This window comes from Dama dama, chromosome Y (genome assembly GCF_033118175.1).
Source record: "Dama dama isolate Ldn47 chromosome Y, ASM3311817v1, whole genome shotgun sequence".
NCBI classification, from domain to species: domain Eukaryota; kingdom Metazoa; phylum Chordata; class Mammalia; order Artiodactyla; family Cervidae; genus Dama; species Dama dama.
In genome coordinates this window covers 10,376,720-10,520,898 of record NC_083715.1, presented here as the reverse complement: position 1 = coordinate 10,520,898, position 144,179 = coordinate 10,376,720, and the positions used below count along the sequence as shown (strand labels likewise).

Below are 144,179 nucleotides of genomic sequence, written 5' to 3'. Positions count from 1 at the left end.
AAAGACAAAAGCACATACTGACATACGTATAACCACACAGACATGATGAGAGATCTAACTTCACTTTCTAAACTCAGTCATGACTCAGATGTCACAATATAAAGCTCACTAGCTATAAATAAGTTAGAATAAGATATTTAAGTTAGAATATGTCTTTTAAAAAGGTTTTCTTCTCTTTTTTCCTCCTTCAGTTTCAGGAATTAGAGGCTGTCTAGCTAAGATAAGTGATCCTGAGAACTCTAGTCTCAAGACACGGTGAGTGAAAATAAGGTTCTCTAGGTAGGATTTATTCTCTCTGGACTTATCATCATTATTATTTTTCCTTCAAACTAGCTTTCTTTACTGGGAGGGGGTTGATTAAACTTTGACTGGTTTTATATACTTAATTGGCACAATTGAAAGTTCATAATTTTCATAAGCACTTCTTTCTTCTTCATGGTTTCGAAAAGTTGGTCAGCCACTGTACAAGGGTGTTTCTATTTAACTCAGACCAACCTAGATTGTCTTGACTAGAGCATGGCCAGATTCTCTTCTAAACCTTCTAAAATGCATAGTAAAGCAAACATCATTTTTTTCTGGTTAGACAATTATTCAGAATATTGCTTCAAAGTTTTTGTTGTTGTTAAACCTCTAATACTACTCCAGAATTGATTCATGGGGTCTTTGCTTGCACTATTTAATCTTTAGGTAGTCTACAGTTTTACAAAAAAGCTCTGGGATAAGTCTAAATAATTGCTGAGCTAATTCCTTGTATTCAGGGTGAACCTCTGGACAGCGTGTCAAGGTGCATTAGCAACATTTCCATCCTGTTTTCTCTATTCATTACCTCGCTTTGCTTCAGAAAGGAACAGCTGTCTTAAATGATACAGATCTGACAAACTGAGTTTGCAGGATTTAATGGTTAAATTGAATTCCTTAGCAAATCCCAATGAATCTTGACTTGAATTGGGAAATTTCTTAGCCAAGTCTCCAAGTTTTGCTTGGCTACCAGGTATGTACAAAGCGTAAGCACCAAGGATGTTTCACTTCTCCTTGTGGTAGGCTTCTCCTTAAGGGAGTTAAAGTCACTTCTGATTTTTTTATCCTCCTTTGCTGCAGAAAGGGGAGCAGCAGAAGGAAGAGAAAAAAGAGACAGCATCTTGCCAAGTAATTCAGATTGAAGAGGATATGTAGAGGGAAAGACAGACTGTTAGCAGGCTTGTTGTTGTTGTTTTAATATAGTTTCTAGATATCAAAGTAAGCATTTCATTAAGTTTGCTGATCTTACAGATGGCTTTTTCCATTAGTGGACACAAAAATATCAACTTTGGATATCCAAATAACCCCAATTTAGACATTTTAGGTTGAGATCTCAGTGTACTTTTCCCAATCATTAAATATGTATTTTCTATTTACATAAATCTTGCTGGGGTGTTGTTAGAGGCTGGCTTTCTGATGCTCCACGTTCTGTGTTTGAGAGTCTCTGTTTTCCATTTTAAATTGAATTTGTCATGGATAAAATTCAGTAGTGAAATTGTCTGGTGGGCCAGTGTGCTGCTTTTGAGTTTTAACCCCTGGAGCAGTTAAAACTCAAGAAAAGTTTTAGTTTTCTTCTGTGTGTCAATTTCTACTTCCAGCAGTGTAAGACCACTGTGAGTGCTTGGATTGTTGAATGGCCAATTCTTTTTTTTTTTTTTTCTTTCTTATAATTGGAGGCTAATTATTTTACAATATTGTAGTGGTTTTTGCCACACATTCACATGAATCAGCCATAAGTGTACCTCCCATCCTGAACCCCCCTCCCACCTCCCTCCCCATCCTATCCCTCAGGGTCATCCCAGGGCACCAGCCCTGAGCACCCTGTCTCATGCATCAAATGTGGACTGGCGATCTATTTCACATATGGTAATATACATGTTTCAATGTTATTCTCTCAAATCATCCCACTCTTGCCTTCTTCCACAGAGTCCAAAAGTCAGTTCTTTACATGTGTTTCTTTTGCTGTCTTGCATATATGGTCATCATTACCATCTTTCTAAATTCCATATAGATGTGTTAATATACTGTATCAATGTTATTCTAACTTACTTCACTCTAATAGGCTCCAATCTTATCCACCACATTAGAACTGATACAAATGAATTCTTTTTAATGACTGAGTAATATTCCATTGCGTATATGTACCACAGATTTCTTAGCCATTCATCTACTGATGGACATCTAGGTTGCTTCCATGTCCTAGCTATTGTAAACAGTGCTGCAATGAACATTGGGGTACATATGTCTCTTTCAATTATGGTTTCCTCGGTATGTTATGCCCAGCAGGGGGATTGCTGGCTCATACGGCAGTACTATTTCCAGTTTTTTAAGGAATCTCCACATTGTTCTCCACAGTGGCTGTACTAGTTTGCATTCCCACCAACAGTGTAAGAGGGTTCCCTTTTCTCTGCACCCTCTCCAGCATTTATCGTTTGTAGACTTTTTGATAGCAGCCTGAATGGCCAATTCTTAACTGACCCCTTGACAAGCGTTTTAATTAATGAGTGGGTTTTCCTATGGGACTACCAGATAGAACGAGTACTTGGCCGCCACCACTCCTATAAATTTCTCCGTAACTTGACGTGTCTTGTCCCTTTTCTTCTGAGCAAAGCTCTCATGTGGTATCTTCACTTTTACAACAAATTCTATTAAGGTGGCTGAATTGAGGGAGAGCATGAAATCTTTCAACAGAGCCCCAGGCATTTCTTGGTGTCTTTCAACTGAGCTCCCCTCCCTACCTTTCCACTGGTTGGGTTTGCCTCAGTATCTCTCACCTGGCCCCCGCCCAAACTCTAGTTACTTCAGGGTTTGGGAGGGCGCAAGTACATGCTCAATTACCAGTAAAACTTAAGATCATCCACAGATACAAGAGATCTGAGACTTTCCCAATTCACCTGGACTCTTAAGGAGGCAGATGGGCACAAAGGGCTGCTAGTGACTTGGCCTCTGCCAAGTCTCCCGGTACTTGTAGAGCTCAGGTGAAAGAGAGAAGACTACTCTGTGTCCCTTTGTGGTTGCCAAAAAGTTGTCAAATTAAAAAAAAAGCACACCCTGAGAATTCCAAGTCACATTTCATTTGGGGCAAAATGAGGACTACAGCCCCAGATCAAAGCTGCAGACAGCTCTGAGAAACTGCTCCATGATAGATGGGGGAAGGTCCATATATATATATATATGATTTTGCTGAAAGGGGAGTTTAGGCAATCAAGCACATAGTTTTTGCAAGAAGTTTCTGCTAGTTACAAAGAACAGTCACACCCATGGAGGATTTGTGGTTTTCTAGATTTGAGGACATACAAAACTGCACTTCTAAGATTGGCTCCTACAAGTATCTATGTGAAATCCTGTTTTGCCAGCTTTTCCTAGAGCACAGATGCCTCATTTGTGACCCCAACGTGAACTACTTTCAGTGGGGTGTTGAGGTCAGCAGCTGCAGCAACATCTAATTTAATCCTTATACAGGTAGACAGCAAGTGCCAATGGCTTACCAAAAATTAGTTGGGGGTCTTAGTTTGAGGATGGCAATTTGTCATTGCTTTTCTTTCATTTGAAAGGTTAGCTCCCCAATAGATTTATCAAGATAAAAACACACTAATAACAATCATGCAGTGGGTTACAGCATGATTTGTGACATTAACTCTTAAACTTTAGTTTTTACCACAGAGTACCTCAATTCTGTTACTTGTTTGAGTTTTTCACTCAGGTAACATAAAACCACCATGAGTGCTCAGATCACAGAGAGGACAGATCTTTTATGTGTCCTCAGCAGAGCAACTTTTTAATTAAAATGAGTGATTTTCCTTTTAGGTATAGTAGCTAATTAATAGTAATTGTATCCACCATTCCTGAATCTGAGAAAACCAGGAGCATCCCTTCTTTAGAGGTGGAAACTCTGAGATATCGTCACTTTTTCAATAAATTGTTTTAAAGTAGACAATTCAAGGGAAAATCACAGGCTATTTTTCCCATCAAATACCCACTCCAACCCCTACTCAGTCAGCTGAGTCAAGTCTTCTGAGTCTTTTAACTGGGTCAAATTACCTATATTGAAGAGATGACTCATTGGAAAAGACCCTGATGCTGGGAGGACTTGGGGGAAGGAGGAGAAGGCGACGACAGAGGTTGGATGGCATCACCAACTTGATGGACATGGGTTTTAGTAAACTCTGGGAGTTGGTGATGGACAGGGAGGCCTGGTGGGCTGTGATTCACGGGGTCACAAAGAGCCAGACATGACTGAGCGACTGAACTGAACTGAAACTGAGGAAAAATCTTTCCAGTGTCTTTCAAATGAACTAATCAAAGTACCAAGTTTAAAAAAGTTCCAAGGGAACCAACATATTGAAGGAGTTCTACATCACTGGGTTTTCCAAAAACGGCATATCTGAGTACCAGAAGAGAAGGACCCTAACTCATTTAGACTCTCCAAGGGGGAGGACAGGCACAAGTGGCCTTTGCTGGTACTAAGGATCCAGATCCTCAGAGTTCAGTAAAGGGAAAAAGTCTGCTCTGTGTGCCTCTGTTGGTGGCTAGTACTGTCACACTGAACAAAAAGGAAAAAAAAAAAAAAAAAGCACAACCTAAAAGTTGAGAAAGTTTTCTTTGGCTAACTTACTGAGGACTATGAGGAGGGCATGGTAACCCACTCCAGTATTGTTGCCTGGAGCCTCCCTGTGGACAGAGGAGCCCGGTGAGGCACAGGCCATAGAGGTCACAGTCAATCAGACATGGCTAAGCAACTAAACACAGCAGCACTGAGTATTATAACCCAGGGGGAATTATTAGCTCTGAGAAATTGTTCCAGAGAGGGAAAGGAAGAGCAAGGTATACAGAGCGTTTTAAAAAAAAAAACAAAAAAACAAAACCAACCAAACAAAACAGATAGTCACAACATCTATTTCTAACTAAAGAAATACACCCTTGTGAATTAAGGAATACAGGGTTTTTCTTTGAATGGGAAAATGAAATTTGGGCTCATTAAAATCATTTCCAGATTGTGCACCTTAACCATTTTGGGCCAACATCCTATTTCTCTCCATCCCAAACTCCGGAACAGGGCACATGTTTGCAGGTGACTGCAGATGCTGATGACTTGACTCCCTTACCAGTCTTTGTTTATTGAAATATCTGGTAAAATCATTTGTCCAGACTTTCTCCAAACAAGTATGTTTCCCTATATCTGTTTCCTAAAAGCTTTTGAGACCCCTACAGCTACTGCAAAAACGTCCCCTCCTATGCAGTTGCTATTGCCACATACGGACAACTGAGCCCTCCATCAAACTTTCCCCAGATGGCGCTTTTCCCCTCTTCCCTAAAAGTTAAAGTCGCTCAGTCCCGTCAGATTCTTCGCAACCCTACGGACTATCAGTCTATGGACTTTTCTAGGCCAGAATACTGGAGTAGGTAGCCTTTTAACTTTTCTAGATCTTCCCAACTCAGGGCACAAACCCAGGTCTCCCTTATTGCGGGCGGTTTCCTTACCAGCTGAGCCACAAGAGAAGCCCAAGAAGGCTGCAGTGTGTAGCCTATCCCTTCTCCAGCGGATCCTCGCGACCCAGGAATCGAACCGGGGTTTCCTGCATTGCCGGCATATTATTTAACAAGCTATCAAGGAAGCCTTCACTATCCCACCCCGCAATCCGCAAAAAGGAACTTTGCTGAGCCTAAGTGTGGCTTACTACAAGCCCTTCTTTCGGTGAAGACAGGCCCAGACCACAGCCGACGTCACCATAATAAACTGTGAAAACTGGAACCAAAAATACGGGTAGTAGGTCCCTGGAAACCCTTCCAAACCATCACCTAGGAAAACGGAAACAGCTACTGTCTACCCATTCCGGGGGGTGGGGGGTGGGGTGGGGGGTGGGGTGGGGAGGAGGGGCGGGGGGCGTTGTCATTCTTCTAGGAAGCGTCCTTCTATGGGGCTGCCCTTAGCATTGCCTGCACAAATGTCCATTAGGTCGCCAATGATTAGGTCCCTAAAACTTTGCCTCGCTTTTTATCTTCAGTCTTTCTGCAGGTAATATGTAAAGCCAGGTGAAATAAGGCCACAGGGTGACCTCTCCGGTACACCAACCAGTCTCATCTCCCTGGCTCGAGACCTAGTCGCTCTCCCTCCGCAGCCCCGCCCGGCACAAGGGGGCCTGCGAACTGACTGGAAGCTACGCGGACGGTTTCGTTGCTGGCTCGGCAAGATGGCGGGGGGAGAGGAGTCGGGTGTGACCCTGGGTCAGCCACATCTTTCTCGCCAGGATCTTTCCACATTGGTAAGGTTTTCTTCTAGACGGATTGGAATGAGCTCAGGAGTGGGTGTGACCTGACCTTTGGGAAGCGTTGAATCACGGCAGTACCGGGTTGCCGACAGCCTGAGTTACGCCAGAAACCTGGACCCAGGCGTTATTTGCAGCGTTCATCCAGGTTTGCGAGTTGAGCCTTGCGGTGTGAGTTCATGGAGCTTCGAAACGCGAAGATTTGGACAGGAAAGTCAAGATGTTAAGTGCCATTAAGGTCTTCTCTGAAGATCCGGGAAAAGACTGTTAATGCTTTTAATTCGGGAAGGAGTTTTTACACTGTCGTTAGTGTTAATTCTCTTGAAATTTGAGTCCCTGGTCTTCCAGATATTCTAGAGTTAGTCGAAATATATCCTCTTCTTGTAAATGTAAAGGGCTTTAGCACTTGCTTTTGTTGTTGAGTCGCTCAGTCGTGTCTGACTGTGCGTTCCCATGGACTGCAGCACGCCAGGCATCCGTGTTCTGACTGGGAATCAAGGCTGCCTTTGCAAGAAAAGTACATTTGGTAAATAGTGGAGCGCTGAATAGATAATGGCAAACTGTAGATACAAAACGAGATATAAATTATGGTTTGTCTTTCGTGAGGTAGTTTAAGCTAAAATGTTTAATTGCAGGATGTTACCAGGTTGACACCACTCTCGCATGAAGTTATCAGCAGACAAGCCACCATTAATATAGGTAAGAATACTTTGTTGTGTACAGTGCTGTCCTTCTTGAGGGTTGATTGCTCTCCGATGACATTTAAACTCTTGTTTGATTATCTAAAGTGTAGGAAGACTCAGATATATAATGGGTACATTTTAGCCATTATGAGCAAAGTACCTACTCGATTCCTTGGGAAACAGTACTTTTCACGTGGATCCAGGGAAAGACATAGGTGTATGAAGAGACAGTATGGTGTATGCATGTATAGCAGAATGCTAAAGAAGAGATGAAAATTCCTTTTGTAGAGAAAATTTTAAGAACAGATTTATCAACAGGAATTAAGAAGTTTTATTTAGTATCTAATCTTTCAGAATATATTGTGTTTTACTTCTTTTCTTAATTGACACATATTTTGGGAGAAGTTGATCGAATGTAGATGTTTTAGCGTCTATTAGCGGTAAAACCTAATAACACTTATACCTTAGAGTGGTGAAAAATCGTAAGACGTTATACTGCTCTTGTTGCTGCTGTTTTAGTTGCTAAGTTGTGTGGACTCTTGGGACCCCGTGGACTTGTTGCTTGCCAAGCTCCTCTGTCTTGGGAATCTGTGGGCAAGAATGCTGGAGGGGGTTGCCATTCCCTTCTCCAGGGAATCTTCCTACACCAGGGATTGGACACCCCATCTCTTGGATTGCAGGCAGATTCTTTATTGCTGAGCCACTTAGGATGCCCACTCTTAACATGTACTTGTTTACTGTAATCAAATTGGAGTTTTTTCCTAGTTTGCATGGATTCATGCATATTTAGGCTTCCCTGTGGCTCAAGTGGTAAAGAATCCACCTGCAATGCATAAGACCTGGGTTTGATCTCAGGGTTGGGAAGATCCCCAGGGGAAGGGAAAGGCTGCCAACTCCAGTGTTCTGGCCTGGAGAATTCCATAGACTGTATAGCCTGTGGGGTTGAAAAGAGTTGGATGCCACTGAGCAACTTCACTTCACTTCGTGCATGCTTACCTCAATCAAAGTACTGGAAACTTTATTAATAGACAAAATTTTGTGTTTTTAGATGAATGTTTATTTCAAGTGAACTCCTTTTTTAGATTGATAACAAGTTGAATAATCACTAAGTATGATTTTTAAATAAAATGTTCAGGTACATGGAGAGTTACGTTGTCATGTTTCAGAAAAAAAAGTTGTGTTGGAAAGAGTACATGGAGGGTGTAAATGAAATCTCTTGGTTATAGTTTGAAATATTTATAGTGAATTACACCTTTTGTTTTTCTGACTTTACTGAAATACTTGCTATAATAGTATGGATATAAATCAAGTGTTTTTTTGGCCTTTGTAGGTACGATTGGTCACGTTGCTCATGGAAAATCTACCGTGGTAAAAGCTATTTCTGGAGTTCACACTGTCAGATTCAAAAATGAGCTAGAAAGAAATATTACAATCAAGCTTGGGTATGCTAATGCCAAGGTACATAGTATGTTGTGGAAGGAGGAACAATTTTACTTGGGTTTCAAATATGCAAATGAGAATTTAAATTTATTTTCATTGAAATTTTTAGATTTACAAACTTGATGATGCAAGTTGTCCTCGGCCAGAATGTTACAGATCTTGTGGGAGTAGTACACCTGATGAGTTTCCTACAGACATTCCAGGGACCAAAGGAAACTTCAGACTAGTCAGGTGATCATTTTTATGTTAAATACACATTTTTTCCTATGTGCTTATTGAACTATTTAATTGAGAAGTTAATGATTCAAATCTAAGCTTGATGCAGATGCATTTTTGCCAAAACATTTTATAATAAAATTTAAAGCTTACACTTGTTGCTGATAACGTTTTTAAGGATTCTGCTTAAATATAAGCTAAAATGTATTTTTTTGGGTTCTCTAAAGGAATACAAGCATGGAATCATTATATTCAGTGGGGTCCTTCTGTCCAGTCTTCCAATATTGTTATGTCTTTGTCTTAATTTTGCCTGTCTGTATTCGTTTTTGGAATGTTGTGTATCTTGATTCCTCAGAACACTGACATGTCATCTAACATATGTAGGTATTAGGAGTACCCAAAGAAATTTTACATCATAAGGATATTAATATTCAATTTTTGAGAATGGTAGTAGTTCTAAAAGTATAGTAATTTTCGTTCTCAAGTGCTGAGTTCTTGGCGTTAGGCTGGCAGGTTCACTCAGTCTTCCAAGACAGTGGAGATCCTTCAGTAAATTTCTTTTTTGAGTGAAAATTTCCATTTTGATAATGCAGTTGTGGTTTGTTTAATGTATATTATTGCTTGTTTCAATAGTTTATTTCACATTATATGGTTACAGTTATACTCTGAAAACATCAGAAGTCTGTTAAGCTTCTATGATAAAAGTTTTAGAAGCTAAACTTATTTTAAAAACCTATGTTTTAAATACATGGTTTAAAATTTTTTATTGTAAGCATTTTATACCTAAAATTATTAATAATTGCAAATGTAATATTTGATTTTCCAGCCACTCTGCTCCATATGTTTTCATTTTTAACTTTGAAATAATTGCAGAGTAAGCGAAAGTTGGCAAGATAACGTAGAAGACCCGTACAGCCTTAACTGATTTTGCCCCAGTAGTCTTAAATTGTTAGTCACTTAGTTATGTCTGACTCTTTGCAACCCCAGGGACTGTAGTGGGCCAGGCCCCTCTGTCCGAGGGATTCTCCAGGCAAGAATACTGGAGTGGGTCACCATTTCCTTCTTCAGTAAGCATAGTACTACTTCAAACTTCAGTGTAATACCAAAACAAAGCACTCTCTGTTGGTGTACGCATATACAGGTACTGTATTTTATGATACGTCTGTTCCTGTAAATGTCACTACTTTCTGGATAACAGAAACATTATGTCACCACAAAGATTAGTCCATTATCCCCTACTGTTGTTAATCCCTGGCAAATACTAGTCTATTATCTAGCTGACTTTTTAAATTTCAGAAACATTGTGTATGTTGAACATAGTATCTGCTGTGCCTGCTGCTGCTAAGTCGCTTTAGTCGTGTCGGACTCTGTGCGACCCTATAGACGGCACCCCACCAGGCTCTTCTGTCCCTGGGATTCTTCAGGCAAGAACACTGGAATGGGTTGCCATTTCCTTCTCCAATGCATGCATGCATGCTAAGTCGCTTGAGTCGTGTCCAACTCTATGCGACCTTATGGACAGCAGCCCACCAGAACAGGATATTGCCTTTGAAATAGACTTCTCCACTCATTACAATATTTCTGAGATCCGTCAAGGCTTTAGAGCTTACTAGTAATTCATTGTTTCAGGTTTTTTTTTTTTTTTGGTAGACTTAATTTTTTTAGAGAAGCTTTATATCTAAAGCTTCAGATGAGTACTGAGTAGAAGGTACAGATTTCTCTTATACCTCAGCCTGCAAGCAGAGCCCCCCTCATTTTCAGCATTCCCTACAAGAGTGGTGTTATATTTTTAACAGTTGATGAATGTGTTTTGACCCAGCTTTATCCAGTATCCATGATTTACATTCATGTTCACTCTTCTTTTACGTTTTAACAGTTTTTAACTTTAAAAATGTTTTAACAGTTTTACCAATTTGCAGAAATTTTTAATGACATGTTTGTCCTTTTACTCTGTGTTCGTACTTCTACTGTGCTACAGAGTGGTTTTGTTGCCGTAAAATCCTCTGTATCCTGCATGTTCATGTTTCCCTCCTCTGTAACCCCTGGCAACTACTGAATTGATTTCTCTGTGATGTGAAAGTCTCTCAGTCCTGTTTGACTCTTCATGACGCCATGGACAATACAGTCTGTGGAATTTTCGAGGCCAGAATACTGGAGTGGGTAACCTTTCCCTTCTCCAGATTTCTTTATCTAGTTTTGCCTTTTCTAGTATAGTAAATAGTTGATATTTTACCCTTTTTCTATTGACCTCTTTTACTTAATGTTTTGTATCACTTTGTAATTCGTAACTTGGTTAATGCCATTGAAGAATTTGTTTTCTGGGTGTATCTCAGCATATGTATATATTTCCTTAGGATAGGATATATTGAATACTTTTTTAAGTTTTAGTGTTTATAAAGAAAGCTGTTATAAATATACAAGTTTTTTTGTGTATATAGACATAAATAAATTTTCAATTGATTTGAGTAAATAAATAAGTGTATTTGCTGGACCAAATGGCAAAAGGATGTTTGCTTTTGTGAGAAAACACCAAGCTTTTTAAAAATGGCTCTACCATTTTGCATTCCCACTAGTAATAAATGAGAGTTCATATTTTTCCATATCCTTGTAGTATTTGGTGATGTCGGTGTTTAGAATTTTAGCTATTCTAGTAAAGTTTTTTTTGCTTTAGTTAGCATTTTCCTGTTATGTGATGTGGGATTAAATAATTGTGATTATTTTCCATCAGTAAATCTTTGTGGGGTGTCTTGGACCTGTTTTCTTTAACCAAGTTCTATATTTTGATTTTTAAGAGTTATCTGTACACTTTAGATACGTCTTTTGAAAATATCTTCTGCTACTTGGCTTGTCTTTTTTTATTCTCTTGATAATATTTTTACAGAGCAAAAATTTGTAAGTTAAAAAAATTTTTTTTCACTTCTTTTTTGGTGAGGGGTGGGGGGTGGGGGGAGCGGTCCTTGCCTTGCACCTTGTAGGATTTTAGTTCCCCAATCAAGGATTGAACCTGTGCAGTCTGCTGAGTCCTGCTGATCATTGGACTCGCAGCAAATTCTCAGAAATTTCTAATTTTGAGGAAGGCCAGTGTATCAGTTCTTTTCTTCTGTGGTTTTGGTATTGTGCCTGAAAAGTGATTGCATTCAAGGTCATCCATGTATTCTCCAGTGTTTTCTTCTAGGAGTTTTACAGTTTTATGATCGTTTTTTGAGCTAATTTTTGTACCAAGTACAAGATCTCTGCCTGGATGTGTTACTTTTTGTAACATATGGATGTCAGTTCTTAAAGCACTGTTTGTTAAAAAGACTGTCTTTGCCCTAACATATCTTTGAGAGATCAGTTAACTCAGTACAAGTTTATTTCTTGGGTTTTTGTTCTGTTCTGTTAACGTTTGTCTGTTTTTCAAATACTACAATGTCTTGATTCCTTTATCTTTATACTAAGTCTTGAAGTGGGCTTATGTCCTCTGATATTGTTACTGTCATTGAGTACTGTTGGCTTTTCTGAGACTCACCTCTGCATATAAACTTGTATTTTCTAGATTTTTGTTTGTGTTGGGTCTTTGTTGCAGCATGGGCTTTTCTTTACTTGTGGTTAGCAGGGGCTGCTGTTTGTTTTAGTGCTTAGGCTTCTTAGTGCGGTGACTTTTGTGGAGCACAGACTTCAGTTGTGGTTTGTGTAGTTGTGGTTCCCAGACTCTGGAGCATAGTCTTAGTAGTTGTGGTGCCCATGCTTAGTTGCCCTGTGGCATGTACTATCTTTCTGGGCCAGAGATCAAGCCCACGTCTTCTGAATTTGCAGGATAATTCTTTACTAGTGAGTCACCAGGGAAGCACATTGCATATAAGCTTTAGCATCAGTTTGTTGCTATTCATAAAATGACTTGCTGGGATTTTCATTCAGATTACATCATATCTTTAGTCTGAGAAGAACTAACATCGTGATGGTATTCAGTTTTCCTATTCATTGCATGGAATCTCTGTCTAATTTTTTGGCTTCATTCATCAGAACTTTTTGTCTTCCTCATACAGATCTTACACATATTTCTTAGATTTATACCTAAGCATTTTTCTTTTTAGGGGTGAAAATATAAATGGTTTGTGTTTTTAATTTCACATTCCACTTGTTCATTGCAGCCATTTAAGAAAGTGATTGACTTGTTTAAGTTATCTGTGAATCTACAGACTTATATTAATCACTCATTGGTTTTGGGAGTTTTTTTGTTGGCCTTTAGCAGTTCTTCTGCATAGGCAGTCGTGTTAGCTACAAAGACAATTTTATATCTGCATTTCTAATCTGTATATCTTTTATTTCATTTTCATATTTTTGTTATATAAGCTGGGACTCCATTATTGTGTTCAAAAGCATGGAGAAAAAGGGACATTTTTGCTTTATCCTTTTCTTAGTAAAGAGCATTGAATTTCCTAACCATCAAGTATGACATTAGCTGTAGGGTTTTTGTAGATACTTTTTATTACTTTGAGATTACCATCTGTTCCTAGTTTGGTAAGGGTTTTCAAATGGATTTATGCTTTTTATGCATTTCTTGATACGATTATGTGATTTTCCTTTAACCTAATGTGATGGAAGCCATTAATGGATTGTCAGGTATTGAATCAGCCTTGTATACCTTAGTTAAATCCCACATGGGGATATTGTTGGATTAGATTTGCTAATATTGTGTTGAAGATTTTTGTATGTATGTTCATGAGAAATTTTCCTGTAGTTTTCCTTCCTTGCAGTGCCTTTGTTTGGTTTAAGTATAGTCATGTGTGCCTCATAAAATGAGGAAGTATTTCATTTGCTGCTATCTCCTTAAAGATCCAGCAGGGAATCAGTATAATATTGTTCTTAAATGTTTGGTAGAATATACCCAGTGAACCCATTTAGGTCGTGCTTTCTGCTGGCAGAGGTTATTTGTTGATTGAATTTCTGTAATTAATATAAACCTAATCAAATTGCTCAAATTGCTGTATGGGCTTATGCTAATACTGTCAAAATACCAGCAAAGTTTTTTTGTTTGTATATATACTGTTTTAAGAAAAGATAATATCAGGCATACAGATCATAAGTAGGGTTTAAGGATACAAGGTCATGACACAGTAGCTCACTGTATATTCAGTGTACTAGCAATGAACACTTACATACCCACCCAAATTTAAACCACTAAAGTCTCCAAAAGATGAAATATTTTAGATATAAAACACCAAGTGCTTGGGCCTGGTGCACTGGGAAGACCCAGAGGAATTGTGTGGAGAGGGACGTGGGCGGGAGGCTCGGGATGGGGAATACGTGTAACTCCATGGCTGATTCTTATCAATGTATGACAAAACCCACTGAAATGTTGTGAAGTAATTAGCCTCCAACTAATAAAAAAAGATAAAAAAAAAATAAAATAAAAACCTTTTCCTAAAAAAAAAAAAAAACCAAAAAACAAAACACCATTGCTTTAGAAGAAATACTTCATCATTCTATGAGGAAAACTTTACCATTTAGCAGAACCAGAAAGACATTACACAAAAGGAAAAGTAAGGGGAAATACCTCTTAGGAGCATATAAGCTAAAATCTGTGAAAATTACACAGCTTTGAAAGAAGTTGAGGAAAATCTAAATATAATCTGTGCATGGATTGAAAGCTCAACCAATACACAGGTTTAATGGAGCTTTTATCAAAACCCCAGCAAAGTTAGGAAATGGAGAATTAGACCCCTTCCAATATGTCCCAGCTGAGTTTTGGCTAACGTGTGGAAGGACTTGTGCAGAACAGAATAGGGTATTCAACAAACAGGTGATGGAGCATCTGTTTAAAGGCAAAAAAAATAAAAAAATAAAAAATAAGCCTAGTTTTAAATGTAATACCTTGCATTCAAAATGTATATTGTCTTTGAACATTAGTGTGAGCTCATCTGTTTTGAGTACATACCTGAAATACAGCCACATTGGAGTATTATATGGATAGGATAAAACTATAAGAAACCGTTAAGAGAAAATGTAGGCAAAAAAAGTTTAGAACTTGGGATTTACTCTGATCTTTTAAGCTATGGCATGTTGCATTCCATGGAGAAAAAAATTGGTAAGTTGTAGTACATCAGAATTAAAAGTAATTGCTCTGCAAAAGATCTATTGCAAGGGTCAGAAGGCTTTTACTGACCCAGAGATAATGTTTGCAGACAACATGTCCAGAAGTGACTAGAAATAATCTCAACTCAGCAGTTGAAAACAGTTGATCAAAGTAGAATGTGTTAGTTGCTCAGTCATGTCCAACTTTGTGACCCCATTGTCTTTTCATGGGATTCTCTAGGCAAGAAAATGAAGTGAGTTGTCATTCCCTTCTTCAGGGGGTTTTCCCAACCCAGGGATCAAACCCAGGTCTTCTGCATTGTAGGCAGGTTCTTTACCATTAGAGCTACAGAAGACAATAGTCTAAAGGTATGGAGATCATATTTGCAGGCAAATAAGCACATTTCCTATAATTCATGGTTTGACTTTAAATCCAGAATATTCCTAGTTTATTATTGTTGTTAGTTTATAATTCCCATTATTATACATTCTATAATGTCTGTCTTTTTCACCTTGGGACATAGCTCAGGCTGATTGGACCCTAACCTTAGGTTAAATTATATCTGCATATAGCTAATTTTATCTGTTTTGTAATAGGTCTTCAGTCATTTTAATTTCAAAGATAGTAGTGTCATTTCAAACTTTTTGGAAGCATCGTGGTATATAGCCACTCTGTAGCAGGATTAATTTCTTTCAAAATATTATAGCTATTAGAAGTCTATGGATGTTTAAGTACTAGTTGATATTAAAGCTGGTTATTAATTCTTGATTATTAGACATGTTTCCTTTGTTGACTGTCCTGGCCATGATATTTTGATGGCTACTATGCTGAATGGTGCAGCAGTGATGGATGCAGCTCTTCTGTTAATAGGTAAGTAACATAGAATTGGTTTCACAAATAAGTGTGGCGTCCATTCAGCATGGAATATTTAAAGGGGAGGTAGAGTCTCTCATGCCCATAATTGAGAATAGGTAGATTATCCAAATTAGTATAGATGAGTGCTTACCAGCTATCATGAAATAGTAAGCCACGTTGTACTGGGGCTGTTATCTTGTGAGAATTCTAAGAATAGTGTGGGGAAAAGTTTTTTTTAAGACAATGCATTTTTCTTACTGTCTTTTTAGAGTTTTTAAAATAGTAGTATGTTGGGGGCAGGGAGAAGGTATTTTATAAATGGCTTGTCTGAGCTATTCAGTGCAGTATTGACATAATGGACTTTTTAAATATGCACAATCATGTGAAATACTGAAGTCAAGTGCTGTGTGAATGTTCTCAGAACTGGAGTTGTGCTTGCTTTTGTGAGCTCTTAAGGTGAATTTTAAGGGTCAAATGTAAAGTTAAAGGGCATTGTCTCCACAGAAGATCACTTTTGTTTCTGATACCCACGGTACAAATTCAGGGAGTTCTCTAAATCATCCTTAAGTTTGATAACTTATTAGAGTTTTAAAAAATCTCACTGAAAGGTGAGTTTTTGAATTAAAATTACAGTTTCTTATAGGGAAAGGTGCAAAATTAAGTTCAATGAGAGGAAGGGTACAAAAGGCAGAAGCCAGCAAAGACAGTCTTATATAAAATGCATTTAGCTTCCACCCAAAAAAGGTTTAGTCCTTGCATTTGGGCTTCTTGACTGTAAGCTGTGTCATTTCTGACAGAAGTGTCCTTATTCAGGGCAGGAGTTTACTACACCTAATGTTAAGAGTAAGATTGCTACACCTGATACCCTTAAAGAGGGTGGCCATGCCAAAAAGAGCAACCATGTGATTTATGGTGGAAGACTGTGGAAATGAGAACTCCATTTATGTAAGACTGTGCTTTTCAACAAGCCTGCAGAATAAGTATGGGACAAAGCAACTAAATATCACAATTAAAGGGAAATGATCATTAGGATACTAGACAAAAGATACTTTTTATTAATATATTGTCAAGCCTTCATTTCTCCTCACGTGATCCAACATAAAATTCCCATCTGTCCTTGTGACTGGATAGCTGTGTTGAGAGGAAACAAACAGCCTGCAGGTTGGAAATCACTGTCTTTGTAAGCTGAGAAGTATTGTTCCATTCCTTTTGCCATATTCTCTTCTTTAGGTCTGTCCCACATTTAAAGGGAAGGATTTCTCAAGGGTGTGAATTCCAGATATGGGCATCATTGAACATCTTTGTGGTTGTCTACATTTATGGTTGGTTGATTACAGTTCATAGACTGCATTTTGCAACTCTGCTACTTTTAACTGTTCTGGAGCTGCACTAGGCCAGAGTATGCTGCAGACTACATAGAACTAGAAGGGTATATGTAATACCTAAGTATGGCATGAAGGAAATCAAATTAGTTGATTTCAAGTATTGTGTGTAAGGTCAGGAATAGGAGTTAAAAGATGAGGGGATCCAGGGCAGTCAAATGTCAGGTTTAAACTTGTGAACTAACTCTGATCACACATCTTTTTTGTGTTTTAATTCTTCATAATCTCCTTAGCTGGTAATGAATCCTGTCCTCAGCCTCAGACTTCTGAACACCTGGCTGCCATAGAAATTATGAAATTGAAGCATATTTTGATTTTGCAAAATAAAATTGATCTGGTAAAAGAAAGTCAGGCCAAAGAACAATATGAACAGATCCTTGCGTTTGTACAAGGTAAGGCACTGTAATATTTAACAATTTTTAATAATATTGTATGAATTAAGTTTTAAGATAAACATTTAATCATCAAAAATGAATCTATAGTTTCTAATCCCTGTTTCTCTATACTACTAAATGCCTTTTAGCCAGTTTATAGAAGCAGTGAAATTTATTTGAGTTTTGTTGTTAGAGTTTGACTTGCATGTTAGATAGGAAAAAAGTAATAGTCTATGAATATTACCAGTTGGGTTTCTTCCAAATGGCAGCACATTACTTTTATTTTATTTAAAAACTACTGTTGGTCAACTTCATCATCATAGCAGTGAAAATGTGTAAGAGCTGATATTTGTATGCCATCCTTGCATTGAAATCATGCTAGTATTGTCTATATAATTCTAATCTTAGCATATGTGTTTTCAGAGTAAGTGCCAATGCATTGTTTTTTAAATTCTTTCCTAGTGATAGTAAAATGATATATATATGTTAGTCTGTTTTCTGATTATTCACACTCTCTTTTTAAGAATCTCTTTGTAGTACTGCAAGTGACAAATCATTTCTTTAATCTATAATGTTCTTTTCTTTAAAACATATTGTTTCTATTTGGGGCAAGACATAATGCATATTATTTTTTACATTTAACTCTTTTACCTGTTAGATGGTCTACCTTTATTAGCTAGATTATGTTATAAAAGTTACACCTGTAAATTCTGTATTTGGTCCATTCTGTTGACTACTTCTTTGGCATTTAATTAGAAAAACAAAATATTATGCTTTTCTAACAGGATGGTAGGTTTTCATATTTTGCTGACATCTGTTTATGATGTCTGGATATCTGTTTTTAGTTATCTTTAGTAACTTGTGGAGCAAATTTTGAAAAACTGATGAATTTTGATCTTTCTGAATTTTGTCATATAGGTACAGTAGCAGAAGGAGCTCCTATTATTCCAATTTCTGCTCAACTAAAATATAATATTGAAGTTGTTTGTGAGTATATTGTTAAGAAAATTCCAGTACCTCTAAGAGACTTTACTTCAGAACCCCGACTTATTGGTAAGGACTTAAGCTGTTAGCCTTTAACTATTGACTGAGTTTTTCTGCATTGTTGATTTACTTTTAAGGACACAGAGGTAATGATAAATTAGAATGTTTGTGTGCATTTTTGAATTTTAACATAGGGAATGAGTTTATGTATACCACAGGCAACGTATATATATATATATATATATATATATATATATATATATATATATATATATACACACCCACACACACATATAAATATGTCATATATATGTATTTGTATATATACACATATAAGTCAATGGAGTGAATTTTAAAGTTTTATGTATTAGAGAGATCGATTCTAAGATTGTGTTGGCAATGCTAGATTGAAGAACAGAATCATGAATGAAATAGAAACATTAATTTTTATTTGGTAATCTGGATTAGAATAATATAGTGTTAGAGTAATGATAGTGTTCTTTTATATAGAGATAGTGTTTTAAACAGGAGCAGGTAAATAGAACCTCTGTACAAATTATTTTAGCGTACTGTTAATGAAGATTTTCGTGTTCTTTTTGCCTTAATTTTATAGTACCAGTACTAATGATTACATTAAGGTTGTGTTTTTTGTAAACAAGTTCACGGAAAACTTGAACCTTTCTGTACATTCCTCTGGGCATCCTGTATGTTTTATGGAGAGTGTTCTTTTGAGTGATTATGAAGCACGCAGTTTGATAAGTGCCACTTTTTGTAAGTTAATATAGTCCTAGAATTATTTTGTAGTTTTAAAAATAGGTTTTTGTCACATAAGTTCTAAAAGGTATATGAGAGAAGAATTCAGCCTCATAGCACTGATAACATGCGTATTTCCAAATGTCTTTTTGTTCGCATCATTATATAAACCTAGGTGCATATATATTTGTTTAATGACTGTAGGATTATACTCTGGAAATGAATTTCATAGCTACTTCGTTTTTAATTGTTTGTGAGGATCACTGTAATAGTTTGGTAGGGCTGCCATAATAAAGCATCACTTAATAGATTTACTTCTCACATATACATGGGCCAGAAATGTGACATTAAGGTCCTTCTAGATTTTCTTCCTACAGAGGCCTCTCCTCTTTGACTTGCAGATGGCCAGATGGTGCCTTTTGTCACACGATTTTTCCTCTCTATGTGTGCATCCTTGCTACCTCTTTGTCCAGATCGCCTGTTTTTATAAGGACATGAGTCAGACTGGGTTAGAGCCCACTCAGTGACCTAATTTTACCTGAATTACCCCTTTGAAGGCCTTGTCTTCAAATACAATCAGATTCTGAGGTACTGGGTTGATAGGTTAGGGCTGTAGCATGAATTGCAGGGAAGGAGGCCAAACTTTATTTAGCCCAGAATAATCAACCCTTCACTTAATTTTATCTGTGTAAAGTATTTATTTGTCTTTCCTTTTGTAATAGTTGTTTAATTCCATAGTACAAATAGAGCTTCAATACGTCACTTAACTGATTGACTTATTTTCACTATTCCAATAGTTAAGACCATAATACAATTTGGAATAATGATATTTGCCCACAAACTCAACTCTTAAGGTGTACATCTTAGGTACTTCTGAACAGACACACACTCAACAAAGTTAAAATGAATAAGCATCTGATTTAACTAACAGGATGAACTTTCTGGGTTATTTCCTTTTTTCCTTTTCCTCTTCCCAGTTATTAGGTCCTTTGATGTCAACAAACCTGGCTGTGAAGTTAATGATCTTAAAGGTGGTGTGGCTGGTGGTAGTATTTTAAAAGGAGTGTTAAAGGTGAACTTGATTTTGAACTTTTCTTAACTAGAACAAATTTTAAAGATGGTAAAAACAAAATTTCAAAATTAACTTTAAAAACACATTGTTTTGTTTACTGTTTAATATTTTTAATATGTCTTTAAATCATGCATGTGTTATAAGCTGGGTAGTAACTGAATGGTGGTTTCGTTTAGAGATGTACTAGCTAGGACTCTTAACATGTAAAGGTAATTATCTTGTCCCACATATTTTTGTAACTCAATGTTTCAGGTGAGCCAGGAAATAGAAGTCAGACCTGGTATTGTTTCCAAAGATAGTGAAGGAAAACTCATGTGCAAACCAATCTTTTCCAAAATTGTATCACTTTTTGCGGAACACAATGATCTTCAGTATGCTGCTCCAGGTGGTCTTATTGGTAAGGATTTCACTTAACATCTGTAGGCTTCTGATAGCATCTGTTCATGTCACTTTTGTGTGAAATACACTGAGTCTGTATCTCTAATTAGGTATTTTAAGTGAATATGAAGGAGTGGGATGCACAGGAATACACATAATTGAATTGTTCACTGTAGTATAGAACAATTTCATGTTTGTTAAAAAGAAATTGTAGGGAATTTTTTGGTGGTCCAGTGGTTAGGACTCAGGAATTTCTCTGCTGTAGGCCTTGATTAATCCCTCATTAGGAAACTAAAATTCCTTAAGTTGTACTCTCTTTGTGGGGGCAGGGGTTTTATATGTAAAGAATACATTTTAATTGCTATAGGAAACTGCTGTAGAGCACAGGGTGCTCAGCTTGGTGCTCTGTGATGACCTAGAGGGGTGGAGTGGTGGGGGGGAAGGGCAACTCAAGAGGGAGAAACTTATGTATACGTAAAGCTGATTCACATTGTACAACAGGAATCAACACAGCATTAAATCAGTTACACTGTAGTAAAGAAAAACCACAAAATACTTTAATTTATTGAATGTGCTCTGCTTGGTCACTCAGTTGTGTATGAATGTTTGTGACTCCATGGACTGTAGTCCCCCAGGCTCCTTTGTCCATGGGGATTCTCCAGGCAAGAATACTAGAGTTGTAATGCCCTCCTTGAGGGGATCTTCCCAACCCAGGAGTCGAATCCAGGTCTCCTACACTGCAGGATTGTTTACCAGTGAGCTACCAGCGAAGCCCAATTTATTCAGTTTATTGAATATGATAAGTTAAATAACAAAGTTTAATGATTTAATATTTAATACACCCTTACTTAAACTGGTCAGATTCACACTATTCACGGCATCTGGTCCAATCACTTCTTGGCAAATAGGTGGGGAAGCACTGGAAACGGTGACATTTTATTTTCTTGGGCTCCAAAATCACTGCAGATGCTGACTGCAGCCATGAAATTAAAAGACACTTGCTCCTTGAAAGAAAAGGTATGAACCAAACTAGACAGCACTTTAAAAAGCAGAGACAGCACTTGCCAACAAAGGTTGGTATAGTCAAGGCTATGGTTATTCCATTGGTCATGTATGGATGTGATAGTTGGACTATAAAGAAAGCTGAGTGCCAAAGAATTGATGCTTTAGAACTGTGGTGTTGGAGAAGACTCCTGAGAGTCCCCTGGACTGCAAGGAGATCCAAGCATTCCATCCTAAAGGAGATCAGTCCTGGGTGTTCATTGGAAGGACTAATGTTCAAGCTGAAACTCCAGTACTTTGGCCACCTCACACAAAGAGCTGACTCATTAGAAAAGACCCTGGTGCTGGGAAGGATTGAAGAAAGAAAAGGGGACGACAGAGGATAAGATTTTCTTGTAACTTTATTGCATCGGTGTACAAACAGAATAGTATAATGAGAACCCTATATACCTGCCAACCAGCATTAACAATTATGTATTATATTTCTGCAAAGTAATAGACCTCGTACTTCAGTGATAAAGAATCTGCCTGCCAATTCAGGAGACATTGGTTTGATCCCTGGGTCAGGAACATCCCTTGGTAAAGGAAATGACAACCTAGTCTAGTATTCTTACCTGGGAAATCCCATGAACAGAAGATACTAGTGGCTATACACAGTCCATGGAATCAGAGAGAATCAGACACAATTGAGTGGCTAAGCAATAATCATCATAAACTTTGTAATTCTCAGATTTAATTAAGACAGAATATCTTATTACATGGTTTATTTACCTTTATAGTTTAAATCGAACTTTTAAAAAATTCTTTAATTTCTACCAACTCTTTTTTTTTCATTGTCCTTGTATTTATAGATAAAGCAGGGATTTTAATTAGAAATATATGGGATTTTGATTATGTATTGTTACATGTTGTGAGTTAATTGGGTTAGAATGTGTAGATTGAAGTTGTACTGGTATGACTAACTTTACCTTTGCAAATGTTTTAAGAGATAGCAAATTGGAATATGTATTTTTTTATATCTTAGGAGTTGGAACAAAAATTGACCCCACTTTGTGCCGGGCTGACAGAATGGTGGGGCAGGTGCTTGGTGCAGTTGGAGCTTTACCAGAGATTTTCACAGAATTGGAAATTTCCTATTTTCTACTTAGACGACTTCTTGGTGTACGCACAGAAGGAGACAAGAAAGCAGCAAAGGTAAGTGCTTTTTGTAATTAAGAAGCACAGACAAAGCATGCTGTTGCAACCAATTTTGTTCATTCGTTACAGTGACAGTATAATTACACAAAAAGTATTGGGAAGTGAATAATTTGGAAGTTGCTGTGTACCAACCAGCCATAAACCAAGCCAGAATTTTGTTTTGTTATTTAATGTTAAAGTGTTTGTGCCCATATTATAAATACTTAATATTTCTAGTGTGCGTGCTCAGGCATGTCTGACTCTTTGTGACCCCGTGGACTGCATCCTACAAGGCTCTTCTGTCCGTGGAATTTTCTAGGCAGAAAACATGTGACTTTTTATAAAAGAAGAGTCAGACTTTGTTGGCAGAGATACAGAGAAATAAGTACTTAAACTCTCTGAGAGAGTATAAATTTGTCACATATTTAAGTGTTCACTGTTCAAGCAGTTTCATTTTAGAGTTGTCGTTTTAAACTACAGGAAAATGACATTTTAAAAGGAATGATATGGAATACATACTTTGACATTAAAATATCTTAGGATACAATAAGCTCAGAGAAACAAGCAGCAGAAGAATGATATAGAGTACTCTGTTAGGTTTTTAACACTGGGTTTTTTTTTATTTTTGGGGGTTTTTTAATAGTAGTTAAGTCTTTGTATCATGTTATCACTGTTAGATTCTATTCTCTAGCTTTTCTTTAGGTTTTAGTATTTGTTGTTTGAGTGCTTAAAATAATAGCTAGGGGGAAGCTGCTGTATAGCACAGGGAGCTGTTCCTATACTTTGCTTTGAAGTATGCAACCTTAGATTGGATATAGTCTTCCTGTACAGTATTTAAAATTCTGTATATGAGCATAAAGTCCTTTTTAGAGTTCGTTTTAGTATTTCTATTTCTTACAGTCTGACTAAATGAAACATGAAGGCCTTAAAAACAACAGTGTAGGGGTTTCCCTGATGGCTCAGTGGTAAAGAATCTGCCTGCCAGTGCAAGGGACAACAGGTTCGATCCCTGATCTGGGAACGTACTATAAGCTGTGGGAGCAGGTAGTCTCACCACAACTGCTCTGCCTATATGCCACAACTGCTGAAGACTGCCCACCTAGACTCTACTCTATAGCAGAAGAAGCTAATGCAAGGAGAAGCCCACACACCAAAACTAGAGAGTAATCCCTGCTGGCTGCAACTACAAAAAGCCTGCACAGCAGCAAAGACCCAGCACTGCCACAAATAAATAAAATTACATACAAAAAAAGCGTTGGTGTGAATTTTGATGGTAGAAGAATCAGTAGGCCGTATGTTGTTCAGTTGGTAAGTCATGTCCAACTCTTTGTGACCCCAAGGACTGCAGCAAACCAGGATTCCCTGTCCTTCACACTCTTGGGAGTTTGCTCTAACTCAGGTCAGTTGAGTTGGTCATGCCATGTAACCTTCTACTCTGTCCCCTTCTCCTGCCTTAAATCTTCACTAGTATCTGGCCTTTTTCAGTGACTTGGCTCTTTTCATCAGGTGTCCAAAGTACTGGAGCTTCAGCTTCAGTATCTGTTCTTCCAATGAATATTCAGGTTGGTTTCCTTTAGTATTGACTGGTTTGATCTTGCAGTTCAAGGGACTCTTAAGGGTTTTCTGCAATACCACAGTTTGAAAGCATCAATTTTTTGACACCCGGTTTTCTTTATGTTCAACTCTTACCCCTGTACACGACTGCTAGAAAAACTGTAGCTTTGACTATATGGGCATTTATTAATGAACTGATATCTCTGCTTTTTAATAATGCTCTCTAGGTTTTTTGTAGCTTTTCTTCTAGAATTGACTGTCTTTTAATTTTCTGGCTTCAGTCACCATCTACAGTGATAACAAGAAAAGAAAATCTATCATTATTTCCATTTTTTCCCTTCCTATTTGTTGTGAAGTAATGGGATTGGCGGAGAAGGCAATGGCACCCCACTCCAGTACTCTTGCCTAGAAAATCCCATGGATGGAGGAGCCTGGTAGGCTGCTGTCCATGGGGTCACTCAGAGTCGGACATGACTGAGTGATTTCACTTTTTACTTTCAAGCATTGGAGAAGGAAATGGCAACCCATTCCAGTGTTCTTGCTTGGAGAATCCCAGGGACGGGGGAGCCTGGTGGGCTGCTGTCTATGGGGTCGCACAGAGTTGGGCACAACTGAAGTGACTTAGCAGCAGCAGCAATGGGACTGGATGTCAGGATCTTAGTGTGTTGAACATTGAGTTTCAAGCTAGCTTTTTTACTCTTCTCTTTGATCCACATCAAGAGACTTTAGTTGGCTTCACTTTCTGCCATTAGAGTGGTATCATCTGCATATCTGAGGTTGTTGATATTTCTCCCAGCAGTCTTGATTCCAGGTTGTGATTCATCCAGCTCTGCATTTTGTAAATAAGCAGGGTGTCAGTATACAGCCTAGACTTACTTCTTTCCCAGTTTGAAACCAGTTGTTGTTCCATGGTTGGTTCTGTTGCTTCTTGACCTGCATACAGGTCTTGCAGGAGGCAGGTATTGCCCTCTTAAAAATTTTCCAGTTTGCTGTGATCCACATAGGTAAGGGCCATAGGTTACTCAGTGAAGCAGATGATTTTCTGAAATTCCTTTGCCTTTTCTATGACCCAGTGGATGTTGGCAATTTGATCTCTGGTTCCTATCCCTTTTCTAAATCCAGATTGTACATTTGGAAGTTCTCAGTTCACATACTTCTGAAACCTAGTTTGAGGGATTTTATGCATTACTTTTCTAGTTTGTGAAATGAGCTCAGTTGTACTGGAATTGGAACATACTTTGGAAATGTCTGACTCTGGGATGAGAATGAACATTATGTTTCCCGGTCCTAGGGTACCGCTGAATTTTCCAAATTTGCGGGTGTATTGAGTGCAGCACTTTAACAGCATCATCATTTAGGATTTGCATTAGCTCAGTTGGAATTCTATCACCCCCACTAACTTTGTTCATGGTAGTTTTTCCTAAGGCCCACTTGTCTTCACACTCAAGGATATCTGGCTCTAGGTGAGTGACCATACTGTTGTGGTTATCTGGATCATTAAGACCTTAATTGTATACTTTGTCCACATTTTCGTTTGTGTATGTGTGTGATGATTTTTGCCCTACATCAGTGTGAATCAGTCACAGGTATATATGTTCTCTTCATCCTGAACTGCCCTCCCTCCTCCCTCCCCAGCTTGTCCTTCGGGGTTGTCCCAGAGCATCAGCTTTGTGTGCACTGCTTGCTGCTTCGAACTTGCACTGATCATCTGTTTTACATATAATAATATACATGCTTCAATGCTATCATGTCAAATCCCATTCTCACCTTCTCCCATAGAGTCCCAAAGTCTGTTGTTTATACCTGTGTTCCTTTGGTGCCCTGCATATAAGATGGTCAGTACTATCTTTCTAAATTCCACGTATTTGGGTTAATAAACAGTATATGACTTTTTCTTTCTGATTTAACTTCACTCTGAATAATAGCCTTCAGGTTCATCCATCTCATTAAAACTAATTTAAATGGGTACCTTTATATAACTGGGTAATATTCCTTTGTGTATATGTACAACTTCCTTATTCATCTGCCGATGGACAGCTCAGTTGATTCCATGTCCTAGCTATTGTAAACAGTGCTGCAGTGAACTTTGGGGTACATGTGTCTCTTTCAGTTCTGCTTTCCTTGGAATGTAACCAGCAATGGGATTGCTGGATCATCTGGCAGTTCTGTTCCCAGATTTTCAAGACTCTCCACACTACTATCCATAGTGGCTGTACCAGTTTGCGTTCATGTCAACAATGTAAGAGGGTTCCCTTTTCTCCACACCCTCTCCAGCATTTGTTATTTGTAGACTTTTTGATGACAGCTATTCTGACTAGTGTGAGATGATACCTCATTGTGATTTTGACTTGCATTTCTCTAATAATGAGTGAAGTTGAGTATCTTTTCAAAATTTTTTTAATCATCTGTGTATCTTCTTTGGAGAAATGTCTATATGGGTCTTTGGCCCACTTTTTTATTGAGTTGTTTATATTTCTGGTAATGAGCTGCATAAGCTGCTTGTATATTTTGGGTATTAATTCTTTGTCAGTTGTTTCATTTGCTGTTATTTTCTGCCATTCAGAAGGCTGTCTTTATACCTTGCTTATAGTTTCTTTCATTGTGCAGAAGCTTTTAATCAGGTGCAATTTGTTTATTTTTGTTTTTCTGTCCACCAGGAAGTGGGTCATTGAAAGCGTGTGGTGACTTATGATGAAAAGTGTTATGTCTTTATTTTTCCCCTTGAAGTTTTAAAGTTTCTGATCTTATATTTAGGTATTTGAGCCACTTTGACTTTATTTTTGTGTATGGTGTTAGAAAATGTTGTTCTAATTTCATTCTTTTATATGTAGTTGACAGTTTTCCCAGCACCACTTGTTGAAGAGACTATCTTTTCTACATTGTATATTTTTGCCTCATTTGTCAAAGAGACAGTGTCCATAGGTGCATAGACTTATTTCTGGACATTCTGTTTTGTTCTGTTGATCTATATTTTTGTCTCTGTGTCAGTACCAGACTGTGTTGATGACTGTAGCTTTGTAGTATAGTCTGTAGTTAGGAAGGTTGATTTCTCCTTCTCAAGATTGCTTTGCTTATTTGGAGTCTTTTGTATTTCCATAAATTGTGAAATTACTTGTTCCAGTTCTCTGAAATATACCATTGGTAGTTTGATAGGGCATGCATGGAATATGCTAACAATGAAAAATGAGAAAGGAAAAAAAAAAAAGAAAAACCAGAAAGAGAAATTAAGGAAATAACCCCATTCCACATTGTAACAAAAGGAATAAAATGCTTGGGGAGTATACTCATTTTCACTGTACTGATTCTTGCAATCCACGAACATGGTGTATTTCTCCATCTGTTTCTGTCATCTTTGATTTCTTTCATCTGTGTTTTATAGTCTCCTCTATATAGATCTTCAGTTTCTTTAGGTAAATTTATTCCTAAGCATTTTATTCCTTTTGTTGCAATGTTGAATGGGGTTGTTTCCTTAATTTCTCTTTCTGATTTTTCATTGTTAGCATATAAGGATGCAAGGTAATTTCTGTATGTTAATTTTATATCCTGCAACTTTATGTAGAGGAGGCAATGGCAACCCACTCCCATATTCTTGCCTGGAAAATTCCATGAATGGAGGAGCCTGGTGGGCTGCAGTCCATGGGATCCCTAAGAGTTGGACACGACTGAGCAACTTCACTTTCACTTTTCAGTTTCATTCATTAGAGAAGGAAATGGCAATCCACTCCAGTGTTCTTGCTTGGAGAATCCCAGGGACGGGGGAGCTTGGTGGTCTGCCATCTATGGGGTCGCACAGAGTCCGACACGACTGAAGCGACTTAGCAGCAGCTACTTTACTGTATTCATTGATTAGCTCTAGTAGTTTTCTGGTGACAGCTTTAGGGTTTTCTATGTAGAGGATTATGTCATCTGTAGCTTCTTTTCGAACCTGGATTCCTGTGATTTCTGCTATTTCTTTTTCTTCTCTGATTGCTGTGACTAGAATTTCCAAAACTGTGTTGAACAGAGGTAATGAGAGGGGGCGCCCTTGTCTAGTCCCTGATTTTAGAATAAATGTTTTCAGTGTTGCACCACTGATGGTAGTGTTTCCTTTGGGTTTGTCCTCCATGGCTTTTATTTATGTTGAGATATGTTCCTCTACACCTACTTTCTGGAGAGTTTTCATCATAAAAAAGTGTGGAATTTTGTCAGAGGGTACCTCTGCATCTATTAAAATAATCATACTGTTTTATCTCAATTTGTTAATATGTTATTACATTGAATTGCAAATATTGAAGAATCTTTGGCATCCCTGGAAGCACACCCAGTTGACATGATATTTGATCTTTCTAATATGTTTTTGGGTTTTGTTATAGAATTTTATTGAGGATTTTTGCATCTACGTTTATCAGTTATATTGTCCTGTAGTCTTCTTTTTTTGTGGCGTCTTTGTCTGGTTTTGGTGTCAGGGTGAGGGTGACTTTATTGAATGAGTTTGGGAGGTTTTCTTCCCTTGCAGTTTTCAGGAAGAGTTTCAGTAGGATAGGTGTTAACTCTTTCTTAATTTTTGGTAGCCATCTAGTCCTGGGCTTTTGATTATTGGAAGACTTTTATTACAATTGTAATTTCCATGCTTGTGATTATAGTGTTCATATATTCTATTTCTTTTCCAATTTTGAAAGGTTAAACTTTCTAAGTATTTGTCCATTTCCTTCAGGTTGTACATTTTGTTGGCGTACAGTTGCTCATAGTAGTCTCTGATGATAGGTTGTATTTCTCTGTTGTTCATTTTAATTTCTGGATTTTTTTCTTTTTAATTTTATGTATTTGAATCTTTTTCCTTTTTTTCTTGGTAAAACTGATTAACGGTTTGTCTATTTTATGTTCTCAAAGAACCAGCTTTTAGTTTACTGATCTTTGCTGTAGTCTCTTTCAATTTCTTTTATCATTTATTTCTTCTCTGGTATTTATGTTTTTTTTCCCTTGTACTAACTTTGGTGTTTTTTCTTCTTCTTTTTTTCTAGTCCAACAAAAAAAAAAAAAAACTAAAGAAACAACATGTAAAGTTATGTTGTTTCTTTCTTTCTTTTTTTTTTTTTTTGTTTCTTGAGGTAGGCTTGTTTAGCTCTGAATTTGCCTCTTAGCACTGCTTTCCCTGAATCCTATATTTTTAATTTTTGTATTTCCATCATTTGTTTCTGTGCATATTTTGATTTCCTTTCTGATTTCTTCCATGATCTTTTGGAGTGTGGTGTTTTGTCTCCATTTGTGTGTGTTTTACAGATTTTTTTCCCCCTGTGATTGATATCTAATCTTAAGCATTGTGATCTGAAAAGATGCTTGAAATAGCTTCAGTTTTTGAAGATTTACCAAGCCTTATTTTGTGGCCGAGAATGTGATCTGGAGAATGATCCATGTGCACTGGAGAAGAAAGTGAAATACATTGTTTTTGGGTGAAATCCTTGGTGGATATTATTTCTCATGGGTCCAATGTATTATTTAAAATTTGTTTCCTTGTTGATTTTTAGGTCAGATATTCTGTCCCTTGGTGTGAGTGTGGTTTAAAGTCCCCCACTGTTATTGCATTACTGTCAGTTTCCTCTTAAATAGCTGTTGGTATTTACCTTATGTATTGAGGTACTCTTTATGTTGGGTGCATATATATTTATACTTGTTTTATCTTCTTCTGATTGATCTCTTGGTCATTATGTAGTATTCTCTTTTGTGTTTTATAATAGCCTTTATTTTAAGCTCTATCTGAGTGTTGCTATTCCTCCTTTTTTTTTAAACTCCATTTCATGAAATATCTTTTTCCATCCTCTGACTTTTGGCCTGTGGCTTGAAATGTACCTAGGTACATTTGGTTTGAAATGGATACCTAGGTTTGTACCTAGGTTTGAAATGGGTCCCTTGTAGACAGCGTTATATAGGGGTTTTGTTTTTATATCCATTTGGCCAGTCTTTGTCTTTTGATTGGAGTGTTTTATTCACTTACATTCAAGTAGTTATTGAGAAATATATTCCCATTAGCATTTACTTTATTGTTTGGGGTTCTTTTTTAGAAACTTAAAAAAATTTTGTCTAGACAAGATCCTTTAGCATATGCTGAAGGATTAATTTGGTGGTGCTGAATTCTCTCAGCTTTTGCTTGTCTATAAAGCTTTTGATTTCCCCTTTGAATCTGAGAGAGATTCTTGCTGGGTAGAGTAATTTTGTTGTGGTGTTTCCCTTTCATCTCTTTAAGTATATACTGTCGTTCCCTCTAACCTGCAGAGTTTTTGTTGAAAGATCAGATGTTATCCTTATGGGGATCCACTAGTATGTTTTTTTGTTGCTTTTCCCTTGCTGCTTTTAATATTTGCTCTTTATGTTTAATTTTTGTTAGTTTGATTAATATATGTCTTGGTATGTTTTGCCTAGGATTTTATCTTGTATGGGACTCTCTGGGCTCTTTGGACTTGGTTGTTTGTTTCCTTCCCAATTTTAGGAAAGTTTTCTATTATCTTTTCGAATACTTTCTCATGCCCTTTCCTTTTGTCTTCTTCTTCTGGGACCCTATGATTCTAATGTTGGGGAGTTTAACATTGTCTCAGAGGTCTCTAAGGTTGTCCTCATTTGTTTTTTTCTTTTTTCTGCTCTGCTTCATTTATTTCCACCATTGTATCTTCTAACTCACTCATCCTTACTTTTGCCTCAGTTACTCTACTGTTGGTTCCCTCCAGGGTGTTTTAATTGGTTTTTTTATTGTTCATTACTGATTGACTATTCTTTATTTCTTCTAGATCCTTGTTAAACATTTCTTGCATCTTCTTAATATGAGTCTGTAGTCTGTCTGTAACTCCATTTTGTTTTCAAGATTTTGGAGTACCTTTACTATCATTGTTCTGAATTCTTTTTCAGGTAAACTTCTTTTCTCCTCTTTGGTTTGGTTCATTTTTATCATGTTCCTTCATCTATTGGATATTTCTATGCCTTCTTATTTTGTTTAGTTTGCTGTGTCTGGGGTCTTCTTTCTGCAGGCTGGAGGGTTGTATCTCCTCTTATTTGTGGGTGGGGTTGGATCCTCTGTGTGGGGTTGGACCTTTGCTTGTGAAGGTTTCCTGCTTGGGCTAACTTGTTTTGCATTCTGGTGAATGGAGCTGGACATTGTCTCTCTGTAGGGCAAGGAAGTGTCCAGTAGTGAGTTTTGTTGTGTCTGTGGATTTGATACGGTGTGTGAGATATCTTGTATTGCAACTTGCTTTATTGGAATTTGCATTGGAACTTGCTGGTTCTTTGGTGAAGTTTGGTTTTAGTGTAGGCATGGAGAGTTTTGGGTGGTGAGCTCTTGTCTATTAATGTTCCCTGGGGTCAGAAGTTCTATAATGGTCTAAAGTTCTGGAGTTGAGCCTCCACCTCTGTGTTTGAGTCACCCTCCTACAGTAGCATTAAAGCTTTTCTGTTCTCAGAGCACTAAAGACAAAACTCCAAGGTTAATGTTGAAACAACTCTCCACAGCCAGGAATACCCAAAGACATTCACAGAGTTAGGTAGAGAAGAGGAAAGAGGGAGATAGAAGTGACCAGGTCAAGAAAAGGAAGAGTTATTGGGGGAGAGAGCAATCAAGACAGCAGTTGAATGCCTAAGTGAAAATGGATATTACAAAATAGACCCTTAAAGGCTCAAAATTAATAACAGATATCAAAAAACAAAGATTAAAAAACTAGGATAGAAATTAGACTCTCAATATAGTATAATAAAGTATAATATAAAAACTATAAAACAGTCTGTGATAAAAATAAAAAAAATGTTTGTATGGAGTTATGGGGCTTTTTAAAGAAAGGTAATAGGGTACAAATATGAAAGTTAAGGAAATAATAAAGAACAGTTTTTTTTTTTTTTAATTAAAAATGATAGTAAAATGTATACAGGAATTTCTCTGTAGCTGTTGTGAGCTGTGTGAAGTAGGTTAAGTGTTACATAATTCCTTATTCTGGCTTGTACTTGTTCTCAAAGTCTGTTCTTGACTCTTAGATGCACAGTCTCAGATTAACTGCTGGGTTTCAGTCTATTGCATCTGCCACTTCTGGGTGTTTCCCCCATCTTTGCTTATTTGGGCCTCCTGTGTTTTTAAGTTTTTTCAGCGTCTAATCTCTGCCCTGACTTGACGGGGCAGAGGTGACCATTTTATTCAGGCTCACTTGCTTGATTGTGTTGCAGAGAGTGAGACACACACTGCAAGCAAACACTGCTGGGATGTGTGAGGTGCGCTCACAGTGAATGGACCACATGGGGGTTGCTGCAGCCCAAACTGGAGTGTGCTTCCCCGGTCCCTACTACTCAGGCTCCCGGGTCCTCTGCAAAGCCCTCCCTGGAAAGCCCTTGGATTTGTGCACTTCCCAGGACCAAGCCTCTCAGGCACATATTCCTGGATGTGCCACGAGCACACAGACCCAGGTAGGCAGTGTGTCTCGTGTGTCTCGTGATTGCAGCTGCTTGGTTTCCTGGGTGTGCTGCAACGGCTTAGTCTCAGGTGTGCCTTGTGTCTCCTTAGGGTGACTGGTCTTAAGTTGTAAGACTCATGGCAGATAAGAACCATACAGGGTCCCAGGAAGACATGATTAGTGACTGGCAGCCTGGTCACAGCTTGGTGGGAGAAGAATCTTGGTTTGAGATTGCAGAGGCCCCTTGCCTTCTGCCTCTGGCTGTGGTATACCTTCCTGTCAGCCTCCAGAGAAGGAGGACCATTGGCAAGAGGCTTATTCTCATTGGTGTTCCCTAGGGTGCAATCCTTTGTTCTGTAATTGTGCCAGGGGTCACGATGAGATGTAGAGCACCCCTCTGGAAAGGTCTTTTGTGTTTCTTTGTCTCTGGAGTTCCCAGGGATTGGGTTGTTGTGTCACGTTAGCCCCCTCAGATTGTCCTCCGGGCACTCAAACCTGGTCCTTACCCTAAAGACCAGTGATGTAGCCCATGCCTTGCCCAGCCCCTCCTGTATTTGGGCCGAAGTGAGTGTGTGAGCCTTTTGCATTTCTGTTTGTAATGTGGTTCAGTGTGAATTCTGTGGTGATTTTTTTTTTCCCCATTATGTTGCCCTCAGAGATTCCAGAGCTCTTCACTGACTCCCTCTGTGATAGGGTTTCCTATTATGTGGAAACTCCTACATGACTCCCTCCCCAGGTGAGGTCTCTGTCCCTAAATCCCTTGTCTCTCTTTTCATCTATTATCTTTTGTTCTACCTTCTTTTAAAAAGATCACCTTTCATTTCTGGTACCTGGTATTCTCCACCAGCATTTAGAGGTTGTTTTCTGGAAGTTGCTTCAAGTTCATTTGATCTTTTCATGGATCTCTGGGGGAGAAAGTGCTCTCCCTATCCTATTCCTCAACCATCATGGGACCTCCCTTCCTCTTCTGTGTAATCTTGTCATATATTCTTATTCTCTTCTGCTACTGTTAGGTTCTTGTCATTTCTGACCATTATTGTGCCCATCTTGCATGGGTTTTTCCTTGCTCTCTAAATTTTCTTGAAGAGGTCTCTAGTCTTTCCTGTCTTTTGGTTTCCTCTAGTTTTTGCATTGTTCATTTAAGTTTTTCTAATCTCTCTGTGCTATTTTCTGAAGCTGTGCATTCAGATGGATATATCTATTCAGTTTCTTGTTTGACTTTCACTTCTTTTCTCAGCTATTGGTAAGGCCGCCTCAGAACCACTTTACCTTCTTGCATTTCTTTTTCTTGGGAATAATATTAGTCACCATCTCCTATACCGTGTTACAGACCTTTGTCTGTAATTCTTCAGGCACTCTGATCTAATCCCTTGAATCTGTTTGTCACTTCCACTATATAATCTTTAGGAAATTGGTTTAGGTCATACCTGAATGGCCTAGTGGTTTTCCCTACCTTCTTCAATTTAAATCTCATTTTGGCAATTCATGATCTGAACCACAATCAGCTGCAGGTCTTCTTTTTGTTGATTTTATAGAACTTTTCGGTCTTTGACTGCAAAGAATATAATCAGTCTGGTTTCGGTATTGACCATCTGGTAATGTTCACGTCTAGAGTCTTCTCTTGTATTGTTGGAAGAGGTTATTTAGCAGTGTGAAAGTGTTAGTCACTCAGCTGTGTCTGATTCTTTGCAACTCTGTGGACCATACCCCACCAGGCTTCTCTGGCCTTGGAATTTTCCAGACAAGAATGCTGGAGTTGGTTGCCATGCCCCTCTTCAGGGTATCTTCCTGATCCAGGGATCAAACCCAGGTTTTCCACATTGCAGTCAGATTCTTTACTGTTTGAATTACCCAGACAGTCCATTTAGCAGTGTAATTGCTAATAATTATGGTAGTAGGTGTTACTCAGTTTTATAGAGATCAGGAAGTAAGTGCCTAGTTATGTATGAATGGATTTAGGCCTTCAGAACCTGCTTAACTGTGTGTTACGTTATTCTTATCTTGGTACAGTTATTAAGAATGTGGTACATACTTTTTGTCTTAAGTCTCTTCAGAATTTGTTTCATTGATGTATGCTTTACTGAGTAACTTAGAGAGACCCTGTTTGTATTCAGTAAGTGCTAAATAATAAACATTTTTTTTGACACTTGTATAGTGCAGAATTTTTTTCCTTCATAGCTTACATACAGCAGTTGTTTAGTAAATTCTCACTTTGTAAGACACTTCCTTTATTTAAGGATTTTTTCTTCCCCCCCCCCCAAGGTACAAAAATTGTCCAAGAATGAAGTGCTCATGGTGAACATAGGATCCCTTTCAACAGGAGGAAGAGTTAGTGCTGTCAAGGCTGATCTGGGTAAAATAGTTCTCACTAATCCTGTGTGCACAGAAGTGGGAGAAAAAATAGCCCTTAGCCGAAGAGTTGAGAAACATTGGCGGTAGGTTTGTCAGTTTTCACTTTTCATTTTAAAACAGTACACACTTTGTTGTAGTATAATTTGTTCTTAATGGTATATGCATGTACAGGTACAAACTTCTCCTTGAATTCAGTGCTTCTCAAGGCTTAACTCAGCAGTATATGTGAGTCACTAAAAGCTATACTTTCTCCCTTCTGTGTAAAGCTGCATTTCAGTTTTTACCCCCACCATGTACTGAAACTGACTTTTACTTAGTCTCATAGTTTGTATAAAATCAAACAATTCAGAATCAATCATTCTGTTTTCTTTGACTTTTAATAGATACATCATTCATTTTATTATTATTCATATCATATATCATTATTCATATTAATATATTACTACTGTGCATGTGTCTATACACATATACATATATGTATGTGTGTGTGTGTGTATTTATACATATTTATGTATATATACCTTAGTTTTTCCAAAATAACTGAGTAGGTGGTATAGTCTGGAATTCTTAGTAAGAATAAGAATAGTCTCTTATTCAACTCGCTCAAAGATTTTAACATTGGCAGAATATAAAACCTGCAGTTTTATTTTCAGCTTTGTCATCTGTCTCGACTTTGTCCTTTACTGAATTTTACTTTCTTCAGCCCAGTATCATATACTTCCTTTTCATTTTAATTTCCATTTCATTTTCCTTTAGTTTTTTTCTTTCTTTTAAGTTTGCACATTTGGGTTCCTTCTTTTCCTTCATTTTTTTCCTCTCACCTTATGTACTTCATGACATATGGAACCTCCCCAACTAGGAATCAATCAAACCTGGACCTTCTCCTGAACTGGAAGCACAGAGTCTTGAACCAGTGGACTGCCAGCGAATCCCCTCCTGGAACTTTTTCTTGTCTTAACATGAATTAAAGTTTTAATAGTACAAATCAGTTAATTTATACAATCTTTTCTCAGTTTCAGTTTGATACTTTATCATGTTACATTTACATTATTTATCATAGTCCATATTGGTTTATAGTTTGTGTTATCTCCTTATCATAAAGGCACAGAATATCTGGCTATACTTGGTTGGAGAGGTTAATTTTGTTCCTACAAGGCATCTGATTTTTCTGTTGTAGGTTTTTTCTTTTTTTTTGACTAATAAACAGTCTATTGGGAGAACCCTTGATGGGATGGCAGATAGCTTGCTTCTCATTAAATTGCCTCCCCTTTCCCTCCTGATTATTTTTGCTTGATCTTCTCTCTGGGATTGATCTTCACTATGTGTTGCTTTTTCACATTTATCACTTGCCAGTTCACTTTTTTAATTTATTTAGATACTATAATGTGCACTCAGCGGTGTGTAGGTTACTCAGTCGGTTCTGATCCATTACTGTCTTATGGTTTTGTATTTCCATACAAAATTGTGAAATTATTTGTTTTATCTCTGAAGAGTACTGTTGGTAGCTTGATAGGGATTGCATTGAATCTATAGATTGCTTTTCATTGTTTTGGGGTGAAATGTTCTATAAATATCAATTAGGTCTAACTGGTCCATTATATCATTTAAATTTTGTGTTTCCTTGCTGGTTTTCTTCTTGGTTTTCTATCCACAGGTGTGAGTGGGTATTAAAGTCTCCCACTATTGTGTTACTGTTAACTTCCCTTTTCATACTTGTGAGCATTTGCCTTATATACTGCAGTGCTCCTATGTTGGGTGCATATATATTTATAATTGTTATATCTTCTTCTTGGATTGATCCTCTGATCATTATATAGTGTCCTTGTTTGTCTCTTTTCTTGGCCTTTATTTCAAAGTCTATTGTAACCGATAAAATTGCTACTGCTGTCTTCTTTTGGTCTATGCTACTGCATGAAATATCTGCATGAAATATCTTTTCCCAACTCTTCACTTTCAGTCTGTATGTGTCCGTGGTTTTGAGGTGGGTCTCTTGTAGACAGCATATGTAGGGGTCTTGCTTTTACATCCTTTCAGCCAGTCTTTGTCTTTTGGTTGAGGCATTTGTGGTTTGGGGCGAGTTTATAAACCTCTTCTGTGTTTCCGGTCTAAAGAACATCCTTTAGCATTTTTTGAAGAGTTGGTTTGGTGGTGCTGAATTCTCTCAACTTTTGGTTTCTCCTTCATATTTGAATGAGATCCTTGCTGGGTATAGTAATCTGGGTTGTACGTTTTTCTCTTTCATGACTTTAAGTATGTCTTGCCATTCCTTTCTGGCCTGAAGAGTTTCTACTGAAAGATCAGCCGTTATCCTTACGGGACTCCGGTTGTGTGTTATTTGTTCCTTTTCCCTTGCTCCTTTTAATAGTTGCTCTTTGTGTTTGATCTTCATTAATTTGATTAATATGTGTCTTGTGTTGTTTTGCCTTGGGTTTATCCTGTTTGGGACTGTCTTGGTTACTTGAACTTGGGTGGCTATTTCCATCTCCATTTTAACTGTTATCTCCTCGAATATTTTATCATGGCTCTTTTGTCTTCTTCTTCTGGGACTCCTATGATTGGAATGTTGGGACATTTAACATCTCCAAAGGTCTCTGAAGTTTTCCTCATTTCTATAATTCTTTTTCTTTTTTCCTTTCTGCTTCATTCATTTCCACCATTCTATCTTCTACCGCACTTACCCTATTTTCTGCCCCAGTTATTCTACTGTTGGTTCCCTCCAGAGAGCGTTTGATATCAGTTACTGCATTCTTCACTATTGATTGACTTTTTTATTTCTTTGATTTCCTTGTTAAACATTTCTTCCATTTCCTCACTCCTTTTCTCCAGTCTGTTTATCTGTAACTCCCATTTTGCTTTCAAGATTTTGGATCATCTTTAGTCTCATTATTCTGAAGTCTTTTTCAGAGCCTATTCCCTCCTCTTTTGTTTGGCTTCGTGGGCATTTATCATATTCCTTTACCTGCTGAGTATTTCTCTGCCTTTTCATTTTGTTTAGATTGCTGTGTTTGGTGTGGCTTTTTTGTATGCTGGAAGTTTGTGGTTCTTCTTTATTGTGGAGGTTGCTCCCTGTGGGTATGGTTGGACTAGTGGCTTGTCATGTTTCCTGGTTAGGAAAGCTTGGGTCTTTGTTCTGGTGGGTGGAATTGTATTTGTTCTGTCTGAAGTGCAGATAGTGCGCAGTAATGAGTTTTGAGATGTCTGTAGGTTTGGTATGACTTTGGGTAGCCTGTATTTAAATGCTCAGGTCTATGTTCCTGGGTTGCTAGAGAACTAACATGGTATGTCTTGCTCTAGAACTTTTTAGCTCTTGGGTGGAACTTGATTTCTGTGTAGGTATGGAGGGTTTTGGTTGATATCTTGTCAGTTAATGTTTCTGGAGTCAGAGTCTTCTGGTGTTCTCCAGTTTTGGATTTAAACCTCCTGCCTCTGATTTTCAGTCTTACTCTTGCAGTAGCATCAAGACTTCTCCATCTGTACAGCACAGATGACAGAACATCTAGGTTAATGGTGAAAAGATTCTTCACAGTGAATGACACCCAGAAAGGTTCACAGAGTGACATGGAGAAGAGAAAGAAGAGGGAGGAGGGAGATGAGCTAATCAGTAGGAGAGGAGGAGTGGAGTCAAAAGGGGAGAGGCCCGTTTAGCCAGTAATCATTTCCTTGTGTATTCTGCACAGCCTGGAATACCCAGAGAGATTCACAGAATTAAGCAGAGAAGAGATGGGGTAGAGAGGAGATAGAGGTGACCTGGGGGAGAAAAGGGAGTCAAAAGGGGAGAGAAGAATCAAGCCAGCACTCACTCCCCTAAGCAAAAATGGGTACTGAGGGTTAGATTGTTAAAGGTACAAAATGGATAGCAAATACCAAAAAGCAAAGATTAAAAATCTAGAGGTTAGACTCTGAAAAATACATTATTAAAAATACAAAACAAAATCACAAAAACTATTAAAAAATATATATGAAATTCACTTTAAAAATAGTCTTTTTTTGGCAAGGCAATAGCTTGTAAAAATGAAAACTAAAGAACTAATAAGTTAAAAATAAAAAATTTCTTTAAAAATTAAAAAATTATAGTAATGAAAGTATATCTAGGAATTCCTCTGGAGCAGTTCAGGGCAGTGTGGGCCCCGTTTGGTTTCAGGTAGTTCCTTGTTCCAGCTTCTGTTTCTTCTCAAGGTCTCTAGGCCTCTTCCAGTGCTTAGTCAATGTAACTACAGAGTTTTAATCTCTTGGACCTGTAAGTTCCTGAGTGGTTCCCTGTTTTTTTTGACTTCTGTTTGCCAGTCTCTTCAGAGTCTGCCCTGACACAAGGGGGAGAAGATCATCTCTTATTTAAGCTAACATGATTGGTTCTGCTGTGGCAGGAGGAGGGGTACACTGCAAACAAATGTCACTGGCGTGTGTGGGGAGTGCTTGCAGTGTCTGGGACACACTGGGTTTGCTCCTGTTCATGATGCGTGTACTTTCCCTGTGTACAATGCTCAGGCTGCAGGTTGCTCTGCAGGGGAACTATCCAAAGCAGGCCCTGGGTTGCGTGCCCTTCTCAGATCTAAGATTCTCGGGTTCAGATACCGTTCAGATTCTCAGGTCCTCCACAAAGGAACAGACTCAGTGGGCATGCATTTTGTGCCCTTCCAGGTTTGAGCAGCTTGGGCAACCAGGTGTCTGGCGAATACAGTGTTTTCCAGGTGGGTGGTGCATCTTGATCACCTCCCCGGTCCCAGCTACTCAGTTTCCTGGGTGCACCACAAGACTACCTTCTCAGGTGTTCCACATGTCTTCTCTGGGGAGCTGTTCTCTGCAACCCTGCTAGCATATGTCAACCATCCAGGATCCCAAGAGTTAGTTAGCAAGTGGGAGCCTGTTCATAGTTTTGTGGAGCATGCCATCTATGAGGCCAAGATTGCCCCTTGCCTTCTGGCTTTGGTTGTTGCCAACCTGTGTCTGCCTCGGTGGGGGGGCATGGGCGTGTCCACAGCTGGCTAGCTCTCCTTTGGTATTTGCTCAATCCTTTGTTCTGTGAACAGGCCTCAGGTTAGAGTTTTTCAGGGGAAAGTTCTCTCTTTTTTGTTTTTTTCCCCTTTCTCTGGCTGTACCAGTTTGGGTTGCTATCTCACGTTAGTTCTCTCAGATTGTCCTCAGGGCATTCATGCCCAGTCTTTACCCTAAGCATGCATTGCAAGCCTCCCTGTTCAGCTCCTGCTTGCTGGTGGCAGATGCAAGTGTCTTGGGCTACTTGTCCACTGGAAGTTAATGGCTAGGTGCATATTCTGTGGTTTTTGTTTTTTTCTTCCCGGTTATGTTGCCCTCTGAGATTGCCACCCTCCCCACAGACCTGCCCATGAGAGAGTTTTCTGGTGTTTGGAAACTTCTCTTTCTTGACTCCCTCCCTGGACTGGGTCTCCATCGCTAACTGTTTTGTCTCAGTTTTTTTCTTTTATATTTTATCCTACCTCTTTTCAAAGCGAATGCACTGACTTTCTGGGTGCCAGGTGTCCTCTGCCAGTGTTCAGAAGTTATTTTGTGGAGGTTGCTTAGTGTTCAGATGATCTCTTGTTGAATTTGTGGGGGAGAAAGTGGTCTCCTCATCCTGTTCCTTCACCTTTTTAGGACCACTCTGTTTGCAGTGTTATTTGTGGGATCTTTACTTAGTTCCTTGACTAGGGATTAAATCTAGACCTGCAGTAGTAAAAGCACTGAGTCTTAACTGGTGGATCACCAGGGAAGTCCTATTCCTAAGTTCTTTTAAAACTAACCCATCATTTTTCGTCTTTGTATATTGTATTTATTTGTTGTTGTTATGGAGTTATATATAACATCATTAGAATATTTTATGCCAAACTGATAGGAGCTTAGTTTTAAATCACATGCAATGGCTTACTCTTTTTCTTTTTTCTTTTAAATTGGAGGATAATTACTGTGTTGTGTTGATTTCTGCCATACATCAACATGAATCAGCCACAGGTATACACATGTCCCTGCTGTCTTGGACCTCCCTCCCTCCTACTTCCCACCTATCTTACCCCTTTAGGTTGTCCTCCTGTCTATCTGCTTTACCTTTCATATGTATATGTTTTCTTGCTACTCTCCCCATTCATCTCACCCTCTCCTTCCCCTTCCCCATATGTTTATGTGTGTATACAGTACATCTTCCTTATTATTCGTCTCTTGATGGACACTTAGGTTGCTTCTGTATCACAACTGGTGTAAACATCAAAAGCACACACTTCTTTTTTTAAATTCATTTATTTTTGTTTGGAGGATAATTTCTTTACAGTGTTGTGATGGTTTCTGCCGTACATCAACGTGAATCAGCAATAGGTATAAATATGTCCCCTTCTTTAGTAAACTCCCTCCCACCCCAATCCACCCTCCCCTAGTCATATAGCAAGTTCCCACTGGCTATCTGTTTTATGTATGGTAGTGTATCTTCCTATGCTCATCTCCTGATTGATGCCACCCTCTCTCTTAAAGATCTATTTGTACAGTTAATGGCTGTTGATACTATAGATAAATTATATCTTTGTATATGGTATTTATTATTAATTCTTACATATTGGATATTTAGATTCTGTGCTCCAGAATTAAGTATTGCAGTTTTCTTTGTCTATATTCTTTCCTTTACCAAGAGAGCAGTACATTTTCAGAGATATTTTGTTGCTATGTACTCTTTTCAGTTCAACTTGAAGGGTTTCCTTTAGCATTTATTTAAAAGACAGGTAAACTGATAATGAATTCAAGAAGCTTTTATCTGTGAAAAACCTTCACTTCTTCATGTTGAAGGTATTTTTAAAGTATTTTTAAAGTTAGTTAGCTTGGTAGTTTTTTTGCTTTAACACTTGCAGTGTATCATCCTATTTTCTGTTGGCCTGCAAGATATCTGATAAGAAATTCATAGGTAATCTTATAGAACATTTGTTATGTACTGACTTTGTAAACTCTTGCTGTTTTAACATTTAATGTTTGCCTTTGACTTGGATGGTTAGATCATAATTTGTTTTTTATCTCTTAGGTTTTCCTAGTTGGAAATTTTTGAGCTTCTTGTGTATATTCATGACTTGTTCCAGTCATTAGCTCTAACTCTTCCTTTCTGGGACTCTCATAATGTTGATTCTAGTGATGTATTTTAGGTTATTTAGTTCATGTTACTTTTTTTTTTGTTTTTTCTTTTGCTTCTCAAAGTCAGTAATTTAGATTACCTGTTTTCAAGATTTGTTAATCTTTTCTGACACTGTTTGAATCTGCTGATTTATTAATCTAGTTAGTTTCCCAATTGTCCTTGCATTTTCTTGCTTTAGAACTTGTATATAGTTGTTTTCTGTTTATTTCCTATTAAAAAAGAAATTCTTTTTACAATTGATTCTGTTTTGTTTTAGAAATTCTCTATGTGTAAAGTCTAAATTTTTTTATGTATCATCTTCCTAATATTTTTAGGTCTCTGTTTCTCGTTTAGCTCTTTGGAATTATTTAAGACATTTGCTTCAAAGTCCTTCTCAAGTAAGTCCAGGGCCTCTGCGTTTAGTATCTTGGGTTTTATTTTGTTCTCTTACATGGACTGTGATCTTACTTCCCCGTATATTTATAAGCCTTGTTTTATTTAAGATTGGGCATTTGAAGAAAAGAAAAAAGCATAAAAACAGGCATCTCTTCTAGTCTTGAAAAACTTCAGAAAGAAAACGTCAACCTGGTATCTAAGCTTCATCTTCCCTGGAGCTGTATTCTTTTGTCTGATTTGTCTGTGTACACAACTGTTTTATGTCTTAATGTCCCCAAGTCTCACTCTTGCTTCTTCTGTGACCTCATTTTATTATATTCCTCTGCTTATAATCCTTTATCCCTCAGGCACCCTTAGCCTACAGTCTTTCTGAAGCTTTTATTCACCTGGTCTCACACAACTGCTTTCAGACGTCTTCAGCCTCATAGTACAACTGTGCCACAGTTCTGCAGGAACTCTGATGCCAACAAGGCAGAAACTAGTCTCTTGAGCAGCCCTAGCAGCCCTGAGACAAGACAGACCTTTGAAAACAAGTTCTGTTTGTTCATTCTGTCTCATAAGGGGAACTGTAAATTGATTGGCTTCTACTTGGCTATGATGTACTGGGTGAGCAAAAATGCCATAAAAGTTTTTTCTCTTTTGACTATAACTTTGTTTTGTTAGTATTATCCTTAGCTGCTGCTTTGGTCAGAATGTAACCTACTTGGTGTTCTATAGAGAATACATATCTGGAACCTGTAAGTCGCCCATTTTTACTAACTTTCGTCTTCTTTTATATTCTGTAGAATTGTATTGTTTGTTCATATTTAGGTGGTTTTGTTTTGGAAGGGAAGCTTTAGCTCATTGTGGTGTTTGACTGCACTATTGAGAGTAATCCGTTTATAGTCTGTCTATTCTAGTTCTTCACCTTTTTCTCTTCATTTATCTCCCTTTAAAGCTATTATAATCTATTGAGGTGCTATAAAAGACACGTTTTTCAAGGTAAAAATTGGTAATGACTTTTTTGTTTTAAAATAAGTCAATGTGTGTTTTTTCTTTTTTTTTTGTCTTGGGACATTACACCTACGGGGACCTGAAGTGCTTCTGTTTCCTAATTCTGAATGGGTAGTTCTTTTGTGTTTCTTTTTTTTAGAGAGACATTAGTATATCTGTTATAGCAACTTCTTGTTTGCTTGTCTTGTCATTCGTGGTAGCCAAAATCCATGTATGAGGGTCTGGGATTCTAAGAAGGTAATATACAGACTTTTCTTTATAGAACAGCCTGTTATAGGAACAACTTTGAATTTAGAGGAAAATGTAGTAAGAACAGTTTTGTCACAATTTTACATTTATGCTAATGAAATGGATTGAAAATTCATAATTTCTTTTATTTTTCATTTTGCAGTTTAATTGGTTGGGGTCAGATAAGAAGAGGAGTAACCATCAAGCCAACAGTAGATGATGAATGAAGACTATCAGTTAAATAATATATTTGGATGAAGTCAGAATTTCTCTTAACAACCTAGTGGTATAATTTCAAAGCAGTACCAGCAAATACATTTCATTTCCTTAGTAGAGCTGTTAAGGTTGTTTTCATTTTTATCTGATGAAAATTAGTTTTTATTCTAAAATAAACAATAGGGTCTATGATAAATGTCAGAATTAGCATGTTGATGGGTTCAACGCACATTTTAGCAATGCCACTTTTGTGCATTAGTTCAGGTTTCAAATGAAGCTGCTGTTACAACCAGCATTTGCTAGTGTACACATACCACTGAACCTGTTGAAAATAAAATTTTTCTCTTAGTTTTTCATGATTTGCCTTTGAGTATTTCTGGGGGCTGTGACACCATTCAAAACCTGTGGACACAGTCTCCTTCAAAACCAGGTTTTCTTTTTTATCACATATTTTATGTTGCGTATATTTTAAAATGTAGAATGAGAGTTAATAGGTTCAAACTGAATTGTCCCTTAGAGTAGGGGGTTCCCTGGTGACTTAGATGGTAAAAAATCTGCCTGCAGTACAAGAAATTCAGGTTGGATCTTCCCTGGGTGGGGAAGATCCCCTAGAGAAGGGCATAGCAATCCACTCCAGTGCTTTTGCATGGGGAATCCCATTGACAGAAAAGCTTAGTAGGCTATACAGTCCTATGGGGTCGCAAAGAGTCAGATGTGACTGAGTGACTAACACTTAGATTACATGGACAGACCTTTCTCACCCTTTACTGTTTTCCTAGACTGAAACACAGGAAGCTTAAGCCAATTTTATGTTTGATCCTGGTGGTTTAGTTGATAGTTATGATATGGATTCTAATTACTAGCCTTTTATTCCTATCAAGTAGCATGTTTTTTTTTTTTTTTTTCTTTGTGCTTCTTCCTTAAAATACTCACTACAGGGGCTTCCCTGGCGGTCCAGTGGTTAAGACTCAGCACTCCCACAGCAAGGGACATGAGTTCAGTCTAAGCAAGAAGTAAGATCTCATATACCTCATGGTGTGAAAAAATTCATTAGAAGTAATAATTGTTAAAATTGGCATACTCATGATTTTAATTTAAATTTGAAAAAAATTAGAGCCTGCAGAAGACACAGTGCTGATAATATAAGCAGTTTGCAAATAATGATGTTTCCTTAGCCCAGATACATTTTAAATTGACTTAAGTCAATCATGTTTAAAAAGTGATAATTTGAGATAGAGTAGGCTGGGAGACTTAAATGTATTGCAATATTGAATATGTTTTCAAAGAAATATAAAGGCAGTATAACATTTAAGCTGATGAGGCAGATGGGTTATAAATTTAAGATCAAGAACAGGTTTATCTTTCAGAAAAGTACATTCAGGTCTAAAGTTCTGCATGTGATTTCAGTAGCATCACTGAGCTGGTGAAGTCAAAAGGGATTTAATTCATATTAGCAATTCCTATAACCTAACCTTCACCTATAAAGAAAAACTTACACATTTATTGTGTACTTTGCTTGTGCTTTGGAGGGTTCTATTCTTTATATATAGCAGTTCGTTAAAAAATTCCATTGAACCTGGGCACTGTTATCCCCATTTTACCATTGAAGAAATTGAGGCATAAGGAAGCTAGGAAATTTGTCCAAGCCTTGAAACTAACAAGTAGTAAAATTAGAATTCAAAACTAAATTATCTGGATTCAGAGTTTATCCCTTAACTGTGAATTTACACACCTCTTTTGGAAGCTACGTTTTCCAGTTGTGGGTGCCATGCTATCAAGAATAGAACTTCCTAAATGTTTTTGAAGAGGTATTCATTTTTTCAGACTCTTTTTCCTCTGCTCATTTTATTACTGTTTTCATACTATTTTACTTGCTTTTTATATTAATGCTAGTTCTGTTAAGATTTCCTTCTCTGAGGGAGGACTCTCAGTTTGTTTTGGTCATCTGTCTTTGCTTTACATATATTGAGAGTAAGTTAGGTAAAGTAGACTGTGTGTATCATTTAACTAAGAAAATGTCTGTAATACTGTTTTTGGCTAGTACGACTTATTTGCTGTTAGTATGGTTACATCAGAATAGTTTTGATTAGTATCTGCCTAGCATATCTTTGGCCCTTGGTTTCATCTGTTAATTGTAGTCAGAAGTAAAACATTTAGGAGATTTTACAACTTTTATTTCCATAAAGATCAGAGAATACTTAAATTTGTGTGAGCACAGACTATAACTAACAAACACTTTTAAATTTGGATTCTACATCATAACTAGGACATAGCTTATGATGTTTCATTTTAATTTTACCAACAAATTGCAGACATGCTATATAGATCATGTGCTCAGTATTTAAAGTAGTACTTAGCCACAGTAAGATCATTGGGAGAATATGCAAACCTTTTTAAAATACTCTTTCAATAATTCCTCTGAATTTTATTCTGTATTATGTTTGTCTCAGAAACTCATGCAGTTGAAACATAGGAATCAAAAGATCTGCTGCTCATTCTGTAATTAAGTAAAATCATGTAGTCCAGTGTTTAGAAATGAAGTGGGTTGGAAGGAATGATTTCAAAGGATAATCATGGGGGATAGAAATAACTTTTCCTATCATTTCTACTTTAATGCTTTCTCTGGAAAGTCATGAGTGATGAAAATTATACTTTGGATATTGATTTCTAATGTATTGTGTCATTTGCCTGTTTCTAACCTAAGTAGCACTAACTTTTAGGGCTCATACAGGTAACACGCAGAGGGCTGAAACACAAAGAATTAAGTAAAAGAAAGTAATAATAGACAAAGGATATTTGTGCTGGTAATGGTAGCATGAAATTGAAAGTGTTAGTCATGTCCACCTCTTTGCATCTCCATGGACTATAGCCCGCCAGGCTCCTCTATCCATGAAATTTCCCAGGTAAGAATACTGGAGGTGATGGCCACTTCTTTTTTCAAATGGTAGCCGTGGTAATAACAATTTAGATTCTGAGCCATCCAGGATAATAAAATTTTACCAAGAAGGCTTCTTCATTACTTTACTCTTAAATGAAATGAGTCTAAACTAGATTTTAGTACTGGGAGGAAAAAGTGGAGGTAAGAGGTTCTCCTGGAAAACTGTGCTTTGGTAGAATGGAAAACTAAATTAATTCAGTAAAATTGTGAACTACCAAGAGTTCAGAAGTATTGTTTGTAAATTAATTATTTAGCCTAAATTTAGACCACCTTTTGGGGAGAGTTTATTGAGAGGTTTTATTTATTATGATGATTTTGTTCAGTTAATTTAAAATTTAAAATTAGATATGCTGACTTAGAATGAACTGAAGATGTATTCCCTTAGCAGTGTTTTGGAAGTGTTGAATTTGTGCATAATTGATTGTATTTTTTGCTGAAGTGAGTGGAAGAATTTAGCCAAAGCCATAAAAGCTCTTTGTTTTTTGCATTTATGGAAATATTTTAACCTTCAGTTTAAGTTGCTTTCTTAAGTATAAGCTCTTCATGAGGAAGTTGTGGTAGTTTGTGTCCAGAAATTTATTCATTTGATGTAATTTGTGGATTTGTTGGCAAAAAGTATTTTTGAAGTTCCATTATCTTCATACTGCATTTCAGTCTTTAGTGTTACAACATGTTTAATACCGGTAATTTTAATTTTCCACCCTTTTCTGCCGCTACTCGGCTAGACTAGGGGTTTATGAATTTGTTTGTCTTATGAAATAACCAGCTTTTTTTCTCTTATTTTCCTTTATGAAGATTGATCTGTGCACTAAAAAAAAAAATTTTGTCCATTTCCTTTCTCTGAATCTAAGTAACTGTTCTCTCCTTCAGGTGGAAGCTTAATTTTTTTTTTTTCTGATATAACCATTTAGTATTAATTTTCCTCTATGTTCTACTTTACTTGGATCCCACAGATGCAAAACAACTATTTTCATATTTAATTTTTATAAAATTTTTCCTTTGAAACTTTGATCAGTGAATATTTAGCAGTATTAGATTAAATCCCACATAGTTGGGGTTTTTCCAGGTACCTTTCTTTTACTGGTTTCTCATTTCATTTCTTTGTAGCCCAAGAAGGTACATTTTTGAGTTTTATTTGTGAATTTCATTTGTCATGGCCTAGAATTTGATATATTTTATGTTTTATAAATGCACTTAAAAACAGTATGTTTCCTGCTGTTAGGCAGGAATGGATTTGATGATGAATGGAGGGAACAAAAATGCCCACTGAACTGAGAAGCATGAAAAATTGTCAGTGGATAAGTTTATATAGGGTAATTTAGAAGGTGGTGCCTGGATCAGATTGAGTAATGATCCGAAACAGTTGCAGCTGCAGGCTGCACCCATGAGGAGATACTGGTACAGCTTTATAGTAAATCTAGAAGGTGGAGCTGTGAACTTGGAAACAGGATGTTCATTCCCAGATTCCAGTATTTATAAATGGATAACTAACCTGTGTGTCAACAAAAGAGTCTGAAATAGAGTACTTGCATACAATTACAAAAATTACAAAGTGATCTTTGTTCGTTTCCAAGGCAAACCATTCAGTGTCATGGTAATCCAAGTCTATGTCCCGACCAATAATGATGAAGAAGCTGGAGTTCATCAGTTCTATGAAGACCTATAGGACTTTTAGAATTAACACCCAAAACAGAGGTCCTTTTCATTATAGGGAACTGGAATGCAAAAGTAGGAAGTCAAAAAACACCTGGAGTAACAGGCAAATTTGGCCATGGGGTACAGAATGAAACAGGGCAAAGGCTAATAGAGTTTTGCCAAGGGAACACTCTGGTCATAGCAAACACTCCCTTCCAACAATACAAGAGAAGACTCTTACACATGGACATCACCAGATGGTCAATACTGAAATAAGATTGATTATATTCTTTGCAGGCAAAGATGGAGAAGCTCTATACAGTCAGTAAAGACAGGACTGGGTGGTGACTGTGGCTCAGATCGTGAATTCCTTATTGCCAAATTCAGGTTTAAATTGAAGAAAGTAGGGGAAACCGCTGGACCATTCAGTTATGACGTAAACCAAATCCCTGGTGATGATACAGCTGGTTTTAGAAAAGGCAGAGGAACCAGAGCTCAAATTGACAACATCTGCTAGGTCATTGAAAAAGCAAGAGAGTTCCTGAAAAACATCTGTTTCTGCTTTATTGGACTGTGCCAAAGCCTTTGTGTGGATCACAGTAAAGTGTAGAAAATTCTGAAAGACTTAGGAATACCAGACCACCAGACCTGCCTCTTGAGAAATCTTTTGGCTGGTCAGGAAGCAACAGTTAGAACTGGACTTGGAAAAACAGACTGGTTCCACACAGGAAAAGGAGTATGTCAAGGCTGTATATTGTCAGCCAGGTTATTTAACTTATATGCAGAGTACATCATGAGAAACACTGGGCTGGATGAAGCACAAGCTGGAATCAAGATTACCAGGAGAAATATCAATAACCTCAGATATGCAGATGGCACCATGTTTATGACAGAAAGCGAAGAACTAAAGGGCCTCTTGATGAAGGTGAAAGAGGAGGGTGGAAAAGTTGGCTTAAAGCTCAACATTCAGAAAACTTAAGATCATGGCATCTGGTCCCATCATTTCATGGCAAATAGATGGGGAAACAGTGGCAGTCGTTATTTTTTATGGCTCCAAAATCACTGCAGATGGTGACTGCAGCCATGAGATTAAAAGACGCTTAACTCCTTGGAAGGAAAGTTATGACCAAGCTAGACAGTATATTAAAAAGCAGAGGCATTATTTGCCAACAGAGGTCTGTCTAGTCAAGGATATGGTTTTTCCAGTCATGAATGGATGTGATACTTGGACCATGAAGAAAGCTAAGGGCCAAATAATTGATGATTTTAAACTGTGGTATTGGTAGAAGACTCTTGAGAGTCCCTTGGACTGCAAGGAGATCCAACCAGTCCATCTAAAGGAGCTCAGTCCTGGGTGTTCACTGGAAGCACTGATGTTGAAGCTGCAACTCCAGTACTTTGGCCACCTGATGTGAAGAGCTGACTCATTGGAAAAGACCCTGACAGTTGTGAAAGATTGAAGGTAGGAGAAGAAGGGGACAACAGAGGATGAGATGGTTGGATGGCATCGTCGACTCAATTGACATAAGTTGGGAACTTCGGCATTTGGTAATGGACAAGGAGGCCTGGCGTGCTGCAATCCATGGGGTCGCAGAGAGTTGGGCGTGACTGAACGACTGAACTAACCTGGTGTGTGCTGGGGATATATCAGCAAAGGTCTTCATTGTAAGAGCCTTTGTAAGCAATATGTATTAAGCATCTGATAACAGAGAAGTGATTTACTGAATGGTATATAGTCCTGGGGTTGAGCAGAAAGACAGGAAGTGACCTATAGCCCACAGATCTTATCACTTAATGCTAACAGCCTAAATAAATAATTCTTTACCTGTCAAGTCAAAGTTGAGTGAGAACTCTACACTCAGATCTATATTCTTACAGATGTTTTACCTACTTGCTTATTACTTTTTGTGAGATGTCTTGAAGTCTCTTTTTCTAATTGCATATTTCTCCCTCTCTTAAGACACAGGGAACTTTCTAAAAATAGCTTTATTGAAATTGATTCAATATATGATTCACCCACTTAAGTTACACAAAACGTGGTATTTTAGTATACTCACATCTATGTGAACAGTCACCACAACCATACTTTGGTTTTTTATTCTTAGTATGAAAACTTGTTTCATAAAAATGAAAGCAAGAAATACAAGTGTCACTGTCTTTTCCAAAAGTGTCATACTTTTTAAAGAGCTCTTAATGGCAGAAACTCTTAACTTTCATCACTCAGGATAAGTTAGTATTAAATTATGCTGCTGAAACTCACTGTTTAATGGGATGATAAGCACCATCTTGTGGTCCACTAGTGACAAGCTGATGCAACAACTGAGACTATGAGTTTAGAAACTAATAGCCATTTGCAGTGTTTTTTAATGTCTGCTGATTCTAATTCACTTCACTTTTATTATTTTTACAATATTTTTACACAGGAATCCCCAGCCTATAGGAGATTGTGAACATATGCATACCTGTGGCTGATTCATACTGATCTTTAACAGATATCTTAGAATGCAAAGAGATCCAACCAGTCCATCCTAAAGGAGATTAACTCCTGGTTGTTCATTGGACGGACTGATGTTGAAGCTGAAACTCCAGTACTTTGGCCACCTGATGCGAAGAGCTGCCTCATTGGAAAAGACTCTGATGCTGGGAAAGACTGAGGGCAGGAGAAGGGGATGACAGAGAATGTGATGGTTGGATGGCATCACTGACTCAATGAACGTGGGTTTGGGTGGACTTTGGGAGTTGGTGATGGACAGGGAGGCCTGGCATGCTGCGATGGGGTCACAGAGTCAGACATGACCCACCGACTGAACTGAACAAAAAATTGTAAAGCATTTATCCTTCAATTAAAAAATAGATCAATTAAATTGAAAGTGACTCTTAGCACCATGTTTGAGTAACAGTGATACAGATAACAGTTTCTGGCTTCAAGTGGTATCATTTGGAATGAACAGTACACTGAAAACATAGCAGTGTCCTTACTCCAAATTTAAGAATACACCAAAATAATTTACTTAGAGAAGGAACAAAAATTGAAAATAATCAAGTACTTAGATCCAACAGCAAAACAAGAACAAAAAGTGGGATTTATCAAACTTTCTGTATTTTAACAGCAGGATCCTGAAAAGAAAAACTACCTCATGTATTGTTAGAATTTTGTTTCCTGATGACAGATGGCTTAGGGATTAGGAAATATGATTTAGCTGCAGAGGCATGTATCCAACTATAGTTCTGTTAGGATTATAGATAGCATTCTGGAGACAAAACTTGTTGGACAATTAGTTATATATAAACAAGTCAAGTGGGCCTCAGGAAACATTCAGTTCAGTTCAGTTGCTTAGTCATGAACCGTGGCACACTAGGCCTCCCTGTCCATTACCAACTCCCCGAGTCCACCCAAGCCCATGTCTACTGTGTCGGTGATACCATCCAACCATCTCATCCTCTGTCATCCCCTTCTCCTCCTGCCCTCACTCTTTGCCAGCATCAGGGTCTCCTCCATTGAGTCAGCTCTCTGCGTTAGGTGGCCGAAGTATTGGAGTTTCAGCTTCAACATCAATCCCTCCAATGAACACCCAGGACTGATTTCCTTTAGGATGGACTGGTTGGATCTCCTTGCAGTCCAAGGGATTCTCAAGAGTCTTCTCCAACACCACAGGTCAAAAGCATCAATTCTGTGCTTAGCTTTCTTTATAGTCCAACTCTCCCATCCATACATGACCACTGGAAAAACCATAGCCTTGAACAGATGGACCTTTGTTGGCAAAGTACTGTCTCTGCTTTTTAATATGCTGTCTAGCTTGGTCATAAGTTTCCTTCCAAGGAGCAAGTGTCTTTTGATTTCATGGCTGCAATCACCATCCGCAGTGATTTTGCAGCCCAGAAAAATAAAGTCAGCCACTGTTTCCCCATCTGTTTGCCATGAAGTAATGGGACCAGGTGCCATGATAACAAAGTGGATGTGGTGGTATTCTCAGGGGCTGTTTAAAAATCCTAAATGGTGATGCTCTTCACGTGCTAGACTCAATAGGTCAGCAAATTTGGATAACTTAGCATGGCCACAGGGCTAGAAAATACCAGTTTTTACTTTAATCCCAAAGAATGGCAATGCCAGAGAATGTTCAAACTACTGCACAGTTGCCTTCATTTCACATGCTAACAAGGTTATGCTTAAAATCCTCCAAGCTAGCCTTCAGCAGTACATGAACTGAGAAATTCCAGATACACAGCTGGGTTTAGAAAAGGGAGAGGAAGCAGAGATCACGTTGCCAACCTTCTTGAATCATAGAGAAAGCAAGAGAATTCCAGAAAACTCCTTCATTGACTAGTATAGTGAACTTTGACTGTACGGATCACAACAAGCAAATTTTTAAAGAGATGGAAATACAAGACCATCTTACCTGTCTCCTGAGAAACCTGTGTACAGGTCAAGAGGCAACAGTTAAATCCAGATGTGGAACAATGGACTGGCTTAGAATTGAGAAAGGCATATGTCAAGGCTGTATATTGTCTTTCTGCCTATTTATATACAGAGTAAATCATGCAAAATGCTGGGTGGTTGAATCACAAGCTAGAATCAAGATTGCCAAGAGAAATAACCTCAGATATGCAGATGATACCACTCTGATGGCAGAAAATGAAGAGGAACTAAAGTGTCTTGATGAAGAGTGAAAAAGTTGGCCTAAAACTCAGCATTCAAAATATGAAGATCATGGTATAATGTTCTCATCACTTCATAGCAAATAGTTCAGGATAAATTGAAAATGGTAACAGATTTTCTTTTCTTGGGCTCCAGAATCCCTGAAGATGGTGATTGCAGTTGTGAAAAGACTTGATCCTTGGGAGGAAATGTATGACAAACCAGGACAACACATTAAGAAGCAAAGACATCCTTTTGCAAACAATGGTCCATATAAGTCAAATCTCTTGGTTTTACAGTAGTCATGTATGCATGTATGTGAGAGCTGGACCATAAACAAGGCTGAGTGTCAAAGAATTGGTGTTTTCAAATTGCGGTGGTGTAGTCAACTCTTGAGAGTCCCTGGAACAGCAAGGAGATCAAACCATATAAATCCTAAAGGAAATCATCTCTGAGTAAAGCATCATTTGGAAGACTGATACTAAAGCTCTGATACTTCAGCCACCTGATGTGAAGAGCCAACTTGGAAGAAAACCAGATGGCTGGGAAAGATTGAAAACAAAAGGAGCAGGCAGCAGAAGATGAGATGGTTAGATACCATCACTGAATTAATGGACATGAATTTGAACAAACAGGGAGATGGAGGGCAGAAGAATCTGGCAGGCTAAGTTACAAAGAGTCCAAGTGACTAAACAACAAAAGATAAACACAAAAAAGAATGAAAAGAAGATATAAAACATTCCTAAAACAGGCTAACAGGAAAAATAAGGAGACTAAACCTTTTAAAATGACATAGAAAATTAACTGTCTTCATCACTGGCTGGTAAATGTGTAATTCATAAAGAATGATAGTCATAAAATAGAAAATGGTACATTTGATAAAGATTCAAAAGGGTGTTTATAACTAGTTTTTAGTGAACTGTAATTGTTTTTGCAATAGCCATATCAAAGATTAATGCCACAAATCACCATAGTAGATGTAATAACTAAAAAATTTGAAATATTCAGGAATTACCAAGATTTGATACAGAGACACGAAGTGAGCAAACACTATTTCAAAAATGATGCTGATAGTCTTGCTCAATGCAAAGGTGCCACAAACCTTTAATTTGCAAAAACCTCAATATGTGCAAAGAGCAATATAACATATTGCTTTTACATATTGTGTAATCTGTTAGATGCCTTCAGAAGTATGAGGTGAAATAAAAACTGCAAAATAGTTTACTCCTTGAAATACACTGCAGTATGGTCCTTTACACTAATTCAGCACTCTATATTTGTGATTTTTTTACTTTGTTATTCATTAATAGAATCTGATAAGAGCTTTTGAGAAATAAACCAAGGCTCAGGTTCCACCCAGTTAAAATTAGATTCTCTGGAAATGGAATGTGGACATTGATTGTGAAATGAAGTGATTCTGATTTCAATTTGAAGAACTGTGTTAGATCAGGTAGAAGACAAGTGACTATAGGATGTCATGGTTCACTTTAGAGGTAAGGAAATTTCCAGGGCACACTACTAAGTTTTAAAATTGGGAAGAAACAGGTGGGTTTGATTTCCATAAAATGAAGAAGATGGATAGGACATACATAGCAACAGTGGTGTAATGTTTACAATATGTAAAATTACTGCAAATAACACAAGTGATAAAAAAGTACACAATTTATGTTAGTGTAATTTCTGGAAGAATAAAGCTGTGTAGCTAATGAAAATTAAATTACCAAATTAAAATAATGTTATCATCTCATTACAATTTTAGCTTGACATTAAAATTATTTTAAAACATGAGCACGTTAAGAGTTGGCCAATGGTTAAGATTTTGAGTGTTCACTGCCCTGTCTTGGGTTCAGTCCCTGACCAGGGAACTGATATCCTGGAATCTATGAATGTTGGCTGAAAACAAAAAAAGATTGGCCAAGGGAACAAGGGAGGAATAAATTAGGAATTTGAAATTAACAAATACAGTCTACTAAATATAAAGTGAACAAGCATTTATAGCACACAGAACTCTAGTGTGTAAAAATACAATGGAATGAATGGAAAAAAGAAACTATGTAAGTGAATGTGTATATGTATATTTAAAACTGATTGCCTTTGCTAGATACTTGAAACATTGAAAATCAACTATATTTCAGTTTCAAAATTAAAAAAAAAAAAGGATCAGGAAGTTCAGTGGCAGTTCAGTAGTTAAGACTCCACAGTTCAGCTGCAGGGGATACAGTTTCCAGCCTTGGTCAAGGAACTGGGATCCCATATGCTGTGTGGCGCAGCCAAGAAAGAAAATATTAATAATTTTTTGGTTGGGGATAAATAAAACATCGTCTGTCCTTTCAGATTGCCTGCCATCTGGTTTTTGTGATTTAGTCCTTATGAATGATCATACCTCATGCTTTGGGTTTCTTTAAACCATGTATTTACTGGTAAATTTAAATTGGTAGTTTAATCTACAGAGTTGATCATATTCAACTTTGATCTGTGGTGAGGTCATGAAGAACACACTATAGGTAGGAGGCAAATATCTAACTCCCTCATATTTTAGCATTAACTATTGTTTAGATTAAGGTTGTATGTCTATTTCTTTTTAATAATTTAGTTTTGGTTGTGTTGAGTCTTCGTTGCTGTGCATAGGTTTTTCTCTAGTTATAGCACCATGGGCCTGTGCCCTAGTTGCAGTGTGCAGTCTTCTCACTGTGATGGTTTCTGTTCTGGAGCACAGACTCTAGGCGCACGAGGTTCAGTAGTATAACACATGGTCTCAGTAGTTGTGGCTTCCCAGCTCTAGAGCACAGGCTCAGTAGTTGTGGCACATAGGCTTAGTTGCCTCCAGACATGTGGGACCTTCCCAGATCAGGGATTGAACCCATATCCCCTGGATTGCAGGCAGATTCTTTACCATTGAGCCACCAGGGAAGCCCTCTACTTCTGTTAATAATTTATTAATTAGAATCCCTTTATAAAGAGAAATTAACTTTTTCTCTTACACACAGGAACAGTGTGTAATCAGGCACTTTGCAAACATGTTCTCTAGTACTTTACAAATTTGATTATTTTTTGAAATGTCACCATAACATCATAAATCTGGACATCTATGATGTATTTGACTCTTGCAGTTAATGTTACTTTGATACAGATTTCCTAGCTTTAGGAAATGGAAGCCTATTACTATGGGGTTGTGACATGTTAAACATGTTAAACATTACAAGCTTTTAACACTTTATTCTCTTCATGGTGAAAGATGTCCTAATCAGGAAATTGTCATTTCTTTAAGGAAATGTTTGCATTTTGGGGAAATACATAAAATCTCAGACTGAGTACCAGCAGTGTTTATTGCTACTGATTATTTTTTCTAGGCTTCCTATATTTATTTTTACCTAGTAATGCTAGTGTGACTTGCAACCATAAAGTATAATTCAGTTGGTGGTGATTTTCAGAAATTATTTAAATGTCTTATTTGACAAGTGAAACAAAATTGAAAACACATCATTAGTCATTTTAAATTTTATTTGCAGATTAAAGTGTATACTTTATACTCTTTTATGGATGCAGATTACAACATGCAACTTGCTGATTGTTCAAGATAAATGATAAATTTTCAAGTGTGACAAGGCATGCTAAGTGTGATGGTTAAATGTGTCAGCTTGGCTAATACCTTGATGATTCGTTCATCATTATTTGTTTCTGTGAGTGTTTTTTGTTTTTTGAAGTTTACATTTTTAGGAAACCCATAATGTACATGGGCCTCTATCAGTCAGAGGCCTGATGATGAAAAGGCTGCTTCCAACTAAAACCACGGCATCAGCTTTTCCTTTGGTCTTGAACCTGGTGGCCTGCAATCAGATTTTGGACTTCTACAGCTCCATAATCTCCTGAGGGAATTTCTTAAAATAAATCTTTCTCTGTCTCAGTTTAGCTAAATTGCATTTTATTGTTTTGTGGAGATGGATATTGTGACTAGTAAATTTGAACATTTTGGTTAAAAGATTTCTCAATAATGAAGTGTATAGCTATGGTTCTTTAGAATGTAGCAGATGCTTTAAAAGCTCATGGGGGTCTTAAGTTTACTAAAGGTCTTTTGTATTATATGAACAGTTTCACAGCCGTGCTATTTATACTTCATTTTATCATAAATATACTGTTTTAAATGTGTATTAAATGTGTATTTAATGTGTGTATATATGTATTTCTGGTAAAATGATTTTTTATATGCCGATACTTCTTTACTTCCATAAGTATATTCGAAATACAAATTACTTTGCATTTTTGAAAAGCTAATGTAATAAAAGTTGACTTCCCTAGTTATACTCATCTATAGAATAACCTTTCTTAAATTCTAACAAAGGTTCATGTAACAAATATAGTTAGGTCATTTACTAATATCATATCAGAAATTAACTATCTTTTAGTGCATGAAATGTAGTGTCAAAGGCTAGTTTTTAAAATATCACTGTCCAAACTACCTCTTACCTTTGCAATTAGAAAACATCTTTTTCTTTTTCCTATATGGCCACTCTCTTCTTAAGTGCTTTATACTAATGGTCATACTAGTTGCTTTTGTAATCATGGGGTTTCCCTGTTGGCTCAGTGGTAAGGAATTTATCTGCCTGCTCTAGGCAATGGGGGAGACCTGGGTTTGATCCCTGAGTAGGGAGGATCACTTGGCGAAGGGGATACTCTAGTGTTCTTGCCTGGGAAATCCCTTGGACAGAGGAGGCTGGGAGACTGCCGTCCACGGGGTCAGAGAGACACAACTGAGTGACTAACACTTCAGAGATCTAACAAGAATGCTGACATCTTTCTGTGTTCTGATTATGGTGCTACAGTTGAAAATATGTCAGGTCTCATTGTTACCTTAATACTAAAGGAGCTCTTTGGAAATATTTAAACACTGGTTGTTATTATTTTGAAAGTATGTTAGTTACCAGTGTTAATTATGTTAATTGTTTGAAGTTATGCTAGTTTCTTTCACTTGAAAATATTTTTTCTCCTTTCTGTGAAAATATATCAGTGTTTTGTGGTTTTCTAGAAACAAACATATGTTGTCTTTTGTTATTTCTAGAACAAAATTTACTCACTTGGAAAATACAAAAACAAAATAAGCTGTGGCTTTGAAAATTATCATCCAGAAATTTTCCCAGAGATGATTTTTGATGTACTTTTTTAATAAAGCATTTCATGATTTTAAAGTATATGAGGGCAGGACAACTCGCATTCTGGGAGTTTTGATAATATGTTTTTTAGGCTGCTACACTTTAAAGACATTTCTCCACTATTTTGTTCATTTTCCACCCTCGAATTGTTGATTATATCTTCATCATTTAGGTCCATACTGAGAAAGTATACAGCATATTGTATTCCACAATAATGTGCTGTAAGATCCCGCTATTTGCCTTTTTACTAATAACATTCAAAGCTTGGATTCAAAGTTTAGTGTGGAAAATAACAAATTTAAAACACAAATAAAAACACAAAATACACGGTCTTGGAGCTGATAAATGTCTGCTTATTATAATAGATTTTACAGTGACAACGTTTATGCTGTTCAACATTTACCTGTTTATGCTGTTTTCTTAAAAAACAGCGAATTACGATGTGTCTATTTAAAAATATTTAAATTTTATCAAAGGACTTAACTTCAGCAGGCTTACAAATTTTCAAACACAAGGTACATAACGTAGACTCTACTACATACAATTAAAAATTGTTAACTGAAACGTGCAGAATCACTGAAAGTTTAATTCTTTTCTACATGACATTCAAGTCATTTAGGTTCTATATGATTTTATAAAGATGAAATGGTTTGATAGTTGTTCTAGAATAAGCCGCGTTCTCTTGCCCACACCCAGATTGGCATGCCTATTTTCATATTATTACAAATGTTTTCTTTTCAAGCAAAGATAGGATATAGAATGGGTTACTAAACTTTCTTCTCTAGCTACAAGATAACACAATTTACTTCAGGCAGGGGTTTGACAACTCCAAACACCTAAGCAGGCAGCTGGGCCAGGCCCCGCGCTGGGACGCGATACGTCTCTGGGTAGAACCAGATCGGGCCAGGTGTGAATCGCCTGTCTTTCCGCGGGGTCGATGAACGGCGGCCCTGCGTCGGCTTTACGATCTGAGCTGCGGCGGCGGGCGGGAGCGCGGAGGAGGAGAAAATAAGAACGTTGTTATACGGTCTGCCTCAGACCTTGCCGCGAGACCACGGGGCTCTCGGGTTGCGGGACCTGAGTGGCTTCGACACGAGACTCCAGAGGACCAACTTGGTTGAGACAGAGGGGTCTATCTACCCTTCCGCATTTTCCTGTGTCTCTCTCCCGGGCGGTGACGTGACGTGCTGACGGCGGGCCTTTGCCGGGGAGCTGGGCCGCTTTTTGTCAGCTCCGAACTCGGCCCCTCCTCCCTTCCTCCGCCCGCCCCGCCAGTAGGAGCCCGGCCCAGTGCTCCAGAGAAAGGAGGCCTGCATCACCCGCCACCGTCACCCACCGCCCGCACCCGTGTCTGGTGAGTCTGGGGCGCGGCCAAGGCCGCGGGGCCTAGTCCGAGTGGGAGGCCTGGTCTTGGCCTAGGTGGCGGCACGCCTGACGCCCTTCAGTGCTAGGCTGAGGGGTGTCGTTTTCGGCGCCGAGTAGGCCCCAAGGAGGCTGCAGTTAGGCCAGGGGAGGAGCGCGGCGGCGGAGGCGCGCTCTGCAAACGGGCGGGAGTTGGGGAAGAGTTGCCCGGTGCCCAGGGATACAGCTGAAGGACTCTAGGTCGGCGCCGAGTTCTCCCAGGGCACCGCGCGGGAGCTAGGCCTAGCAAGGAGGCGATGGTTGCCAGCGTGAGGTGAACGCCGCAGGCCAGCCGGTCTGATTTTCGCTATGTAAATATCAACAAGGGGGGCAGAGGGGGACAAGATGGTGGCGAATTTACGCCTCTTGAAGGGGTGGTTGAGGAGGTGCAGGGAAGGGGAGCCGCCATTTTGAATGCGGCCTCCGAGGAGAAAATTCCGTTACAGCCCACGAGGGGGGGTTGGAGAGCCGGCGGTGGCGGTCCGGCTCCCACTTCGACTCCGGTTTCGGGTCCCAGAGGCTTGGCACGGCGGCGTTTGCGCGCGGAAGGGGCGTGCTCGCTCCCGGAAGCGGCTATTCTTCTCGTCGCCATGATGGACGCTCGGGCTCTAGGCGCTCGGCGGTAGCGCCACCTCCCTGCGTTGTTTGCCGTAGCCCGTTAACTGGCTGACTGCTTCAGCTGTTTTTTGACTGAACCGCCAGTAGCTCGAGCCTGCGACTTGCCGCCCTGGTTTGTAGTTATCCGAGCGCAGTTAAACCCAATGGCCGTCCAGGCTCATGGTCTCACAAAGACAGTCTCAGAAATTTTGTTTTACTTAAGTACAGTAGTTGATGAATCTTGGGGGTGTCTTCCATACGGTTTTCCAAAATTTGCCTCCCTTTTTCAGTAATAAAAATTAAATTTGATGGAGGGGGAAAAAATGGCTCAGTACTCTTTTTTTATGTCACAAGATGCAAATTGCTGGAAAGCAAAATTTGAAGCCTTTTTTCCGCTTAACCGGTAAACTGCGTTTAAGCGATTTGTGTTGATTTTGTGCTATATGTTAAACTTTGGAAATAGGATTTTCTTACTGAAGTACAATAAAATGTGATACAGTGTTTACGGGTTCTTGTAGTCTCCTGTTCCCCTTATTTGAAAAGTTTTACAATAATAACTGCGTTGTTTTGTACTTTAGACTTAATGGTAGGCCGGTTTATTGGTAAAATGAAGCGCATGTGAACTTGCGGTTAACTAAGTAAAGATTGACAAAGTTTCTAAAATAAGATGATGTTTGCTGGAGTTTCATAGGCATAGGAAGTCCTCATTTGCAACTTTAGAAAGGAGTTCCTGAAGTAAGAGGTTCTCTATTTTCAAAACTACGTGTTGAAAATTTGTGGAACTTAATTAGGTGAGTTAGGAGTGGTAGAAGGGCAAATGTTAAGTATGAACTGTGTTCAGAAGACACCACAAATTACAGTTGGACCAGCGTGGATGGTGTAAGTCGGGGAGTACTGGAAATTGAGATTAGAAAAGGTAGATTCATTTTAAAGTTGCAAACTGATGGAACACCTATACTCTGCTTCATGTTCATTTAGCAGTTCTAAGTCTAATCATTGCAGAACTTTTAAAATTGAGACGTAATGGAAACTGGTAGGTTGATCAGTGTTTTCGTTGGTAGAAAAATTACTGAGTATTGCTGCTTTTTTATTTCATCTCTCCTTAGTATCTTCTCTTTTTAGTTCTAGCACCAGTTAACGTTTGGCTTGGAAATAGGCTTCTGTAGGGAACAAAATTTTACCTAACAGTGGTTGAAAATTACAGGAATTGTTTGGTCAGTTTAAAAACAAGAGTAATTCCTAAGAGCGCAATGAATGACCATCATATAGCCTTGTGCAGATTTTCTATCCACTGGTGAAAGCAACTCCCTTTATGAAAATAGTACTCTAAACTAAGCTTTAAGGCTCGTGTATTAATTTATGACTCTTCTAGATGCACGTTTCAGAAAGCATGTTTTCTAGACTTGCAACAATGGTGTTCATTCCATAAGAAGGATTACCACATTTATCATGAAACGTCACGTTTAAAAAATTTTAGAAGCTCAATTGAAGGAGACAGATGGGAAGCGTGAGAAGTTGCTAATATCTCCTAGCTGCTGAGGTGTGAGGGACAAACATAAATTGTAGAAGTAGTTGCTTTATTATCTTGACAGCTGGGAAACAACTCTTAAGAAGATAGAACTGTATGTTGCACAGTACAGCAGCAGCAGATGTTCCAGTACAGCAACAATGGTTGTTCAAGATTAAGAGTATGTTAGACTAATATGTTTAATTAAGAGGACAGGTAAGTGTATTACTTTAAAGCATTTCCATTAGAAACGATTAAATATAAAATGTTTTTTGCTTAAAGGGATGAACTTTGATTATAGGTAGAACACTTTATTAGCCAACTATTTGGATTTATGTATGCTTTTCAAATAGATGCAAATTTCCTTAAATTTTTTTTGTGAATGCTTTCTCTGACCGTGTTTTAATTTATATGCTCACAATATCTTCTTTACATTATTTGTGCTCATTGGCAGTAACAAACCTTTAAAAAATTTGTTTCAACCCAGTGTTTGAAATTTTGTTGAAATATTTAGGTGAGAAACGTAGATGTCATTTGATGTAAAAGTGTGTTCTCTACAACCTCACGCTTTTCCTCTATTTCTACGTAGATTTTCATACATTTTATTTTGTTGCAGAATATCTAGCCTAACATATTCTGCTGATTCATTTCTCCTTAAAATTTTCTTGGGTTCTCTAATCTTATAAAAATAATTTCTTTTATTTTTTATCCCACATATTTCTGAATTCATTGTTTCCTACATTACAAAACTGTTCCACAGTATATTGGTGTGTCACATAAGTGTTTTGTGCTTCAGAAACTGTTTCTTGTTTGTCAGTTGTGGTTCTTTCCCAAACCTAAATGTGTACTCTCCCTTGAGATCAGTTCTCTCTTGTTTCCTCCAGTCGTCCTCCCTGGCTTACTGTCCCTTATTATGCTTGCACTCTTGCTTAAATGTCTCACCTAGCTTTTCTAGTTGCCTCTTGAACATCTCATTTGCCTTCTTGACCTGCTGTACTTAACCTAGCTACAATGAAATGTTATTTGACATCTGTTAGGTGCTCAGTATTGAGTTGGAAACCTGTTTCTCCATGGAATCCCTGAAACAACTGCTGCTTCTTGATTTCTGCTTGTGACTTCAGTATTCCAGACCTTGCTTTCTTCTTTGTCACATAGAACGATATAGACATCTTTAATTTCCTATTAAATCTATTATATTCTATCTCTGGTTCAAGTTTGTTTTCTTTGAACAGGTCCTACTTGTAACAGATACTCATCTTGTCTCCCTAGTAAAAGGATCTGGCACACTGACATTATTTTCAATAAATGTTATTTGAATGATTAAATGCAGAGATTTATATAAAGTTGAATAGCTTAGCAATTGAAATAAACTAGATTAATAGATATGTTGTGTTTTTGACAGGGGTATAAATAATAGCACATACTGTGTCCACTTCTTGAAGGCACTTAGTTCAAATGGGAGCCAGGAGTAAACTTCCCTCCCTGCTCCACTCTCCTACACTTCACCAGATAGGAATATAGTGAAAGTGTTACTGGTTAAGTTGTGGATGACTCTGCAACCCCTTGTATTGTAGAGCACCAGGCTGCTCTGTCCATGGGTTTTCCCAGGCATGAGTACTAGAAGGAGTTACCATGTCCTTCTGGGGCTTTTCCTGATGCTCAAGTTGAATCTCCATCTCCCGCTTTGGATGAGGACATTTTACTACTGTCTGAGCCACCAGGAAAGATGATAAGAAAAAACGTAGTCCATTACTAGTATTTTTCAGTAGTGGTGATGATTTAGTTGCTAAGGCATGCCTGACTCTTGACAACTCCATGGACTGTAGCCTGGCAGGCTCCTCTGTCCATGGGATTCTCCAAGCAAGACTACTGGAGTGGGTTGCAGTTTCCTTCTCCAGGGGATCTTCCTGACCCAGGGATCAAACCCTCGTCTCCGGCATTCCAGGTAGATTCTTTACTGGCTGAGCTTTGAGAGAAGCCCTATGTCAGTACATTTTATAAAATATTTATATATTTTAAAACAAGTCCTTTTAAAGGATTCACTTAACTGTCTTCCTTAATCTCAGTTCTTTTTTTTTTCCCCAGAAGCATTGTATACCCAAAGTCCTTGGCATTGTATACCCAAAATGATCTCTGTGCTTTACGCTTACTGAAAATGTGTCCCATTAAATGTTTTATTTAGTATTTTTTCATTTAAGTCACACAGTCACATTTTGCTAGACACTTAATTTTACATAAGGATCTAGATTAGTGGTACCTGGAATGTGGTCTAGGAATCCCTGAGTATCTCTAATATTTTTTTAGGGTGTCGTGAGAGAAAAACTTACGTTTTTTCATAAAAATATTAATAACTGTTTTAACTTCTTTACTCTCCTTCTCCTGTAACTGTAGTGTAGTAGTGTGGTAGGCCAATATGATCTGTTGTGTTTTGAAACAAATGAGGTAGTGGATAGGGGAATACAGCAGCCTCTCTTAAGCTGCATAGATTTACAGGAAATCCAGTTTTTATGAAAATACTTTGGTACAAATGTTAGCATTAGTAAGTTATAGATTAGTTTTAAATGAAGTGTTGTTTAAACTTCGCATTTAACAGAATATTGGTCATGTGGAACTGCTTTTTTAAAATGTATGTATATTTATTGGCTATTTGTCCTGTTCAGTGAATTGCTTATTTAAATTCGTGACCCATTGTTTGTCTTCCTCCAGTTTTATTATGCACTGTGTAAGTTTAAGGCAACAGAGTTTCATGTACTATGAAAAAATTATCACAGTAAGTTCATTGAATACCAGTCATCTCACAGATAATATAGTTAAATAAGTGGAAAAATTATGTTTTTACTTGTGATAATAACTGTTAGGATTTAGTCTCTTGAGAACTTTCATATGTAACATATAGCAGTTTTCAATTACATTTATCATGCTGTATGTTACATCCTTAGTACTTACTTATAAGTGGCAGTTTGTACTTTTTGACTGCCTTTGTCCGCTTGCCTCTTCCCCAGTCACTGCTTCTAGTAACCACAAATCTGATCTCTTTTTCTGTGAGTTTGTTATAATTGACCTGCAACACTATGTTAGATCATCAATACACAATCTATAATGTTTCAACTTAATGTCTACATTTCAGTGTGATTATCACAGTAAGTCTTGTTACAGTCTTTTGCCACACAAAGATACTGCAGTTACTGACTCTGTTTCCCATACTGTATTATTCATGCTTATAATTCATTTATTTTGCCCCTATAAATTATTACCTCTTAATCTCCCTCACCTGTTTGCTTCCTTTTTCCATCTTTCATCCATATAACTACTTGTTTCTTCTCTGTCACTGTTCTTTTTTTATGTTTGTTAATTTGTTTTTTTAGAGCCCACATATAAGAGAAATCACACAGTATTTGTGATGTTTGACTAATTCTGGTATCCTCTGTTTTACACATAGTCCCAAATGGAAGTAGTTAAATCTATTCTTTTATATGGCTGATGTGCTATATCTTAATCCATGCATCATTTTAATCCATTCATCTGATTGTACTCTTAGATTCCTTTTATGTTTGGCTGATTTAAATACTCCTGCAGTGAGCGACTTCACTTTCACTTTTCACTTTCATGCATTGGAGAAGGAAGTGGCAGCCCACTCCACTGTTCTTGCCTGTAGAATCTCAGGGATGGGGGAGCCTGGTGGGCTGCCGTCTATGGGGTCCCAGAGTCGGACACGATTAAAGTGACTTAGCAGCAGCAGCAGCAACAGTGAGCATAGGGATATATGTATCTCCTCTAATTAGTGTTTTATTTTAATAAATATTTAGGAGTGGAATTGCTGGGTCTTATGCAAATCTATTTTTCATTTTTGGAGGAATCTTCATTCTTCTCTTCATGGTAGCTGTACTAGTTTATGTTCCCACCAACAGTGCAAAAGTGTTCACTTTTCTCCACATTCTTGCCAACACTTACTTGTTGGCTTTTGGGTATTAGCTCTTCTGATGTGTGTGCTATTTCATTTGATTTGATTTCATTTGATTTCATTTCCTCTAATAATTAGTCATGTTGAACATCTTTTCATGTGTATGTTGACTGTCTGTATGTGTTCTTTGGAAAAATGTCTATTCAGATTTTCTGCCCATTTTTTGATTGGGTAGTTTGTGGGTTGGTTTTTTCCCTCCTTTTTTTGGTATGTGACTTTTTCTTTTCTTTCTTTTTTTTGCATTTTAGACATTAACTCCATATCAGGGATATCATTTGCAAATGTCTTCTTCCATTCAGCTACAGACCTTTTCATTTTGTTGATAATTTTTCTTTGCTGTGCAGCAGCTTAATAGTGTAATGTCATTCCAGATTTGTGTTTTTTTACTTCCCTTATGAGAGAAATATGTATATGAAATACTAATAGGGGTGCCAAAGTGCTTAATCCCTGTGCTTTCTTCTGGAATCTTTATGGTTTCAGGTCTTACCTTTAGATCTTTAGAAGTACCAAGGGTTTTTTTGTGCATGATGTGAGACAGTAGTCCAGTTTGATTATTTTGGATGTAGTTGTGCAGTTTTTTCAACGGTTTTTATGAGAAGGCTCTCTTTTCCCAATTGTATTGTTCTTGCAGTTATAGATGAGTCATATAAACATAGGAAATTTCCTTGTATGTAACTGTTGTATTTAATTTGCCTGTTTGTATTTACTTATTTGGCTGTGCCAGGACTTAGTTGCACCACCTGGTATCTTTTGTTGTGGCATGTGAACTCTTGGTTGTAGCATGTGGGATCTAGTTCCTTGACCGGGGATTGAATATGGGTTCTCTGTATTGGGAGCGTGGAGTCTCAACCACTGGACAATGAGGGAAGCCCCATGATTTTTGATACTATGTCTTTAACTTTTACCATTTTAATTTGTGGTGTTTTCCTCTTTAGGTTTATTCTTTATGGGATCCCCTGCATCTTTGACTTGGGTGACTGTTTTGTTTCCCACATTAGAAAAGTTATTAGCTCTTCAAATATGTTCTCTGCTCTTTCTCAGTCTCTTCTGAGACTCCATGTAATGTGAATATCAGTACACTTGAAGTTATCCAACACGAGTTATTCTTATTTGTTTTCATTCCTTTTTCTTTTTTCAGTTCAGCATCAGTGATTTGAACTAGTTTCTTCCAGCTCACTAATTTCTCTGTATCATCTAATCTGCTGTTGATTCTTTCTACCATTGTTGTATTATTGTTTGGTCATTGTTTATATTTCCTGGCTGTTAAAAACTTGTGACTTCTCACTTTGTGCATCTGTTTTTCTCCTAAGTTGTTTGATCATCTTTGTGATCATTTCCTTGAGTCTTTATTGAGTAGATTGTCTGTTTCCAATTTATTTAGTTCCCCTTGAGGTTTTACTTCAACACACGTGGTGATTTGGTTATGTTTCCTGACTTTGGATAAGTGGACTTTTTTAGGAGATATCCTATGGGTCCCAGCAGACCTGACTTCTCTCTGTTTACCAGGCTGTATGCTGTAGGCATGCTTCCATTGTGGGCTATATGAGTCCTTTTGTTATGCCAGGGTGACTGCTATGGGTCATCTGGTAGGAATGCTTGCCTCTGGTGTTGTTGCTTGCCAGGCTCTGCCTTATACAGAAACAGCTGGGTACTCAGAGATGTGTCTGGCTTAATAGGGACATTTGGCTGTGGAGTATTAGCAGGTCTTGGGGTTGGTGCTGGTCCAGTAGTGGGCAGAACTGAGTCCCTGGTCTCTGGTAGGAGAGCTTTAGGTATCCTAGAATTGGTGATGGCAGGCCCTGGTCTGGATGGCTGGCTGTGAAGTCCTTTGGGGTTCCCAGTCTGGGGTTTCATGGTAAGTGCCGATGCACTTGTATTGGGGGTCAGTTCCCAGGACAGCTGTAGGGTCAAGAACTTTATGGTAGCTGGTCTCCTGATTGTGGGGCTGTGTCCTCTCCTGGCTAGTTCCTTAGCATGGAACTTCCAAGTAATGGTCCTGCCAGACTGGTGGACAGGCCAGGTGCTGGTTCTAATAAGCTCGAAGGAGGATTTCAGAAAGATGCTTCTTGCCAGCACCACAACTGCATGGTAGAACAAAGCTCCCCAAAATGGGTTCCTCCAGTGACTATGTTTCCAGATTGAGCTCCCATTTGCCTCCTGCCTCTCTGGGGGAGTCTCCCAAAATTAGGTATCAGCAGGCTGTTCTGACCTAGGTGTCTTTCAAACTTCTGCTTCTGTTTGTGCCTTTTAAGAAGGGAGTTTTATTTCCTATAGCCCTCTGGGTCTCCTTAAAGTAAGGTCCACTGGCTTTCAAAGCCAAGTATCCTGGGTACTTGTACTGCCAGCGCAAGAGTCACTGGCTGTGGAGCCTGATGTGGTGCTTCAGTTCTTTCTTCCTTGGTTCTACAGTTGTGATTATCCTGCCACTTCCAGATCATCTACTTAGGGATATGTGTAGGTCCTGATGGTTCTGTATATCCACCCCTTCTCTCTTGTCTTATCATAGTTCTTACTTTATATTTTTAGTTGTGGAATCTAATCTTTCAGTTTTTCTAATCAGTACTTATTCTGTAAATAGATAAAATTTTGGAGTGCCCATGAGAGGAGCTGAGCTGAGGTTCTTCCTACTCCATCTTGGCTACCTTCCATTGACACATTTTTCTTACTGATTTTAAAGTTTTAATTTTATGTTTGTGTAAAAGTGATTTGCTGATTACTTACACTGCAGATAACCTTTCATTTTGTGAGTTTTCTTTTAGCTTTGTTTTTACCATATTTTGAGTGAAAGTTAATGTGAGATAATTTTAAAGAAATCTTGGATGACTTATGTTTTTTCTCTTTTCAGTAAATTTCCTGCCTGCCATAGCTCTTTAAAGTTTCCTTTTAAAAAAGTAAAAAAAAAAAAAAAGGTATGTATAGATTATTAGCATATCTAGAATTTTTATATATATATATATTTGATGTTAGATTCTGACACTATTTTTAATGTAGTAACCTTTCTGCCACTGATTTGTAATTCAGTTCAAGTATATTTAAAGTTCCTCTAGTTTGGTGCCATTTATCTGTTCATGTCTGTAAACAATGTTTTTAAAACTAACTATGTAATAAAATCTTAGTATACTCTTCTTTAGAATTGTTTTAGTTGTCTTTCTTCTTTAGCTTTTTCAGTTGAAAAAATTACTAGTTTTTTGTATTTGCCTCAAACTTAGAGTGTATATGAGCACATGGATGCCTTTAATGAAAGTGGTTTGTCTGTTTCCATCAGTTCAGTCCAGTTGCTCAGTCATGTCTTAACTCTTTGTGACCCAGTGGACTGCAGCACACCAAGCTTCCCAGTCCATCACCAACTCTTGGAGCTTGCTTATGTTCATCTACTTGGTGATGCCATCCAACTGTCTCATTCTCTGTCCTTCCCTTCTGCCTTCAGTCTTTCCCAGCATCAGTGTCTTTTCTAGTGAGTCAGTTTTTTCATCAAGTGGCCAAAGTATTGGAGTTTCAGCTTCAGTATCAGTCCTTCCAATGAATATTCAGGACAGATTTCCCCAATGCTGGGAAGGACTGAAGGCAGGAGAAGGGAATGACAGAGGATGAGATGGGTGAATGGCATCACCAATTAGCTGAACAAATGTGAGTCTAAGCAGGCTCTGGGAGTTGGTGATAGACAGGGAAGCCTGGCATGCTGCACTCTGTTGGGTCGCAAAGTCGGATAATGTAATTATACATACATTATACGTTATCCCCCCATCCCTGTAGCTCAAACAGGGTAAAGAATCTGCCTGCAACACAGGAGACAAGGGTTTCATCTCTGGGTCGGGAAGCTCCTCTGGAGAAGGGAATGGCAAGCCAATGCAGTATTTGTGCCTGTAGAATTCCATGGACAGAGGAGCCTGTCAGGCTACAGTCTTTGGGGTTGCAAAGAGTCAGACCTGACTGAGCAACTAACACACACACACACACACACACACACACACCATAATCATACATATGTTCCCTTTCTCTTCAGCTCCCTCCTCTTTTCCATCCTATCTCTCTAGGCCATCACGTAGCACCAAGTTATATGGTGAGCTCCCTGTGTTATAGAGCAGGTTCACACTAGCTATCTGTTTTATGCGTGGTATTGTGTACATGTCAGTGCTACTCTTTCAGTTCATCCCAACCCCTGTTTTGTCCATGCTGTACACCTGCATCTCCATTCCTTCCTTGCAGATAGGTTCATCAGTTCCATTTCCTACATTCCATACATATGCATTAATGTACGATATTTGTTTTTCTCTTTCTGACTTACCTTGCTGGGTGTAACAGGCTGTAGGTTCATCCATCTCACTAGAACTGACTGAAATTCATTCTTCATGGATAAGTAGTATTCCATTGTGTATATGTAGCCTATCTTTATCCATTCATCTGTCAGTGGACATCTGGGTTGCTTCCAAAGTCCTAACTATTGTTGGTAGTGCTTCAATAAACATTGGGGTACATGTGTTTTTTAGATGTGGTTTTCTCAGGATATATTCCTAGTAGTGGGATTGCTGGGTCATGTGGTAAATTTATTCCTACTCTTTAAAGGGATCTTTGTACTGTGCTCCCTAGTGGTGTTAACGGTTTACATTTCCACCAACAATACAGGAGGGTTCGCTTTTTTTCATACTTTATCCAGCATTTACTGTTGTAGATTTTTTTATTTTGGCCATTCTGACTGGTGTGAGGTGATTGCTTGGTGTAACTTTGGTTTGCATTTCTCTAATCATGTGTGATGTTGAGTATTTTTTCATGTGTTTGTTAGTCCTCTGTAGGTCTTTTTTTTTTTTTTTTTTGAAGAAATGTCTGTTTTGGTCTCTGCTCCCCATTTTTTTTTTTTTTTTTGGTATTGTTTTGTTTGTTTTTCTGATACTGACCTATATTGGGAGCTTTATGTATTTTGGAGATTAATCCTTTGTTAGTTGCTTCATTTGCAATTATTGTCTTCCATTTTAGGGTTTTTTAAAAAATCTTCTTTATTGTTTCCTTTGCTGTGCAAAAAGCTTTTAATTAAGTCTCATTTGTTTATTTTGTTTTTACTTCTGTTACTCTAGGAGCTGGGTCAAAGAAGATCTTGCTGTGATTTATGTCAAAGAATGTACTGCTTATGTTTTCTCAAAGAGCTTTATAGTTTCTAGCCTTACATTTAGGTGTTTAAATCCATTTTGAGTTTATTTTAGTGTACAGTGTTAGGGAGATTCCCCTGGAGAAGAAAATGGCAACCCACTTCAGTGCTCTTGCCTGGGAAATCTGATGGACAGAGGAGCCTAGCAGGCTATATAGCCCATAAGGTCACAAAGAGTCGGACATGACTGAGCGACTTAACACTAACTAAATGGTATTAGGAAGAGTTCCAGTTTCATTATTTTACATGTGTCTGCCCAGTTTTCCTAGCACCACTTATTGAAGTTGTTGTCTTTTCTCTTTTGTATATTCTTACCTCCTTTGTCAAAGATGAAGTGTGTGGATTTTTCTCTGGACTTTCTGTCTAGTTCCATCCGTCTATATTTCTGTCTTTGTACCAGAACAGTATTGTCTTGTAAAACTAATTGTAGTTTTGTAGTATAGTCTGAAGTCAGGAAGATTGATTCCTCCAGTTCCCTTCTTTCTCAAGATTGCTTTGCTGTTAGGGGTCTTTTGTGTTTCCATGCAGATTGTGGAATTATTTGTTCTAGGTCTGTGAAAAATGCCATTGGTAGTTTGATAGGGATTATATTGAGTCCATAGGTTGCTTTGGGTAGTGCAGTCATTTTCACAATATTGGTCCTTCCAAACAGGCATATCATATATCTCTTATGTGTTTGTGTCATCTTTGATTTCTTTAATCAGTATCTTAAAGTTTTCTGCATACAAGTCTTTTATGTCTTTAGGTAATTCCTAGGTATTGTATTCTTTCTGTTTCAGTAGTAAATGAGATTTATTCCTTAATTTCTCTTTCTGAATTTTATTGATAGTGTTGGGAGTGCAAAGGATTTCTGTGTGTGAATTTTATACCCCATGACTTTACTATATTAACTGATTAGCTCTAGTAATTTTCTGATAGAAGGTGGCCTTGTAGAATGAGTTTAGGAGTATTCCTTCCTTCACAATTTCTCGAAGAGTTTGAGCAGGATAGGTGTTGGCTCTTTTCTAAGAATTTCATCAAGTTCTCCTCTGAATCCTTTTGGCCCTGCCTCCTCAGGGAGGCAGGAAAGGAGGGGTTGGATTTTTTATCAGTTTTGATGTCAGTGCTTGTGATTGGGTTGTTCATAATTTCTGCTGCTTCTGGGCTAAGTCTTAGAAAGTTGTACTTTTCTAAGAATTTGTCTGTGTCTTTCAGTTTGTCCATTTTATTGGCATAAAGTTGTTGATAGTAGTCTTTTATGATCCTTTGTATTTCTACATTGTCTATTGTAATTTTTCATTTTGATTTTAGTCTTTACCATTTTTTTCTTTATGAGTGTGGCTAATGGTTTGTCAATTTGGTTTATCATCTCAGAGTGCCAGCTTTTAGTTTGATTGATCTTTGCTGTTAGCGCCTGCCTTTATTTTTTATTTATTTCTGCTCTGAGTTTTATGGCCTTTTACTAACTTTTGTTTTTTAAAATTCTTTTTCTAGTTGCTTTAGGGGTAAGGTTGGGTTGTTTGATGTTTTTCTTATTTTTTGAGATGGGCTTGAATTGCTGTAAACTTTTCTCTTAGCACTGCTTTTGCTGCGTCCTGTAGGTTCTTTTCAGTAGTCATGTATTAATGTGACAGTTGGACTGTAAAATACAAAGAAAGCTGAGGACTGAAGAATTGATGCTTTTGAATTATAGCGCTGGAGAAGACTCTTGAGAGTCCCTTGGACTGGAAGGAGATCAAACCAGTCAATCCTAAAGAAAGTCAGTTTTGAATGTTCATTGGATAGATTGACGCTGAAGCTGAAACTCCAGTACTTTGGCCACCTGATGTGAGGTACTAACTCGATAGAAAAGACCCTGATGCTGGGAAAGATTGAAGGCAGGAGGAGAAGGAGATGACAGAGGATGAGATGGTTGGATGCAATCCCGGACTCGATGGACATGAGTTTGAGAAGCGCTGGAAGTTGGTTATGTACAAGGAAGCCTAGCAGTTCATGAGGTCGCAAAAAGTTGGATGTGACTGAGCAACTGAACTGATAGCTTTTGAGTTGTTATGTTTTCATTGTCATTTGTTTCTGGGTTTTTTTTTTTTAATTTCCTCAGTGACATCTTACTTATTCACAGGCCTGTTGTTTGGCCTACATTAGTTTGTGTTTTATACACTTTCTTCCCGTATTTGATACCTAATCTTACAAGCTTTGTGGTCAAAAAAAGTGCTTGATGTGGTATCAGTTTTTTTACATTTACCAAGGCTTGACTTGTGACCCAGGATGTGGTCTGTTACTGGAGAATGTTCTGTGTACACTTGAGAAAAAAATTAAATCTACTTTTTTGGGGATAAAGTGTCCTACAAATATTAATTAGGTCCATCTGGTCCAATATATCATGTAAAGCTTGTGTTGTCTTACTAGTTTTCTGTCGGGATGATCTGTAAATTGGTGTGAGTGAGGTATAAATGTTAGTCTTTCAGTTGTGTCCAACTGTCTGTGACCCGTGGACTGTAGCCCATGAGGCTACTCTTGTCTATGGAATTCTCCAGACAAGAATACTGGAGTGGATAGCCATGTCCTCCTCCAAGAGATGTTCCCAACCCAGGGATCAAACCCAGGTCTTCTGCATTGCAGATGGATTCTGTTCTTTCTGAGGCACCATTTATATATTGAGATGCTCCTCTGTTGGTTGCATATGTAGTTATAATTGTTGTATCTTCTTCTTGCATTGATCCCTTGATCATTATGTATGTCCTTCCTTGTTTCTTGTAAGTTTTTTTTTTTTTTTTTTTTACAGCTTATTTTATCTGATATGACTACCATTACTCCTGCTTTCCTTTGATTTCTGTTGCCTGAAATATCTTTTTACAGGCCCTCACATTCAGTTGGGTCTCTTCCAGAAACTGTAAAACTCTTAGAAGTAAACATAGGCAGAAAACTCAGTGACATAAATCAAAGCAAGATCCTCCATGACCCACCTCCCAGAATAATGGAAATAAATGAGAGACCTAATTAAACATAAAACCTTTTGCACAGCAAAGGAAACTATAAGCAAGGTGAAAAGACAACCCTGAGAGTAGGAGAAAGTAATGGCAAATGAAATAATTGCAAAGGATTAATTTCCAGAATATACAAGAAGCTTATATAATTGAATACCAAAAAAACAACCCCATCAAAAAGTGGGGAAAAGACGTAAACAGAGATTTCTCCAGACACATGAAAAGATGCTCTGTGTTGCTCATTCTTCGAGAAATCCAAGTCAAAACTGCAATGAGATACCAACTCACATGGCTCAGAATGGCCATCAACAAGCCTACAAAAAATGCTGGAGAGGATGTGGAGAAAAGGGGATGCTCTTGCACTGTTGTTGGGATTGTAAGTTGGTTCAGCCACTATGAATGTCTGTATGGGGATTCCTTAAGAAACTAGGATTAAAACCACCATGTGATGTAACAGTCCCACTCCTAGGCATATACCTTGAGGAAACCAAAATTGAGAAAAGACACATGTACCCCAGTGTTTATTTCAGCACTATTTACAATAGCTAGAACATGGAAGTTACCTAGATGTCCATTGACAGATGAATCGATAAAGAAGCTGTGGTGCATACATGCAATGGAATGTTACTCAGCCATAAAAATGAATGCATTTGAGTCAGTTCTAATGAGGTGGATGAACCTTTTCTACCAAGTGAAGTAAGTCAGGAAGAGTGAGTTTAATACTGTATACTGACATATATATATATATGGAGTCTAGAAAGATGGTGCCAGCGTACAAATAAGTATATCTGCAGGGCAGCAGTGGAGACACAGACATAGAGAACAGTCTTATGGACATTCAGGCAGCGGGTGGAGAGAGAGTTATATGGAGAGAAATGTGGAAACTTAGAATACCATGTGTAAAATAGATAGCCAGTGGGAATTTGCTGTCTGATTTAGGGAACTCAAACAGGCTCTGTGGCAATCTAGAAAGGTGGGATGGGGACAGACATTCAAGAGGAAAGTGATAATATGGCTGGTTCATCTTGAGGGTTGACAGAAAACACAAAATTCTGTTAAGCAATTATCCTTCAATTAAAATATAAATAATTTTTTAAAAGATGAAGTGGGTCTCTCGTGGACAGCATATGTAGGGGTCTTGTCTTTGTATTTGTTCAACCGGTCTGTGTCTTTGATTAGAGTAGTTAGTCTTTACATTCTGGGTAATTATAGACTTGTATGATCCTATTACGGTTTACTTTATTTGTCTGAGTTTGTCTTTGTAGATCTTCTCTCTTGTATTTCCAACCTAGAGAAGTTCCTTCAGCATTTATTTTAAAGCTGGTGTGTTGGTGTTGATTTCTCTTTAACTTCTGCTTGTCTATAAAGATTTTGGTTTCTCCTTCAAATCTGAATGAAATCTTTGCTGGATAGAGTAATCTTTTTTTTTTTTTTTTTTTAATTCCTTTTCATCATTTTTAAGTATATCCTGCCAGTCCCTTCTGGCTTGCAGAGTTTTTGTTGAATAATCAGCTGTTCGCTTTATAGGACTCCCTTACATGGCATATATTTTTTCCATTGGTACTTTTAATATTTGTTCTTTGTGTTTACTTATCATTAGTTTGATTAATACATCTCTTGATGTGTTTCTCCTTGGGTTTATCCTTTATGGAACTCTCTGCACTTCCTGGATTTAGATGGCTAGTTCCTCTCCCACATTAGGTAAGTTTTTGAGTTTAGTCTCCTCAAATATTTTCTCATACTCTTTCTCTTCTTCTGGGACCCCTGTAACTTGAATATTGGTGCATTTAATGATGTCACTGAGGTCTCTGAGACTTTGCTTGTTATTTCATTCTTTTTTCTTCCTTTGGATTCTGCTTCCGTTATTTTCACCATTCTGTCTTCCAATTCACTTACAGTTCTTCTGCCTCAGGTATTCTTCTCTTGGCTCCCTCTAGTGAAGGTGTTGTTCATTGCTGATTGTCTGTTGTTTCATTGATGATTTTCTGTTATTTAATTTTTCCAGGCCCTTGTTAAACAGTGTTTTTTGTATCCTCTTGATCTGTGACTTTAGTCTTTATCTGTGTCTCCATGTTATTTCCCACACTTCCGATCATCTTTACCACCATTACTCTGAATTCTTTTTCAGGTAGACTGCCTGTTTCTTCTTCATTTGTTTGGTCTTGTGGGTTTTTCTCATGTTGCTTCATCTGCTGTGTGTTTCTTTGTCTTTTCATTTTGTTCGGTTTGCTGTGTTTGGGGTTGCCTTTCTGCAGGCTGGGAGGTCATAGTTCTAATTGTAGAATCTGCCCCCATGGGTGTGGTTGGAGCAGTGCTTTGTGACCAATCCCTTCCTGGTTGGAGGGAGTTGTGCCTGTGTTCTGATGAATGGAGCTGGATCTTGTCTCTTTGGATAATGGGCAGTGCCTTGTCCATAACTGTGTTTTGGAGTGTTGTGAGCTTGGTTTGTTTTAGCCATCCTGTCTGCAAATGGACAGTGTTGTCTTCTATTTTGCCAAAGTACACATGTGGGATGTCTCTCACTGGAGTTTGCTGGCCTTTGGTTGGGGCTTGGTGATAGTATTGAGAGGTTCTCACCAGCTAATGTTCCATGGGATTGGGAGTTTTCTGGTGGTTCATGATCTTGTACTTGGGTCTCCCGTCTTGATTACTCAGGCCAGACTCCAAAGCCATATAGGACAGAAAAGAAAGAGAGAGAAATGGCGGAAAAGAAAAAAAAAACAACACAACTCACTTAAACAAAACAACAGTGGACTGATTGAACACCAAGACAAATAGTGAAAGCATACTTAACCCAGAACACCAAAGAAACACATAAAGAGAAAAGAGAGGGAAAAAAAAGAATAAGCACAGGAACTGAAAAAGAAGAGACCAATCAGGCCAATAAACTCATATGTGAAAATAATACGCTAAAAACTAGATGAGCAAAAATAAAAGATCAAAAAGTTGCAAAAAATGCAATATACCCAAAGAGTATTGTAAACATAGGGCAAAAAACCAATAGTAGCACCTTGCTCCAGCACTTTGCTGGAAAGTTCCATGGACAGAAGAGCCGGGCAGGCTGCAGTCCATGGCATTGCATCAAGTCAGCTTAGTGACTGAACAACCTGAACTATAGAATACTGTAAGAAAGGACAAAATAAAAATAAAATGAATTTTTAAAAATAGCTTCTTTAAAAGGAAATAATGATTTATAGTAACAAAATTGTAAAAATAAAGAACAACATTAGAACCATATGATAAAGAAAAATATATAGGCAGTAAGAAGAGTGTCCTTGTATTTCATCTTTGACCTCTGTACACAGTGTGCTCATGCCAATTTGCCTACTCAGAAAGTCCTCCAGTGTATCTAGGAAGGTCTCTGCATCTGTTATGTGCAGTGCAGCGTCAGTTCAGACTCAGATCTTGCCTTACTCCAGCTTTTACTTGCTCCCACATCCACAATTGGCCGTAAAGTCCACAGTCTCAGGCTACTTGTGATTCAATTCCCCACATCTGCTGCTGCAGGATTGAATTCCCTTCCTCCTCTTTGTTTACACAGCCAGCCCCTGGTTCTCTGCTTGATTTGCAGCATGCCTCTGCTTGGACTGCCCTCCAGTATCTGTTCCTCACTCAGACTTAGGAGGGTGAAAGCAGCAACATATTAGAGCTCAGGTGCTCAACTGGACTGGGACAGCGAGGGGGACAGCAGACACAGTTGCATGTGTAGTGTCTGCTGTGGCCAGGAACTGCAGGAAGTCAGCACGGTCTGAGGCAGGTGGCTGGCTTCCCAGGGGAGTTGCCTGCAGGTTGTGGGTCCCTCAGCAGAGCTGAGCTTCTCAGACTCAGGTATGGGCAGCAGACTCAGGAAGGTGTGGGCAGCAACTCTTGCTGGCTCACAGCTTGGTGACAGCTATGGCCACTGGGGTCAAGATTGCACACCTCTTCTTCTCTGGCCCACACATTGGCCCTGGCAGTTGTCAGGTGGCCATGGAGGTGATCGCTCCTCCAGGATCATAATCTGTAGTGCATATAGTCTTTCCTCTGTCCCTCATGCTGGATTTAGTGTATCTACCTCTGAGGTCACAGTCCATAGCTGAGGCTGTACTGCTGACAGTACTCTTGAAGGTCAAGTCCTGCATTCTGCAAGCACGTGGAGTTAGAACATTCTCATGGCAATGATCTTTGTCACTCTGGAGTGCCCAGGGTTTTCCCTGGATTCTATCAGCTGTGTCATACTAGCCCCTCAGAATGTCCTCACAACAGCCAATCCCAGTCCTCTACCTGGGGGTCTGAAGCCTGAGCTTGAGTACCCAGTCCAGGAGTGCAAGCCAGTTCTCTGCTGAGAAGTGTTATTCAGCAGTGATCTCTGTGGTTAGTTTTCTCCATTTTGCCTTCCGAGCACCTGTTGCTGCACTGCCCTTTGAGGTTCTGAAGCTCCCCCTGTCCCCACCCTTGAGTGTGCAGAAACTTTTCATCCTTCAGGACTCCCTCCCCCAGGTGCAGGTCATGTCCTGAAATTATTTGTGTCTTCTTTTATCTTTATCTTTCACCCTACCTCATTCTGAGGAGATTGGCTTGCCTTTCTGGAAGTCTGGGGTCTTCCATCAGTGTTAAGAGGTGTTCTGGAGGAGTTGTTCGACGTGAAGATGAATTTTCGATGTTTTTGTGGGGAGATTATCTATCTCTGCCATCTTGAAAGTTCCTCCATAGACTTTTTTAAGTCCTTTCATAACATTTTGTCCGTCATCATTATATATCTTTTCTTTTGCCATTAAACACATACTGTGTGTCAACATTGTTCTTTGGTTGTGGTTTAAGTCACTCAGTCATATTCTACTCTGTAACTTTATGGACTGTAGTCCTCCAGGCTCCTATGTCCATGGAATTCCCCAGGCAAGAATACTGGAGTGAGTTGCCATGCCCTCCTCCGGGGATTTTTACTACTCAAGGGTCAGATCTGTGTCTCTGGCATTGGCAGGCAAATTCTGTACTTCTTGAGCCACCAAGGAAGCCTTCCATTACTAGTACAATTTTTTTAAATCCATGCATTAACTCTCTGTGATAATATCTATCACCCCATTGTTTCTGGCCAAGCTGCACCTTGAGGGGTCCTTGTTCTCTGACCAGAGGTTTGAGCTTGGACCCCTGGCAACTGAAAGTGCCCAGCCCTAACCACATAGCTAGGACTTCTCAGTACATAATATTTTGTGTCCTAAATTTGATGAAAAACATTGAAACTCAGGGGATTGAAATGCTTAATCTTAGTGGAGTTAGATTTTAATTATATTATCTGGCTCCAGAGTATAAATTTACACTGCTTAAACCTATACCGTGCTATATGTTGTTTTTTGTAGATATCTCGCAAACGTTTGTTAACTGTATTGTGTTATATTGTTTTTTCCAGCAATATATCCTTAGGGAATAGTTATATAGTCTATAATTTTCATAGACTTAGGGAATGGCAGTTTTTAAATGTAATAACATCTGGTTATAATTTATAACACTTTGGATGAGCAAAAATTGATTATGTAACCATGTAGTATTATTACATGGATGAATGCATTGCAGATTCTGAGGTGTCTTTCCCCCTTATAGGTCAACATCTCTGAAATAGAAATGTGTTTTACAGTTGATAGGGTTTTATAATCATTGCTGTTCAGAAAGCATACACGATATACTTTATCACAATGCTCAGTATTCAGAAACTCTTCATTTTGTATCTGTCCATTGGAAAATAGCTATGTTGTTGCTACTTGTCATACAGTACCACTGAAGGTAGAATAAATTGCTGTTGGAAGAGTTTAAAGAAGTTAAAAAGCAGTAAGCCTAGTTTCATTGTTTCATAGTTCAGTCATATGATGATGTAATGATAATACATTGTCTTTTTATGACAAAATTTAGAGTTTTGAATGGTAACTGCTTAACTTCAGCAAAAATGAAATGATGACTTTAGTCAAAAAATACAGTGCTAACATTAAAGTTTATGACTTCATTGACATGAAGCGTTACAAATGGTAATTAAGTGGTATTTCTTTATGAACATGTTGTCAGGAGAATATTATTTTTAAACATGGATATTGAATAGCTTTGAGCAGAAAGGGCAGCCAGAGTAGGACCTGAATAAGTGGTGAAAAAGTTTTAATATTCTAAATGAATTTCGTTAGGTTATTTGTTTTTCACAGATTGAACTCCCAATATGTATTATAAAATTTTAAGTGATGACAAATTTATATCCGTTTACTTAGTAGTTTTTCTTAGTGGTGCTTAGTCACAGTTCATCTAATATTTGAGAGTATCTATAGAGTCTGTGACATCCAGTGTAATACTAGATAATGGTCTTGTTGTAGGAAGGGGGGCCCCTCCAGTGCCCCAAGACTGGGCTTTGTCTAACATGTGAAACATGGCATAATGAAAAAGGGGCAGTCTTTCAGCTGCTGGGAGGAGACTGTCACTCCACTGCTGCAAAAGTGGCAGCAGTGAGGCATTTAGGAAGGATTCAAGTGTTGTGAGGTATTCTGGGATTTGTCCTTAAGGTAGAGAGTATTTTGTTTAGGTTCCCTCCATAGGGTTAGGTTTGCAGGGGTAGGGACCCCTACAAGGGAGTAACAGGGGTCAGAGTTGCCTGTCTGATTTAGAAACCAGGATGAATGGGTATGGTTTTTGTGTGGTTTTTTGGTTGTCCAGAACATGATTTTTGAGACTGATTAATGGTATCCAAAGAGAACCTCATGTTCCGGGGTAGGTATGGCATGTCAGTTCTGCTGGAACTTCTTAGCTCCCAGACTTTGGGCTAAATCGTAATACCCTAGAGAAATTTCTAGATCCTGGTTTCTGACAGTGAAGGTTACCTGACACCGTGAGTTGTCCAGATTTCCCACTGACATCCCTGTTAGGGAGTCACTTAGACAGATGGAAGGTCACTTGGGAATGCCAGCGAAGAGAGAAAATAAGGGCTCGGATGGGATTGCAGTTACTGTGGGAGTATATAGACAGCTATTGCTGATACCAAGGCAGGAGGTTTTTCTTACCTTTTGCCCAAAAGACTATGCCACGACCCATCAGGGTGCGCTGGGTGACAGCATGTAAGTGGGCTGGAAGGGTGGGCTGTTGATACCCTGGGATAGGTTAGATATATCCCCAACTTCAGCAGCTAATACAGATCCAGCAAGGTTGGTTAGGTTGAGTTGAGAAGCAGTGCGGTTTGCAAGCATATGTGCATCATTTAGAGAGAGATTAATGGCTGTACAGGGAGACATGATCTGGAAGAGAAGGAACATCATAGGATGCATTTTACTTATCTGAGGGAGATTAACAAGAGTCTGAGGTCTTCAGTAGGTTCACAGGAATAGTTGTCTCCTGGTTTTGGAGTCTCAGTCCCCGTCTCTCTCTCCTGTAGGTCATAGGGTTTTTTTCTAGAATTGTGGACCCAGGCAGGTAGACCCTTCACTTTTACAGCAGTTGAGGTTACTAGGACCACCTGATATGGCCCTGTCCCATTTCTCAGACAGCTGGCTTTGACTTCCTTTCTCTTGCCAGGTCTTTACAAATACTTGGTCCTCCAGCCCTACTTCGGGATTTTTCAAGTTCTCCTGTGTTCTCCATGTTGTCAAAGTTCTTGCTGAAATGTTGGTAGGTTAATTACATGTTTTAGAAGTGTATTCATGTCCTCATCAAAAAATAAATCAGAAGTTAAGAATGGGCATCCATATGTCATTTCATAGGGGCTTAATAATAGTGGCTATTTGGGGGCTGCCTGTATCCTCATGAGGGCTATGGGTAGCATATAGATTTATTTATTTTGTGGTTTCTTGTCATAGTTTGGCCAGAGCCCTTTTAAGGGTCTGGTTGGCTCTCTCCACCTTCCCTGAGGCTTGAGGGTGCCAGAATGAATGGAGACCATATTTTATTCTTAAGGATGTGGCCAAGTTCTGGGATATTGTGGCTGTAAATCGGGACCTGTTGTTGCTCTGAAGTAATTGGGGCAGCCCAGACCTAGCCACTGTCTCCTTTAGCAGAGCTTTAGAGACTTCTGTAGCTCTGTCTTTGTAAGGAATACTTCAGTCCATCCTATGAATGTGTCAGCAAGGACTAGCAAATAAGAGAACCCTTGGGTCTTTGGCATAGCTGTAAAATCCACCTGTCAGTCTCCTTGTGGGTGTGACCCCCGATGTTGTACAGGTTTAATTAGAGGAGGTGGCAAGGGCCTGGTTTTTGGATTATTTCTTAGATGGGTATCACAATTCTTGTGACCTGTTGAACAACCTTCGCCAACTGGGGGTGGTAGAGAATGGAGTTGAGTAAGGTTTCCAGATTATCTCTTCCAGAATGGGTACTTTTATGTAAAGAGTTAGTTTTCCAAAAAAAAAAAAAAAAAAAAGAGTTAGTTTTCCAAACCTGAGAGTCAGGGAGTATTATTTGGTCCTGATCAGTCTGGAACCACCCATGTCTCCCAGCCCTGTTTGGCATATCAGGAATGTTCCTCTTTGATATAACTTGGAGTCAGGGTTTCCTTGGGGCAAAAGGGGACAGACAGCAGTGACAGGTTAGCTTCCCTAGAGGCTTGTTTTGCCTCTTGATCAGCTTTTCTTTTTACCTGGGCCTCCTTTTCTTGTCCCTTTTGGTGATCTTTGGAGTGAATTACAGCTAATTTAGCAGGAAGTTTGCCTCCAGGAACCTGAGAATGAGCTCTTTGTGTTCAGTAGGAGAGCTTTGAGCACTGGGCATCGTCTTTCCTTCCAAACTGCTGCATGGGCATGCAGAATGAGGAAGGCATATTTAGAGTCTGTATATACATGAATCCTCTTTCCTTCCCCTAATTCCAAGGCTCTTGGTCAGGGCAAAAAGTTCATCTTTCTGGACTGAGTGCCTCGGAGAAGAGACTCACTTTCCCTAATTTCTTCTAGGCTCACTACAGCATATCCTGCTTTCCTCTCTCCTTTTTCTGCAAAAGTACTGACATCTGTGTACCTTTCTTCCTTTGGGTCAGATAAGGGTATTTCCTGGTAGGTCAGGGCAGGAAGGATATAACTCACCTATGATTTGGATTGTTGGTGATTAAAGGGGAAGTATGGGAATCTGGCTTTAAGGTGGTTATATTTAAAGTCTGACACTCCCTTAATTTTATTTCTGGCATGTCACGGAGGAGGGTTTGTTATTGGGTGACCCTTCCCCCTGTTATCCATCTATCCCTTTTAGTTTCCAAGACTTCTTGCACCTGGTAAGGCATATACACTGTGGTGGGCTGACCAGGGTCAGCTTAGATGCCTCTTTAACCATAAAAGTGGTGGCTGCTACTGCCCAGAGGCAAGTGGGCCACCCTCAGGCCACCTCATCTAGTTGTTTGGAGAGGTAAGCTATGGGTTGTAATTCAGGCCTCATCATTTGCCCTAACATCCCAAGAGCAGTTCCTACCCTTTCAGAGACATACAGCCTGAAAAGCCTTTCCAGGTTCTGGAGACCTAAAGCTAGGACTGTAGTGATAGACGCTTTCAAGGCATTAAAGGCAACCTTTTAGGTCTCATCCCAGTCAAGTGACTCCTCCTCTTTCCCTCTTAACTTCTCATATAGGGGTCAGGCCAGATTCAGGGATCCAGACCTGGCAAAACCCAATCATTCCTAAAAATCCCCTAAGATGTTTTCTCATTTGGAGGTACGGGGTATTTAAGGTGAGGGATTCCTCTGAAGGTCGAACATTCTTTTCCCTTCTGTAATTATAAATCCAAGGTATCTTAATGTGGGTTAAATTAATCTGAGCTTATTTGGGGGGTACAGGATAACCCTTTTTCATAGAGGAAATTTAAAGTTTTAACAGTATCCATTTGAGAGCTGGTAAAATCTGGGCTAGCTATGAGCGAGTCATCCACAGAGTATATTAGACTACTGTTCATAAGGTTAATTCCCTTAGTTCTGTCCCCAAGGAAGTCCTGAAAACATGAGGGCTGTCCCTAAACCGCTGGGGTAGTCAAGTCCAGCAAAGTTGTATGGCTTCCTTTATTCTCAGGTCCTGCCACTCAAAGGCAAAGAGCTTTTGGCTTTCAGGATGGAGAGGAATGCAAAAGAAAGCATCCTTAAGCCCCAAGAGTGAGAAGTACTTAGCATTTCCTGGGATTTGGGATAGGAGGGTATTCGGGTTTGGGGACTACAGGGTGGATAGAAACCACAGCTTCATCAACAGCTCTTAGATCCTGGACAAACCGTAAAGAGCCATCAGGTTTCTTAACAGGCAAGACTGGGGTGTTGCAGGAAGACTCACAGGTGATTAGAATTCCAGTAGCCTGGTATTTGTTAACTAATGGTCTAAAACCCTTGAGAACTTCTGGTTTTAAGGGATAATTGTCTTTTCCAGGGTTAGGGAGCGTTTGGCCTCAGAAGACTCTTCACTGGTGGAACATTTATGGCTAGCCATGGCTGGAAACATCCTGCATCTGAGGATTAACATCATCTAAGAAAGCAATAGACTCCTCCTTTTCTACATCTGACTGCAAATACTCAGACACCAGGCAAAGGAAATTACCAGTTTCTAGCTATCCCCAAGTCACTGTGGTCAGGAGGTAGCAAAGAAGTTCTCTTCCTAGTAGGGGAGCAGGCAAGCAGGGATGTATAAGAAGGGATGGGTCATCCCTTACCAGTTGCCCACCTTACAGTGGAGGAGCTTAGTAAAATTTCGGCTTTGGGATTTTCCATCTACCCCCATCACCATTTTAGTCAGGGAGTCTAAAGGGCCTAAGCAGAAAGGAAGAACACAGAAGACAGCCCCTGTGTCCAAAATAAAGTTCACATCCTTACCTTCTGTCTCTAGAGTCACCCAAGGGTAAAGAGGAATGATCTGGATCTCACCATCCTCGGGGGTTTCTCGAGTCCCTGGCCATTTTCAGTCTTGGTCACCCAGGACTGACACAGAGGGAGCAAGTGGAGGTGTCTTCTAATGCCTTCCCTTAGGGTGATATGGACACTGCCCTTTCCAATGCCCATCCTCTCTGCTGAAGGCACAGTGGGTGCATCTCAGCCATGGTGGATTTCTATGATGCTTTTTACTTCCTTGCTCTCCTTGTGACTCTCACAGTGGCAGGATTAATCAAGGCCAGGATTTTAGCCTGTTGTCAGGTCAAGCCTTGGGTTTGCCTCGCTATTCTTTTGTCCTTCTGGGCTTCCTTTTGCTCCCGTTTGGCTTCCTATCCCGGTCCCTATTAAAAAGCACCCTATTTGCATCCACCACCACATCAGAGATTGGGTTCTCTGGTTCTTTTACTAGTTTTTACAATTTTCTCTTTATGTCTGGGGCTGCCTGGGTTATGAAGAAATGGGCCAACAGGACTCTTCCTTCCATACTTCGCAGATCTGCCTGGGTAAAATTTTTACAGGCCTCTTTGAGTCTTCCTAAAAAGCTGGACTTTCATTCTTTCCCTGTGTAACCTCTTTTACCTTATTATAATTAATGACTTCTTGGACACCTGGGATCATTGTAGGCAAGTCATAAGGTGTCTTAGGGATTCCTTTCCTGCCCTGATATTAGGATCCCACTCTGACTCAGGGGATTGCCTCTTCTGCAGGGGTCAGACTGACATCCACCTGCTGTCTTTGATCAGCCACTTTTCTAGCCTGATCTAAGATTTTTAGTTTTTTTGCTCATCATTACAACACTGGGTGAGGATGACCATGATATCCCTCCCAGTGGGCCAAATGTGACCCAGTGGGTGTCTGAAGGGAATCTAGGCTTATTTCCCATTTCAACAGTGGTATAGTTTATAACTCATTCCCAGGGCATCAGTCCTGGGGTGGATGCCCCTATATCTGACTCTAGAGAGATTGTAAGCTTTCTCCTGGACCCAAATTGCCTGGTTGTATATATACGCCCAAGAAAATGTTCACTTGTTGTAGGTTAGGCTTTCTGCTGCCATGGGCAAGAGTGAATCTCAGTGTGCAGTGGCCTACCCAGCCAAGTGGTAACCAAGGCCAAAGATTAGGCCCACAAAGCCATTGGGTTCTGTTGAGTGCCACCCAGTGGATTCCAGGGTTATATTTCCAATCAGAGCCTGGCCAGTGGATGGATTGGTTGGGGTGGTATGTGACCTCGAATGTTCATTTACGTTGTTCATGGGATAGGTACTCCATATATTTCAGTTCTTTTGGGTCTAATGGATGGTCACCAATCCCTACTCTTTGTTCTTTTTGTTCCCAGCATATAATGATAGGAGTAATTAATTGATCCTTTTCTGGGGTCATCCCAAAATATTCATCCCAAACTTGGTAGAATTGTTCAACGTACCTAGAGGCCTGTCCTCCCTTGCCGGTCAGGGCACTTTCTTCCTTTTCGTTCTTTAAATATGAGGTATAGGCTTTTGTTATTTCTGTGAAACTGGTGTTTACATCAAATGTAACCCCATGACCTGAGTCTATTGACTGTAGGTCTGGCTTACACCAGGAGATTTTATGATCGACAAGAGAAAGGAAAGTCTCTTTTTGTCTTCCCAGAAAAGAGCATAGTGGTTTAAAATCTTGGCAGAGCAGTGACACTCGCCAGGAGAGTCCGTCCAGCACAGACAGAGGTACAGCCCCATGTACCCAACAGTTGGAGGTATTGTGGAAGCCCACGTAGGAATGTGCCCATGAAATGAAAACGTCCTGAGTTGAAACGGAAGTTAAATTCAAAATTATGTTGATTGGGCCAAGCAGCAGGAGTTGATTTTGTGGCTTCATCCTGGAGGGGCTTATCCGGGATTTACTTTTCCTTCTTCTTAAGGGTGATCTTAGTCTCTCTAGGGTCAGTGGGGTCCTTTTGTGCACTCCACTCAGCATTTTCTAGGTCAGAGTGGGTTTCTCTTCACCCTCATATGATGGATCCAAGGGTCAATACCTGCAACTTTAACTGCAGTAGGGGTAGTTAGAATAACAGTATAAGGGCTCTTCCACCGAGGGGCTAGTGAATCATGTTTCCAATCTTTGACCTGTACTTGCTCACCAGGCGTAAACTCTAGAATCCGTTCCCCCAAGGGGAATGGCTCTCTTTCTTCTACAAACTTAGATACATGACTAATTACCTTATCTATCTGTTCCATCTGCACGAAATCTCATCCCCCCTTACCTGAGGCAAATTGGTTGACACCTGTTTTATTATGGGAGGGGGTCTCCCATATACAGTTTCATATGGAGAGTAGCCATGAGACTATGGGGTCATCCTGAGTCTGAGTAGAGCCATGGGAAGCAAGTCCACCCAGGAGCAGTCAGTCTCTCTGATCCATTTGGAAAGTGTGTCTTTAAGTGTGTGGTGGTTTTGTTCCACCATCCCAGAACTTTGGGGCCTATATGCAGCGTGTAGTTTCCATTTAATGTTTAAAGTTTTGCTTACTTGTACTAAATCAGCTATAAAAGCCAGGCCATTGTCTGATCCAAAGCTGGTAGGAAATCCAAATCTGGAAACTTATCTCCCTAAGAAGGCACTGGGCTACTTCTGATGCGATTTCAGTCCAGGTAGGAAAAGCTTTTACCCATCCTGAAAACGTTCATACCATTACCAGCAGGTAACAGTAGTGTCAGTGAGGTTTCATTCTAGTGCAGTCCACTTACAGGTGTTCAAAAGGCAGCATACCTTTTAGCTGAATCCCTGGAGCTTTTTGTCTGTGCCGAGAGGCAGCATTGAACTATGAGCAGACAGTGCAGTTGTAAGATTCTGTCTTGCATAGGGAAGAGCGGTGGGGAACCAGGAAATGTTTCGAGTTAGCTCTTCCAGTGTATCTTGGCCTAGGTGGGTCGCTTGGCGTGTTTGGCTTACTAGAGTGGATGCCAGCTCCTCCAGTACCAATAATTTACCACTTGGCAGTTCCGACCATCACTTTTCAGTCTTCATGACCCCTTCTGCTTTGGCTCGTTGGTTTTTGGCTTCAGTGTATTTTGGAGAGTCCAGCGTTAGCTCAGGCAGCTCCACCAACACGAAAACTTTAATAGGGGTTTTACTTGTTATCCTCAAGGCCTCAGCTGCTTGTTCAGTGGTCTTATCTGCCAGTCTATTTCCCCAAGCCCAGAGGTGGGGGGGTATTCTCTTTTTGATGTCTCGGCAGTATGACTGCAACCCTTTCTGGTTCCCAGACAGTATCTAATAGGGTCAGAATTTCTTCCTTATTTTTAATATCGTTTCCACTAGCTGTCAAAAGGCCTCTCCTTATACAGAGCCCTGTGTACGTGTAGTGTGGCAAAAGCATACTTGGAGTCGGTATAGATGTTTACCTTCTTGCCTTTTGACAGCTGGAGTGCTTGCATAAAGGCCCAAAACTCAGCTTGTTGAGCCAGACCAGTGTTGTGGCAAGGAGCCAGTTTCAGTGACAGTTTTTCTGTGACTGTGGTGCAGCCTGACAACCATTGTCCTTTTTTTATTAGGCTAGTGCCATCAGTATATAGGACCCAGTCAGGGTCTGGAATTGGTCTTAGAGGTCGGGTCTGCTAGTGTAGGTTTCTTCCAAGACTTCCCGCAGTCATGAGGAAGTCCACCTTCTCCCACCAGAAGGAGTGTGTTGCTGCTGCTACTAAGTCATTTCAGTCGTGTCCAACTCTGTGTGACCCCATATACGGCAGTCCACCAGCTCCTTTGTCCATGGAATTCTCCAGGCAAGAACACTGGAGTAGGTTGCCGTGTCCTTCTCCAGTGCAAGCGTGCATGCTAAGTCAGTCACCTTAGTTGTGACCTGCTGGGCTCCTCTGTCCATGGGATTCCTTAGGCAAGAATACTGGAGTGGGTTGCACTCCTGGAAGGAGGGTGGCTGGGTTTAAAGTCTGGGAAGGCTCAATATGGAGGTTAGGATTTTCACATAACAGACCTTGATAATGAATAATCTCTGAGTTTGATAGCCATTTGTGGAGTCTCCTCGTAAGGCTGTGTTGACCTTATTTGGGACTCTTACGACCAGATCTTGGCCTAGAGTTAATTTAGTAGCTTCTCGTACTAGTAGAGCAACTGCTGCAGTTGCTCACAAGCATCCGGGCCACCCAGTGGCGACATGGCCAGACCACCTTCAGAGATAGGCTGCAGGTCTTGCCCACGTTCCCACAGCCTGAGTTAACATTCCCATTGCTGTTTTGTCTTTTTCAGTTACATAAAGAGTAAATAGCTTGGTAAGGTCTGTCAGCCCTAAAGCAGGGGCTGATGTAGTTGCCAACCTTAGTTCATCAAAGGCTTTTTGTTGTTTTTGGTCCAATTTAGCGGATTCTTCTCAGGCCTTGTCAGGGCTTCATATAATGGCTGGACCATTTGGGAATATCCTGGAATCCAAATTCTGCAAAACCCAGTAGCTCCCGAAAACTCTCAGACCTGCCGATGAATCTTAGGTGTTGGGATTCTCAGGATCACCTCTTTTCTGGACTGGTCTGATAACCTTGTGCTCTTCTTTATTTTTTTTTTTTTATTTTTTATTTTTTTTGTGCTCTTCTTTAAAACAAAGCCCAGATACCTTACCTCCTCTTTGCAGACCTGTACCACCTTCTTTGACACCTGGTAACCTGCTTCCATCAACAGTTGGAGCAGTGCTTTTGTCCCTTCCCAGCATTTTTCCTTGGTCTCAGCAGCCAGTAGCAGGTCATCCACGTATTGTAGGAGCCAACACCTGTACTTTTCCAGCTGGAATGAGTCCAGGTCAGAAGCCAAGGCTTCCCCAAGAATGGTCCGCAAATTCTTAAACCCTTGTGGGAGATGAGTCCAGGTGAGCTGTTGTTTGATGCCCCCATTGGATCTTCCCGTTGACAGGCAAAGACTCAGACGCTGGGGTGAGACGTATACAGAAGAAGGCATCCTTGAGATCTGGGCAAGTATAACTTCAGTACTCGGTGGGAGGAGACTAGGTAAGGTATAGGGGTTTGGAACAGTGGGGTTGACTAGCATGAGATCTTGTACAGGCCTCTAGTCCTGTCCTACTACCTTTTTGACTGACAGGATTGGGTGTATTCCAAGCCGACTGGCACTCTACCAGAATGCCCGCTTGTTTCAATCTATTGATGTGGGGTAGTATGCCGGCCCAGTCCTCTATCGGTAGTGGGTACTGGCACTTTGTAACCAGGATGGCACCTGGCTTGAGTTCTGTTATCACTGGGACTTGATGTTTAGCCGGCCTGGGGGGTTGTCTCCTGCCCAGACCTCAGAGAATAATTGAGTTTGCTGTCTCTGTCTCTTCCCTGGTGGCTCAGACAGTAAAGTGTTTGCCTGCAATGCCAGAGACCTGAGTTCGGTCCCAGGATGGGGAAGATCCTCTGGAGAAGGAAATGGCAACCTGCTCCAGTACTCTTGCCTGGAAAGTCCCATGGGAGGAGCCTAGTAGGCTACAGTCCATGGGGTCACAAAGAGTCGGACACGACTGAGTGATTTCACTTCAGGCTCTTCCAGCCCACCCTGTACTTCCTTCGGAGGCTTATGCAGCCTCCACTCATCTTGGGGGTATTGAGAGACAGAGCAAATAAGTCATAGTGCCTACCTGGAACGTGGGCCTCTTCTCAGGGGAGAATGTCACTTGTGCTCCCAGTTTGGAGAACAGTTCTCTTCCCAACATGGGTAGTGGCACTCAGAATTTAGAGAAATTTGTGAATCACTTGGTCCCCCCCCCCAATCTGGTATGTTCTGGGCAGGCAAAATGACTTAATCATCTCTTCTCCTGATAACCCAGTTACAGCTGTAGTCCCTTGGACAGTGGTGCCACAGGTTTTGTTACTACTGACAGTTCTGCTCCTGTATACACCATAAAGTCAGTGTTTTCATCCACCACTTGTAAGGTTACCGTGGGCTCTCGAGGACCTTATATCTCTGAACCCTGGCAGCACTGTTTGTGCTTGCTGTTTGTCAGCAAGCCCCACAACTGCTGGAGCTTTCTCTTCCCTCTTTGCCTTAGGACATTCATTCTTCCAATGGCCAAAACCTTGGCACTGGACACACTAGTTTGGCTGTAACAGGGCCCAGGGCCTCTGTTGGGACCGGTTGAAGGACTGTCCTGTCCCTGGGATAGGAAGAGGTTTTTCTGGAGGGCCCGAGATAGACTTTCCTAGAGCAGCAGCTAGCATTGCAAATCTCTGGTCTGTTTTCTTTTGCTCCTCTTTATATCTCTTTTCATATTTCTTTTTTATTTCCGTGTCCTTGTTCAAGAACACTGTCTGCTATTTCAGTTAACTGGGAGCTGGACATGGATAGTACCCCTTCTGTCTTTTGAAGCTTTCGCTTAATATCGAGATATGCCTGTGAGATGAATGCCAACTTTACAACAAGCTGAGAGCCCACAGCTTCTGGGTCCATAGGTTTATAAAGTCTCTAGGCTTCGCTGAGCCTCATAAAATTCAGAAGGTGATTCATTCCCGTTCTGAATTACCCAAGCAGGTTTTGACATGTCCACTGGCTTACGAGCTCCCCTCTTCAGCCCTTGTGTAATGGCTGTCCGATATCTGTCTAGTTGAATCCTCCCTTCTTCTGTGTTATGGTCCCAGTTAGGCTTATTGGTGGGGAAGGCTTGCTAGTATCCATGTATCTGGCTTTGCAACACCTTCTGGAACCATCTCTCACAACCATTCTTTTGCTTCCGCATTAATCCTATACCTCTCCTCAGTACTGAAGAGAGATGTCATTAATGGCATGGCATCATCCTTTGTTGATCAGTGGGTGTGAAAGATGGTTTCCATCAATCTAGTAATATCTGTGGGTCTTCTGAGTAAGGAGGGGGGGTATGTTTTTGCTGATTTAGTATGTCAGTTGATGAGAAGCTACAGGAGTTTGATGGTAATTACTGTCCTCCCCTTGCACCAGTGGTTGTTGGACTTCTCTAAGAGGCATCTGTAGTGGTGCCTTTTCCCCTGGCTGTCTGGTAGAGCAGTCTCTGCTTAATCCCAGTGTTTCCCTCCCGTCATACGGTAGTACTTACTGGGAGCAGAGGATTGAGCTTGGGGCACATGACATCAGCATTGGTTGAGTCCGGTGGGTTGTAGCTTGTTGCCCCTTCAACTAAGGTTGGAGTTTGCTGGAATGGAGGCTCTACAACCTATGGGGCTGTCGGGAGGACTGGTGAAGGCGGAGATGCTGGGATGCTTACCAGCCTCTGGTCAGTTCTCTGTGGGGAGGCTCTTGGCACTGCAGGAACATTGGTTGGTGGGATCATAATCCATTACGGTGACAGGGGACATTCTTCACCCTTCTGGATCCTGTAAGATCTCCTTTTCATCTTTGACGACCTTTGGGCCATTAATATCTTCCCCTCTCCAGTTTGGATATAAAATTGAGCCCATTTCAGGGGGCAGGGAGATCCTGGGCTATCCCTAGCCAAGAGTCTTATGTATGGGAACTGATTGGGCTGTTGAGGTTTTCCTGTAACTGTCATAGACTGTCTTTATTAATTTAAGTCCATGATGCCCTCTGGAGGCCAGCCGACTCCCATCACAGGCCATTCAACCTAGCAGAGAATGCGCAACTGGTTGGGCATCATCTTTGTCCTGTCAAATCCCATCAAATCCCTTTTTGAAGTTTTTAATCATGTTTTCTAATACAGTTGCCTTAGATCAGCTTTCTCCCATTTATCCTACCTTCTTATTGATGTTTCTTTCTTGGCTCTTGGTATCCCAGGTGTTTTTGGTATTTCCACTCGATGAAACACTTAAACTGCCAGTCTGCCTCTTGTCTAATAGGGTCAAGAAGAGTCTTACCTGCTGAGTCCCAGAGGTTGAGGGAAATCAGGCGTTGTCTTTCTTGCAGCCTTATTTGTTTATTTCTGTTTCTTGCTTGTATAGTCTTGTTAGGAAGTATGTTTCTAGGACTTTATCCATGTTTTGTAGGTTACCCAATTCGTTGGCATGTACCTGTTCTTAATGATTCTGTTTCTCTAATGTCTGTAGTAATGTCTCTTTTATTTCTGATTTTATTTAGCTTTTTTTTTTTTTCCCAGTCTAGCTAAACATTTGTCAGTTTAAAACAGTTCCTAGGTTTGCTTATGTTTTCCATATTTCTGGTGACTATTTCGTTTCTTTCTGCTATGTCCTTCTCTTTCTTTCTGCCAATTTTGAGCTTAGTTTTTGTCCTTTTTCTAGTTCCTTGAGGGGGAAGGTTGTTTATTTGAGATGTGTTTATTTTTCATGTGAATTTATTATTTGTTTTTGCTGCATCTAATAAGTTTTAGTGTATTTTGTTTCCATTTTTGCATTAGAACATTTTGAAATTTAATATGATTTCTTCTTTGACATGTTGATTATTTCACAGGTGTTTCGTTAAGTTAGTTTCCCACTTAGTTGGTACTAATTTTTCATTTCTTTTTTCTTTTTAAAAAATAAATTTTAATTTGAGGATAATTTCTTTACAACATGTTGATGGTTTTTGCCATACATCAACATGAATTAGCCGCGTGTACATGTATGTAGCAGATTGTGTCATCTGCCAACAGTGAAAGTTTTACTTCTTCTTTTCCAATCTGAATTCCATTTATTTCTTTTTCTGCTTTGATTGCTGTGGCCAAAACTTTTGAAACTATGTTGCGTAGTAGTGGTGAGAGTGAGCACTCTTGTCTTGTTCCTGATTTTAGAAGAAATGCTTTCAGTTTTTCTCCATTGAGGAGAATGTTTGCTGTAGGTCTGTTGTTACGGCTTTCATCATGTTGAGGTATGTTCCTTTTCTGTCAGCTTTCTTGAGAATTTTTATCATAAATGTTTGTTTCATTTTGTCAAAGCCTTTCTCTGCATCTACTGAGATAATTATATGATATGTATCTTTTAGTTTGTATTATTGTGTATCATATTGATTGATTTGCCAGTATTGAAGAATCCTTGAATCCCTGGAATGAAGCCGACTTGGTCATGATGTGTGGTCTTTTTGATATGTTGTTGGATTCTGTCTGCTAGAATTTTGTTTAGGATTTTTGCATCTATGTTAATCAGTGATATTGGCTTGTGGGTTTATTTTTTAATTGGAGGCTAGTTATTTTACAGTATTGTAGTGGTTTTGCCATACATTGACATGAATCAGCCAGTGGTGTACATGTGTTCCCCATCCTGAACCCTGCTACCACCTCCCTCCCCATCCCACCCCTCGGGGTCATCCCAGTGCACCAGCCCCGAGCATCCTGTCTCATGCATCAAACGTGGACTGACGATCTGTTTCACATATAATATACATGTTTTGATGCTATTCTCTTAAATTCATTCCACCCTCCCCTTCTGTTGCAGTCTCTGAAAGACTGTTCTATACATCTGTGTCTCCTTTGCTGTCTCGCATATAGGGTTATCGTTACCATCTTTCTAAATTCCATATATATGCGTTAGTATACTGTATCAGTGTTTTTCTTTCTGACTTACTTCACTCTGTGTAGTAGGCTCCAGTTTCATCCACCTCATTAGAACTGATTCAGATGTATTCTTTTTCAGTTCAGTTCAGTTCAGTTGTTCAAGTGTGTCCAACTCTTTGAGACCCTGTGAACTGTAGCACACCAGGCCTCCCTGTCCCATCACCAACTCCTGGAGTCCGCCCAAACCCATGTCCATTGAGTTGGTGATGCCATCCAGCCATCTCGTCCTCTGTCGTCCCCTTCTCCTCCTGCCCTTAATCTTTTCCAGCATCAAGGTCTTTTCCAGTGAGTCAGCTCTTTGCATCAGGTGGCCAAAGTATTGGAGTTTCAGCTTCAACATCAGTCCTTCCAATGAACACCCAGGACTGATCTTATTTAGGATGGACTGGTTGGATCTCCTTGCAGTCCAAGGGACTCTCAAGAGTCTCTCCAACACCACATTTCAAAGTGTCAATCCTTCTGCGCTCAGCTTTCCTTACAGTCCAACTCTCACATCAGTACAGACCACTAGAAAAACCATAGCCTAGACTAGATGAACTTTGTTGATAAAGTATTGTCTCTGCTTTTTAATACACTGTCTAGGTTGGTCATAACTTTCCTTCCCAGGAGTATCTTAATTTCCTGGCTGTAGTCACCATCTGTAGTGATTTTGGCACTTGGAAAAATAAAGTCAGCCGCTATTCCCCATCTATTTGCCATGAAGTGATGGGACCAGATGCCTTGATCTTAGTTTTTTGAATGTTGAGCTTTAAGCCAACTTTTTCACTCTCCTCTTTCACTTTCATCAAGAGGCTCTTGAGTTTTTCTTCACTCTCTGACATAAGAATGGTGTCATCTGCATATCTGAGGTTATTGATATTTTTCCCGGCAATCTTGATTCCAGCCTATGCTTCTTCCAGCCCAGTGTTTCTCATGATGTACTCTGCATATAAGTTAAATAAGCAGGGTGACAATATACACCCTTGACATACTCCTTTTCTTATTTGGAACCAGTCTGTTGTTACATGTCCAGTTCTAAGTGTTGCTTCCTGACCTGCATACAGGTTTCTCAAGAGGCAGGTCAGGTGGTCTGGTCATCCCATCTCTTTCAGAATTTTCCACAGTCTATTGCGATCCACAGTTTATTGATTTATCCAAAGTCAAAGACTTTGGCATAGTCATTAAAGCAGAAATAGATGTTTTTCTTGAACTCTCTTGCTTTTTCGATGATCCAGCAGATGTTGGCAATTTGATCTCTAGTTCCTCTTTTTTTCCTAAAACCAGCTTGAACATCTGGAGGTTCACGGTTCACATATTGCTGAAGCCTGTCTTGGAGAAGTTTGAGCATTACTTTACTAGCATGTGAGATGAGTGCAGTTGTGTGCTGAGGAAGGCTTTTTTTATCTCTCCTTGCTATTCTTTGGTACTCTCCATTTGAATGGATCTTTCCTTTTCTCCTTTCCTTTTCACTTCCCTTCTTTTCACAGCTATTTGTAAAGCCTCCTTAGACAGCCATTTTGCTTTTTTGCAGTTCTTTTTCTTGGTGATGGTCTTGATTCCTGTCTCCTGTACAGTGTCACAAACCTCCATCCATAGTTCATCAGGCACTCTGTCAGATCTAGTCCGTTAAATCTATTTCTCACTTCCACTGTATAGTCATAAGGGATTTGATTTAGGTCATACCTGAATGGTCTAGTGGTTTTCTCCACTTTCTTCAATTTCAGCCTGAATTTGGCAATAAGAAGTTTATGATCTGAGCCACCGTCAGCTCCTGGCCTGGTTTTTGCTGACTATATAGAGCTTCTCCATCTTTGGCTACAAAGAATATAATCAATCTGATTTCAGTGTTGACCATCTGGTGATGTCCAGGTGTAGAGTCTTCTCTTGTGTTGTTGGGAGAGGGTGTTTGCTATGACCAGTGCGTTCTCTTGGCAAAACTCTATTAGCCTTTCCCCTGCTTTGTTCTGTACTCCAAGGCTAAATTTGCCTCTTACTCCAGGTGTTTCCTGACTTCTCCTTTTGCATTCCAGTCCCCTATAATGAAAAGGACATCTTTTTTGGGTATTAGCTCTAAAAGTTCTTGTAGGTCTTCATAGAACCGTTCAACTTCAGCTTCTTCAGCGTTACTGGTTGGGGTGTAGGCTTGGATTACCATGATATTGAATGGTTTGCCTTCGAAGCGAACAGAGCTCATTCTGTCATTTTTGACTTTGCATCCAAAGTCAAAGGACTCTTTTGTTTTCCATGATGGTACTCCATTTCTTCTAAGGGATTCCTGCCCACAGTAGTAGATATAATGGTCATCTGAGTTAAATTCACCCATTCCAGTCCATCTTAGTTCACTGATTCCTAGAATGTTAACGTCCACTCTTGCCATCTCCTGTTTGACCACTTCCAATTTGCCTTGATTCATGCACCTAACACTCCAGGTTCCTATCAATATTGCTCTTTACAGCATCGGACCTTGCTTCTATCACTAGTGACATCCACATCTGGGTATTGTTTTTGCTTTGGCTCCATCCCTTCATTCTTTTGGAGTTATTTCTCCACTGATCTCCAGTAGCATATTGGGTACCTACCGACCTGGGGAGTTTCTCTTTCAGTATTGTTTCATTTTGCCTTTTCATACTGTTCATGGGGTTCTCAAGGCAAGAATACTCAAGTGGTTTGCCATTCCCTTCTCCAGTAGACCACATTCTGTGAGACCTTTCCACCATGACCCGACCGTCTTGGTTGGCTCCACATGGCATGACTTAGTTTCATTGAGTTAGACAAGGCTGTGGTACGTGTGATCAGATTGGCTAGTTTTCTGTGATTATGGCTTCAGTATATCTGCCGTCTGATGCCCTCTCACAATACCTACCATCTTACTTGGGTTTCTCTTTTCTTGGACATGGGGTATGTCTTCATGGCTGCTCCAACAAAGCACAGCCACTGCTCCTTACATTGGACGAGGGATATCTCCTCACAGCCGCCCCTCCTGACCTTGAACGTGGAGTTGCTTCAAGGAGTAAACGTCTTTTAATTTCATGGCTGCAGTCACCGTCTGCAGTAATTTTGGCGCCCAGAAAAATAAGAGTCAGCCGCTGTATCCACCGTTTTACCATCTATTTTCCATGAAGTGATTGGACCGGATGCCTTGATCTTGGTTTTCTGATTGTTGGGCTTTAAGCCAACTTTTTCACTCCCTCTCTCACTTTCATCAAGAGGCTCTTGAGTTCTTCACTTTCTGCATAAGGATGGTGTCATCTTCATATCTGAGGTTATTGATATTTCTCCCAGAAATCTTGGTTCCACCCTATGATTCCTCCAGCCCAGCGTTTCTCTTGATGTACTCTGCATATAAGTTACATAAGTAGGGTGACAATATACAGCCTTAAGGTTCTCCTTTTCCTATTTGGAATCAGTCTGTTGTTCCATGTCCAGTTCTAACTGTTAACTTCCTGACGTACATACAGATTTCTCAGGAGGCAGGTCAGGTGGTCTGGTATTCCTATAAGGTTAGGGCTTTTCGTGGGATAGTTGTCTCTCTCTCTTTTTTCTTTCCTCTCTCCCTCTGGCTATCCCACAGTTTGGGTTGCTGTCTCACCTTAGTTCCCTTAGATTGCCCTCAGGGTATTCAGGTCTTATTGTTACCCTAAGGAATGCAGCCTGTACTTCTCTGTTCAGCCCCTGCTTACTGGTAGTGGATCTGAGTACTGAGAGTTGCCCATTAGGCAGGTAATCTGTGCATTTTATTTATTAATTTTTTTCATTTTCCTCCCGGTTATGTTTCCCTCTGAGATTCCAAAACTCCCCAAACCCCCCGTGACAGGTTTTCCTGGTGTTTGGAAAGTTGTCCTCTTTTAAGACTCCCTTCTGGGGAGGGTCTCCGTCCCTACCTCTGTGTCTCATTTTATCTTTTATATTTTGTCTTACCTCCTTTTGAAGACAACTGGCTGCTTTTCTGGGTGCCTGATACCCTCTGCCAGCATTCAGAAGTTGTTTTGTGGAATTTGCAGCGTTCAGATGTTTTTTCAATGAATTTGTGGAGGAGAAAGTGGTTTCCCCATCCTTTACCTCCGCCATCTTAGGACCATCCCCTGGCCTGTAGTTTTATTTTTTTGTGGTTATCTTTGTCTGCTTTTGCAGTCTGGGTGATGGTGGCTTCAAAGTATGAGTTTGGGAGTTTTCCTACCTCTCAAATTTTCTGGACGAGTTTGAGTAGGATAACTCAGCCCTCATGTAAATTTTTGGTAGGACTGAAAATTCTACCAAGTTTTGTTTTGTAGAAGGATTTTTTTGTTTGTTGAAAGATTTTTGATGATTTCTCATTTCATATCAGTGTTGTAAGGAAAGATACTTGCTATAAATTAATTTTTCCTAAGTTTGTTAAGACTTGGGACATATGTGAAGAATAGTCCAAGTGTGCTTGAGAAGAATGAGGATCCTGTTGCTTGGATGGAATATCTTGTTGGTTTTGGATGGTATGTGTGTTAGATCCATTTGATCTGATGTGTAGTTCAAATAGTGTTTGTAGATTTTGCATTCGGATGATCTGTCTGTTAAAAGTTGTTATATTGAAGCCTCTGGAGACTTATTAGTTATTTTAATATATTTCTCCATTCAAAACAAATAATAATGAATTTGAAATAAGAAATATATTACAACAGTAAGACTCCTCCATTTTGTATTTGCTTAATGCAAGATACAGTGTTGCTTTCGTACATATTTTTGGTGTATGTCTGGATGCATTGGACATTTATCATTACATAAAGACCTTCTATTCCATTTTTGAGCTACTGTTGTTTTGTCTAATGTATAGCTATCTCTACTCTTTTTTTGATTTCCACTTGAAAGGAATATCTTTACCCAACTCTTCACGTTTAGCCTGTTTGTCCTTAACTCATACAGTGAGTGTCCTGTGTACAGCATATAGTTGGTGGTTGAGTCTTCTTTTTTCTTTTTCTTTTCTAATCGATCTAGCCACTCTGTCCTTTGATTGGAAAATTTAGTCCATTTAACATCAGGGTCGTTAATGATACTTAAAGACTTACTATCTTGCTCTTTTCTGAATTTCTTTGTTTTTCCTTCTGATTATTTTTCATAGTGGTAACTTTCTTCTCTTTTACCTTTTATGTATCTACTGTAGGTTTTTGGTTAACAGTATGAGGCTTAACAATAATCTTATGCACCTAATGATCTGCTTTAAGCTGATGACAACTTAAAACTTTATTATATACAAAAGCTCTGTCCTTTTACTCCTCACTGACATTTCTGTTATTGCTGTTTATCTTTCTTATATTGTATGTTCATCTAGAAATTGTAGCTAATGTTATTGTTTAATAGTTTTTGTCTTTGATTTATAGAATAATTTATTATTGTCTTACATGTCCTTCAGAAATGAAGGAAAGTTAGAATTTACCAAACAGATGCAAAAGAGTTCATTACCAGTAGACCTGCCTTATAATAAATGCTGAAAGGAGTTCTTCAGGCTAAATGTGAAAAATAGTGTTGGGATGGGAGGAATGGAGTAAATTGGGAGATTGGGATAGACGCTTAGACACTATTGATAGTATGAATACAGTATATAAAAACAGATAGCTAATGAGCACTTACTGTAAGGCATGGAGAACTCTACTTAATGATCTTTGTGACCTAAATGGAAGGAATTCCAAAAGGAGGAGGAAGTAAATGTACACATACAGTTGATTCACTTTGTTGTACAGTAGAAACTAACACAACACTGTAAAGCAATATAGTCCCATTTAAAAAAAAAAATTCTTTTAATACTAGCTTCTAGCTTTCATTGTTTCTTCTGAGAAATACATCTATAACTTGATAGGGATTACATTTTAGAGAAATTTTTCTCTTTGCTGCTTTTAAAATTCACTTGTTTCCCTTTTTGAAAGTTGAATTATGTGTCTTGAGATCTGAGTTTCATCATTTAGGATGAAATTCAGGGAATATAGAACATTTGGATATCCAGGTATTTCACAGGTTAGGGAAACCATTAGTTCCTTGAAGTCATTGTTCCCCTCTTTCTCTCCTTGTTTCCTGGGATGCCAGTAGTATGTAAGTTGTGTTCTATGATGATAGCCCATAGTTTTTATCTCTGACTAATTTATATGAAGGTCATGTCATCAAATTATTTTCTTCTGCTTGATCCATTTTGCTGTTGATGCCGTCTGTTGAGAGATGCCCCCCTCCATTTCATCTCCCTGTATTCTTTCAGAAATTTGTTTGGTTCTCTTTTATGATCACTGTCTTGGACTTAAACTTCCTTGTTTACATGTGGCTTTCAATGTTTTGTTTAGCTTTTCTGTGTTTTTAGTTCACTGAACTTTCTTAAAATGATTTCATAATTCTTTATGGCGTTTTGCAGATCTCCATGTCTTTTGGGTTGATTACTGGAAAGTTACTGTGTTTCATTGGTTGTCATGTGTCCTTGATTTATTTTTAATATATGTTTAAAATTTATTTAGTTTTAGTTGAAGGATGATAGCTTTACAGTATTGTTTGATTTCTGCCATACATCAGCATGAATCAACCGTAGATGTTCATATGTCCTATGAATCAACCATAGATAAACATGTTCCATCTCTCTTGAACCTCTCTTCTTCTTGCCTCACCATCCCACTCTGGGCTGTCACGGAGCACTGGCAGTGTTCTTTGGGTGAGAATTGTAGAAAACTTATTCTACCATGATGTATCCAAATTGAAATTTTATTAGAGCTAATAAAATGATTTTTGAAGGGAAATTTAAAGATGCCTTAAATAATACATCATTTTACTTTTTCTTATGCTCATAAGACATTTCCTCAATTACCTTTTTATAATTGCATTTTTGAGAGGAAAAAGAAGACAAGCTAGAAAGTTTTGGAGAGAGGAAGCAGTGACAATTTATTTAGAAGTATCTACCATATTTTTATGATTGAAAAATATTTATTACTGTACTTACCATGACCTTTTTATTTGAAGCATTTGGAATAAAACTCATGAAACAGGTTGTCTTTTGAAAATGGATTGGAAATGTCTTAGGGATGACATCTTGGAAATTAATCTTTAATTACAATTGAGTTTTTTCACTTGTGTATTCGTTAAGGACTATGTGGTTAAAATGTCAAACACTGAGAGATACATCAAGAACTGTGACATACGCTTTAGGAAAAAAAAAAAAAGAATGAAGTGAACTCTAATCAGAGGGAGGAGTTTTTTAAGAATTTTCTTTTTATGGGGAAGTACATGTAAGAGTCCCTTGTACTGCAAGGAGATCCAACCAGTCCATCCTAAAAGAGATTAGTCCTGGGTGTTCATTGGAAGGACTGATGCTGAAGCTGAAACTCAGCATGGCCACCTCATGCGAAGAGTTGACTCATTGGAGAAGACCCTGATGCTGGGAGGGATTGGGGGTAGGAGGAGAAGGGGACGACAGAGGATGAGATGGCTGGATGGCATCACCGACTCGATGGGCATGAGTTTGAGTAAACTCCAGGAGTTGGTGATGGACAGGGAGGCCTGGTGTGCTGCGGTTCATGGGGTCGCAAAGAGTTGGACACGGCAGAGTGACTGAACTGAACTGAACATGTAAGAGATAAATCAAAACAGATGATGATGTAGGAAGGTCTTTCCATATCTGAAACCAGGGGTAGAGTTTGGGTCATGTGGAGATGTTGTATATTTTTGGCTGTTGAGAGAGACAAACAGATTGGTGTTGTGGTAGAAAGGAAAAGAAGATGAATTAAGGGAAATTAAAATAATAATTGAGGGATAGTCAGGCCAGATCTTGGAGGCTTGTAGACCACAGGGTTTGATTTTGTTTAGAGCCAGCAGGGAGCCATTAGCATGTTTTCCATTGAGATCTGACATCATTTAAATTATACTTTAGAAAAAGGAAGAAGTTTATAGTTACAGATACAAGAGGAAGAGGAGAGGAGCATGGCATTCCTTTAAGGACCACATAGTGGAAGGAAGCAGAGGAAATATGATGTAGAGTCTTTACTGGCATTCTGTAGAGAAGGAATGGGCAAGGAAGAGAAGGTATACTAAATTTATCGTTGTATACTTCAAATAGTTTCTTTCAATGGTCTCTGGGCTGTAGGAACCCAGTTGTTGTTCCTAGTTTGGTTTGTGGCTTGTGGATTATTTTCTGGTGAATGTATTCTAGGCATAGTGTATCAGTTTGATGGTTAAGGGTGCGGGCTTTGATTGGTTGCACTCAAAAAGGTGCACTCAAAAAGGAGACTATTGCTTTCAGTAGGATTTACCTACCTATGGGAGGGGCAGTTCCTCCAGGATCAAGGACCCAAAAGAGAAAGATATACCCACTACACTACATTATTTGAAATTTTAACAAGCAGACATTCTTGTATATTGTCAACAAAAATAATACTATGTGTAATATAGCAGAATTAAGGGTGAATTAGAGAGTGGAGATAGGAAAAACCAGCCTTAAGTTTGTGTGGTGCTTGGTGCTAAGAAACTTCAATATTTTGGCCACCTGATGCAAAGAGCTGACTCATTTGAAAAGACCCTAATGCTGGGAAACCCTTGAGAGTCCCTTGGACTGCAAGGAGATCCAACTAGTCCATCCTAAAGGAGATCAGTCCTGGGTGTTCATTGGAAGGACTAATGCTGAAGCTCCAGGACTTTGGCCACCTCATGCAAAGAGTTGACTCATTGGAAAAGACCCTGATGCTGGGAGGGATTGGGGGTAGGAGGAGAAGGGGACGACAGAGGATGAGATGGCTGGATGGAATCACTGACTCAATGGATGTGAGTTTGAGTAAACTCCAGGAGTTGGTGATGGACAGGGAGGCCTGGCATGCTGCGATTCATGGGGTTGCAAAGAGTTGGACATGACTGAGCAACTGAACTGAACTGGTGCTAAGTAAATCATGACCCCCCAATAAACCTCAGCTTTCTGCTCCCTCTAATCTACCCACTTATTTTTTAGGCATGTGCTGGGTACTTTGCATTCTTGTATTTTAACTTCTTTTTAACTGGCTATTTCTTCTACCATAGATTAAATTTTGTAGAAGACCATCATCTTTATGTTTAAATGTTATTATTTCAGTCACTAGGAGAAAGAGAAACTCTTGCTTATGGTTTCAGACATCCTACAAGTGGAACTTTGGTTTTATTATGTTCAAAGATGATTTTTTTTTTTTCTTAGCTGCTACCAAATCATTTGTTGCCTGGAGAATATAAATACGCTTTGAGAATTATTTCTGCAATCAGAAGGTCAGTGAAGGGAAGTGATTGTAAGCTAAGCAGAAATCTCAAGCATGTTTATCATTGTAATAAATTTTTATCTTTTACCCTTCTGTAATTCTTTGGTAGGAAGATGGTAGTCTGTATTAAATTCAAAGATGTAATAAGAATTTTGCTGAAATCCCCTCAGTACAAAGTTTGTTTAACTTGAATCTTAAAAGGGTCATTTACTGTTAATGGCGAGGAAGCTAGAGGGTGATTCTGGAGTACAAAAAATGCTTTGTATCTTATTCTGAATTATGCTAAAAATAATACACATGTATAAATTAAACTAAACAGTTAATATTTATGCACTTTAATAAAAGAAATTACTGAAATGCAGCAGAAAAGAAACAGACTTCATAGATAACAAACTGTGGTTGCCAGTGAGAAGGGGAGAAGAAAGATAAGGTAGGAAATAAAGAGGTACAAATTATTAAATGTACGATATATAAGCTCAAAGACATGTTGTACCACACAGGGAACACAGCCAATATTTTTTAATTATAAGTAGACTATAACTTTCAAATATTGTTGAGTCACTGTGTTGTATACTTGAAACTTACATAATAATTGCACTCAGCTGTGCCTCAATTAAAAAAATAGTATGTTGTTTATATAGCTTATACTGTGATTAAAACAGAAAGTCCCCAAGCACTGTCATCCTGGTTGATTTACTTCCCTTTCTTGTGATATAATTGTCCAAATATTTTGGGAAAAATCATGATGTTTCCTTTACTTTAACATTGATAGGTTTCTGATTAATCAATAAATGTGATCATTTCAGAAGTATAAATATCATGATGATATATGTAATACAAACAGTTAATGTTTGGTGTACTTTATTCCCTGGTTTAGGAGCTGTGACTAATGAGAATCAGAGGCCATGGATGAAGATGAACTTGAAATACAGCCACAGGAACCAAACTCATGTTTTGATGGAATAGGTATATCTGTTTCATGGTGGTTCCACTTTCCATTTGCCAGATTTGGAATTGTTTATCTATAGATGGATTTTTAGATTGTAATTTATTCATTCTTAGGTATCTTTTTATCCTATCAAAATCTCACTGCCAGCTCAATCTTGTCAATAATACCATCAGTATCAAATTCTTAGCTGTTGACTTTAGTTATTCTCATTTTTCCCAGTTAAGTACTGTTAGTTATTTCTGCTGGTATTGGTTTTCTCTCTTTGCTGTAATGCATTTCCACAAATTTGGTGACCTATAAAATGCATGTTTGTTACCTCACATTTTTGTAGGTTGGAAATTGATATACCATGTGACTTAACTGTCATTTATGTAGAATTTCACAAAGCCAAACTCAGGGTGTTGGCAGGGCTTCATTCCTTTGCCGATTGCCTTTTTTTTTGTTTTTTGGCTTCTGGAGACTGCCTATATTCCTTCTCAGGTTTTACATGTGTTTCTCTTTAGCAGTAGCAAATTGAGTCCCTATCAAGTTTTGAATCTGAAGTTGCTTCCTGTCACATTTTCTTGGCTCCAGCCAGCAACCCACCCAGGATAATCTGCCTGTATCTTACTGACACCCCTAATTCCATCTGCAAGATTTCTTTTACTGTGTCACACACATATTTTCTAGATCCAAGAATTAGGATTTGGATATCTTTGAGGGACTCTTTTGCCTATCACTCTGGTTCCCAAACATTTAAGCCTCTCATAAGTGTAAAATGCATTCATCCTCTCCTCCGGTTCTCAGATTTGGCATCCAAAATGCTCATCTGAAGTTAAGAAAAAATCTAAAATAGCATCTAAATCAGATGTTCAGGATACACTGGGTATATAGTTCATTAGTTTTAGTTCAAGGTTTGAGTTCCTCTTCATCTGCAGTCCTATACAGCTGAAGAAACAAGTTATCTACTCCTAGTGTAAATGGTAGGGTACCCTTGAATATCCTGGTTCATTCAGATGGTGAAAGGAGGGTGAAATGGTATTAATGAAGTTCAAAAATAACTGGGTAGGTTAATGTAGTAATCACCATTAGGTTTCAAATCCTGGGCATTTAATGGCTGCCTTGAGTTATCCTTCCCTTTTTCATCAAAGATGATGTTTTTCAACTGAGTAGTTTTGTCTGTGTGCTTCTTACTACTAGAATTTGGAGTGCCAGCTTTCCTTATGTTGTATTTTTTCTGTTGTCTTTACTCCAGGCTAATAATCCAAATTAGTATTGATTCTGAAAGTATAAACTTACAAATAATTCTGTGAGTCGCTTCTCTGTTTCACGGGCATTTCCTTTACTAGAGAAGAGATTTATCTACATATCTTTCACAAATAATACCACTTCTTTTGGACTTTTGCCAAGATGATTGAGGGATAATACTGTAAACTCCCTAGAAACATTTTAGTTTGTTTAATGGTGTGAGGCACACCATTTACAGCCTCAGAAAGACCTTATTCTCAGACAGTTGGGTCTGTCTGAAATTTCAGGGCGGTGTAGAGTCACAAACTACTTTTTCTGTAGAAAGTTTTTTCCTCACATCACATCACCCCAGGTTTAACTCTATTTTTATTTTTTCATCTGTTGAGACAGAATATCCCAAATTAAGTCCTTCTACCTTTTTATTTATTCTTCTACAATTTCCTTTTCTTTCCTTGAATTTAGCTTAGCAGCAGAAAGAAACCAGCTTACAGTAGCAACATCACTAAAAGCTCCTGAGCTAAATATCTGAGTCAAATTTCATGTTACTCTTTCCATGGACTTGCAGGATAGTGTTGCTAATAAGCTATACTCATCACAACATAACAGTATGTTCCTTTCTTTAGTTTTTGAATAACGTGTTCCTCACTACATTTTGAGCTTTTATTAGCACTGTTTTTTTTTTAAAACTTGGAGGCTAATTACAATGTTGTAGTGGTTTTTGCAACACAATCACATGAATCAGTGAAGGGTGTAACTATGTCCTCCATCCTGAACCCCTCTCCCACCTCCTTTCCCAGTCCATCCTTCAGGGTTGTCTCAGTGTACCAGCCCTGAGTGCCCTGTCTCATGCATTGAACCTGGATTGGTGATCCGTTTTACATATGTTAATATACAAGTTTCAGTGCTGTTCTCTCAAATCATCCCACCCTCACCTCCTCCCACAGAGTCCAAAAGTCTGTTCTTTACATCTGTGTCTCTTTCACTGTCTCAAGTATAGGGTCATCATTACTATCTTTCTGAATTCCATATATATGAATTAATATACTATATCAGTGTTTTTCTTTCTGACTTACTTCGCTCTCTATAATAGGCTTCAGTTTCATCCACCTCATTAGAACTGATTCAAATGTGTTCTTTTTAATAGCTGAGTAATATTCCATTGGGTATATGTACCACAACTTTCTTAGCCATTCGTCTGCTAATGGACATCTATCTAGGTTGCTTCCATGTCCTGGCTATTGTAAGCAGCATTAGCAGTATTCTAAAGTCTAGATTTGTATTAACTATCTGTCCGTGGTGACCTAAGTGTCTTAAGTCCATAGAAGAATTTTCTGCCTTGATTGGTTCTTCCTTCTGAATTTTTACTAACATGAATTGTTAGCATCCGTATTTCTGTTTGTCGTCTGTTCAAGCGGAAATCAAAGCTATTTGACGTTTGTAGGAATCTGTCATAGTGGCCCTCCACACTGTGGTGTCAAAAATCTGTATTCATTTCTACGCCAAGCTCTATAAACAGATAAAACAATTTAACACAGTGAAATTCTACATTTCAGTTTCCATAGTCAGAAATCTGTTGTGGCATAGCTATGCTATTTTGGATTTTATGTGGCTGAAATCATGGTGTCAGCAGAGTGTTTCTGGGGTTTGGGGATGAAACTGATTTCAAGCTAATTCATGTGGTTGGCTGAATTCACTTTCTTTCCATTGTGGAGCCAAAGTCCCTATTTCCTTGCTGGCTGCTCTTCGCTTCTTGCTAATTGTATACCTTCTCCTGCTTTTCATGTGCCAGTACCCCCCTCCTGTGCCCATCCGCAGGAACTGAGAATTGCATGTCTCTCAAAATTAATGTTCTGTGTCAGCTCTCTGATACCAGTCTAGTGAATTTCTCTGCTTTAAGAGACGTGTAATCAAGTTGGATTTTGGTTCATGTAATCAAATTGGATTTTGTAAAAATCCCACCTAAATTTTGTAGTGAAATCACACTGTTTTAAGATTCCTTTAATTATATGCCCAAAGTACTCATGGCCTACATACATCATAATTTGATACCTTCACAATTCCAGCCATTCAGACATTGACATTTTGCAAGGAGGGTAGGTCAGGGCAGTCTGCGTACCACACTGCTCTTCACAGTGTCCTACCACATAACCGAGGCACTTTTATCTCATTCTTAACCTATAGTATTAAATTATTTTCCTCAAAGTTATTTTTTTTCATTAACTTTGCAAGTAGAGTACTCATCCTAAAATAACATATGGATGGTGCCATACCTGTGTTCATCATGGCCCCAGCGATAAAGTATAAACCTGAAATCCTCTGTTTTGATAGTGTCCTACTTATATAGCCCTGTTTCTCAAAGGCTTTCCTGAAAGGAGCCTTGTGTATGAGGCTAATGGACTCTTGCTTCATTCCTCCGACTGCACAAGAATGATGATATTCATGAAGTTATAATAGTGGGAAAAAATGTATTGACATTTACAAATTACCCATGGTTCTAAGTAAAGAATAGTGTTAAAATGATTAACACAACTCTTACACATTCAAATTTTAAGGATTTCATTCATTGAATTTTATATGATCATATTGCTATATGTTAATGAAACAGTAATTAACTTTACCAGGAAATATGGGGATTTTTAACATGAGATTTCTAAATCCTAAGTATGTGTATATGTTTCTTAAACAGTTTGGGATAGTCTTTTTGGTAATTTCTGCTTGATAATGGTGACTACCTCTTTGGTCACTTGAACATAGTGAAGTGTAGTTGAATTACAGTTATAAAAATATAAATAAAATATTTATAAATATAATATAAAATATAAATAAAAAATTTAAATAAAAAATTTAAATATAAAAATATAATTAAACTTGTAAATACTATGTGTGTTTTCCACAAGTTTCTCTAAAGACATTACAGTCTTTGGAGAAACACACATAGTATTTCCTAGCTTAAGGACACAAGGAAGCCTTGGGTGAGCATTAGCCAAGGTAGAATGAGGAACTTTTGCATATTAACCCTGTTTATTAACACTCTGTTGTTTATCTTTAAGCCAGTCACTTAATCTATCAGGTCTTCCATTTTCACGTGTCCGAATTATGAAACCTCTCATTCCAGTTTTTTCAGAACACTTCCCTTACACTTGCATTTGATCATCACAACAGTCCCATGAGGTATGCATGGCAAATACTACTGTCCTCATTTCACTGATGAGGAAACAAAAACTCAGAGGGTAAATGACTTGTCCAGGGTCATAGAATGAATGTCCTAACTGTTCTCTGATATAGACCTTTTTTAATCAGTTCTCTTTGCACAAATGCTTTCACAATTATGTTTTTAAGATGCAGTTTAAAGTTATCTGTTGCATAATGTGAATTATTATAAACATTGAAAACAAATTATAATTAAGTATTTTGTCAGAAGTTTTATAGAAAGAAAATGTCCTTTTGTTATTGTTTCTATATGTAATTAGTTGGGTATTTACCTGTTTAAAGAGTTATTGCATGTTATATTATTCTTTGGCCATTCTTAATCTTTTTTGTTTGTTAAAGAATCTGCTCTTAGAGCCTGCTCATTGACACGGGATCATTGGGCTAGGTATCTGTAAATTCAGCTTCTCTTAAGTCACAGCCAGGGACACTAAGGCAACCAGAGTAGCTAGTTAGTTAAGACTTACATATTTCTTTTTTACTGGTCCAAGAGCCAAGATACCAGATTTGTTTTCGTTTATCTATGTCATGTTTGGTTAAGGATATTTTCTTCTTTTCTCACTCATGGCATTCTTGTGTTGTGCAAACAACTGTGAACTTGGTGAAGTCATTTAGTCTCAATGAGCTCCAATTGATTTCACCTCTCGACCTTCATTCCTTAACTAAATAATGGAGTAGACTAGACTTTCTTACATTCTGAGGAACTACCCTGGAGATGGGAGGGTAAGGGCTCAGGAAGAGGCTCAGTGGAGGCATAATACTGTGAACTTGGTCAGGACCCACAGAGACCAACCTCAACCTCCACTGCTCCATGCCGCTGTACCTTTTTTCATCTTATGGGTCCTCAGAGATTCTTGGTCAGTTGTCTTTCTTCCTTTCTCTGTAACTGTGGCATTCTGTCTCTTTTCATTGATGTGCCTGTCCTTTTAGTTGCTGGGAACTTTGTTTTTCTTTTATGACTGCCCTGCCTTTCTTATTTTTCTATTTCTTTACATGTTATTTGTTCGGGGTTGAGTAAAAACTGTGTGTGTGTTAATACCTTATTTCTTAAAGCTGTTTGTTGTTTGACAAAGCCAAGTATATGGTCTGTTTTCCTGGTGGAAATGAAATAATATTAATATCATTTGAGATTGTCATTCATGCCTACCTGAAATTTGTCATTTTAATTTTTGTATTTTTAAGGAACTGATGCTACACACATGGATGGTGATCAAATTGTTGTGGAAGTACAAGAAACTGTTTTTGTTTCAGATGTTGTGGATTCAGATATAACTGTGCATAATTTTGTTCCTGATGATCCAGACTCAGTTGTAATCCAAGATGTTATTGAGGATGTTGTTATTGAGGATGTTCAGTGCTCTGATATCTTAGAAGAAGCAGATGTGTCTGAAAATGTCATCATTCCTGAGCAAGTGCTTTCCTCAGATGTAACAGAAGAAGTGTCCTTAGCACATCGCACAGTCCCAGATGACGTCTTAGCTTCTGATGTTACTTCAGCCTCAATGTGTATGCCAGAACACGTCTTGACCAGTGAGTCTGTACATGTGTCTGACATTGGACACGTTGAACACATTGTTCATGATAGTGTAGTAGAGGCAGAAATTGTCACTGATCCTCTGACAGCCAACATAGTGTCAGAAGACATATTGGTAGCAGATTGTGCCTCAGAAGCAGTCATAGATGCCAACGGGATCCCTGTGGACCAGCAGGATGATGACAAAGGCAACTGTGAGGACTACCTTATGATTTCCTGTAAGTCCTGGGGTATAGTGATTGTCAAAGGTGTTTTCGAAGGCTGTCTTTTCTAACTTATATCTGGGGGATATTTTCTTGTCTTAAACTTATATAAAATTAAGATAAATCTCTTAGGCCTGTTTGCACTATTGGTATAGTTTGGTTCCTGTAAGATAGCCATAATTAAGGAAAGTCAAATGGTACAAAAATAAATAGTTTTTTTCTATATAAGGATTTAGTAGAAAGATAAAAGCTGAAATCATGGAAGAAGTGATGAGGCTGTTACCTGCTGTATTATCATTACCACTGAAATTTGGAAGAGTTTCAGCTTGAAAAAGAAACTTTGTCTTTATAAATGGAGTCACTTTTGCACTTTAGGGTCTTTATCCACACCAGTGTCCCACTTCTCCTTGAAGTAATTATATTTAAAAAAATAAATTCTCTTTTGGCTTGGAATTATATTACTTTAATGCTGTGGAATATAGTAGTAATGCATAAGAGTGTAAACAATTAATTTACTTAGATTTTAGATAGATTAGAAACTTAATACCATTGATTTTGCATTCTGCTCATAGCTGTTTATGGAATACTGGGTTTCTTCATTGTATTTACCTTAAAATTTTTTTTGTTGTTGATTAAAGTCACCTGGGAAATAATTAGATATAGTTTAGCTTATACTTTATCTCATACTCATAATAGTTAAGTTAGTAGAATCACTGTTTGTATGGGTTTGCTATTTTCTAACTTCAGTCTTTCTGTATATTCCTTATATTAATGAGGTTCAGTTTGTTGACTAGGTCCATCATATAGTTGCTGATTTAAAGTACTTGTTTATCCTAAATTGCTAGCTCATGGGACAACTGTTTTCTTTGGAAACAAGTTCTACTGTGTAGATGGAGTTAAGAGGTTCCCATTAATTCCGAATATAAATCTTTATCCCTTCTGTCTTGAGCATAGCACCATTAAAAGTTACTGCACAAATTTTGGGGGCAGAGATGTTAAGCATTTATACATCCCTTTTGTGATCAGGCATATCATATAGCCCAACATTATAATTATAATTTTTTGCATTCAGCTGAACTTGCATAATAGCTGTCACAAATCTCATTCTACTGGTTTAATAAATACTCATTGAACTCCTTGTGTGTACAAAACCTTATTCTAGATTAAGTATTGAGGTTCTTAATAATTTATAGTTTCTGACCTTGATTGTATTTCTGAAGAAAAAGGGGTATGGTTAATATTTATCACAACTAATTTAGGTTTTAATTTTAATGTAAATTTAATTAGAATATAAATTTTTTAAAGGTGATTTTTATCTACAGATTTCTGTTACATTGGTGTGTACTTGTTTTTGCCTTCTATGAAATATACTTCTTTTTATTCTCTATTATTTAAAACTCTGGGGAAAAGGAGTGCTTGGCACCTGTTTTGTTATGAATGCAACAAAGTTATGGTCTAATCTGATTTTATACATGATAGAGAAACCTGAGACATTGTTATTGACAGTCAATGTTTTTAATAATAATAGGAAGTTTCTCAGTTTTTTGATGTATTTATTCAACATGTGTAGATAAAAGAATGTAAACAGATGTCTGTTCTCTTTCTAGAAATGACAGTAAGTTATTAAATCTAAATGCCTACGTTTTTATACAATGTTTAGTGTTGATTTTGTCAATTTTCTTCCTTCTGAAGATCTCCTTTAGTGACAAAGAAGAATTCTCTTTTTTTTATTATATAATAATGTATCTAGACTGAGATGATTACTTTTACAGCACAATGGCAATATATAGTCTTACAGTCTAGATGCTACCGTTGATTTTAAATTGACCATGTCTTGAAGATAGAATTTGATGCATCTTACTTGTTTTAGGTATCTCTACCATCAAACTATGCATATTACGTGTGAAATATTTATTGAATACATTAATTTTATGGCTGAAATTCTGTCATTATCATGCCCCCTACAGGGCCATCTAGTTTAGATGTTTTAATCAGTTGGCCTGGTATTATGGTATTAGTTTCCAATTAATTATGATTGGTTATATTGAACATTTACTGTAAAGTGCTTCTGTGATGAGTGAATAAATGAAGCCCAAACCTTATCTAATACATAAACTTAGATGATGCATACAATTTATGGTTTATTGCTTCTAGTAGTTATAAGAATACAAAGGATGATGAAATACTTATTTCACTTATTTTATATTCTTAAGTTCTATGTATATATTCCTTTGTTCAATAGCTAATTGGATATGTTATATTCCTTACCATTGTAAGCTCACTACCAGGTGCTTTGTTTGTTTTTAGAATTTATTTTAAAATGGTAAGACAGAATAACAGTTTAACATACATAGGAATTGTTTCTGAAAAATGAATAAGGATATGTTAGGGATTATGTCCTACTGAGATACTTTCTTTATTTTTAGTTTCACTCTGTCTCTGTTATTGCACATGGGCTTTCTCTGGTTGTGATGAGGGGAAACTACTCTATAGTTGTGGTATGCAGCCTTTTCATTGTGGTGGCTTCTCTTGTTGCTGAACATGGGCCCTGGGACTTGGGGGCTTCAGCAGTTGTGGCACATAGGCTTTGTAGCTCCACAGCATGTAGGATCTTCCTAGACTAGGAATAGAACCCATTTTCCCTGCATTGGAAGGCAGATTTCTACCCACTATAGCACCAAGGAAGTCTTAATCAGTTTTTTAAAGTTTGTTTGATAAGATACAGAAATAAGGTTTTGTTTGTCAGGCTAAAATTGATGTTTTTTTAGTATAAGCATTCTAAAATGTATTTAGGAAATGTATACCAGGTGTACACCATGTCAAAGGAACTGTTACTCGGCAATAAAAGGAAGTGAAAACTAAGCTGTTAAATTCAGGAAACCATCAACAAGGTAAAGGCCACTGTGTTGTCACTCTAATCCACTGTATTGTCTGTGTACAAAAGTTTATTTATTGTCTTTCTGGCTGTACTGGATGACATGTGAGATCTTAGTTCATAAGTAGGGATTGAGTCTGCACCCCCTACAGTGGAAGCAGAAGTCTTAACTACTGGGACTGTCAGGGAAGTCACCTGACAGTGACATTTAAAACAAAATTTTAAATGCATATACCCGTAGCAAAAATTATACTTCTAGGAATTCATATAGATATGTGTGCATTTGCATGAGATTCCAAATATTTACCCAGAAACCCTCAGGAATTGCTCTGCAGAGGAGATTGCAGACATGACTTGCACGGAGACATTTTTTATTGTATACCCTTTGTACTATTTGAACTTTATACCATGTGTAAACTAATTGGCAAAAACGTTACAAGCAGCAATAAGAGTTAAAATACGTAATTATCAATCTTCTGGTCATGTTTTAGAAAATTACAAAAATGAAGTGGTTAAAAAATTGAATTAAACATTATCAGGGAGAAAATTGATAGAAGAGGTGACTTTTAATTTGTTAAAAGACAGTAAATCTTGAAAGCCAGGCAGAATTGATTCTTCTCATACAAATGATCTTTCCTCAAAAAGAGTAATGGCAGTTTTCTCATTAGGAAAAATGGTAGCTAGAAGGCATATGGATAATGTATTCAACATATTAAAAGTTGAACAAAAATTGTCAACTAAGTATTCTCTAACTAAAGTTTTAAAAATAAAGGAGAAATTAAGACCTTCCCATGTTAAAAAAAGAAAAGCTGTAGTAATCAAGACTGACTAGTGTTGGATACGGATAGGCATGTAAGTGAATGGAGTAGTCCACACATATTAATCTGTACATCTGTGGTCAGTTGATTTTTCATGAAGTTGTCAAGATAGTTCAGTAAGGTAAAAAATGGTCTCTTCAGCCAATAATAATAAATACTGGGATAACTGTAATTACTGTAATAACTGTAATTACTGGGATAATTTTTACATCCACATGTAAATGAATGAAGTTGGGCCACTATCTGGAACATATACAAAAGTAACTCAGGACTTAAATGTAGAATTCAGTGGTGGCACAGTGGAAGAGTCCACCTGCCAGCCAATACAGGGGACATGGGTTAGACCCCTGGTACGGGAGGATTCCAAATGATATGGAACAACCAAGCCTGTGCACCATAACTATGGAGTCCACATGCTGCAGTTATTCATGCTCATGCTCATGTCTTCTGCAACAAGAGAAGCCTTTGCAATGAGAGCCTCAGGTACCATAATGAAGAGTAGCTCCCTTCTCACTGCAACTAGAGAAAGCCTGTGCAAAGCAAGGAAGACCCAAAGGATACCAAAAAAATAAAATGTTGAGTTTTAAAAACTAACCTTAAAAAAGAAAAAAATGACTTAAATGCGGGAGTTAAAATTCTGAAACACTGAGAAGAAAATTCGGTGAAAGTATTCTTAAATTGTAACGGCAGCAGCTTTGCAGGTTTGGCACCAAAAACCACAAACAGCAAAGGAAAAATAAATAGAACTAAGTCAAATTTGAAAGTGTTTTTGTTTCTCAGACACTGTCAACAGAGTAAAAAAATAACTGTTGGTGAAAATATTTCTGTGTATTTCTGAAGCCTATATTCAAGGGTCTAGGAACCAGAATATTAAATTTTTAATTCAGTAAGAAAAAAACAACCTTATTTTGAAAATGGGCAAAGAGTGGATCTTTCACCAAAGGAAAAAGTAAGCATATAGAAGATCAACGTTATTAATTGTTGTTGTTAGTAGTAGTCATTAAGTAGTCACTAAGTTGTGTCTGAATTTTGTGTGATGCCAGCCACAGAAGAGGCCAGTCAGGCTCCTCTGTCCATGGAATTTTCTGAGGCAAGAATACTGAAGTGGATTACCATTTCCTTTTCCACAGGATCGTCCCAACCTAGTGATCAAACTTGGGTCTCTTGCATTGTCAGATGAATTCTTTACCATCTGAGCCACTTGGGAAGCCCATTTACTAGTCATTGCTGTGTGTGCTCAGTTGTGTGTGGTTCTTTGTGACTCCATGGATTGTAGCCCACCAGGCTCGTCTGTCTGTGAGTTTTCCTAGACAAGAATACTGGGCTGGGTTACCATTTCCTTCTTTAGGGGATCTTCGCTACCCAGGGATCAAACGTGGATCTCCTACATTGACAGGCTTATTCCTTAACTGCTGAGCTGATGGGGAAGCCCGATTTCTATTTTACTTGGTAGAAAAGGAGAACAGGGATGTTTTTGGAAAGATAAATCGGTAGCAGTGTTGGGGCGATAGGTGGGAAACCTGGAGAGGGAAGATCCAGTAGATAATCATTAGGTTCCTGGGATACAAGCAGTGATTGATAAATTTTAATGATGACCTGATCTTGAAAGATGAGGCAGTTTAAGTAAATGGTGAGGTAAGTCATATATTTTCATTTAATATTTTAACATATATTAGTAACAGATGGTAAAAGATACCTCAGTTTATGAGGTTAGTTTAGAAAAAGTGCAGTACCAGTGCAAATTTGATACCATTTTTTTCCTTGTAAAATCATGAATAATTTTTTCCAGAAGTTTAGAGAAGTAAGGTAACATAACCTGGTGAAAAATGAAATGAAACTGAGTTCTTGAAGACGTCTTTCTCATTGTTTCTCCATTACCTTTTACTTAGTAAGCTCACCAACTTTTGTCAGTTAACATGCCACCCCAACTTTCATTTCTTTATCTGTGAGGAGGGAGACAGAATGTTTAGAACTGCCAGAGAAATTCTAAAATGCCATGTAGAAGCTAGCTCTGATTAAAAGCAGTCCTAATTTCCAGAAGTTATACTTTCTCTTTGGAGCGGCCTTATTCTAAGGCCTGTTTCTTTATTGTTACATGACTCAATCTTATGCAGGCTTTAAATTTTAATTTTTAAATTAGTTTTAAAATCAGAGGTTAAGTAGTAACAGGACACCTATATTTTTTAATTTTAATTTTTAAAATTTGGTGCAGAAGAGACGCTCTGCTGTGGTTTGTTCATTTGTTTGTTTGTTTTTATGGCCACACCACAGGACTTGCAGGATCTCAGTTCCCTGGCCAGAGATTGAGCCAAAGCCCAAGCAGTGAAACCCTGGAATTTGTAACTGCTTGGCAACTAGGAAACTCCCTTTATTGCATATTTTTAAAACCATAGAAACAACTAGAAGAATCTTTTACAAGCTACGGGTAAATATGTGGTATTTTACAATTTTAAAATTATTAAATTTCCAATCTTCAAGAGTTTTATTTTATGATTACCTACAAACTACCACTTGTAAAATAATGTAGTGTGTTCTTATAGACACCGAACATTAGGTTTTTCAGTACCTGGCTTCAGTGGTATCTCAGCTGGTAAAGAACCTGCCTGCAGTGTAGGAGAGCTCAGTTCGATTCCTGAGTTGGGAAGAGCCATGGAGAAGGGATAGGCTACCCACTCCAGTATTCTTGGGCTTCCCTAGGGGCTCAGACAGTAGAGTCTGCCTATAGTGTGGGAGACTTGGGTTTGATCCCTGGGTTGGGAAGATGCCCTGAAGAAGAGAATAGCTACACATTTCAGTATTCTGGCCTTAATAATTCCATGGACTCTGTAGTCCATGGGGTCGCAAAGAGTTGGACACAATTGAGCGACTTTAACTCATGGTTAAGAATCAGTTTTTTCAGATTTGCCCAAAGAAGCCAGCTTCATCTGGCCTCTTTAAGGTTCTTAGTGGTTGAATCTCCAAAGAATTACTGATATATTCTGGATTCTCCTATCTCATTTGCTGAGATCTTCTCCCTCTAATGCTATCTTAGTTTGACACCCCCAAGTCACTTTAAGGGAAATAATCTTAATTAGGTCTGATATATCATAGTAGTTTGATATGTAGTCATGCAAAAATATTCAGGTGTGAAAAGAAAAGGCAATGTACACATCAGACCCAGAGTTAAGGACACTATGCCTGTTTGTCCTCACAAGCTGTATTTATTAAACAATAAATTTATCATCAAGACATTTTAGATAAACTCACAGTTTAGGGAAGGAGGAGGGGGTGTGTATGTGTATTTATTAATAATTGCCAAGAGTTTAACAAGGTGGGCTTTGTGAATCTTGGTATCATTAACTTCTTCGTCTACCAACTTATTCTCTCTCAGTCATCAAGTTCTTATCCGAGTCTACCAGTCTGTTACTTTTAAACTTGAGTTCTTGCCTCCTCTTGTATATATGTGCTTGATCTTTGTTTCTAGTCTCTCTTCCCTTCCAAGATCCTGATTTAGCAGTTCACTGTCTTCTAATTCCAGAATCTCATTTTATTATCCACAGACTTTGAACATGCTTAAATATTTTATTATCAGTTAGTAATCACCTTGATTTTGTAATCCTTTTGGATTACTGCTCCTTAGTCCTCCTTTTGTAAACGAAACATAAAAGAAATTTATATCTTACATCAGATTCTCAACCTGATTGAGTCTGACCCTCAAAGCATTCGCTAAAACACTTTTCATCAGGAACATCAGTGACCTCTGAGTTACTGTAAGCCAATGCAGGTATTCATTCTTGACATTGTTTGGGTGTTGTGTTACTGTATGGGTTATAGAAGGATTTACACTTGTGCAAGATTTCAGAATGTTGTTTGAAAGCAGTTTTATGAAGTAAGTTCTTAGGGAAGGTATTGATAGTGTTTATTTGTAGTAAGTAAGAAACTAACGTGTCCTTTTTTCATGAGTGTAATACCAAATTGGAGGTGGGTGGTGAAGGGGACGACAGAGAATGAGATGGGCTGATGGCATCACCGACTCGATGGACATGAGTTTGAGTAAAATCTGGGAGTTGGTGATGGACAGGGAGGCCTGGCATGCTCCGATTGATGGGGTTGCAAAGAGTTGGGTACGACTGAGTGACTGAACTGAACTGAATACCAAATTTATCTGAATGTTCTACAAAAGAATATTCTCTATTTCTATGTAATAATTTGTTTAAACAGAGGTATTTTTTTTTTTTTTTATCTTTTAAAGGAAATGATGGGGAATTTGGAGAAGTATTTAAAAGATAGCAAACTCTATAAACTTTCTGAACCATTGTTAAGAATTTTAGGCATAAAAAATTACATAGTACCATCACCACATCCTTAGGTTAGTTGTACTTGAGGCATAAACATATTCAACTGATCAGTTTTCATGGAAGCCATCTTTGGTTAACTATACTGATGATTGGCTTTTCCAGAAAGTCACCTTAAATACCAGAGAAAATATTCTTAAAATACTGAAAGTTGAAGAATGTTAGTTGGGAGTCAAATGGGTCAGGTTTTGTATTCTGGCTTAGGGTTTCCCAGGTGGTGCTAGTGGTAAAGAATGCTCCTGCCATTGCAGGAGACATGAGACTTGGGCACAATCCCTGTGTCAGGAGGATCCCCTGAAGGAGGACATGGCAACCCATTCCAGTGTTCTTGCCTGGAGAATCCCATAGACAGAGAAGCCTGATGGGATTCATGGGAGTTGGACATGACTGAGCACACATGCTTTGTTTAGATCATTAGCTGTGTGACCTCAGATAAATCATTAAACTTGCATAAACATCTTTCCTCTCCTTTAAAATTTTGACAGTACTTTAAAATCTTCCTGCTAAGTATTCAAATAGTGATTGGATAGGTAATCACTTAATAAATGGTAGTTATGTTACTGTCATTATCACCTTCTTTTTCTGGGCTTTGGTTCTGCTTCTCTGTGCAGCTCTACAAGATGGATGAGTTAGTGGTCAAAGCAGAGAGGACACTCCTTTAGTCTTTGCTTAATGCACACATTGTTGATGAATTGAATTACACTGGCTTGGTTTTTATCAGTGTTCACCAAAGTTACTTTTGTGCGACGGATAGCAATTCAGGAAAGGTTACATGATTTGGGAATTATATTTTTCATATTATTTTTATCCAGAATCTGTTTCTCTGAGAGACTTTTAAGTTTCCAAACCTTAAGCATAATGCTGCCACTTATTTTTTTTTCTTCTGTTATTAAGTTTAAAATATAAAATGCTTGTTCTTTATTTTCAAGTCCCTACTATTGGAAATCCTGTGAGTGTCAGTTGATAGGAAAGAGTTGTTGGTCTTTTTTGCAAACTTGACACCACCTTTAGGGTTTATAAGAGTGTGTTGAAGTATGGATTTACTGCATTTGCAAGCAGTGACCCAGACTTACCACTTTTTACAAAACTCAAGTATGTGTGTTTGTGTGTATTATATGCATGTACATACCATGTCTGTATGTGAGAGTTGGACTGTGAAGAAAGCTGAGCGCCGAAAAATTGATTGTTTTCAACTGTAGTGTTGGAGAAGACTCTTGAGAGTCCCTTGGACTGCAAGGAGATCCAACTAGTCCATCCTGAAGGAGAAAAGTCCCGGGTGTTCATTGAAAGGACTGATGTTGAAGCTGAAACTCCAATACTTTGGCCACCTCATGCGAAGAGTTGACTCATTGGAAAAGACCCTGATGCTGGGAGGGATTGGGGGCAGGAGGAGAAGGGGGCGACAGAGGATGAGATGGCTGGATGGCATCACCGACTCGATGGACATGAGTTTGAGTAGACTCTGGGGGTTTGTGATGGACAGGGAGGCCTGGCGTGCTGTGATTCATGGGGTCGCAAAGAGTCGGACATAACTGAGTGACTGAACTGACTGACTGACTGACTGACCATGTCTGTGAGTGTATAGTTTTACATGAAACAGTTTGATGGTTATACTGACCAGTGCAATATGCTTTTTTGAAAATCATATTCTGATTTTTTTTTAAATATATGTAATTCTAATACAAACAGATAAAACCAAACAGTATTCAGGAGTAGTAAACATGAGGTAACACCAATAAAAACCTTTATATTAAGACTGTTACTTGCTGGTTTTGCTAGTAGGACATTTTCCACAAGATCTTTGAGATTATAAAATGCTTTTTATCTTACTGATATGTGTATCCAAACGTAAAATATATTATTTCATTACTTTTGTTAGTTTCCTGAATTATCAGCATTTTACTTTTAAATATTTTACCTTCATAGCTTGCAGAATTTTCAAAATTTTAGAACTTTCGAGATTTATTCATTGAATCATCTACTTTCTAGGTAGAATCATTGAGGTTTACATGAATCAATGTAGAAAAATATTTGGAAAAAAAGAATTTTTGAAAATGGCAATATTTAAGTTTCTGCTGTTAATATGTTATGTCCTGCCTTTTTAGTGGATGATGATGGCAAAATGGAACAGGACTGTTCCGCTGGTATGACCATAGACGCAGAGTCAGAAATTGATCCTTGTAAGGTGGATGGCACTTGCCCTGAAGTCATCAAGGTGTATATTTTTAAAGCTGACCCTGGAGAGGATGACTTAGGTAAGGAGAAACCTTTAGCACATTATGTGTGCTTTGTGTTTGCTTGTATCCAACTCTGTCCAGGGGATTCTCTAGGCCAGAGTACTGGAGTTAGTTGCCATTTCCTTCTCCAGGGGATCTTCCCAACCCAGGGATTGAACCCGCATCTCCTGCCTCTCCTGCAATGGCAGAGAGATTCTTTTATTCTGCTGCACATGGGAAGATCCCGATCAAATACTTAATTACTTTTGGGTGTTTTAGACTGAAAACACTTGTAATCGTTTCTGGAGATAACTTTTAAAACAGGTTTTTACTGTATTAATACAAAGGTATTTAAAGAGCTGATTACTTATTGAGATGAAACAGGAGGAAATGAAGTTTTCACATAAATACTTGGAGTTGTGATCTTCCCTGTTAGGTGGGACTGTTGACATTGTGGAGAGTGAACCTGAGAATGATCATGGAGTTGAAATCCTTGATCAAAATAACAGTATTCGTGTGCCAAGGGAAAAGATGGTTTATATGACTGTCAGTGACTCTCAACAAGAAGATGAAGATTTAAGTAAGTAGGTGGCCTTTTTGTGGGAGAGTGTTTTATATTTCTTATGTGCTTTAAATTTTTAAAAATGTACCACTATTTGAAGAAAAAAAAAACAGTACTGTGGCAAACATTGTTGTACTGCCATAGTGCAAAGAAAAATATCAGTGATTCTTGATGTTTACTCAAGATACCATTTTATAAACAAATTATGGTGAAAACCAAGAAAATGATTCATTGAATAAATGATTATAGTGTGTTTACTTTGTGAAGGTAATATTCTTGGTACATAACATTTGAACTTTCTGTTTATTAACAATTCAAATAAAAATATTTTTCCTGTCTCATCTGTAAACTTGGTCACGAAAGTGGTTCTGTTAATTTTGTACTCAGATGTTGCTGAAATTGCAGATGAAGTTTATATGGAAGTGATTGTAGGAGAGGAAGATGCTGCTGTTGCTGCAGCAGCTGCTGCCACTGTGCATGAACAAGAAATGGATGACAATGAAATGAAAACCTTCATGCCAATAGCGTGGGCAGCAGCTTATGGTAAGCCACATTGCAGCTTTCGGATTGTATGGTTCTTGAACATGATTTCAAAATTAAAAAAGGTTTTGTTGTCTTAGGTTTCAGAAATATGAATACTGACGAACTGATTTAAGTAAAAACTGAGAAAAATGATACAGTCTATCATTTGTCTTTAATAGGAACTTTCTTTATGCTTATGTTATTTAAGAAGTATGAAGACTTCCAGGGGGCATCCCAGGTGGCTCGGTGGTAAAGAATCCATCTGCCAGTGAAGGAGACCTGGGTTTGGGAAGATACCCTGGAGGAGGGCAGGGCTACCCACTCCAGTATTCCTGTCTGGGAAGTCCCAATGGACAGTGGAACCTGACGGGCTACAGTCTGTGGGTTTACAAAGAGTCAGACACAGCTGAGCACACATGCTCGTAGATTTTCAAGCTCGAACTTTTTCATCTTTAGTATGTTACTTGTTTGAGTGAGAATGAGAGTTAATGGAGGAAAATGATGCTATATTTGGAAGCTAGGCATTTCCTTTCATCTTATATAAATAAGCCAATTGTTTATACCTATATAGGGAATTTCTCATTCATGAGTATCATGGCTTTACATTGTTGTCATTAATAAAGAGTCCCTAATTCTTTATAATACTGTATAATTTTGTTTTTTAATGCACACTGTTAGGTAATAATTCTGATGGAATTGAAAATCGGAATGGCACTGCAAGTGCTCTCTTGCACATAGATGAGTCTGCTGGACTTGGCAGACTGGCTAAACAAAAACCAAAGAAAAGGAGAAGACCTGATTCCAGGCAGTACCAAACAGGTGAGGGCACACGAGTTCCACAGCACAGCATGCTTTGCGAGCTCTCAGAGGAAATTCCAGTATATATTCCATAAAAGTGTGATGGCATTTTAGTTTTTAGAATACATGCAATTTTTGTGTACTGAATTTGAAAATACAGTTTTTAAGAATTAAGTGATATTCATGAATGATTTCCTTTCATAAAAAGAAACAGTTTTGAATCAGAGTGTACTTCAGGAAAAATAGTGAAACCTATCAGGTACTTTATTGGAAATGCAAGTAAATCGCCAAAATGTTATGTTGGTTAAGTTTAAATGAAAAAATTTAAAGTTGTTTTGTGTCAGCACGAAGCAGGCACATTCATAGAGGAGCAGGACAAATTCTACAGTTGTTAATTGAATATATGTCTTTTCTGTATAGCTTGTCTAGTGATTTGCCCATTAGAATGTTTTATGGCTATGACTGTAGTTTACTGTCAGTTCATATAAACTTGACAATTGACATAAAACCAAAATGGTTGAGCTTTATGAACGTTTTCCCTATATATCTAATCGAATATGGCTTTCAGAATTTTTTGCTTCATATATTTTAATTGGTTTTTTATTTTAATTATATTTTAATTAGTTTAGTCATTATGAGTTTTCTGGACCAAATTCACTTTATCACTATGATAACTATGTTTTTTTGTTGAAAAGTGTAATTTATAAGAAAGAGTACTTGTAAATGTGTTCAGAACTCACTTTGTATGCTTGAAGAGATGACAACTGAACTTCATTTGATCACTCACATTCCTTTCTTTTCCTTTCTTAGCAATAATTATTGGTCCCGATGGACATCCCTTGACTGTCTATCCTTGTATGATTTGTGGAAAAAAATTTAAGTCAAGAGGTTTTTTGAAAAGGCACATGAAAAACCATCCTGAACACCTTACCAAAAAGAAGTACCGCTGTACTGATTGTGATTACACTACCAATAAGAAGATGAGTTTACACAATCACCTGGAGAGCCACAAGCTTACCAGCAAGGCAGAGAAGGCCATCGAATGTGATGAGTGTGGGAAGCATTTCTCCCATGCTGGGGCTTTGTTCACTCACAAAATGGTGCATAAGGAAAAAGGAGCCAACAAAATGCATAAATGTAAATTCTGTGAGTATGAGACAGCTGAACAAGGGTTATTAAACCGCCACCTTTTGGCAGTCCACAGCAAGAACTTTCCTCATATATGTGTAGAGTGTGGTAAAGGTTTTCGTCACCCATCAGAGCTCAAAAAGCACATGCGAATCCATACTGGAGAGAAGCCGTACCAATGCCAGTACTGCGAATATAGGTCTGCAGACTCTTCTAATTTGAAGACCCATGTGAAAACTAAGCATAGTAAAGAAATGTCTTTCAAATGTGACATTTGTCTTCTGACGTTCTCAGATACCAAAGAGGTTCAGCAACATGCTCTTAGCCACCAAGAAAGCAAAACACACCAGTGCTTGCATTGTGACCACAAGAGTTCAAACTCTAGCGATTTGAAACGTCACATAATTTCAGTTCACACAAAGGACTACCCCCATAAGTGTGACATGTGTGATAAAGGCTTTCACAGGCCATCAGAACTCAAGAAGCATGTGGCTGCCCACAAGGGTAAAAAAATGCACCAGTGTAGACATTGTGACTTTAAGATTGCAGATCCGTTTGTTCTAAGTCGCCATATTCTCTCAGTTCACACGAAAGATCTTCCATTTAGGTGTAAGAGATGCAAAAAGGGATTTAGGCAACAGAATGAGCTTAAAAAGCACATGAAGACACACAGTGGCAGGAAAGTGTATCAGTGTGAGTACTGTGAATATAGCACTACAGATGCCTCAGGCTTTAAACGGCATGTTATTTCCATTCATACAAAAGACTATCCTCACCGTTGTGAGTACTGCAAGAAAGGGTTCCGAAGACCTTCAGAAAAGAACCAGCACATAACGCGACATCATAAAGAAGTTGGCCTGCCCTAACAATAACACGTCTACAGGCTTTGTAGAGATATTGGCCTTGAAACAGAATTTCATTTTAAAGCTAGTCAGTCTTGTTCACATACAGTACTGTACATTGATTTATACTGTGTACAGGTAGGATTATTTCTTGTTAAATTTGCATTTTACTCAGTAGAGTGTTCTGCATCCTGTTCAGTTTAAATGAGGAAAAGCAGCAACCAAAATTTTGTTTTTAGTAATTTCTGAGTCTATGTTGAATTTTTCAGTCTTTGAAGTTTTACTGTTTTAAGTTTTTATTCACCTGTATGGTACTCTTCTAAGACCACATGAAAGATTTAAAAAATATAGTATTGGTAACTCTAAAAGTAATCATTTTCTCATTTTTCCCACACAAATTTTTAGCATTAAATAGAAACATCTCCTAATGTCAATGAGGGATTTTACTGATCGGTCTAAATTAAACATGAAAGTCATTTTCCTTGTCTAGCTTAACATTTTCAGGTCACATGACCATGGAACTTCCCACTTGAGAGTCTACCTTTGCTGAATATAAAATATTGACTAGGTTTGTGTTTAATTTTCATCCTGTTTAACAGAAAAAGCTTGCTTTGTTTTACCCTCTTTGTAGTGTTGTGGGTTTTTTTGCCAGCATAGCATGCTTTTAGAAAGTCATACTGAAAGGTTTTTCTTCTTCCTGTTTTTTATTCTTTTGCCTATACTCCTTGTTTTGGAATAGTTGTGTTCTGCAGATGAGATTTATTGTGAACTACGTTGAAATTTTTTTAGAGATGTATGTGGCTCATAGATTGCACAGCTGGATGTGTAAGGTACCCCCAAATTTTATGTGTACCTTTTTGTTGGCTTATTTTATGTACGTCAGCACCCAGTCCGAAATTTTAAGTCTATAATGGGAAGAATTAAAAGTACTATAACCTGGAAGATCTAAGTATATGAAAGAGCATTTTCCCCAGCTTGTAATTCAGAGGTTGAAATTTAGCTGAAAAATTAGGGGGAAAAAATGACACTAGTGTATTTATAAAAAGTTATGGTAACAATCTTTGGTAATTGGAAAAGAAAAGTCATTTCTAGATAGAATGCTTACATAACAGCTTCATCTTTATACCTTAAAAAATTTCTGAAAAGCTAATGGAGTATCAAGACATTTGTCTTCAGTTCTGATTGAGAAACTTTTAAAGAAACTGTCATCTCAGAGAATAGGATGATAGAGTAACAAAGGACTAGCTCTATGTACGGAAGACTACTGCAAACTAAACTTGACAAGTTAAATGTTGACATTTTAACATATAAAATGAATTCAAACAGTTAATTACAATTTGGTTATGTTAATACAAATTTTATACCACAGTTAAACACTTTTTAGTGTTTTTGTTAAACTAGCTACTGGCACATAATATACTGGCACATGGGGGGAGATTAGAAATTTTTCTTCTCTTAGGATAGGTACCTTACAACTTCATTATGTGGTGCTTTCTTCTACTTCTGCTGTAAAAGTTTCATCTTTTGCCTTTCTCTGTGCCATTAATATTCTTGTTCAGAAGTTATATTAATAGGGTTAGAAATAAAAGTGGGTTTATTGACAGCCACTCAAGGCTAGGTTAATTTATTCTCTTTCTAAGTCAAGTGCTTTAGGTAGGTAGAAATTTAAACTTAATGCCAATCACAGGATGGATTTTGGAACCTCTGCCTACTTGGTCTCCATGTATATCCCCACCTGTTTTAGTATCTGTTTTCCTGATCTGGAAAACTGTTTCTATGTGTAAGAATCTTTTAAATCCCCCTTGAATTTGTTAACCCCTACAGTAACAGAAAATGTTTAATGAAAGTTTACATTTATGAATTTTAGAACATTCTGTAAAATTAATACAGATAAATAGCTATTTATATTTTAAAGAATATACTGAAAGATAAAGAACACAGAACTTTACATATTTCTCACATATTCTGGAGTCAAACAGTTGTTTCTAAGCACAATATTGAAACCTTCAAAAGGTGTTTAAGGATTTGGTCAAGTAAGTATGGTAAAATACTTGTCTTCATAAAGAAAAAATTAAATTGTACTTACTGTTATGTGCTAATATTAGTTGAAGTTGTTTTAATCCTTAAAACAATTTGATTAGCAAAGCTAAGAAAAAAAATAGATGTTTCAGTTTAATATTTTAAAGAGGTACCAGTTTTTAGAAAACATAAGTTATTTGTTGAAATAACCTGTTAAATATTGTATGTTCTTTCTTCTGTACATTGTACAATACTTAATAAGAAATTCATACAGAAAAATGTGACACTATTGTAAATGTGTACTTGAGAGTAACATGCAAAAATAAAAATCAGACTTATTTTCCTGATAATCATTGTTTAGTCTGTTACCAGTACAAAGTAATACTTCTTTAAGAAAAAAAAAAATACAGTTTTGTTCAATCTAATAAACATAAAACAGTGGATTGTTTTTTCTGCATTTTAAAATTCTCTGTATAGCAGTGGAATGTTTGCAAAATACTTAGTTGCCCTTCCTTTTTTGACTTGGTTAGAAATGTTTCCTGTGACTTTGCAGGTAATACTTTATAGTAGTTGATTGTTGAATCCTATTAATTATCATGTCTTTGAAATTTTTTTCTATCATATTTGAAAAGATTTATTTTTTCAGCATTTCCAAATTCTGCAGTTTTCCATGTATAAAATCATTGTTTTAGAGCACTTAAAGTTCATTTCAGTATGAAATCAAAAGAATCAGTGGTGATGATTACTATCTTCATAGCAAATAGCCTGTCCTTGAGTTATCCTTTTGTGCCCAGTTTGGAGGTGTCTTATAAACACTGACAGAATGGGTTATTGTTGTGGTAAAATTAGAAGCTAGACTCTATACATTATGAGGAATTGTCTTTATTCCATTCAGAATGCTGTTGTGGAATACCAAAGAATGGGTAGCTCATGAACAACAGGTAAGTATTTCTCACAGTAGCAGAGGCTGAGGAGTTCATGGTCAAGGTAGAGAATGATTGCTCCTTCTTCATAGACCACCATTTTCTGTTTGTCTTCACATGATGGTGGAGTGAGGGAGATATGAAGGAGGGCTTATATTCTCTTGTGAGGGCTGTATCCTCATGATCAAATTGGGTCCTAAAGGCCCACCTACTAATACCATCACGTTGGGATTAGCACATGAAAACATAATTTTATGGTGTCACAGTGAAGGGGAATTTTTAAAAAGGATTGGGACATTCAGATTTTTATTGAGACAAAATTGACCCAATATATGTCAGGGTTTTTCTTTTTCTTTTTTAATAATATTTTGATGTATTTATTCGGCTGTGCTGTCTCTTAGTTGGGGCATGTGAGATCTAGTTCCCTGCCCAGGGATCGAACATGGGCCCCCTACATTGGGAGTGCAGAGTCTTAGACACTGGACCACCGGAAATGTCCCTAAGTCACTTAAAGTGTACAGTAGGCCTTTAATTCATTAACAGTACTCTGCAACCATCACCTATTTCATTTCAAAAGTCTTTGATTTTGCAGATAAGGATCTTGCAGTTCTTCCACCTTAGAGGAACATGTATTTGCCTGATAGCTCAAACCGTAAATAATTAAAATTTGCATTAAAAATTATTGCAATGGTGAATGTTACTTTGTCATAAGTCAGATGAGACCATGGCAACTGAATAACTTATTTATAATACACTACTTCATAAATGGCCCTCCCAGGTGGCTCTGAGGTAAAGAATCCACTGGCCAGTGGAGAAAACTCGGGTTTGATCTCTGATCAGGTACATCCCCTGGAAGAGGGCATGGCAACCCACTCCAGTGTTCTTGCTTCGAGAGTCGCTTGGACAGGCCCTGGCTGGCTGCAGTCTGGAGGGTCGCTAGTTGTACAAAACAGAATGTACACAGACACACAGACACCCTTTATAAATAACATCTTGTAAGATTACCCACTCCCGTGTTCTTTGGCTTCCCTAGTAGATCAACTGGTAAAGAATCCACCTGCAATGCAGGAGATCTGCACTGGATCCTTGGGAGAAAGGAATGGCTACCCACTAAAATATTGTGGCCTGGAGAATTCCATGGACTCTTTAGTCCACGGGGTTGCAGACAGTCAGATACAACTGAGCCAGTTTTGCTTTTCAGATCCCTACTTCCCAGATAATTTGTAGCAGTATTATCTGGAATAGAAAAGTACAACCAGTCAGTCAATATCTTAAAGGTATGCTATTGCAGAGCTGTTATTATTGAACCACCAGCCAAGATATCTTTTTTTTAACAGCATTACTCAAAAGCATGGTGTATAATCAGTAACTTAGTTCATTTCATTTGCTCTGTTGAGTCCGACTCTTTGCACCCCCATGAATCACAGCATGTCAGGCCTCCCTGTCCATCACAAACTCCCGGAGTTTACTGAAACTCATGTTCATAAAGTTGGTGATGCCATCCAGCCACCTCATCCTCTGTCGTCCCCTTCTGCCTCCAATGCCTCCGAGCATTAGGTCTTCTCCAATAAGTCAGCTCTGCATGAGGTGGCCAAAGTACTGGAGTTTCAGCTAAAGCCTCAGTCTTTCCAGTGAACACCCAGGACAGGACTGATTTCCTTTAGGATGGACTGGTTGGATCTCCTTGAAGTCCAAGGGACTCGAGAGTCTTCTCCAACACCACAGTTCAAAAGCATCAATTCTTTGGCACTCAGCTTTCTTGACAGTCCAACTCTCGCATGCATAGATGACCACTGGAAAAACCATAGCCTTGACTAGATGGACCTTTGTTGGCAAAGTAATGTCTCTGCTTTTTAATATGCTGTCTAGGTTGGTCATAACTTTCCTTGCAAAGAGTAAGTGTCTTAATTTCGTGGCTGCAGTCACCATCTGCAGTGATTTTGGAGCCCAGAAAAATAAAGTCAGCCACTGTTTCCACTGTGTACCCATCTATTTCCCATGAAGTGATGGTCTTCCCATGAAGAGCAGATGCCATGGTCTTAAGTTTTCTGAATGTTGAGTTTTAAGCTAGCTTTTCCACTCTCCTTTTTCACTTTCAAGAGGCTTTTTAGTTCCTCTTCACTTTCTGCCATAAAGGTGGTGTCATCTGCATATCTGAGGTTATTGATATTTCTCCCAGCAATCTTGATTCCAGCTTGTGCTTCTTTGTCCCAAGGTTTCTCATGATGTACTCTACATATAAGTTAAATAATCAGGGTGACAATATACAACCTTGACATACTCCTTTTCCTATTTGAAACCAGTCTGTTCCATGTCCAGTTCTAATTGTTGCTTCCTGACCTGCATACAGGTTTCTCAAGAGGCAGTTCAGATGATCTGGTAATCCCATCTGTTTCAGAATTTTCCACAGTCTATTGCGACCCACACAGTCAAAGGCTTTGGCATAGTCAATAAAGCAGAAATAGATGTGTTTCTGCAACTCTTGCTTTTTCGATTATTCAGCAGATGTTGGCAATTTGATCTCTGGTTCCTTTGCCTTTTCTAAAACCAACCTGGACATCTTGAATTCTGGGTTCACATATTGCTGAAGCCTGTCTTGGAGAATTTTGAGCATTACTTTACTAGTGTGTGAGATGAATGCAATTGTGCAGTAATTTGAGCATTCTTTGGGATTGGAATGAAAAGTGACCTTTTCTAATCCTGTGGCCACTGCTGAGTTTTCCAAATTTGCTACCATGTTGAGTGCAGCACTTACACAGCATCATCTTTCAGGATTTGAAATAGCTCAACTGGAATTCCATCACCTCCACTAGCTTTGTTTGTGGTGATGCTAAGGTCCACTTCACATTCCAGGATGTCTGGCTCTAGGTGGGTGATCACACCATCGTGCTTATCTGGGTCATGAAGATCTTTTTTGTACAGTTCTGTGTATTCTTGCCACCTCTCAATATCATCTGCTTCTGTTAGGTCCATACCATTTCCGTCCTTTATCTAATCCATCTTTGCATGAAATGTTCCTTTGGAATCTCTTAATTTTCTTGAAGAGATCTCTATCTCTAGTCTTTCCCATTCTGTTGTTTTCCTCTATTTCTTTGCATTAATCACTGAGGAAGGCTTTCTTATCTCTCCTTGCTATTCTTTGGAACTCTGCATTCAAATGGTATATCTTTCCTTTCTTCCTTTGCTTTTCACTTCTTTTCACAGCTATTTGTAATGTCTCCTCAGACAGCCATTTTGCTTTTTTGCATTTCTTTTCCATGGGGATAGTCTTAATCCCTGTCTGCTGTACACTGTCAAGAACCTCCATCCATAGTTAATCAGACACTTTGTCTATCAGGTCTAGTCCCTTAAATCTATTTCTCACTTCCACTGTATAGTCATAAGGGATTTGATTTAGGTCATACCTGAATGGTCTAGTGGTTTTCCCTACTTTCTTCAATTTAAGTCTGAATTTGGCAATATAGGAGTTCATGACCTGAGCCAGTCAGCTCCCGGTCTTGTTTTTGCTGACTGTATAGAGCTTCTCCATCTTTGGCTGCAAAGAATATAATCAATCTGATTTCAGTGTTGACCATCTGGTGAAGTCCATCATCTCTTGTGTTGTTGGAAGAGGGTGTTTGCTATGTCCAGTGCGTTCTCTTGGCAAAACTCTATTAGCCTTTGCCCTGCTTCATTCCATACTCCTAGGCCAAATTTACCTGTTACTCCAGATGATTCTTTATTTCGTACTTTTGCATTCCAGCCCCCTATAAATAAAAGAACATCCTTTTGGGGTGTTAGTTCTAAAAGGTCTTGTAGGTCTTCATAGAACCATTCAACTTCAGCTCCTTCAGTTTTGCTGGTTGGGGCATAGGCCTGAATTACCGTGATACTGAATGGTTTGCCTTGGAAATGAACAGAGATCATTCTGTCTTTTATGAGATTGCATCCAAGTACTGCATTTTGGACTCTTGTTGACCATGATGGCTATTCCATTTCTTCTGAGGAATTCCTGCCCACAGTAATAGATATAGTGGTCATCTGAGTTAAATTCACGCATTCCAGTCCATTTTAGTTCGCTGAGTCCTAGAATACCGACAGTCCCTCTTGCCATCTCCTGTTTGACCTCTTCCAATTTGCCTTGATTCATGGACCTAACATTCCAGGTTCCTATGCAGTATTGCTCTTTACAGCATCGGACCTTGCTCTTATCACTAGTCACATCCACAACTGGGTATTGTTTTTGCTTTGGTTCCATCCCTTCATTCTTTCTGGAGTTATTTCTCCACTGTTCTCCAGTAGCATATTGGGCACCTACCGACCTGGGGAGTTCCTCTTTGAGTATTATATCATTTTGCCTTTTCATACTGTTCATGGGGTTCTCAAGGCAAGAATACTGAAATGGTTTGCCATTCACTTCTCCAGCGGACCACATTCTGTCAGACCAGTCATGTCCAACTCTGTGACCCTCCTGAACTTGTAGCAGCACACTAGGCTTGCCATCGTTCATTACCTACCAGAATTAACTCAAACATGTCCATTGAGTTGATGATGCCACCCAAACAGCTCATCCATTGTTGCCCACTTCTCCTTACCCCAGTCTTTCCCACCATCAGGGTCTCTTCAGTGAGTCAGCTCTTCACATCAGAGGGCCAAAGTATTGGAACTTCAGCTTCAGCATCAATCCTGATTGAATGATCAGCAACTGACTTCCTTAGGGTTGAGTGCTTTGATCATGCAGTCTTAAGAATCTTTTCTAGCATCACAGACGGAAAACATTAGTTCTTTGCTGCTTAGTCCTCTTTATGGTCCAACTCTCCATCTGCCTCCTGTTTTCCAAGAAGTGATGGGACCAGATGCCATGATCTTTTTTCGAATGTTCAGTTTTATGCAGGCTTTTTCACTATCCTCTTTCATTTTCATCAGAGGGCTCTAGTCCACTTTCTGCTACTGGTCTTCTGCTACTTGTTTTCTGGTGTTAGATCTTCTGGGTTGAGAATCTCCACTGGAGAAAGGGATAGGCTACCCACTCCAATATTCTTGAGCTGCTTTTGTGGCTCAGCTGATGAAGAATACACCTGCAAGGTGGGAGACCTTGAATTGATCCCATTTGGCAAAATCCCCTGGAGAAGGGAAACGCTACCCACTCCAGTATTCTGGCCTAAAGAATTCCATGGACTGTATAGTCCATGGGGTTGCAAAGAATCGGACATGACTGAGTGACTCACTTCTGCTGTTAGAGTTGTGTCATCTGTATGTCTGAGATTATGGATACTTTTTCTGGCAATCTTAATGCCAATTTATGCTTCATCCATCCTGGCATTTCACATGGTGTACTCTGTGTATATGTTAAATAAGCAGGGTGACAATACACAACCTTGACAAACTCCTTTCCCAGTTTTGAGCCAGTCAGTTGTCCCATGTCTGGTTCTCGTCCTGCATACAGGTTTCTGAGGAAACAGGTAAAGTGGTCTGGTATTCACATCTCTTTTTAAAAAAGAGTATTCTACAGTTGTGATCCACACAGTCAAAGGGTTTAGTCTGGTCAATGAAGCAGAAGAGGATATTTTTCTGAAATTCTCTTGCTTTTTCTATGTTCCAACAGATGTTGGCATTTTGATCTGGTTCTTTTGCCGCCCCCCCACCCCTTTTTTTTTGCTACTTGCTTTTTTATTTGCTTAAAAATAGATTCAGGCTTGTAATTTTACTACCCTCCCTGTTTTAATTTTATTTTTTAAAATTAATTTATTGTAATTGAAGGCTAACAACTTTACAATGTTGTAGTGGTTTTTGCCATACATTGACAAGGATCAGTCATGGGTATACATGTGTCCCCCCATCCTGAAATCTCTCTCCACAGCACCTTCAGCGTTTGCCCCAGTGCACCAGATTTGAGTGCCTATTTCATGTATTGAACTTGGACTGGTGATATGTTTCACATATGGTAATATACATGTTTCAATGTTATTCTCTCAAATCATCCCACCCTCACCTTCTCTCACTGAGTCCAAAAGTCTGTTCTTTATATCTGTGTCTCTCACTGTCTTGCATATAGGGTCATCATTACCATCTTTCTAAATTCCATGTATATGTGTCAATATATTGTATCAGTGTTTTTGTTTCTGACTTCACTCTGTATAATGGGCTCCAATTTCAACCACCTCATTTGAACTGATCAAATGTGTTTTTTCTTAATAGCCGAGTAATTTTCCATTGTGTATATATACCACAGCTTTCTTATCCATTCCTCTGCCAATGGACATCTAGGTTGCTTCCATGTCCTGGCGATTATAAGCAGTGCTGCGATGAACACTGGGGTACGTGTCTCTCTTTCAGTTCTTGTTTCCTCAGTGTTTAGGCCCAGCAGTGGGATTGCTGGGTTGTATGGCAGTTCTACTTCCAGTTTTTAAAGGAATCTCAACACTGTTCTCCATAATGGCTGTATCAGTTTGCATTCCCACCAGCAGTATAAGAAAGTTAGCTTTTCTCTGCATACTCTCCAGCATTTATTGTTTGTAGGCTATTTGATAGCAGCCATTCTGATCAATGTGAGATGGTACAGCATTGTGGTTTTAAGTTGCATTACTCTGATAATGAGCTATGTTGAGTACCTTTCATACATTTTTTAGCCATCTGTATATCTTCTTTGGAGAAATGTCTGTTTACTTCTTTGACCCATTTTTTGATTGAGTCATTTATTTTTCTGGAATTGAGCTGCATGAGCTGCTTGTGTATTTTTGAGATTAATTCTTTGTCAGATGCTTCATTCCCTATTATTTTCTCCAATTCTGAAGGCTGTCTTTTCACCGTGCTTATAGTTTCCTTTGTTGTGCAAAAGCTTTTAGTTAGGTTCCCCCCCCCCCCTTTTTTTTGCTTTTATTTCTTTCACTCTGGGAGGTGTGTAATAGAGGATCCTGCTCTAATTTATGTCAGAGAGTGTTTAGCGTATGTTTTCCTCTAGGAGTTTTATTGTTCCTGGTCTTACTTTTAGATCTTTAATCTATTTTGAGTTTATTTTTCTGTATGGTGTACAAAAGTGTTCTAGTTTCATTCTTTGAGAGATGGTTGACCAATGTTCCCAGCACCACTTTTTAAAGAGATTGTCTTTTCTACATTTTATACTCTTCTAATAAGTGTGTCCTAATAAGGTGTCCATAGGTGAGTGAATTTATCTGTGGGCATTGTATTTTGTTCCATTGATCCATGTTTCTGTCTTTGTGCAAGTACCATACTGTCTTGATGAGTGTAACTTCATAGTATACCCTGAAATCAGGCAGGTTGATTCCTCCTGATACACTGTTTCATAAGACTGTTTTGGCTATTTGAGGTATTTTCTATTTCCATACAGATTGTGAAATCATTTTTTTTTTTTTACCTCTATGAAAAAATACCATTGGTACCTTGATAAAGATTGCATTGAACCTATAGATTGCTTTGGGTGGTATACTCATTTTAACTATATTTATTTTTCCTCTCACTGGCAGGAATTCGAACAATGTTCAGGGAGTTTGGTCATGCCAGCAGACCTATACATTCTCTTCCTCTGTCCAAGGTGTGGCCATGCCCCCTTAGTACTGTGTAGTGTTCATGTCTGCCCAGCGAGGGAGAGAGGGTCGCCCCTCCATTTCTATGGTTCTGCAGTGACCACCCACTGTTGGATTTCAAATTTGAGAAAGCACTGTCGAACCATGTGTATGAATAGTCTGATCTCCCATGGGTGGGACTCAATGAGGAGGAGATGAGCTTGCCTTCACTCCAACGTTAAGCAGCTCTTATGAGCGCTGGTGTCCAGAATGGCAGACGGCCAGAACACCCCTCACAGAGACAGACATAAAGAGAGAGCGGGCCCTGGGACACACACAGAGGATCACAAGAAACAGTGCTATGCGAGAAGCAGAGACAAAGAGACACGAAGAGAGATCTGTACCCTATGGCTCTGGTGCACCTGAACAGTGGAGGTCAAGTGTTGCAAACGTTGGGGTTTGTATCCACTCCCCTACCATCCAGACAGCAACAGGCTCCTGTCCCGTGGAGGACAGTATCCAGCCATTTTGAGCCCCTGCCATTCCTTTGGATACTCAGGGAGAGCTCCCAGGCATGGGCGGTCCCATGGGACACAGGAGTGTGCTCTTTGGATTGCCGAGCGAGAACACATGGCTTGAATTTCCAGATGCCAATTCAATGCCAGCGCCTGGGGTAGCAAGAGGTGCATTAGCCATGCCCTCCCTGAAGCCGAGTGGCGCCACGTGCGGGCACTGGAGCCCAGGAAGCGGGGAAGCCGCCCTCAGGTCTAGGGGCGTGTCCATAAGGGTGCCGCCCACTACCCTCTCTGCCATTGGTCTAGATTTGGTCCAGCAGCCTGAGCCCGTCTCACAGCCTAGGGGTCCCGCGTGTTGGGCTGATCTCCGAGCACCCTCTCCTGGCATCTCTGGAACCCCTTTCTTCAGCCTCAGGCCACCCGCCACACACCAGGCCCCGTCTGCCGACCATTCCGCTCTCACCCCGCCCCAAAGAGCTAGCGAGCCCCACCCGGTTACCTCAGAGGGGCTGCCATTGCGCACCACTTGCTGTGTTATTATGTCCAGTCCCTTCGCACCTGCCCCAGCTCGGGGTCACAGCCATGTCCCAGAGGAGCGTGAGAGGCGGCCAGAGGAAGGCAGGAGCGTCCCGGGACTCTGGACCTTCTTAGCTGGGAGTCCGGATGCTCAGGGGGCAGTGGCCAGGGGGCCTGCCGTCCCGATGCTGTGCACGGCTGGAAATTTGCAGCCACCAGTTGGCACACAGGGCGAAGAGGTCACCCTCTCTGTGGTGGAGGCCGGGGGAGGGGGGCCCTGGTAGACAGAGACGAGGCGGGGATTGGGCGGGAGTGCCAGCTGCTGGCAGAAGATGTCATGGAGGAGGTGGAGGTTGTGGCGGATGAGGAGCGGGATCAGGGGTCCTCCCAGGAGCTGGAGGAGAAGACAGTGGAGGAGCTGGGCCTGGAAAGACCTGGAGGCCCGAGTGAGTGGCTGGGGTTAGATGCGCTAGAGGCACTGACTGTCCCGAAGGTGGAACTGAGTTCCCCGCATGAGCAAAACATCCGGGCCTTCGTTCGGTTCATGTGCATGAACCATCTGAGCAGGAAGCGTCACTTGGCTCAGAGAACGGCCATTATCCAGGGCATCCTTGGCTTCTGGGCCAAAGCGGTAGCCTTCCTGCTGCTCCTAGGTGTCCGCCTTTTAGGAGGAGGAGGAGGAGAAGGAGGTGGGGCAGATCAGGAGGATGTGGGGGGTGGGGCGTGGTGAGGTCACAGGAAGGGTGCCAGAAGCCCCTGAGAGAAGAGTGATCCAGGCCAGAGGCATGTTCCAAAGGCACAGCTGAGTAGAATCTGGGCAGAGCCACACCTGTAAGAGTCACAGCCATGACTCTGGGTTTGTCCTTCAGGCCTGCATCTGTGGAGGACGAGTAGCCAAGGCTTCTAGGTCAGGATGACCAGAGAAAGGACACTAGAGCAGCAAGTGCAGACATTTATTGTTGTAAATGTGGATGACCCTGGGAAATAGCTGAGACATGGGAGTCATACACACACACACACACACACACACACACACACACACACAGATACACACACAGACACACAAAGAAACAAACACACACCCCCCATTTCTTTCAGATAAATTTTGTCAAAAGGACTGCATGTCCTTACCATGTAGCCAGTGACATGCCACTACCCAGCACACACAGGCAAGGAGGTGGACAGAAGAAGTCAGACATAGCCTTTGGTTATGGGATTCAGACCACCTGAGCTGCAGAACAACACAGGGAACCTAGAGCCATGAGAATGTCTGACTGTATGGCAGGGCCTGAAGACGTCAGTGGCGACCGGGCAAGTGGGAGTGCCCAGCATCCTTGCAGATGTCTGTTCCAGTGTCCTTCTTCCAGCGCAGACTAGGGCTGTTGCTTCTGGCTCTTCTTGGCCCGGCCTGTGCCCTTAATGGCTCCTTGACATAAAGCAGATTATGAACTGCCCTCCCGTGTCCGTCACAATCAGCACCAAGGATGAAGATTTTCTTAGCTACATGATGGACTTCAAAGTCAGTGAGGGAGGCTGAAGATGGGTGGGCTTGGCACATGACAGGGATCTGGGGAATGTGTTATGCATGGGCGTCTTCTGTGAGAATTTGGAGAGGCGTCATGGAGGCTGTTAATGCCTGCCTGGGAGACAAGCTGAGGCCCCTAGAAGCTTGCAACTTTTGCCTCCTCCCTGTGCTGGCAGGTTTAGGTGCAGAGCCATCCACAGTCCCACTGCAAGGTGATCATCTTCTTTTGGGACAACACGTACTTCTGGAAAACGGTGATCGTTAAGGAATATTACCCTGAAATCACTGGTAAACGTGGCCCCCAGGGTGGTGAGTGTGGGTGTCCAAGGAGGCTGGGGTGGGGGGGGGGGATGCTTCAGCTGTGTCCTCCGCGCCTGTCTCCACTGTCTCTCTACAGGGCATAGGGTATGTCGGTCTACTCCAGTCCACTGGTTTTGGGAATTTGGACGGGGAGCACCCAGCTGCAGGCCGAACCCCAGGAGCCTTAACTTTCTCAATTGGCTGTCAGGCCACAACTGCCCAGAATCGAACAGGACTGCTGAGGTGGGCTTGGTTAGGGCACAGGCACAGTTGGCGATTGATGTGGGAGCTCTTGCCTTCTCATGGGAGGGTTAGGGGCCTGGTCATCCCCGCACTGACCTTGCTCATATTGCCATCAGATCATTGGCCAGGACGTGTGGGATGATGCCCTGAAGTACTACCCCAGGGAGGAAATTTGTGCCATGAGAGGTAGCTGACAGAAACACAGGTGGTGAGGTGGTCTGCAGGGGTTCCCTGAGGGAAGAGCCGTGTAGAGGCTGGGGCATGGTCCTTTCCCAGAAGGGGATCCTCAGGTTCAGGCAAGCTGGCTGCGGAGGCTGGGTTTGGGTCGTGCATGTAGCAGGTGACGTGCTGAAACTGAAGGCTTGGGGACTCGGTGTGGCCATGAGTGACGCGAGTCTCCCTTCAAGCAGCTGTGGTTTCAGTGCCAGAGTCATTGGTGATTCTGCTCCAGGCAGGGTGAATGACGTCTGCTTGTCAGAATCATCCTTCTTTCAATCTCGCCATCCCCGGCCTCCTGCTGCTCAGAGAGTTTTCCATTGTCTGGGTCCTTCCCTCCCGCCCCTGCTCCTGGGATAGCCTATGACTGTAAGGGCGCCCTCCCTGGGCTGCCAGTGCACCTGAGTGCTGACTTTGGGGTCTTTTTGAATTTCCAGATCCACCACTCGCCGCCTCACTGCAACCACACAGGTCGCGCTGGAAGTGGCTTCAGGCTGGCTTGGGAAAATACGGAAGAGCTGCGGGATTAGTGGACATGGGTCCCCAAGGCAAGGACATGGCTCCTACTGATGGGATTTCCCACATTGCTGGGCATGGGCGTCTTCAGCTACTGAGAGAGCTGTGTTCCCTCTTTGCGTTTGTGTCCCCGTGCCGCACATTTGTGTGTATATACACACGTGGGCTTGGGTCACCTGTGTTAATGTGGGTCTGTGTGTGTGTGTGTGTGTGTGTGTGTGTGTTTCTAGCCCAGGACAGACAGATGAAGGTGTCAGGAGAGGAACTGCCAAGCATTGTTGGTCGACGTATCTCTACAGTGATCCTGTCCAGGGTGGCAAAGAGGAAAGGATGGCCTGTGATAATTCAGAGCATGGCTCCCATGTGTGCAACTAGACCAAAAAGGAAATCACGTTCACATTTTCTACCATGTTATTTTGTGTATTTGCACCAGGTGGAGGGTTGGGTGGTCAGAGGATTCGCCCAGGGAAAATCAGGTGGGGTGGGGCTTTGAAACCACTGCCTGTGGACCCCTGAGTCTGTGGCAGAGTAGGCCAGCCGATGGAAATGTTGGACGTGGCTACGGCAGGAGCCGGGGTGGTGAGGAGGCTAAGGTCTTATGGAGAAGGGTAGAGACCTGAAGGAGGAGGAGGCATAGAGAGCCTGCTGCCCTGGAGCCTTGTTCCACACATGAGAGAAGGATACACGCGAGAAGTCCTGGGCCAGTGCTGCCCAGGATCAGCCCAAGAGGCAGTATGCTTCCTCCAGAAGTAGCACACACTGGCACGGTCGAACAGTAAATGTCAGCTGTGCTGAGGTAGGCTGTCTGTGCGAAACTCCAGGTATCCTAGCAGGCACAGGCTGTGAGCGTGGCATGCCACCAGGCATTTGCAACCTTGCACGCAGTGCAGAAAAGCGAGGAGAGCACATGTGTGTGGTGTACGTGTGTGTCCCTCCACCGGCGTGTGTCTCTGAGGCAGGGAAGTGGGAGGACGCAAGGATGGTGGGCTGGCTGGTTGGGATACTGGGAGACAGGGAGGGTCCTGGGGTCCATTCAGAGCCTGCTGGTTTTCAGTGGTGCTGCCGAAAGATACCCCATGGCTCATGCTGAACATCCTGAGGTGAATTCCTTCACTCCTCTGGGGTCTCATCCCTGGCTGTAAGGCCAGAGTGGCAAAGCTGACAGTCTGATCCTGAGGGTGGATTCTGGCAGTCTCGCTGGAGCAGAATCTCCAATTTGGTCTTAGGGGATCTGCACCAGGTGACACTCAGAGAAACCGTACATTGCAGGTGACTGTTTTGCATGTCACTCAGCCTAGCAAGGGTCTGCCTTCCTTGGCGAGTGGGCTGGGTGGGCAGGGATACCTGGTTTGCGAGAGGCCTACTTGGGCCTAGTGAGAGCAACTGAAATAGAGCCTTGACATTTATCAAATGAGTGAGGGCTTGGGTGGGATCAATCCCTCTCGGTGCACATGAGATAGAAAGGGTGCTTTTTGCCCAAGAGAGGCGTGAGCTGTGGGCCTGAAAGGGCCGGTTTCCCAGGGCTTCATCCGTTCAGGGACTCCATGAGTCTGAGTAGTAGTACACTAACGGGACAAAGTCTAGGTACGACACCCTATCTTTCTGGCCTCATCCCATGCCTTATACTGGAAGAGATTCTGTAGATGCATGTTAACTTCTTCACAACATTGTAACATTCCCAGGCCTGCCACGGTCTCTTGGGGCTCTTGGAGGTTGGGGTATCTCTTTGGCCTTTTCCTGATACAGGAGACAGCGCTTGGTGGCATATGTAGACAGGGGCACACAGAATGCTCCAGAGATAGGAAGGACAGGGGGCATCAGGCAGAATGTTGTGGGCCCTAACAGGTGATAGGCTTGCAAGGGGGCACAGATTTGAAAAGGCATGATGTCGAGAGGTGCACATCGAGAAAGCAGTTTTCCAAGTCAGCGGAGGACAAAGGCCATTGTTTCCTGGTTCTCTGAAAGAACGCACAGGTAATGGAATCATGCTAAGGTGACTGGAACTGTGAAGCTGCCCAAGGTTATGGGAGAATGAGGAACACAGGCGCAGGTCACTCACCTGTTCACGGCGAGCACATCCAGGCCTGCCCGACGCTCTGCAGGTCGGTCCGTGTCATGAACAATGCCAAGATTTTGTGAAGTTTGAGGGCAAGTCACAGAGTTAGAAGTGCAAGCTGACAGGATCGACGAGCCAGTGAAAGAACGTAACTGACACAAAAAACGTCGAGTGCTTCTCAAAATTCATGTTCCTGGACAAGAAAGCCTGTACTTTTGCATAAGTGTAAGTCTCCTCTCAGGAATGTGACTGTGCACACGTGGACGTGTCTGGACATTAGTGCGCAGAAGCGCCTGGCAGTACACTTGTGAGTGTGAGCAAAAAGAGGGACCCAGGCTAGGGGATGGAACAATGCACAGTGGAAACATGAAGGTTCTCGTGATAGGGACATAGACTCTTGCCAGCAGAAGCAGTGAAGCCAGGGAATCATGCCCCGTGATCTCACTGAGTTAGAAGGTTCTACATGGAAATAGGTGCTTGCAGCCAGGAACCATGGCAGAAAGCGAGGCAGGGGGAAATGACCTGGGGGCGATCTGTGAGTGCCTAAGAGCCGAGACACAGATTGGGCTGCAGTCCCAGGCACAGAAACCACGGTGGGTGCGCCGACAGCCCTTAGAACACCCAGCTACAAAGGCCTTTGCGTTCTTCTCAAGTGCAGGGCACTCTTTGCATGTCCTGGCCAGGAACATGAGCACCCCTTGTCATTTCTCTAAGGTTTCAGAGATGCAGTGGCAGTGGAGCATAAGCACTTGCTACCTGCAGAATCTTCCAGTGTGAAACATCACTCTTTGCACCCTTGGCAGAACACAGATATTGGGTATGAGGACTATAGGAAGGATGGTTTAGGTTGATCGTCTTGGTTTTCTTGGCCACACAGGTTTGGGCCACTGGATAGGATGGGATGTGTTCTCACCTGGAGAACAGAACCTCTTTGAAAGGGGCTCGATATGGTAAACAGCCATCATGCAGGCCTTTGGCACCGGTGTGTCGTGGAACTCAAGGCGGTGGTGTCCAGACCCTCTCACTGTCCAGCATTCCAGCAACGTTCAGGGAATTCCGTCACGTCAGGAGACCGTGATCCGTTTCTCCCGCTGTGCAAGGTGTGGCCGTGCCGGCAGAATCCTGTGCAGGGATCATGTCTGCCCAGCGAGGGAGGGAGTGTCACCGGGCCCCTTCTGCAGTTCAGCAGTGAAAACCCAACATGGGCTTTCCAATTTAACAAAGCACTCTTCGCTCCTGTGCCCAGAACAGTCTGATGTGCCATGGGTGCGACTCGCTGCGGAAGAGATGAGCTTGCCTTCAATTCAAGTTTAAGCATCTCTTCTGACTGCTGGTGTCCAGAGAATGGGAGAGGCCCACAGCACCACTTAGAGAGCCAGAGACACACAGACAGCAGCCCCTGGTGCACACACCGCAGGATGGGCAGAAACAGCGCTATGCGAGAAGCAGAGACAAAGAGACAAAGAGAGCGATCTCTGCCCTATGGCTCTGGTGCCCCTGAACTGTGGAAGTCAAGTGTTGTAAACCTTGGGCTTTGTACACACTCCCCTACCATCCAGACAGCAACAGGCTCCTGTCCCATGGAGGAAAGAATCCAGTCACTTTACCTTCCTGCCTATCCTTGGGATACTCAGCGAAAGCTCCCAGGCATTGAAAGTCCCATGGGACACAGGAGTGTGCGGTTTGCACTGTGGAGCGAGAACACATGGCTTGAATTTCCAGATGCCAATTGAATGCCAGCGCCTGGGGTAGAAGCAGATGCAATAGCCGAGCACTCCATGAAGCCGAGTGGCGCCACGTGGGGGCGCTGGAGCCCAGGAAGTGGGAAAGCAGCCCTCTGGTCTAGGGGCGTGTCCATCAGGGTGCCTCACACTGCCCTCTCTGACATTGGTCTAGATTTGGCCCAGCAGCCTGAGCGTGTCTCAGAGCAGACGAAGTTCTCTTGTTCGGATGATCACTGTGCATCTTCTCCTGGCCTCTCCGGAACCCCATTAGTCAGCCTCAGGCCACCTGTCACACGCCAGGCCCCATCTGCCGTACATTCCACTCTCACCTCGCCCTAAAGAGCTAGTGAGCCCCACCCGGTTACTGCAGGCTGGGTCGCCTTTGCGCACCACTTGCTGTGCCATTATGTCCGGGCTCTTCCCACATGCCGCAGCTCGGGGTCACAGCCAGGTCCAAGGGGAGCGTGAGAGGCGGCCAGAAGAAGACTGGAGCATTCCGGGACTCCGGACCTTCTTACCTGGGAGACCGGGTGTTCACGGGGCACTGGCCACGGGGCCTGCCGTCCGGATATTGTGCACGGCTGGGACGTTGCAGCCACCAGGGGAACACCAGGCGAAGGTGTCACCCTCTACGTGGTGGAGGTGTTGGAGGAGCATGGGGCCCTGGTGGACGGAGACGACCCGGGGATCGCGTGGGAATTCCATTGCTGGCGGAAGACGTCATGGAGGACGTGAAGGTTGTGGCAGATGAGGAGCAGGAAGAGGGGTTCTCCCAGGAGCTAGCGGAGAAGACAGTGGAGGAGCAGGGCCTGGAAAGACTCGGAAGCCCAAATGAGTGGCTGGTGCTAGATGAGCTACAGGCACTGGCCACCCTGCAACTGGAACTGAGTGCTCTGCATAAGGTTAACTGCCGGGCCTCCGTTCGGTTCATGTGCATGAACCATCTGAGCAGGAAGCGTCACTTAGCTTGAAGAAGCACCATTATCCAGGGCATCTGTGCCTTCTGGGCCAAAGATGTAATCTACTTGCTGCTCCTCAGTGTCCGCCTCTTAGGAGGCGGAGGTGGAGGAGGAGGAGCAAGCAGTGGGGCAGAATCAGGAGGATGTGAAGGGGACCATGGTGGCCTCAGAGGAAGGGCACCGGTGGCCCCTGAGGGAAGTGTGGTCCAGGCCAGAGGCATGTTCCAAAGGCACAGCCGAGTAGAATCTGGGCAAAACCACACCTGTAAGTGTCACAGCCATGACTCTGGGTTTGTCCTTCAGGCCTGCGTCTGTGGAGGACCAGTAGCCGAGGCCTCTAAGTAAGAAATGACCAGAGAAAGTACACTAGAGCAGCTAGTGCAGACATTTATGTGGTAAATGTGGATGATCCCCGGAAATAGCTGAGACATGGGAGTCTCGCACACTCGCAGACAGCCAGACACAGAGATACACACACATTCAGACACACATAGAAACACACACACACCCCGGTGTCTTTCAGATACGGTGGTCACAAGGACTGCAACTCCTAAGCATGTTACCAGGGACATGCCACTACCCACGAAACACGGGACAGTACGCGGGCAGTCAAAGTCAGAAATAGCCCCTGGTTGCGAGATGCAGATCACCTGAGCTGCTGAAGAGCCTAAGGAAC

General features: G+C 39.6%; 2 protein-coding genes across 7 annotated transcripts; both read left to right on the top strand.

The window, feature by feature from the left end:
- Window positions 1-6,142: 6,142 nt before the first annotated feature.
- LOC133053663 (eukaryotic translation initiation factor 2 subunit 3, Y-linked-like) lies at window positions 6,143-44,250 on the top strand. Of its 4 annotated transcripts, none has more exons than XM_061138184.1 (12): window positions 6,143-6,281; window positions 6,920-6,983; window positions 8,298-8,425; window positions 8,517-8,638; window positions 15,454-15,548; window positions 17,149-17,307; window positions 18,208-18,342; window positions 20,004-20,098; window positions 20,351-20,495; window positions 22,503-22,672; window positions 34,870-34,960; window positions 43,839-44,250. In XM_061138184.1, the coding sequence occupies exons 1-12, from the start codon at window positions 6,210-6,212 to the stop codon at window positions 43,841-43,843; spliced, it is 1,281 nt and encodes a 426-aa protein (XP_060994167.1). In that variant the 5' UTR covers window positions 6,143-6,209; the 3' UTR covers window positions 43,844-44,250. The 4 variants fall into 4 exon arrangements, with proteins under 4 accessions (XP_060994167.1, XP_060994166.1, XP_060994169.1 ...); XM_061138183.1 differs by having other exon boundaries at window positions 34,870-35,042; XM_061138186.1 differs by lacking the exon at window positions 34,870-34,960.
- A 14,882-nt stretch (window positions 44,251-59,132) lies between these two features.
- On the top strand, window positions 59,133-126,858 carry LOC133053662 (zinc finger Y-chromosomal protein). Of its 3 annotated transcripts, XM_061138181.1 has the most exons (9): window positions 59,143-59,601; window positions 103,217-103,284; window positions 104,152-104,240; window positions 109,840-110,409; window positions 120,527-120,676; window positions 121,074-121,217; window positions 121,587-121,742; window positions 122,400-122,540; window positions 123,330-126,858. In XM_061138181.1, the coding sequence occupies exons 3-9, from the start codon at window positions 104,180-104,182 to the stop codon at window positions 124,511-124,513; spliced, it is 2,406 nt and encodes an 801-aa protein (XP_060994164.1). In that variant the 5' UTR covers window positions 59,143-59,601; window positions 103,217-103,284; window positions 104,152-104,179; the 3' UTR covers window positions 124,514-126,858. The 3 variants fall into 3 exon arrangements, with proteins under 3 accessions (XP_060994165.1, XP_060994164.1, XP_060994163.1); XM_061138180.1 differs by lacking the exon at window positions 103,217-103,284; XM_061138182.1 differs by lacking the exons at window positions 103,217-103,284; window positions 122,400-122,540 and having other exon boundaries at window positions 59,133-59,601.
- Window positions 126,859-144,179: the final 17,321 nt, after the last annotated feature.

Bases quoted from the DNA above. Each gene is read 5' to 3' on its own strand.
- LOC133053663 (XM_061138183.1), top strand. From the start codon at position 6,210: ATGGCGGGGGGAGAGGAGTCGGGTGTGACCCTGGGTCAGCCACATCTT. The intron at 6,984-8,297 runs GTAAGAATACTT...TGGCCTTTGTAG, and splicing joins ACAAGCCACCATTAATATAG to GTACGATTGGTCACGTTGCT. The intron at 22,673-34,869 runs GTAAGTGCTTTT...CCCCCCCCCAAG, and splicing joins GAGACAAGAAAGCAGCAAAG to GTACAAAAATTGTCCAAGAA.
- LOC133053662 (XM_061138180.1), top strand. From the start codon at position 104,180: ATGGATGAAGATGAACTTGAAATACAGCCACAGGAACCAAACTCATGT. The intron at 104,241-109,839 runs GTATATCTGTTT...TGTATTTTTAAG, and splicing joins CTCATGTTTTGATGGAATAG to GAACTGATGCTACACACATG. The intron at 120,677-121,073 runs GTAAGGAGAAAC...CTTCCCTGTTAG, and splicing joins CCCTGGAGAGGATGACTTAG to GTGGGACTGTTGACATTGTG.